This window comes from Gallinula chloropus (assembly GCF_964237585.1).
Source record: "Gallinula chloropus genome assembly, chromosome: 3".
NCBI lineage: Eukaryota > Metazoa > Chordata > Aves > Gruiformes > Rallidae > Gallinula > Gallinula chloropus.
The window spans coordinates 951,417-1,095,595 of record NC_140087.1 but is presented as its reverse complement, the minus strand read 5'-3'; the positions used below and the strand labels follow the sequence as shown (position 1 = coordinate 1,095,595).

The 144,179-nt window shown below is 43.7% G+C and overlaps 2 protein-coding genes across 2 annotated transcripts; one reads left to right on the top strand and one right to left on the bottom strand.

Moving 5' to 3' along the window:
* Nucleotides 1-24,079: 24,079 nt before the first annotated feature.
* On the top strand, nt 24,080-111,111 carry AKAP7 (A-kinase anchoring protein 7). The gene is made up of 8 exons (XM_084261813.1): nt 24,080-24,287; nt 27,096-27,245; nt 28,221-28,366; nt 33,067-33,203; nt 38,436-38,596; nt 50,080-50,192; nt 61,237-61,381; nt 110,807-111,111. The coding sequence occupies exons 1-8, from the start codon at nt 24,095-24,097 to the stop codon at nt 111,007-111,009; spliced, it is 1,248 nt and encodes a 415-aa protein (XP_084117939.1). The 5' UTR covers nt 24,080-24,094; the 3' UTR covers nt 111,010-111,111.
* MSH5 (mutS homolog 5) lies at nt 54,493-56,928 on the bottom strand (the record flags this gene model as incomplete). The annotated part of the gene is made up of 1 exon (XM_084261812.1): nt 54,493-56,928. One exon carries the CDS (start codon nt 56,926-56,928, stop codon nt 54,493-54,495), a length of 2,436 nt encoding a protein of 811 aa, XP_084117938.1.
* Nucleotides 111,112-144,179: the final 33,068 nt, after the last annotated feature.

Here is a 144,179-nt window from a genome sequence, read left to right as displayed (position 1 = left end):
TACTTGTGGAGACGCTACTGGTTACAGGGTTCTTGGGAGCACACCTTCTGAATTGCTGGGATTCGTTCTGGTTACTGTTACACTGACTGGAGGATTGTCCTCAAGCTAGGTTGTGTCACCTCTGCAGAAGTAGATGTTGGTTTTCACACTACACCATTAAAGCAAAGAAGCTTGTTTTTATCTCTGGAAGAAAAGGTGTGCCTGGAGGGCCTTAGTGCCTTTTGCAGCAATAGAAGCTGTGGAGTTCACAGTGCTGAAGGCAGAACAGCAAGTCCAGATGATGTGCAGGGTGTGATGTGAAGTAAACACAGTGAAGTTAAACTCTTTATTCATCTGGAAGTGAGGGGGTAGGGGAGAGAATCGCATGAAAAATATACCATATTGGTCATGAAACTGATACCCATAGGTGACAGTTGTCTTTTATCCTTAGATTCCCCATTTGCTTGATTCTGCAGTGTGGTTGAGCGTCAAAATCAATCCCACAACATAAATTCCCCTGAAGAGCGAAAAACAACTAGTAGTTCAAAGCGACTGCTGATGTGAAAAGCCTGTATTCTCTTGATGTTGCTGCTTGGCATTGCTACAGACTGGGTAGTGAAGCGGATAACAAATATTGGCATGGGTAAGTGGCAAGTGTTGCTGAAGACCTAGATTTTGTTTGTAGAGCAAACATCCACAACAGACTGAAAGATCCAGCCTGGCAGGCCAACCAGGGCTCCAAATCTGCTGCGCCAAAAGAAACGTATCTGCAGCATTTATCGCGTGATAGGAAGTTGGAGGATGACAGCCATCAAGAAAGAAAATCATGTGCTTGTTTTGCAGCTCCACCACACAAACCAATGGAGACTCCAGGAGAAAAATAATTTTAAGAAAACCAAACGCTGTGTGCCTTGAGCAGCTTGGTAAAAGCCTGAGTGCTTCATACCTGGCATTTCAGTTGCAAAGCCAGTATTTCTCAAGTTGTGTACAACCTCTGCTAACATCTCTCTAAACTGTTTCTAATTCTAATTTATTTAAGTACTGATGAAAGCTTCTGGACTCTGGTAGGAAAGAGCTTGTCTTCATCGAGTGGAAATGGATAAATTTGGCACATATACACTAGCTACAGCTTTTAGGTGTAAAGCCATAAAGTAAAAAGCATTTGGGATGAGAGAACGAACACCTTGTAAAGAGGCCAGAACAGCTGGCTCCATCGCTCAGTGTAGAAGAAAGAAGCTGAATATAAAAGAGAGGACTGGCAGTGAAAGCTGTCTGTCTATGGCAGCAGTGTGAGTGTGGAAAGGATTAGATGAAATTGATGCATGTGCATCAACCATCACCTAACTCGCAGAGGCACATCCTACAGCTATCCCACTAAGGTAATTCTAGGAAGTAGCCTATATGTTCTCTGTGCAGCGACAGGGATGGGTGCTGTTGCCTCATCAGGAGATCCCTGTGTGCCTGTTGTAGAAGGTCTGATCTCCGCTCCCACGTTAAGCATTACTGCTATAAAATGTGTGCAGTCCATGCTGACAGTGCCAATCTGTTTTCCTCCTCAGGGTCAAGACTTGCGTGTTTCGACTTCTAGTTTGCCATTTCAGAGTGGGGTTGTGTGAGAGGGAGAGCTCTCACTGAGCTGACAAAAGCTATGGATAACAACCACGTTTGGGTGGCATTTTCATGGGGCTTGTAAATAGAATCTTGGGAAAAAATGTAGGCTGGGAGGGATGTTTTTTATTTATCTTGGAGTCCCATGAGAGCTGTGCCAAATAGGCAAAGGTCCCACCCTGGTCCCAATAGTAAAATGGGTATTTCTGTCACCAGTGTAGTATCTGTCACACATATTCCTAGAATCATCCAGCTCAAGAACCTGAGACCACACTGCAGGCAACCTCATGCCTCAGCTAAATTCAAAGAAACCGAGGTTGATTATGACACAGTATAAATCACTGGACCCCTCGAAGGAACAGACTCACCAGATTTTTTAAAGTTCTTTTGCCACTGTGCCCTGCAGTAGGAAGCCAAACTGCTCACCAAGAATGCCTTGGAAAGAGCATATCGTGATGTGACAGATCACATGACAAGAGAATACAACATTGGTTAATTATGTGTTAACCCCAGAATTCTGCATGAGTGTCTTGGCCTCATTACTCCAACAAAGGCAAACCAGAACACCTATCAGAATAGTTGTAAAGCAATAAAGTCAAATTATTGCAAGAGCTTTGAACAGAATGTTTCTTCACTTTCCCTGTTGCTTTCTGAAATGCTTTCATTTCTACCACTTGCTGATTTTATGTTCCTGCTAAGTTTTGAACCTTTCCAATGGCAAAAAGTTGAAATTGTAGAGAGAGAAACAGAAATTTGATACTGTATCCAACCACTTGTCTGCTTCCTGAAAGCTAAAACTTTTCCAAAATAACAAACATGCCTGGCATCCCCTCTGCTTCTCCTCCTCCAGTTACGTGCTGTGGATCCTCTGAAGGAAGCTCTCGCAGGCTGTGGTGAGGACCTCAGAATAGTGGTGGTGTGGGTCACCTCTCATTTCACCTCTGTTACAATCAGAGACAACCACAGCAACTGCTCCAGCAGTTAATTAAATGTTTAATAAAATATTTAGTCATTCCTAACTGCTCCAGCTGTGGCTCTGGCCCTTACTTTCTCTGCAAGCATAATGCATTCAAGAGGCCGTGAAGATACTTACTCTGTTCCATTCCAAGTGCTTAAATAAGATCCTGGCTACTCCTCCAAGTATCTGGAAGCAAGGAAGCAGCACTAGCACGCTATTAATTATCTACAGGCCATTAGAAAATTGTCTGCTGAGCCCCTCTTGGAGATTGCTACTATGGAAAACAAATAGTGTGTCTGTAATAATAAATCCGCCTCACTTGATCGTGCCATTAGGCTCCAATAGTCCCAGCTTATCAGTACTTCACTGCTATGAAGATCCAGGTATTTACAGAAATGTCTTTTTCTCGTGCCAGTACTTGTGTGACAGCCCAAGTCCTCCTTCACTGTAGCCCCATGGTGTGGCTGTGCTCTTGAGACGTTCCTGTAAGCCCTTCGCAGAGCGAAGAACATGCAGTTACTAGGGAATGCATCTGTAGCAGATGGAGGAGAGAGGGGTATCCAGGTTGGTCTCAGATGGAGGAGAGAGGGGTATCCAGGTTGGTCTTACTATGAAGAAAGAATTTAAATTTTCCTGATTAGCAGGGATTTCATTTTTATTCATAAAATGTGTCACTGGAAGCACAGCATGTTATGTGTATTTTGTGACACTTCATCAAGACTAAGAGGGTTGGGTTTTTCTTCCAAATAACTGTTGTGGTTTTTTTTTCTCAGCACAGTTCCAATTTCCCTCTCTTAGTTTATCCACATTTCTCTACAATTACATGTGTATCTGTAAACACACATTTCCAGTATCTCTGAACTTGCTTCTCAGGGTATGACCCAATCATTAAGGCTGAACTAAGTCAAGTGATTTAACATACAAAGATTTCAGGTAGGGTGTAACCGGAGGAGGGAATGCAGCCCACCCAAGTCTGAGCCTGTGAAAGCCAAGTTTAAGTAAATTTACTAGCAGGCTTTTTCCCTTTACCCCCCCAACAAAACATATAATCAGAAGGTGAAGAGTTCAGTTATGGAACAAACAGGACCTCTTTAAAAATATGTAGCTGGCTGTAGCCAAAGACAAACTATGATGTCATTGGGTGGGAACTTCCTCTCTCTGTATGCGAGCAGCACTGGAGCGATGGGATGCAAGTTGTGGACACAATCCCAGGGGTGATCGTAATGGATTCTAAGTTTTAGTTGTTACAATTAACCTGCAATATCGGTGATTTTCTGGTTTATACCTTGGACTGTGGCTCATCTGCCATAAACTGGGGCCCATGCAATTTTCCATCCCTAGCCACGCTACTCTCATACGCAGACGGAAAGCTGATCTGATTTGCAAAGTTGTCAATCACAGCATCGATTAGGTGACAGATAATGGTGTTAATGCAATCATGGAATGGCAAGCAGCTTTTGCAGTGTTTTCTTTGCATAGATTGTGTGGCACCTCTATGCTGCAAGCACAGCTGATTCGGGGAACCTGGCTATAGAGAAGTTCCCCTGTAACTGGGTTTTAATGTTTGCATTGGTTGGCCTAAGGTTGCTGAGACCTCATTCCTGCAGACCTTTAGGTACCTAGTTTATATTTTTCATCTGTTTGTGGAGCTGGAAACTAGTTTTGCCCACAAGAGATTTCCCATGAGGCCAGTTAGGCTTAGATACCGTTATAGGAAATCTCTCCGGAAAAAGGCTATATGTGCTGCTCTCAGAAAATGTACTTTAAAGAGAAATTGGTACTTAACGTCAATGTCTCTAGTTCCCTAGTGCATGCAGGACTTCAACAGTCAGAAGAGAAACAAAGGTCAAATCCTGGCTCTACCTCATGACAAAAAACAACCTCTTTTGACAGCTGTGGGTCCTGAACTTTATCCTGGATCTTTCACACTGAAATACGGCGCAGCAGTGTGAATTGACTCTTTTACTTTCGAGACCTTAGATCAAAATAAGTTGAAGAAGCAAATGAGCTCACTGTTTGTTTCCCACTACTACATGAGCATTTGTCCATTGCACTGAACTTCCATGTGGTGTTTTCTCATGGAAAGATCATGATTGACTATCAGAAGTTTTCTTGGTCTGTGATGAATTCTATTAGTGTATATATCTGAGAGAGATCCAGGTAAAGCATCCATCTCTTTTACATTTTCTTTTTACCAAGAAGAAGGTAATGAATATTCCATTTTTAATCAATTCAAGTTTACAATTTAACTTACATGGTTTTATTTCTTTTTTAAAATTAATCTCGCTCAAGAAAACACAGTGGATAACAAACAGCTTCCCAACTGGCATTGATCTACAGAGAAATCCATTGCCAGTTTTCAAGTACTATATTCACAAAGGTCAATAAACTCAGAATGCACAGAATCATCATTTGAGCCTACAGAGCGCTGAGGGGGAAATGTGCATCACGAAGAGCTAATCTCTTTGAAATCATCTATCATCTCAAGTGTTTGCCTCAGGTCATTTTTTAGCATGGAAAAAGCGTACCATGTATAGCCACGACCTTGCCAAGGCATCTGCGATGTCTTGTGTCAAAAATAACGAATATCCTGATTTTCAGATAATTTAAAATTTACCTGACCCAAAGGCAAAAGCCTCACACTCTTCTTTTTTCAATGTGGATTATTCATTTTATTTCTTGAAAGGAGGAAATGACAATGAAAATTCAGGCCAGTTACTCCCCTTCCACTTCTTTAATATCGCATGTTTTTATGAAATATTTAATCAAAATGGTTACTGTGCTGATATTTTATCATGATCCTAACCTTGATTATTATCCACATGACACTTGGTAGTGTTTCAGTTTTACACAGGTAAAAAGGCATCCTGCACTGCTAAAATTTTAGGTGACTGGTTTTCTCATCAGTGGGCAACACGGCTGTGCCATACGCAGGTTTAAGAACTGTTGTCTTTTGAGTGAGTGAAAAGAGTAACTATACATATATATATGCATACAGAATCAAAGACTAACAGCAAGGCAAGGTGTTTGTTCATGTCACCACTGCTCTGCCCTGAAAACCCTCAGAAACTGACTCTTGCAGTTGAGGTGTGACTCGCACCCCCAGCGCCTGTCTGCCCACGCATGCTGTGCCCAGAGCAGCTCAGAGCTTCCTGCCCAATCCGTACACCCAGAGCAACCTCACCTGGCACTGGTTTAATGTGCCTGCACAGCAGGTGGGTGCTAAGTGTTTAAACTGATTGGGGGAGGCCAGGAGGGCGGGTCTCTGCTCGGGGCAGGCCTGATGCTGCTTTTTAAACCCAGAAGCCATGGCAGCATCAGCCATCAGCGTGGCTTGTCACGTCCCTCGGAGCCGAGCGGCGCGCGGGGCCCCTCGCAGCTCCTTCCACCACCTCACCCGCTGCTGCGAGGGGAGCCTGGAGGGACACATGGCCCACTTCCCCTCCAGTGCCCTCCCGCTGCGTAATCCACAAACCCCGCTAATCTGCGCTGGGACTTCCCTGCATTATTGTGGATTAGTGACGTCCTGCTGCATCACATCGCGCATTCACGCACCGTGTGCAGCCCCTCTGCAGTGTAACTCAGGGGTCTGTAATCTCAGGGGCTCTCAGCCTCCTTTGGTACAGATACAAACAACAGGTATAAAATACAATGGAAAATAACAAGATACTCACTTTGTGCTGGAGTTTTACATAGCACACCGTGTGCTTGCCTGTCTCCGGTTTGCGTGGCAAGGCTTTGGTACCGTGGGGGTGTTGCAGGGGTGGCTTCTGCGAGAAGCTGCTAGAAGCTTCCCCTGTGCCTGACAGAGCCAACACCAGCCGGCTCCAAGACGGGCCCATGGCTGACCAAGGCCAAGCCCATCAGCGATGGGGATAGCGCCTCTGGGATAACATAGGTAAGAAGGAAAAACAAAACTAACACAAAACTTGCAGCTGCCTTGGCAGCCAGAGAGAGAAGAGCGAGATGTGAGAAACTTTGCAGATACCAAGGTCAGCGAAGAAGGAAGGGGAGGAGATGTTCCACACACTGCAGCAGAGCACACTGTCCCCCTGCAGCCTATGGAAATTGATGGTGGAGTACAAATTCCACCTGCAGCCCATGGAGGACTCTGGAGCAGGCTGAGGCACCTGAAGGAGGCTGTGACCCGGTGGGAAGCCCACGCTGGAGCAGGCTCCTAGCAGGACCTGCAGCCCATGGAGAGAGTGGCCCACACTGGAGCGGCTTTGCTGGCAGGATTGTTGACCCTGTGGGGGAACACACCAGAACAGTCTGGCTCTGAAGGTCTTTCTGCGCCCTGCGGACAGGATGCACGCTGGAGCAGTGCATGAAGAACTGCAGCCTGTGGGAAGGACTCACACTGGACAAGTTTGTGGAGGACTGGGTCCTGTGAGAGGGATCCCAGGCTGCAGCAGAAAAAGAGTGTGAGGAGTCTTCCTTCTGAGGAGGAAGGAGCAGCAGAGACAACATGCAATGAACTGACCACAGTTCCCATTCACCTGGAGTCCCCTTTACTCCACAGCCCTTTTCTAGTGGCTTGACTTCCAACCTAGCAGCAGTACTTATTCTCCCTCTCTCAAAAAACCCAACCCATCAGCTGCCACCCCACAGGAAGCCTGGCAGTCCTAGCCCCTCACTCCTGCAGGCTTCAGTCACCCTGTTTTTGTAAGCTCTGCTGGCAGTCTTCTGGCAAGTGTGGCTCTGCTGAAAGGCAGTTCTGGCTGTGTCAAAAGGAGAAGCGATTTACAGGGTACACTGAGTTTCTTTAATCTCACAGTTATTGTCTCTTTTCTCTAAACATCACCATCATATTGTCTCTCTTTCTCCACTTTTCTGTGATGAGCCAGGCAGCAAGTTGCTGTAGGCAGGATGAGGAGAATTGGGAGTCTTTTGCCAGGCTCCTCGAGCTTCTTCTGGTCTTACTATGCAAAGCACTCAGTGTCCAGGGTGGTGGCAGCCCCTCTCCTCCCCCTTCCACCCCACTAGTCTGGAGCCCCACTGTCCACCACTGCCATGGGAAGCTGCCATCACAAATGCAGAAACACCCCCACAGGCCCCACGGAAGGGGGGCAGCACTGAACTGTTCTGTCTGGTTCCATAAGGAGGGCTGGAGCCAAGCAGGGGGTGACTGTGCAGGGAGAAAGGGTAACCAGATGCCTTCGTAAGACTCTGCTTACCGCACGCGGGGGCCCACACAGTCCTGCGTACCTTGCAAACACATTACAAATCCTCTTAAGTTCTCCCTTAAGAGGAGAAAATACTAGAGTTGGAGTTGCTGGGGAAAGTCACATCTGTCCAGTCCTTCAGGGCCCCGGCAGGGCCTTTTAAAACTTGCACCTCACTCAGCATCACCTACCTCATCTGCAGCCTCGTCCCTCTCCTCCTTCCCCTGCCCGACTTGCTGCAGGACCCCACATTCAATCCCTACTCTCTGCTGCAGCTTCAGCCCAGTGATAAAATGTGGCAGGGACAAGGGGTGGGGAACATACTGGTGCTGGTCAGGAGGTGTAAGTCATTTGGAAGAGTAATTTTTGTGACAATGGACTACTGGCCATTGCTGTGCAGTCCTCAGCTCTGACACTAATTTCACAAGGGACAAATTGCTGCTACACCTGTGTAAGAGATCCCCTCCTCCTCTGGGTACTCTGGTGGCTTGCCATACTTAACGCACCCTTCTTTTGTGAACAGACCTAAAATAGCACAACAAGAACAAAGTCCTTCTTCTCTCCTAATGTGGATGAAATTGTAAGTTTCCTCTCTGGTCCATTTCAGGTTCATAACTACTGTGAAGGCAGGAAAGTTCAACCTGTCAGAGTGCCTGGAGATGTTACCTGTCTCCCTCCTTCTCCCTCCATCAGTTATTTGTCTTGGGTTTTTTTTGTGGTGCACAACTGCCATGGGAAGCTGGCCTCAGAAGTGTACCCAGGCCCACCCGCACCCAGAAATGACAGCAAAGAACTGTCTTCTCTCCTCTCTGCAAAAACTAAAGGTTTACCATGAGGACGCTGTATCTGTAGAAGCACAACCAGTAACTCTGGCTGAGGTTAGTATTATCCTGATGGAAGCATTTTATTTGCTCTGTTGGCTTGAAGCAGTCTTTCAGAGGCTTCTGTAGTGAATTTCTGAGGAAATTTCTAGGCAGATTGACCTGTAAATTTGCTGTATGTGTGACTGTGGCGTGCTGTAAGAAATCCCATGCTCTAGACAAGTAGTGGGAACACTTCACACAACACGCACGAAACCCCTTATGATTCCAATGTGAACAGACCAGGTACCTTTGCCATGTCAGCTCAATCATCCAAACCTCCCTCGGGCGAGCTGCCTGTGTGTCTAACAGCACACATCTGTTCTTTTCCACCACTTGCTTACATGTTCTTCCTCTCCCTGTGCCTTCACCATCCTCATGTTAAAGACACTCCTTAATGCTTTGTTTCTCCCGTAGATTTCACAGCTGCATGCTGCAGCAGTAGTGTGTGCTGAGTGCTGGTTTTATACAGTTTATGACACAGGGTTTGTTTTTAATACATTAGCACGTAACAAGAATAACTGCATGAAGTCATTCAAGGTTAAAATCAGGCTTTCTGGCTTCAGGCTGGCTGGGCAGCATCACGAAATACCACCTTGCATGGCAATGTAACTAATGAATCTACAGTGATACATACTATTAATACAGAGTAAAGGATTTAGGTTAGGAGGAAAAAATCTAATTAAACCCAGCAATGTAATAGTGGCATTCAAAACATGAATTTGTTTTCACTAAGCATGAGAAGAGGAAAAATACACAGCGAATGAGGAAGATAGATTATTATTGCATCACCATCTATAGTTTTCTGTTCTCAGGTGTTGAACAGCCTGATTTTCTGAAATGCTGAGCAAGTATTTGTTCAGCAGTGCTGAAAAAATAATTCTGAAAGGGTAGATTCTATGAAGTCCACCATCCTGCAACAGTTGTACAGTACTGTACGAGTATTAGGACAATGAAGATGCTCGTTTTACCCCAAGGATGGAGTAAAACACTGCTTGCTGCTGTTTGAAAACTGTTGCTAGAGCAGCCCAGCACTGAGAAGTGCATTACAAACCTTTTGGCTTAGCATTATTTTGCACTTTCTCTTTACTGTTCAAAGTGTTCTGCAATTAATTAGCCAGATAGGCTGAAGTGAATTGTTTGTTCCTCTAGTGAAATGACAATCGGTGCTACCACAACAAAGCACTCAGCACAGGACTTGTTTACATGTTTAGCCTGCTTGCTTATCATATTTGAGTGCTGATTAGTGCTGCCTCGGTCTCTTTTTGCAGAGCCTCTAGTTGCCAGCCTGGAGTGCAGCCTGTGGTGGGGGGTTTTATGAAAGGCTTAACAACAAAAGTAAAACTCACAGAGAAATATTTCCCATTTTTTATGTAGGAATCACAGCAAGAAAGCATATGAAAACATATGACATTAGGAATGGGTATGTCTGACATTTCATTCCTATAAAATGCATCCCACACACTAACAATGCATTGTTCAGGAAGGAAACCCAAGTGCTTTCAAGGCATGAACACAAACCAGATAATATTTCCATATATAGATCCATAGAACCATTTAGGTTTGAAAGGATCTTCTAGATCATGGAGTCCAAGTGTAAATATACATGGGTATTGCTATAGGAAAAAGGTTTCTGCTAATTAATGTCAGAACAAGAAAAACTTAAAATTGGCAGAACAGAAGATGGGTGTGGAATTAAAAGCCCTAAGGAACTGATTGAGATAGCTATTCTTAGTTTTGTTGGGTTTTTTTCCTATGCAAAGAAACTTAGCAGAGCACATTTCTATGCTATTTGTGAAGGCTGTAAAGAGTCAATCTCTTTTCAGATGTGCATAGACACTATTGCATAATGCCATGTTGATCTCTGATCATTATATGAGCAATTATTTCCTGTGGACAAAACCCTCTGTTCGTTGGCACTGAATGGTATTTATCAGTCTCTTTCCTGTTTAGATAATTTGTTCAGTGTTGATATATTTAAAAACATTCGATTGGTTGGAATGGTATCTGCGGCTTCCCATCAAAAGAGTGATGGCAGTGGCTGTGGGGCTAAATCTCAAAGCGCCGCTCTGTAGACTTCCTAAGTGATTAGTCCAGAGTATTATCGCTCTCCACCATCTGGCCACCTAATATGGAAACGATATTAACGGAATCAGAAGACCTATACAGGCTTCCACACGTTGGACATACAGTGTTTCACAGCAAAAAGTGTGGAAGCTGTGTTTAAAACAATGAGAGAGGAGCTTCAATGTGGAAGAGTTATTTCTGTGTGCAGAGAAGACGTACATCTGTCTGCCCTTTAATTACTCGCGAGTATGTAAAGCCACACATATGTACAGAGAGATAATACAGCTTAGCACGTATACATGGGCTGCGTGTTTAGCATTCTAGGAGTGAAATCTGTTTAAATTAAGAGTCTGATTCTGGTTTTGATGTCACTACAATTAGTTGATGTGCTGGGTGGATTCTGAGGCTTTGATTCATCTATGCTTTAAAGGTTTTGAAGTTAAATCTTTGGATAAGGCAGAATTAAAGAATCAACAGAAATTTCTGCGTTAAAGCCTCACAATCCAATACATAAAAACTCTTGCAATTCAGTGTACTGTATATCTTTGTGTATAAAAATATCCCTTTATAGGGAAGAACAAAAGATACGCTTCTCCACTCCAGGAACATTACATGGAATAAAGAGCCTCTGAAAACCTCCGAAGCACAGAATGCAAGCTTGTGCTGCCAGACAAAAGTGAAAGCCTATCCTGTTTTCTCTCTCCCTGATGTAGTTGCTGTGTCAGATGAGGGCATCAGGGCAGATTCAAAAGTCGGAATGAAGAAAAGAGAATCAGTGCAGCGAGGAGGAGAAGTGTGGTGAATTGAGCCCTAGGAACACCTAGGTTTTCCCTCCTTAAGCCCAGCTTTAGGCTTTTTAATTCGTTTGTTTGTCTTGCAGAAGTGCCGACAAAGGCAGCAGTTAAAAATGGGCTCACAGATCCCGCTCACTCATAGGTGTTGTGCTCCGGGGAACTGGGAGCCCTGTATCCGGTAATGAGAGCAGCAGAAAAAAGGGAGGTCTTTTCTCCTGTTTCCTTCAAGCTGTTTAGGAAGTTATTTCTGTACTTCTTTCTTAATGGCTTTATTTTTACCTCATAATGAAAATCAGTTTCTTTGCATTGCCAGAGAATCCCGAGCTAGTGGCCATTCAACTGTGCTCCTGTCAGAACAGTTCAGTAGCTGCTAATGAGGAAACAACAAATGCTTCACTGATTAGCACAACTAATAGAGTCTGGTTTGGTAAAGATCCGTGGTGTCTGGTCCTGAAATCTCCTTCCCCACTGCAGGAATCCCAGGTCCTCCTTTGTCCTTTGTGGCTCCTGCCCTACACAAATGAGTGTTGCCTGTAGCTGACCTGGAGAAAGGACAGTGATGGAGCTGACCCTACCTTTCCCTCTGATAAAGAATTATTTGCCTTTCTCCTCTAGCTACCTGTGGGCTTTTCTTACAAAGCCGGTAAGGCATGAATGGTCTTTCAGATCAGTATCCTCTTCCACATATGGCTGAAGTCGGCCACTGACTTCAAAAGCTGAAGAGCACTGGCTGACAGCAGTCGCAGGCACCTTTGGAAACCAGGCTATCGCGCTGCTTCCAGCTGGGCTCTTGTGTTTTGTACACGCAATACTTTTGACCACGGTTCCCCCATCAGTGGTTTGTTGCCCATGATTGCCACGGAATGTAGTAAAATCCCAACCAGCACCATCCCCTCACCCAAAATCCCAGTTTCTTTCTCTTCTCCTTACATCACAAAAAGAACGCGGCCCCTTTTCCTCCTGTTTGGGAGCTGCTTCACAGATGAAGGCTGCGGATCCAGCGGTGCTGAAAAGCAGCAAGGCCAGCTCAAGCCAAGCTGACGGGCTCTGTTCTCCTGCTCCCTGATCAAATCTGCGTTGTGCTTTGTGTCCGTATCAGTTGTGCCAACCGAGCTGTCTGTGTGTCCTGGGATAAGGTGACTCGCTGAAATGACTGGGACTGAAAAAAAACCAAATTGGATTTTTTGAGGTATTGTTAGTTCAGATTTTTCTGGTGTCTCATTCTCATCTTTTCCACTTTAGAGGCACAGAGGCAAGTGTGCACAGCTGCCGTGGGGAAAGGAACTAGGAGATGAGTCTTAAACTAGTTCTGCTACCAAAGAGGAATTAATTTTGAGTTACCCCTGAAGTGTGAAATTCTGTCCTGACCAAAGATACTAGAAAGTTTGTCTTTTACTGCAGAGTGGATAGAGTTTCACCTTGCGTAGCCACAGTGCAAGGGCAAGAATCCAGGCCCTACCAACATCAGGAGTAAAATATCCCATGAATTCAGCATCTTGGCACTGAATAAACTCCAATAGTTGTGACTAGGGTACACTAGTGAAACCCATGAAACATTATCTGTGGGTAGAATCTTCCCTGCCATGACAAATTCCAGTCATAACTATGGAAAAAGAATTATTAAAGGAGCAAAAGATAAAATTAATATTCCTCCAGACTTGACTCCCCTGATCTTTTCAGAAATTAGGGTACAAAAAGCTTTTTAATTCTATTGTGTCTACATTTACATTCATAGTTTAGGCAAATATTTTAGGCAAATATCTCAACTTTCCTGGTGCAAGGTTTTTGGGTTTTTTAAACAATTGTCAATTAATACAGATCAAACCCATTTTCCATAAAATTGGCATTAATGGTGCAGACACAGATATGGACAGCAGAAATGTAAATGGTTTTGTAGCGTTAAAAATACAATTTTCAGATATGTAAGAAAAAGATCAGGTGCCAGCAGGATTTACAAGGAGAGAGAACAAGAATTGCCAGCCTCTGTGCAGTGTTCAGCCAGTTCCTAATGACCTTCCATGCTGGTTCATAATGTACAGGACCTGCTCATGAGGTCCTAATTCTGGCAAAAATCCCTGTTCCCTGAGTAAGGAGAGTAGAGCGACTCTCACAGTGAACGCTCAGCGACACGGCACATAAAAAGCTATCACAAGATGGGTTTTGGTAAGCAAAGAGACATTAAATACAATTTACAAGCAACTTAGGTATTTCAATAGAGACAAGAAACTGCAATAAGGAAACTCAGTTAAATGTGTTTGTGCTCAACTTTTACTCATTGTTGGGCATGTACAGTCTACAGCTGAGAGCAGGAACACAACAGCAACAGTGTTGTTTCCCGATCCTAAGGGGATAGTTGGCAGAAATTGCTCTGGTGTTCCAAAAGCTACGGTCTCCTTTCAGTACATTAGTAGTCTCATAGTATCTGTTTAGCAAGAGGCAGGGAGATATACCCACCCTTTGCTAGCAGGAGGGGAATCACACAAAAAACGTCTGTCCCCAGCATAATCACAGCAAGCATATACCCCTCCTGACTGCAAAGGACTCATGAAGCATTCTAGTGTCCTTGTTGTAAGAGGCAATATACACATTTCCTTCTGAATGGTGGAAAAAGGAGCAAGATTATAAAAATGCCACTTTCCAAAAAAGCAGATTTAAATAAAGTATAAAGGACTTTATCATTGTTTAGATAATTCCTTCTGGTGATTTTATTACAGCTTTACCTCCTGGATTCCCACCAACATAGATGTCACCTCATGTAATTAAACTGGATCATTTTCAACAGTACAGGCTGCAATGAGTCACTCAGAAATTAACATTAGAAAATATACTTGGAAGAAAGTAAACTTTTCCAGTAACAATGCTTTAAAGGATTCAGGAGAAGGTATTTGCAGGAAGATGTGTCTATTATGACATATGACTTACTGGAATTCTTACGGGTTCTTTTTAAAGTGATGCACTAAAAATTTACAATGAGATTTTAAAAAAAAAAAAGTTTACAAAAGGATATCAGCTCCTTTGTCAAGGCTTGAAATGATGGTATTTGTCACACAAACAAGAAGTTTTCCTGTCCAGTTCTTAGTAGACAGATTTTTGTTGGGTTTTGAGGGTTTTTAAAGTTTTAAAGCAGACAAGCTCCATCTGAAACAGATAGATAGACTGGGATGTATACAAGGGAGCCGCAGGACGAGCATTAAACGGCTTAGAAGATAGTCTTAGTGCATTACTAGCTCAGCAGTTGTAAGGATTATTGTTGTTGTTGTTTGGGATTTTTTTTCCCTGGTGATGTGATAGCAAATAACAGTTTAAAGGAGAACAACAAAGTACCATTGCTGGTGCTAACAGCAAAGTTTTCCCAAACAAAAGAGGGGGCATAGGAAGAAACACGGGTTACATCTCTGCACAGTACTAACGCTGACCATGTGCAGAGATATTTGAGCTGCTTCTGAATGAATTAACACGGCACTGGAAGCAGAACAAATTCATTAGTGCAGTATTTTCTTTGGGCTGTTTACCCGGCTACATATTACATATTTACAAGACATTTGTCCAGATGTAGAGCCCTGGTAACGCAGCCGTGCAGCTTCCAGCACCCAGGACCAGTTGTTAAGATCTGGACTGCATTTTTCTTGAGCTATGAAGGCACAATTGATAGATCCCATTTAGAAATTAAGTTACAATACCTTCAGAAAAGGAAATCAACCTTCTCAGTATTAAACACAAGATAATTAAGGCAGGCATCAAGCATCAAGAATGAAAGTCATGACACCTGAGTTGTTTAAAATACAAAAACTCTGGAGGAATTTAAAGATAGGTGACATTGTTGATGTTGAAATTGCAGAAAAATTACCTTTCCAAAGAGTTTCTGAATTACTGGATAGGAGAATTAAATTGTAAATTTCAAGGCCACAAACAAGGATGTTTCATTACTTGAGCCATTAAGTGAAAATCTGGACAAGAATTTCAATAGTAAGTGTGTGCTACAGGATACACTGACAAGGCTCTATCTTAGATAGAAAGCTAACTTCTGCATAGCACAGCTTACAACAGATTGAGAGAAAAGCTTTCAGAGGTTTGAGACAAACATAATGCCTTTGGTACAAGTACGAACTGATGGGTAGGAAGCTGTGGCGCCCGGTTCACGGAAGGAGTACGGAGAGAGGACAAGCTGTGTTTAATGATGTTGCATGTGGGCTGAAAGCCAGACACCCACAGGAAGACTGACAGTCACACAGAGACCAACTGAGATCTTAATTGGAAAAGAAGGAAACGCACATGAAGAAGAGAAAGAGCTGGGAGTGGTTTTAATAAAGATGGCAACTTGTGCTTTAGGTGAAAGGGTAAGAAGTGAAGGCTATACAGAGTGGGGTGAAGGAGTAAAACAAATCTTCCAAAGGCAGTACAAAACCCCAGAAGAATCATGAGCCAATGTTGTCATAAGAAAGCAAGTGAGACAAGATTTGAGTGGGAGAAATCCGACTATGTGATTTGAAAGATGTCAACTAGCCACTAAGAACAATGACGGAGTCTTGTTTCTGGGATTGGGCTCATTTCAGACTTGGCTGAAAACAGTTCCGGCTGTAAGGCAGAAACTGGACTGTAGAACGAGCAGTTTTAGAAAAACTTAGATGGCAAATGGAAACAGCACATTGAGACTGGAGCTGAATGGGTAAAATGGCTAACATCTAGAAAGGCAAGTACATACAGACATGTTATCAAAGGGACAAACGCCCTTTAGGTTGCCAGTTGTCAAGGGAAGGCAGTGAGCCCTATCTAATCACTCTCTTTTGCTCTGAAATCTCCCTAATTACCATTCTAATGACACAGATAGGACAAGTCAACTGTCATTAGTGGTACTTCCAGGAGTCTCCTCCGAATGTAAGTGGCAACATCTGCTGCAGATCCACATGTAGCTTTCACAAAAATGCAGCTCAACATTTCCTTTGGCAGTACAGTTTGCTTTTTTCCTCCCCTGTTCTTCACCTGGCCCTGCTCCTCTTCAGTTAAGGGAACGGGTTCTGGCCATGTTACACCACTGCAGGAAAACATCACCTCTTTTACTCAGTGCCCCTCAAGTGAGGGATCCTACTACTGCTTCCCCTGCTGTCCTAAAAGCTTCAAGCAACCTTTTTCTGGGTATAATTTCACCCTTGAAAGTTTCCATGCAGCTCACCTGTCTCAGCCAGCTGCACTGTGAGGAAGGCTGTTCTTAGGACTGTAGATACTACTGTGCTAAGGCACAGCAGAAAGACACCTACATGTCCCATAGCTTTACTTGTCTGCTGTTTTTCAATTTTCCTGTTATTTGTAATTTTGATGCTCATGTATTTTGCTCAAAATAATGATTATGGAGTTTTTAGGAACCAGTGCAAATTCAAAAGAGTTCAGTCATGCCACAGTGCTATGTTACATGGGGAGGTGTATCTGATACTGCAGTATTCTGAACTGAGTATGAATTATGTGTCCAAAAAATTGAGTCCCTGGCTACCCACCAAAAGTAGTATGCTTGACAGAGTGCAGTTTAACGTGCGCCTGAGCTCCTTCCTTTCAGTGTTTCAAACCATGTGTGAGCCACCTTTCATGACTTTTAAGCTGCAGATTGATTTTCTGACGCAGAAGCGAGCCTGGCAAATGCTACTCGTCAAATGAACATCGCACAGAAACGGATTAAAAATAAGACTTTTACATGGGTACAAGTTCTTGTGGTAAGACCAAATAGCTGCTGCTAGCCTACGAACTACAGTTCCTCTGGAGCTCTGGGAGTCGCTTTTGCCCACCCTTTGCTCGCTGGATGCTAACCGCATTGAGCAGCCGCCCGTCCGCTTCCACAGACACCGGGCAACGGGCACAGGCTGGCTTACAGGCACAGGACGCGTGCCTGACAAAACGACCCAGATCTGGGCCTTTCAGCAGGGGTGCCTATTGAGAACACTGTTCAAACCTGGGCTGAAAGTCAGATTTACCCCTGGAAATGCACATGTTTTCCTCCCTTTCAGTTATCGCAGCAGATCTGGTCGCACTTCACGAGTGCATGAGGATTGCAAGCAGCTCAGAAAAAGCCCACGGGACTGAGCAAGAACTGAGTCTGACTGCCAAAGACAGAGCAGCGTGCTAAGCTGGAGAATTAGAACCCGTCCCTTCCCCACTGGCCAGGGGTTTTGGTTTAATTTCATTTGTTTCCTTTTTCATACTTTTGTCACAATATTAGAATGGGGACACAAGTCTTTCCCTTGTGGTAAATTAAAAATGTAAATAAGGGAGGTTTAAATTGGTCCACCCTTGTGACTTGATACATTAAAACCTTGAGCCTGAAGAAGAGGATCAGGAAGCGCCACCGTCAGCAGAGAGAGGGCGAATGCCCTCAGCGAGGGCACACAGACTGACCCAGGAACTTCACGAAACCGGGTGCCAGATCACACTGCTCCAGGTGCCAGGGGCAGCTACAGCGATGTTAGCACCAAGAGCTCTCCTTTCTCTTTAGGTCAGGAACCCTTTTCTGCTTCACACAGTTGGTTACTGTTTCCCTGAACAGCGTGTAGAGCAAGTATTTTGAACACCACCAGTTTTCTGTTTTACACTCCTGGTTAAACATAAACAGACAAGAGAAGGAGGCTGCTGATCTGAAAGCAGTGGGTGAGGGGTTTTTTTGCACAGTTAAGCCCAGCAACACCAGGGGCAAATCAATTTCAAAATTCATGTGAAACATAAAACAACACCGCTTAATTATTTCTTCCTAGGTAGGCTCTAACTTGGCAGAGTCCCAAAACCTACACTGCGTGAACTTCTCTGAGCACTTGAGCTTTGCAGCACTAGCCATAGCCATCATCAGATTCTTCCAACGAGGTGAGTGTTAGGATAACATTTGAGCAACGCTGTTTTGACACAGAGTGTTTCCAGCTAGACAGTAGATGTTGAGTTTAATTGTCTGGGCTCCAAGACACTTTGCCGGAGCCTGAAATACTGTATCAGAGCGCAAAGGTTTTTCTGAATTCTGCACCAAGTAATCACAAAATTCAGGCCTTGATCCACTTCATCCAACTCCAGCTCTCTGCCTGACATGCCTAAGCACGACACAAGCCTGGGGAGACAGCAGCATCTCTAGAACAGCTCTTAGTAGGTGAATTACAATTTTCCTCAGAAGAAGCCTCTGTCTTTATTGGCTGGTGAGGAGTCCCAGTGCAGGTACATTCACATCTCAGGCAAAAGGAGCACCTGGCTGAAGGTTCTGGTAGGAGAACTTCAGGAAGGACTGTGATATGTTATAGAATCACAGAATCACAGACTGGGTTGGGATGGAAGGGAGCTCAAAGCTCATCTAGTTCCAACCCACCTGCCATGGGCAGGGACACCCTCCACTAGACCAGGGTGCCTGGTCTGTTCTGGCAATAAGGAGCTTAGATTTGGGGTGCTTTTTAAATTGGACTTCGTGCTCTACAAATGCACATGAAAGATACTGCCCCTATTCCGCAGACATCCTCACGTTACCAAAAGTCCATAGAGTAAAGAAGAAAAAAGATGCAAGGCCACACACAAAGCCTGTGCAGCAGTGACAAGCACTCAGCATGTTTGTGCAGTACCTGGAGCTCGGAAAGAGCTAGAAAAGAAGCTTGGGGCTGAAGGAAGAGGCAGACAGAAAAGCAAGAGGGAGCGGAGAGCAAGAAACACAACAGATAGGCAGCTGAGAATCAAGACTTTTCAGTTTAGTCAGTAAATACGTATTTCTCCCACCCACATCTGGAATAATATGAATTTTGGATTCAGAACTGCATTCTTTACTTGCTTAAAACTCCCAGTAAAGTGTCTTTCACTCAAGGAATGCAGGATCTAGTGTCTTAGCTGTATGACTTCCGCATGTGGTTGGCAATATTCACTGCATTCAAAATCAAACATTTCTAATTGCAGGCAGTGTTGTCTTCTTAAATAAACCCCTTTCACTCTGCCTTTACCCTGCCCATACTCTGAAATCTCTCTTTCAGTCAGAAAATAACAGCAGCTCCAGGAAGCTGGAGATCTCAGATCAAACTTAACTTGACGTCTGGAGTGAAAAAGTCCAGCGGGTTTAGTAAAGTCTCTAAAGGAGAAATGTGCTTTTATTTCAAGGTACAACGTTTTATGTTGCAGACTTGTGAAGGTTTCCTATCAAACCACATGGTGTCTTCACTCTGCAGTGAAGCTCTTAATCATCTCCAGAACACGCAATGTTTTGCTTAACTCTGAATTATATTTATCAAGAATAAGAGAAGCAACATTGTGGCCGTCAAAATAACTTAAAGTTGTTCTCTGTTTTATTGTGGGTTTTGTGTGTATATAAATATTTAATTAAAAGAAAGCCATCTACTCACATCTCAAGATACAAAGTAGTGGAAATATCCCATAATACTATCTGTACACTAGTTACCCTGTATTTCAGAAACTGAAGTTAGGTGTATCACATTGTTTGATAGAATTTGTGCTTCTGAGAAAAGGTAAAAAAATTAATGACTTCTTTTAACCTGACTGTGGAGCAACATAGGGAAGACTGGTTGTGTTGGCAATAGAAGGATGATAGAACTCTGATGCAGAATGAGGATTTGCCTAGATGACTTCTGGCAGATTTTATGTGCTGACAAGTGAAAGGAAAACTAGAAAGTCTATTCTACCCCTGCTGCTTCAAGTATTTAAGAGGAAATATTAAAACTAGGCAGTGAGATACAATTTACTGGGCAAACGGGCAAATAAAATAGCTCTAATAATTTAAGTTTTTCAGGAAGCTGGAGATTACACCCTAATGATAATGCCCAGTGCAGAGTCCAAGTTCATAAAAAATGCAACGGCTTGCAAGTTAGTGTAGATGTGCATCCAGGTGCTTTGGCCAACACCCATCTGTCCTAGATGCAAGATTGTCCATTTGCTTTGCTAACTTCACAAAGTGAGCATCTGTTGTGCCACTTCTCAAGCCTGTTGAGGTTCTCCTAAATGTCAGTCTGTGCTCCGGAACATGGGATGGACCCCCATCCACTCTGCTTTCCCAAAGAGGGACAGCTTCTGCCAGCACGCTGTCCTGCGTCTGTTTTCCCGTTACAGAATCAATGAATTGCTTTAGTTCATAAGTCCAACCACTAAACCATGTCCCTAAGCACCACATCTATGCTTCTTGTAATTACCTCCAGCGATGGTGACTCAACCACTTCCCTGGGCAGCCTGTTCTAGATCTTGACAACCCTCTTGGTGAAGAAATTTTTCCCAATGTCCAATCTAAACCCACCCTGGAGCAACTTGAGGCCATTATCTACCACTACCTCTCTGCCAGCACATCTCTTCTAGCTCTTCCAGTTCTCCTCCAGCTTAGGCCTGATGGGAATGCTTCTGCATTCTTCAGTAACCTGGTTTAAAGCCCTGCTTATGAAGCTGGCAAGCCTGTTGGCAAAGACATTCATGCCCCACTGCGTTAGGTGAATCCTCTCTCTACCCAACAGTTATCCTCCCTCGAAAAGACTATCAGCATAAAGCCTGGAGGAACCTGGAAGTGTCTGAAACAATACCTTGGCATCAGTAGCACTTGAGTGTCTAAGCTGATCTGTAGTCAGAGTCCCATATAACAGGTAGTTATCCGGAGGGTAGCAAGTGAAGAATTACTGCTCTGGGTAATCAGTTAATTTTTCAGCTGATCCCCCCTATTTTGTTCCCTCTTCCTACAATGTAAATGAATGAATGTGATCAACAGACCATGAAAACATCCATTTATGTTAATACTTATCACATCAATCTTCAAATTCATGTTAAATGTCAATCATATGTAGTTTCTAGTCATTCAGTCCAACTGATAGCATCTTCATGCGCTGTTTCTTTTTATACCAGCTACTGCAGACACCCTCACCTATTTTGCTTTCTGATCTTTGCATTAAATTACTTTATCCCAGGCACTCCCCTACCTCTCATTTTCCATTATCTGTAGTTCTCACACTTCTCTCTGTTTCTCTAGCAAGTCTCTTATTCCTACCACACCACGGTCTATTCTTCTTCACTTGTCAGAAGACAAGGTGCTATGTCAGCAGTGTTGGTAAAGAAGCCTTGTTTTGTATCAGTTATGTCCCCCCTTCTTATCACAATAACCCAAGCTTCCCCTATAGTCTCCATGCCCTCCCATTACAATACCTTCAACTCCCTCCCACGTCCCACACAATATTCCCAAGGTCCCCTTCCGACATTTAGGCCTCCATGTAACACATCCCGTTCCTGCCCCTTTATTTCCCAACCTCCCACAGTGAGTCATGCCCTAAACACTCATGGGTCCCCCCCGTATCTCTTGCTTGACTAAGATAAGACATAATATGTATTGATAATGTGTACTGTGACCTATCGTGTAACAAGCTGACCAGTGCTCATGGCCAGACACTGTTTCACGGAAAAACATACGCGCAGCATTGTTTCTTCTTTCCCTCCTTTAGGAGCTAAATGTGTCTCTTTTTCCTCCCAAACCACTCATTTTCAGGAAAGGTGTGGGGATGTCGTACCTCTGAATCTTCTTACTCATCACTACATGTGATTAGGTGGTGGGTTAAGAAACAGCACCTCGGGTGAGAGGCTAACAGGCGCGGGCAGCGCGGCTGTGTACGCAAATGCATGTGCAGAGCCGACTGTGCTTCCTCTTTCTGTTCACGTCACTCAGCTGTCATTATGTGATTTATTTCTTTTTCTCAAAGGGACAACTGTGCCGCTGAGAGGTTAATCAGAAACTCTTTAATAAAGGCAAGGCCACAGAAAATTGATAAAATGCTGGCTTTAGCCCAAACCTGAGCAGTAGTGAAGAACAGTTTCTGCCAGGCACCAGGTCAGTGACCTCTGTGAAACTTGTCTAGTATCTGGGCAGGCAAAAAAAACTTACAACGTGTTACTTCGGCTTTCTAGGCCTCAATTGCACATTTCCCTCCAATGCCACTTTTCTGACTCGTAGGGACAATTTGTGGTAACTGTTACCAATTCCAGCTCCAGGGCTTTTAATTTCTCACTTCCTCTCATCCTGGAGATAGCATATAAGGCACATCATGAACCCAAATAATAGATATACTTATTAGTGCTAAGCTAGTGGGTATTGCTTAGATACAACTTCAGCTCTAACTAAAAATGCACGGCATTTTCAATTGTTCAAAGGACTATGAAATGCTAACTTATCTAAACATTGCATTGGACTCCCCTGTCAACTGTACAAACAGAAATGTTCTTTCTAGAGTTTGCTTGCTGAAGATTTCTGTGAAACACCTAATGAATTGATTTGGGGCAGTTTCAGACCCAAAACTGCGTTTAAAATGACTACTTTTAAAAAGACGTGTTACCAAAAGACTTTCACCAAGCTTTTGATCTATAATAACTCTATGGAATCAATTTTTTATGGAAGTATCTTACTTGGAATGCTAACAGGCTAGGAGCAGGTGACCACTTATGTACGTCTACTAACTACAGCTGCTATTTGTATGAAAAGTGTATAGTAAGAAAAACAGCCAGCAACTTCATCCCAAAGCTGCTGAGATCCCACAGAACTTGGACTTCTGTGTCACATCCAGCTTTTGGTCTCCACAGGACTATGCAGACCAAATGAAAATACCGTGTGGAAGGCAGTGAAGGCAAGCACAGCATGAAAGGGCTCAAAATAGTGGTACAGTATTTCCAAACAGATTTTATCTCCCAGAAAAAAGGCGGCACAGAGGAGACAAATACAGAAACTGGCACCATTTTTCACTCATCCCTCAGCTTCTGCCATCCAGCAACCACACAGCTTCCTCCCTGTCACAGCCATCCTGTTTTCTTTATTTGCTTTTGCCATCTCTCTTCAAAGACCGGAGTAGGTATCTTCGGTTTATATATAAACCATCGGCTCCCTCAAATCTGGTCTGTATGCACAGACCAAGCTGCAGGAGCGCCAGGTGACAGCTGGCTTGCCTTCTCCCACGTAAATCAGCGACAGGATTTGGCTCCCAAGAAGCACCTAATCTTTATTTAAACAGAAAAAGAGCATCGCCTGTGCCTTGCCCCAGAGAAGCAGCCTCTGCAGTACACCCCAGGGGCCGATGCCCAGCAGAGGACTGTCCCGCCACTTCAGAGGCTGAGGAGCCAGAGGGGCCTGGGGCTGTGTGGGACGGTGGGAAGGAGTTTAGAGCGAGACCACGTAGGCTTCCTGCCCCAGATGGCAGCTAAATGGAGCGAAATTATCGCTCTGGAGTGCACACAGCTATTCTGGCAGCCCCAAGCTACAGCTGGTTATTTTGGGAGAGGCACCAGCCCAAACCGCTCCTGTTAGTCACAGCCTCTCTGCGGGATGGCTGCTCGGGGAGCCGCATTTCGGTGCAACCCTGAGCGCGAACAGCACTCGCACAGGCGGACCTCAGGCTACTGGGGCACGTCAGCGCGGTGCCGCCGCTGGGAACGGGCCGGCCCGGCCGCAGCCCGGCGCCACAGAGCTCCAGGCACAGGCAGGCGGCGGGCGGCGACGCTGGGCTGCCTTCCCGCCACAGCCCGCGCGGGCCGCCCGGCGCAGAGCACGCTGGGAGCTGTAGTCCCGCGGGCTCGCGGCCCGTTCCCCCTCTGCCCCGCGCTCCGGCCGCCGCTTGCCCGCGGGAGGCGGCGGGTCCGCTGGATCCCTTCCCTCGGCCGCGGTTTCTCGCCGGCCAGCCCTGCTCGTCCTAACCGGGCATGCAGCGGCTGCTGCTACGCCTGCTTCTCCCCGCGCTTCGCTCCGAGCGGCCTGCAGCGGCCTCCGCACTCCTCGCTCGGCGGGCTGTACCCGCGCTCCCGCGCTTCATGGCGTTGCAGCCGGCGGCGGGTACGGGAGGAGGCGGTGGCGGCGAAGACCCTTCCCGCGCAGCCGGCCAGTCCCCGGCGCACGGTGAGGAGGCGGCGGGGTGGCTTTACAAGCGGGGGGTGGGGGGACAGACGGCTGACGCTTGCGAGGCACCGCGCCGCGGCGGGCGGGGGAGGCGGGCGCGGTGCCTCGCAGAAGCCTCCGCTTGGTCCGGGCGCCCTCCGCTGCCGAGGCGCCTCCGCTGCCGGCGGGCAGCGCGTGGGGAGAAGCGCGGCGCTGCCGCCGCCCCTCAGCCGCGAAGCGCTGGCGCTGGGCTGAGCTTGCAGTCGGCGTCAGCGCCTGACCCGGCTGGAAACTGGACCTGCCATTTGATTATCGACTTTACAGCGTGTGTTGGGCTGTTACAGCTTTTTGTTTTCAGTTCTCTGACCGCGCAAACGCTGCTGCCGGCGCTGGGAGCTCAGAACACCCTCTGTTTCTACAGCGTCTTTCAGTTACAGTGTCTCCGCGTGATGGATTCATCGTTAAACAGCAGAGCGTAAACACATTAAACATCTTAACATAAACATACCGAACAGGCAACAGTGCCTGCAGACCTCATCTCACCGCCACCTCCGATGTGTAGGTGTTAAAACCAGACATTACTCCACCTGAAGCAGTGAGTAGGAAGAGGGCTGGGAGGGGAGCGCAGCCTGTGCCGCTGCTCCCCGGGTCTGCGCTCTCCTCTGTAAGCCAGCTGTATCCTGGGGTTTATTCTGCTGGGATAGGAGTGCTGCAGCCGCGTACAGAGATGTAAACACGGCAGTGATTTACACCCCTGCTCGTTACTAACATTAGCCTGAATTTTAATTAGCATGCAGTTAGGAAAAAAGGAGTTCATGGTCAAGGAGTTCCCTTGCATGCTGGTTTCGTTACTTAGGTCTCAGGTTATCATCACTGTGTCAAGGATTTTGGGAAATCTTGTCTTCAGGTTGTTTTAGTGACCAGAGCAGGATTCCTGAATCTTGTCCCTGATTTCACTCCTCACTGTATGTCGAAGAGGTGAGCGGTGGAGTCTCTCTGCTTGAGGCACAACCTGTGGAGTGTAGGAGCAGTGCCTGTTCAGTTAACTGATTGAGAAGGGACATTCTTAATCGTCAGCTGTGCCTCTCCTGTGCTCAGCTGCCTTTCTGAGCAGACAGGTTTCCAAAGGAGCAGGAGCGTGTTGCTGTCTGAGCAGACAGAGCAAAGGCTCAATCTGCAATGTACACCCCTCAGATTTGTGTGGGGCCTTGTTTTGTGGGTGATGCTACCTTAATAAATCCCTTTTGTTCCCAGCTGACTTTGGTTCTAAATCTGGTTGGTAACTGTTCTGCCCCAGACTGACCCACTTGTTTGTCGGTCTCGTGGATGCCTGTTTTGCCCTTCGCTTTGAGATCTCTTTGAAGGAAGGACTGTTATTGTCTGTATGCTTGTGTATCACCAGCAACAATCTGGTTTGGGTGAGCTTTGCTGTAATCTGAATGTTAAGTAGTAATTTTATTATTGCTTTAACATCTGTTTGTGGTGCATAGTTTAGTGTCTGCAGGGGGAACAAGCAACAAATCTAAAGTACTTTGTTTCTTCTTCATAGCCTCTGGGATAAAGTTAGGTGTGGGACCACAACCACAGAGTGATTTATGCCTCCCTACTTTAGACTGGGTTGAATTAGCATTTAATCAGATTGTTCTTTTACTTATCTTTCCTAGCATACAGTGACATATGCGAGAAACATTCCACGGGGTGATAATAGCCCAGATTGGGTCTGTAATATTGGTTTTATATGTGTAGTGGAGTTTTGCATGCCACAAGAACATAATATGCACTTTTGCTGCCAGATTTTCCCCTTGGGCCAGATTTGGACTATCTGCACTGGTCACAAGAGGAGCTTTGAAAGTGCTTTGTCTGGAGTAATGAGCTGTCCTGGGATAAACTGCAATTCTGATATAGGGCTTCTTCCACTACAGTAATCCCATTGTGGAGTTGTCCCAAAAGAATATTGCTGGATGCCAGGATTTATGCACAGTTTTTACTGCTAGAGAAGATTTTGCTTTTTCATTTTTTAAGGTATAAGTTAATACGCAAATATCAGAGTTTACTGATGCAGAAACATGAAGCAGACATAAGGAAATGACTCATGCTTAGTACTCTAGGGAAAAAAGACATCTTAAAAAACTTATTAGTGGAGATTATTCTGTCATTGTGCTATTCCTGTGAGGAACTTCATGTGTACCTTTACACATACAAGATGAATTTTGATTTATATTAATTCCTTCTTCAGCTTAAATACTACAAATCTGGCTTTAGAACCAGAAGTTCAGCTCATTGCTGCCTACAACATGTTATACTGTGTGGGAGATGCAGGAATAATCACCTCATTCCTGAATGATAGAGTCAGCTGAGAAGTCTTTGTTATATGTGGAATGGTAGGATTCCCTTCCTGCTCCTTCGTGCCTCATTCTCAGCATGTGCTGACATTGGCATTAATTTGCCAGTGTTTACACAGGATTTCATAGGCTGTTACTGTTATCCAAAGCCAACTTTACCTGATGTCTGAAGACTTATTTTTTCATGCTTGGCTGTAAGTATCTTTCACCCCACACACACACAATTGCATTTACTTAGAACTGAACAGGATCATAATTTATGAAATATGGAAGGCTGAGCTCCCTTTTTTTGCTATTCCACATAAAATATTGAAGTATTTTTGCTGATTTGTTGGGAGGGAGAGCAGCATTCTTAAGGGTTTATATGTCAGTATGAACTTGCTGATAATTAGAGAAATGTGTACTTGGTACATACTGCTTGTGTGTACTGTCTCAGCTGTTTGTGTCAAAAGCTAAGACACAGTGTGTTACTCTAAATGTGTTACAGATGGACTGGAAAATGTACAGCAAAAGGAAATCTTTGGAGAAAATAAAGAAAGGAGACACCAGAGGAAAGAGACGTGTCCTGCTGACTCAGTAGAACCACTGATGGCAGAGATGCCGTTTGCTGACACCGATATCGAAAACGAATTTGTCAGTAAGTATGTGAATCAGGAGCTGTGTGAAACACACACACAGGCTCAGCTCTTGTGCACAGGGAACAGAGGCTTCCTGCGACCAAGAGACAGTCCAGAGCCTTTCTTATTAGTAGGCAGTCCTGGAAATACTTGAGCCTATTAAAAAACTACCATTTTGTGCTCCGTTGCAGCAGGGACACACAGAATATAGACATCTTCTGTGTCTACTCACATTCCTCTCTGTGAGCCTCTCCAGTGCAAGCAGTGCCTCAATATGTGCATTCCCAGCACGGAGGTAGAAGTGCACTGCTAACTGGACAGTGGGTGTCTGCAGCCTGGTCAGGTTATGGGTATGTATCAGTCCACATGGTAGAAGAGGGTTTGCAAGGTCTTGGGGAAATAAACTGGGAGAAGAATAGTTTACAGTGCAAAAGAAGCAGGGAGGATACACACTGTCCCTTGGCTTTGTGGGAAGGAAAGGAGGAAGTCTGTCTTGGACTGAATTTTCTTCTGGGCTGGGTTTGGCCCTTGAACTATAGGCTGGCCAGTCCTAGTCTAATGCAAATTTTCCTTCAATAATCCTAAGTATTATCTTGGTTTATATTTCAGAATGCAGTGTGTGGGTGGAACTTAATATTGCCCCTTTTTCTCTAAAGTCACATCCATGCTCAAGTGCAGACAACTGCAGAGCTATTGCACTGCAGTGTGAGCAGGCTGAATGAAACATGGTTTGAGAGCTGTGCATCTGCGTTAGCAGTTTGTAAGCCCTGCTCAGAGGTGCAGGCTCTTAGTTCAAGTATGGTGCTCCACTGCATCAGTTCAGGTTGGAGTAGGATCCCAGTTAGGCAGTTCAAAGCATGGGCAGATCAGAGAACTGGAAGACATGCTCCAGTCAGTTGGTTGAAGTCTAGCTCCCCTTGGCATGTTATCAAGTGTATCTTTGTTTTGGTGTGTTTGTATGCTGAAAGTAATGTTGTTTTTTTTTTTCTCCTCAGTGCATGCAACTTCTGAAATAAATATAATAAAGAAAAGAAAGAGGATTGCTGGAAAGGAACTTGAAGAAGGCAGTGAGAGAAAGAAGAAAAAGAAAAAACAGCATCAGCCAAATTATTTCATTTCTCTTCCAATTACTAATCCAGAGGTAATGGTCTTTACTAATCCAGCATAATGCAAGTTACTTCTGCAGCTCCATGTGTTTGTAAGAATAGTCTTTGATCTAGAGCAAAATCATTTTTTTCAGGTATTTTTTAAAGGAACATTAGCAGCCTATTCAAAGAGTAACTTTATTTCATGTAAAATTTTTGTGAAAAAAATTGTTTATCTGGAAAAGATTAGAGGAAAAATATTTATCTTTTAATTCAGTTGGTGATTCTTAGAGATTTCACATTATTTTGACTGAAACTGGCTTAAATTTCCACTCTGCACTGTTCCACCATTGCTTATGATGTAATTCACTTAGGATCAGGAAGAAAGATACTCCTGTTTAATTTAATAAGAAACTCCCTAGCATTATTTTTCTCTCTCCTTATAGATAGGAACTTAAATTTCTATCTGTTGCTGTTTTAACTAGGCAGTTTGTAGTTCAGCATTTTCTAGTAAAATTGATAATCTTATTTAAAATTCAAACTGCCTGTTGTTTTAGTGAGATGTTGTTCAGATGGATTCAGGAAGTACAGAGAGTTCTTAGGGAAAACTTCCTTTATTTTAGTTAGCATGTGTTGTCTCATTTAGACAGTGGATGAGAATGATCTCTTACATGCTGCAAGGTCTCTCTGGTATGGATTCAGCACCTTTTGTGTCTGCAAGCAAGGGAAGTAGCTGCATTATGTTTAAAGAATGAAACCCAACATTTTACCACAGTTTCCAAATTTAGGTTTATTTTTCAATACTAGGAGCTGTCTTGGGTGCATTTTAACTCATCCTCCATCTGTATTACCCATTCTCTGAGAAAGTCAAAGATTCAGAGAGTCCAAACTGAAGGTGAACCAAAGTAGGTCTGCAAATGACAGCGCAGTCTCTGGTTCTTCAGAGCACACTGGGTGAAGGGGAGACTGCAGGTTTGTGAAACCCAGCTTAGTCTGACATTAATGTTGTAGGAGATCTCTCTTGCCATCTTACTTTGAAATAACTTCTCTTCCTGTCTCTTCCCTGATTGCAACAAGTGCAAGAATACTGCAGGGATTATATGATCTGGTAACTGAGAAGTCCTGCTGGCGACTGATGATGTTGAGTAGCTGCTCGAGTGGAGAAGTCTCAACTCTGCACACGTTTCTTTGTCGTGTGTTTAGTCTTATGTGATTTACAGAGATCAAGGAGCAGCTATCATAGATCTTGGAGCACAAGGGAATTCCAGGAGTTTGCTGGAAAGTTTTGTTTATACTTGCCTTAGATGTAGAGATGTTCTGAAAGTAGAAAACACACGTTGGAATTTGTATAGGCAACATTAGCCAAAATTTAGAGTTGAGACACCTGGTGTCTTGACAGCCAGAGGGAATCTGGTAATTACCGGTAGGATTTCAGTTGTTACCAGGAGACCTGTCTTTTCTTTGAGGATCTGATGTTAATCCAGTGGAGTGTTTTAGGCATTAATACTCTTTCTTCTTCCTTTTTTATTTGGTAGTATTTTTAAGCTTTACACACTGAACCATTTTTTAATACGGGTTGTTTCTTGAACATTTAATGACCTTTTCCTCTTGGAAATGAAACAGTTTCCTTGTTTTCTTATTAATTATCTTTGAATCTCCAGAAATAAAATTAATTATTACATTAATTTTGAATTTATATTGAACTTTGTGTTGTTACTTGTGCAGAAAAAGTTAAATGGATGCTTATGATCATATCCTTTTCTGGTAACTTTTTTCTACCTTTCATCCGATGTTACCACTTGGTAGGTTAGCCTTTCAAGGTCCTCCAGTCTTAGTTATAGTTAACCTGTTAAATATTTAAATCTTGCAGTCTTTATATTCACTTACTAGTAGATACTCACTTACTAGTAGTATCCTCTCAATAAGCAGAACTTTTATTTTATTACTCTTCAGAAGAACATATGCCAAGTAATGGGAGAGGGGACCTTGAAATTAGTCTTTGAGGGCGTATTTTGGAGAACTTTTTACAATAATCTGAGGGGGGGTTGTTGAATATGATCTGCCTTCAGACTTTTTCTAGTTGTCAGGAAATCTCAAGCTAAAAGAAGTAGCTTGACAGCAGTTGAAATGTAACATAAAGCTTTGTACAGTCATGTAAATAGCAGGTTAAATAGCAGTTGAAGGTTTTTATTTATGCAGGCAGTCATAACTAGTTACACAGGGGTTGGAGACAGAGTCCTGGTTTGCTGAGGATTCAGCACACTCAGCTGTTGCACGTTAGTTTTATTGAAGACTACAGAAGGAATCTGGAGTGGCAGAGCTGTACCACAGCAGTTGTGTTTTGATCACATAGCTTCTGGCAAAACATAGTACAAATAAATTCCTGAAATTCACAAAAATGTACCTGGAAATGTTTCTGTCTTCTTTGCAGATAATGTAGATTGTGTAGGGTGTTGGGAATGTTTTGGGGACACGATGATCTCTCGAGGTCCCTTCCAACCCCGATGGTTCTGTGAACTTTAGGCACAGAAAGGGAACGTGCTCAGTTTTCTTTCTGTTTTGCCTTTATCAAAAAGGCAGCTCATTTAATACTTCCCTGATGGGTTCAGCAAGAGCTTGTGTTTGGAACTGCTAACTGGCCGTCTTTGAAATTAATCCTGTTCCAAAGTATGTTATTCATTATGGTTTTAGCTTGGTTTCCTAATGGAGTTTACACAGGTGTGAGCCTCTTTGCCTTGTTATAACCCATGGGGTTTTGGGGGGGCTTTCCACCTGTTTTAGAAATTTGGATTAAAGAATTGACAGAGGTATGCATTAACTACAGTTTTAGTCAAATTGGTGTTTGGCAATTAGCTGTTCTTCTAGACCTGCCAGCTGATGAACAAGTATCTGTGTGCTTCTTAGAGGCGACAATCAGCCACAGCCAGAACCGACCTCTCTGAGGGAGCTGGAGGAAGTTTAGGATGTGAGTGGGAAGGGACTGGGGAGTACTAGTGAAGGAAACTTCATTGGTGGGGAGATGTGGGCTATTGGCTGCTAATGTGAATGCTAAGCAGTATCGATCTTTTTCAGAGCTAGGATGGCCTTACCACTACCATAACGTGGTTCACAGCTCTCTCCTGTATTCTGAAGGGCTTCTACAATTATATTTTTATTCTCTTTTCTTTGCCAGCTCTGAGGTACAAATTAAATTTTAGAAGTAATAGTTGAAAATGGAATAAAATTGTAATTCATGTGATATTTAATTTTACTTTTTTTTCTTTACAGGGATAACTGCATTTGGTTAGTCTGTAAACTTAAATAATTATGTAGTCAATACATTGTAATTATCAGGCATTATGTTTGGAATGTTTTTGCTTAAATATGGTTTAAATTTCTCCTACATCTGAGACAGTAAGGGTGGCATTTATCCAGGATAAGATCAGCTCTGACATATGAAGGAAGATGGTCAAGCTGGTGGAATTTTCTTCTTGTGTCTTACACTACATTTGTGGTTTTATAGCTGGCATATCACCTTATACCTGGCAGGTGTTTTTTACCTTCCATCCTCCTCCCCACCCTCTCTAGAGTTGGTTCCTTTCAGTTATAATTTGCTTTTATTATATGGCACTACTGGATACCTATGGGACATTAGGTAAAACTCCTGCATGGCAACTCACCCACCTATAGAAATTTGATCAGAAAAATACCAACCACTCCAATTAGATCATGTTTTTTAGGAAACTAATGTGTTCCTTATGATTAACAGAGCTACCAAAATATATCAAGGCTTTTTTGGTTTTTTACCCTAGGACCTGCTTGTGCTGATGTTATTAAGTCAATATGTACAATGTATTTGTGAAGCATCCACCACTGGGTTTTAAAAAAAAACCCAAAGGCAAACAGAGTGAAGTTTTCTACATGCTGCTTTGGGACTTTATGCATCAAAGCTGATTTGTCTGTAAAGTCTTTGTTTACTGTGCTTTAAGACAAAAAATATTGTCAGATGGTCAAGGCTATTTGATTGGTTTTAATTTCCACTAAAAAAATTGGGAATTGCAGGGTTCAGGTTTTCTTTGCTTGTAATTCACTACAACTATTGTAATGGCAAGCATAGTAAATAATTGGGGTACTATTGATGAAGTATATATAACCATACAAATAATTTTCAATGAAGAAAATGTATTTCAAATAACTTCTAAAAGATTGATGAATTTAGAACTGTGTATGTGTTGTGTAGAAGTTCATAAAAATATGTTTGAAGAGAGTATATAAATTGTTTCTATCTATTGATAGTATAATTAGAACTTTAAAGCAGGTATCTCTACAAATTACCTGCTGAATACTCCTGGGCTTTATGTGCCCCATCCTGCAAAGATCTCTTTCTTCTTCCAGGCACTTGTCTGCACATGCCAACATACAAGTTTAGCAAAGTGGGCAGAGAAAGTCCTTGAAGAAGCCTTTTATTTGGATTCCTGGCATTGTAAAACTGGATGATCTTAACCTGCTCCAGGAATTCATCATACTTAGGGAAGCAAACTCCTATGAAGACGTGATGGGGAGTATCCAGTGATTTATTAATCACCCCATTCCTACTCACTTTGAGTTTACTCGGGTCAATCAGCACGGCTTTGTCAGAGGATAAAACTTTCTTCTGCTAGAATGGTTTTTACATCAACATTTGATTTCAGTTTGTGTGCGTTTTTGCTCCCTTGCATGATGGGATACAGTAATTGTAATGGCTAACTGTTGTTTCTGTGTCTGTCTGTCTTCCCAGATCACTGCCAGTATTCAGGCTGTCCAAGATGTCATAATACAGAAGGATCAGAGGCTTTCCAAAGCAATGGTTCGCTCTGGCTCCTTGCATGTCACTATGTTGGTGATGCATTTGTCCAATGAAGAAGAAATTAGCATGTAGGTATTTGGTGCTAAATTACATACAAGTATTTTTGCTGGAGGGGTTCATATGAACCCTAGAAGGGGTAACTGATGCCTATTTTATGTCAGCCTTAAATTACTAACGTTACTGAACATTTAATTTATGTTGTTCTTAAAATGCCAGTCTTAGTATTAGCCATTAGCTTATTTCATGAGCTCTGAACACAGTATGTTTTTTCCCCCTTGCATTTTTCATCCAGTGTGCTGAACATATCTCATATTTGCTAAAGGAATTATTTTGTTCAGTGTTTTGATACAGGGGATATTGGACAGATTAACAGGGGAATTTTCAGAATGTCATAGTTTAGCAAGTGCTGTAAGCCGAATTAGGAATTGTCAGTGAAAGACTAATGAAATAAACCCTAGCTCCAAGCTAATGCCTCATGCAGTTATGCAGGGGGTTTTATGTCCCTAATTGAATTTATTATACTCAAAATTTAAGTACATTAGAAGAGAGGTGGCTGCTAGGCCTTATCAAAAGCTTGATTTTTACACTGCCTCGGTGATGCAGCTGACTCTCTTGATCATACAAAAGGAAGAAAAGCTGTGGAAAGGGTGTTGCAAGTCTGACTGCTCTGTACAAATCAGGTGTTCTACTGTTTGTCGTGTGCTGCACTGTCTGACAAGCCCACTTCAACTCACAGCTTCAGTGGTCAATCTGAAGATGTTCAGGCTTTTAAGTCTGTCCATACAGCTGTAATTTATGAATGTTCAGAATAATCATTTGCATGTCTAGCTGTAATTCTGACTTGAAATGAAAGCATACATTGTGTTCTGTAGTCCAGCTTTACAGAGACTGTCTCCACAGCTCCTGTTGCCCTGTGGTGCCCACATGTCCGGTGCTCTGTGTTCACACAGTGTGACTGCAGAGTGGAGATTACAGACACTCTGGTAACTCTTAACAGAGACTGTGTGAAATGCTGATTGCATACTGGCACTATAGGAACAGCTGGGAATCCTCCATTGCTTGCCTGTCAATTTTGTAGTGAATTGCTAATGAATCAGAAGTCATCAGATCATTATAATGCCGTGAAAGAGAAGCCTCACGGTTTCATCTTGCTGCAGCGAGCTCTTTCAGGGGCCCTCTGGCAGAGAAATGCATGTACTTGCTGTTGTTCTCTGCAGTGTTAGCAGGCATACTGCCCTGTACTGAATTACTTAGATAAATTAAGGAGTAAGTGCAGTGAGACATTGCTTTGGTTATGGAAACACAGTTACAAAATAATGTGTCTAATAGGCATGTGTTGAATTCCCCCCCGAAGGTTTGGCTGTTAAAGTGCAGATTGCTCATAAGAAAGTGAGAATCCAAGACAGAATCTAGGAACCATTTGGTAGTCAAAGTCTTGCTTCTCATAAGGAGCAGTATTGTGGCTAAAACCATTTAGCACACCTAAAAATAATGAGGTAATGATACATCCAAATCCATTGCCCTGCTTGTTTTTCCCACTTATTTTCCCTGATTGATACATCCTTGAGGCCTCTGCACTCTTACCTATCCTGGGAGGATGTGAGGCTCTTGCCATCTTTATCTCCAGTGGTCTGATCAAAGGGGAGAGAAACAGATACCCAGCAACAGAAATAGAAAGGAAAGCAAAGGATACTAGATCTATTGGATTCTCTTTCCTCTCCATGTGCCTTTTGTCTGCTGGAGTAGGTACACCAGCTTCCTCCTGGCCTGGTTGATGGGCAGACTGTGGTAGCACCTGAATGTCAGTGAGAACAACCACCAACTGTGTGCCTAGGATTTTTTTAAAAACTGGTTTGAAGGATGAACTTTTTTGATAAGGGACTGTGAGAGGCTGTCTCAAAGGAGGGGATTGTCCCTCTCTGCTCTGCCCTCCTGAGGCCCCAGCTGGAGTCCTGTGTCCAGGTCTGGGGCCCAATACAAGAAAGACATGGGACTGTTGGGAGAGGGGTCAGAGGAGCCACAAAGATGCTCAGAGGGCTGGAGCAGCTCCCCTACGAAGAGAGGCTGAGGGATCTGGGCTGGTTCAGCCTGGAGAAGAGAAGGCTGTAGGGGGACCTCACTGCAGCCTCCCAGTCCCTGAAGGGAGCAGAGGAACAGGAGGGGAATCAGCTTTTTAAAAGGGCAGACACTGGCAGGACAAGGGGGATGGATTAAAGCTAAAGGAGGGAAGGTTTAGATTAGATCTTAGGGGGAAGGTTTTTCCAGAGAGAGTGGTGAGGGGCTGGAAGGGGCTGCCCAGAGAGGGGGTGGGTGCCCCATCCCTGCGGGTGTTCAAGGCCAGGTTGGATGGGGCCCTGGGCAGCCTTGTGTAGCTCCAGGCCTGGAGGCCTAAGCTGTACATCAACACAAATATTCCCAAATTCAATGTCCTCTGTTACTTCTTGAACTCCTTCTCAGCTCTCACTGTCCAACTGTCACCCACACAGTTACTTATGGAGTTCTTCTCTGCTTCTCCCAGCAGAACTCCACAGTCCAGGCACCCAGGAGCTGTCCTCTAGTCAGCAGCAGCAGCTTTTCCCCAGTGATTCACCCCTTCCCTGGCCAGATGCCTCCTACAGGTGTCTAGCTCAGCTATGCTCAGGTATTCTAGACTGCATTTTCTATTATGTGGCATTCTTTTTTTTTCCTAACTGATATTTTCTGTTTAATCTTTTGTGAGAATTTGAAGAGTAAAAAGTTGAGTTTTCCTTTCTTTGCTTCGCCAATTTTTGATAACCAGGTTAATGGAAAGAAACCCAAGGTCCAGGTTGGTGAAAGAATCTGTGTATAGTATAGGGTGAGAGCAATCCCTCAGAGTGCAGCTCATCAATTGGACATTTTAAAGTCCACAGATCCTTAGGTCTGGATCCATCAAGTTACTTAGATATCTACAGTTTTTCTGCTGTGTTTGTGCAATAGTGCCTCTGTCCCTACAGAAATGAAATGTGTTGAATAGCATTTGAAGTCAAAACGTGTGGTAAGAATGTGCTAAACTTCACATTCAGTTCACCACAGAGCCCTTTGTCTGGTGCTCTAGTGCACACAGCTTTTGCCCTGAAAATGGAAGATCTGTACTCTAGGCTGCTCTTTCTAGGGAAGCCAGACCTGCCATGAGAGTTTCCTGACTGACTGGCTGTGGTCTGTCCTGGTGAATGCACTTGACATCTCCTTTTGTAGGACTCTGTCAAATCAAGAATGAGATTTCAAAAAGCACAAAGAGAGTGAGCAAACCGAGTTCTGACAGCACTCCCTTCAAGCACAGGGGTGCTGTCCATGCCAAGTGTGTGCTGTCATGGGGTCAGGTACTAGGAATCAGGATGCCTGCCTTTGCAGTAAATGCCTTCCCTACCAGACTGTAGTGTTAAATTCCTCTTGCTTGTTACCTCTCAAGACTCTGTAAATTCAACCCTTTCGTTACACATGTGAGAACAGCAAGGATTGAGTTTGGCTTTTTTTGCAAGGTTGCTTTTTCCATCAAGTAATCAGAATGAACAATTCAGAATTTTCTCAAAAGAAGCTAGATCAGTTTTAAGTGATAGTTTATTTACATCAAAGCAATATAGAAACAAACCAGGCACCCACTCCTGTAATCCTAGTTTGTGTTAAGTTAGAATTCACAGTTTAATTATTTTTTTTTCTTCCCTTTCTCCACTTTGGAGCAAAAAGCTTGTAAGTATTTTTGTTATCCCTGTGGGTTCGTTGCAGGGAGTGTAACTACTATTTGGCATCATAAATACTCTGCTTTTTACAGAATAACAAAACCAATACCACTGTTGTGTTTGTTGCTGTTGACTTCAGTGGAAATGCTTGTCCTGGTGCATTAGTCTTACAAGTAGTGAGGCTATAGATGTTATAAAGGGATTGACAGGATACAAAAATACAAAATATGCTAGAGTGAGATGACAACTGTTTTCCCTAATATTTGAGTGTGAACAGGATTGCATATAAAAGAAAAAGCAGAACTGCATCTTCAGTGTTGCTGTGCTAAACTGAGAGCACAGGATGCTGTTTGGCTTGCCCTTTCACAGACCTGGTGGGGTAGTTGAGCTGGCCAGTGAGTCCTGCAGCACGCCCTGCAGTGTGGAAACAGGAATCACTGCTCAGCTGGGGAACAGCACTTTGCACTGCTGTGTAAAATGGTTACATAGGAACTGAAGCGCTTCTGGGTTGTAGATTAAGGCCCTATTAAGGGAAACACAGTATGACTGTATCAATCCCGAACACTCTGTGGTGTAATCAGCCTGGGCTAGGCTTCCGTGAAATGCATCGTTCTCATCACAAGTCCATGTCTTACTCACAGCGGAGGCCTGTGTAGAGTTGTCATTGTAGCGGCGGAACAAACTCCCTCAGCAGTCTCGGCTGTCAGCCCCTCCCGTGCCAGTTCCGAGCCCGGCGCTGCCACCGGGTGCGAGTGAGGGCAGCGCCCGCGCAGGAACCTCGGGCTCGGGTTCCTTCCAGACTGAAACGCCACGAGCATGGGAGGAGGGATCTGGTAAAAGGCACAGAGACGTTTTACACAGCTCTTGTTTAGCATGGGAGTCACTTCCAGGCACAATAAGTATTTTGTGTAATCACACACGTACCAAATGCAGCTCATTAAAGGGGTTACTGAAAGGTTTCCAGGTTTGCTTGGCTCTTGTTCCGTGTGGATTATGTGTGCATGCTGCTTACCTTGTGAAGAAACTAAGCATCACTTTAGATAGTGGTGCTTCTAGTAACAGGTCTCAGTGAGTTGAATAGTCATTTCCATGTCATTTGATCATACACCTATAATGTCACTAATGTCTTTTGATAGTGTAAAGGAACACTCTAGTAACTTTACATGAAGCACAATCTTAAGTGTGTTCATTTGAGCTATCAGGAGATGAAAAGTTAATTACCTTAAGAATTGAAACCCAAATGCTTCCAAGTAAGCATCTTATTTAAATGGGATGCACAGACTAATAGAGACACTGTCACCTTAATATCTGGTCAACTTGAGGACTGAGAGAAACTCTTTAAAGGTATGACCCCTGCTGCAAGTCTGCCTTCTTATTTCTGTGGGTTTGTAGCAGGGTGTGGGAACCAGTTTACCTTTATGAAATTGTAACGATACTGACTGCAGGGATGGGAAGTCCTGCAGGAGTACCTGAGTAGGTCATGAATTGGTACCAATAAAGCTTTGTGAGATTCTTGGAGTACATGATTAATACCAGTGTGAACTGTGGTAATATATTTGACTTCCACATAGATTCATTTTTTTTTTTCTTTCCTCTTGACAGAGCAGTTGGTGCTCTTTCAGACAGCAAGCCTTTTGTAGAAGGTCTCCTGAAAGGAAAAACTCTGGATTTGTCTTTTCAAGGAATTGATCACTTCAAAAATGAAGTTGGATTTGTGAAGTTGGCTGAAAATGACCATACAGCTATACTAACGGAGATAGCAGGTACGACTTCTCAATCTAATTAAAAGTGCTTTAAAGACTTTGACAACCTAGATGAGAATGGAGCAGAAAGGTAAGTTGGTAGTAGTTTAGTCAAAGTTAATTTACCTTTAACAACTACAAAGGCTACATGACACATTTCCCAGCACAGTTCAAATGAATTACAGACAGTACTCTCCTGTGATACATTTTTATTTAGTATAGGTAAAAAATGTGGTGCAGGTTTGTAGATGGATATAAAGACTCACACTCTGCCTTGTCAAAAACTGTCTGTCCAAATACTGTATGCTGTTCCTCAGCTGATACTTGTACTGCTTCTGATCTCTGTATCCATGCTCACTGATTTCAAGAGTGGTGTTTTCAATGCAACTCACCTGACTTTCGTTTGTGTTCGTGGTGAGTAGAGCACTAAGAGACAGGGACTTTGGCTCTTCTGCCGTGGTCTGGGCAGTCTGAGTTTTGTGTTTCTTGTGCATTATCCATACCCCTCCTAAATCTCAGAGAATTAACTGTAACTTAACCACTCCCACACACGTAAGTGCATGTACACACACAGACATACACATGTATATGTACTTTATACATATGCTTCCATATATGTATAAAGTAAAATATAGACTTTCTCTGTACCCCTGGAGGATAAGGGGAGTTCAGGAGAAGGACATGGCTCATCTCCCAGAGGAATGGATATGGATTCCATGCTGCTTTATCTTGATTTTTTTTTTTGAGGAGTTGTGGAAGCAGTCTGTGGCTTCTTGGACGTTAATTACCTGCCTTTAGCAATTAGGAAGTTACTGAACGATGTGGCAGGTACGTGCTACTAGGCATGTGCACCCACGTGTCCGCTTCAAGAGCAAAAATCTTGGTTCTGTCTTAGCAGTGGAGCTGAGACCACTGCCTTTGTCCAGTCAGCTAAAATGCATCCAAAGGTACAGGTGAAGTTGGTAGGAACACACAAATTGGAAGTAGTGTATCAGCTGAGAAACAGCAGCCAGTACCTCGACCAAAACAAAGTAGAGTGGAGTTTTTATCTATGAGTCTGTACTTAAACTATGTTGTTTACAGATACTAAATACAAATTCTCAGAGAACAGTACTGTCTGTAATTCACTGGTGTCCTTTAAAACTATCTTGGCAATTCCAACTATTCCTTGGAAAGAGTCTCTTAAAAGAGTTTTTCAGTATTGATGAATTATCTTTTGTGCTCTGAGGAATGTGAGGTCACACCATTTTCTAACAGTGCAATAGCCCATATAGGACAGAGTAGCAGAGACTCCTGCTGTCACACTGCCTCTTTGCAGAGCAGTACAGTGGAAAAATGGAGTAAGTCTTTACTAAGACAGTGCTTTCTCTAGCAATTAGTTTTAGTTTCTGAAGTGCCTTTCCAATTTCTTGTTAAATTTTAAAGAAAGGTTGAAGACCGAGCTTTGCAGCTTACCAGACTGCTTAAGCTGTTGTGGGGCAATGCTTTATTATCTAGCAGTGCTCGAGAGAAAAGCATTTCTAATATTCAGTATGGTAGAAATTGAACAGTACTTACAGTCCCAGAGAGCCTTCAGTTGTCAAATAATCCTGTAATTATTTCAAAGACTGAATCTACCAAGTATTTCTCCAGTCCTTTGGACAATAGGCTTCCTCATCCTTGCTTTTGAGTTTGTCTTTAGCTTTCTTTGAAAGGTGACAGGGTACTGTATGTATGCTGCTTTACAGACAGTGAGATAATCCATAAACTGAGTTTGCTTTCAGTGCCTCTTGTGAAAGAGATGGATGGTTTCTGTTAGCGACAGTAGCTTTTGATTTTGAGAAGTTTGTATTTAACTATTAAAAACTCCAAACTAATTGAAGCTGCTAACATGGAGATCCAAATATCTGAGAGCTACAGGAAGTAAAGGAGGTTGTTGTAAGTGATTTTCAACATATCTGAGGCTAGTGACCCAGGATTGGACAAGTAAAAGAGAAGATCAGATTTTGACCTTTGTTTTCCAGTTTGACAGTCCTTCTAGTAGACAAATTCACAGTACAGCCAAATTCAGCAGACAAGCATGCCTGTGTTTCCCTTGTTAAGCCTCCCTCCTGATGCTCACTGGTGAGCATTCTTTGCCTGTGTTAGAGCTACAGCTGTACGTTGTTAGCACTTACACTGCTGTTCAGTAAACTCAACACTGTTGTTTAGTAAAACTGTTTCTTATTTCAGTGCTCGATTTTGTCAAACCAAACAATCATTTCTTGGCCTTAGGCCTGTCTTTCGGGCTCTAGAGTGATGTTTGTTCCACCTGCTTTTAGTTCTGAAGCAGAGTAGGGAGCTGAATATTACCAGAGTGGAATGGTAGAATCACTGAAAACCTGTAATGGGTATGATGTCAGAACCTGTAATGGGTATGACATCAGAATGTGCTGTTTAACATACCTGTAACTGCTGAATTGCTGCTGTCTTCAGAGTATCTTTTTGAGCCTTAGAAGTACTAAATATCATTTCATAACAGGTAATCTGTAATTGAGGAAAGAAAATTCAAGTTTTGTATTGACTCCTGTGCCAGAAATAACGTTTTTAGGTCTGTAATTGTGTAACACTGAAGATTGTACAAATGTGTTTCCAAAGTTACCTGAGTTACATATTAAATAAGTGGAGAGGCAGGGTAAGAGTAGGAAGAAAGTGAATACAATAAATAGTTTCTACACATGTCTTTGTTGGACTAAATTGCAAAGAACTTAAAATAAGTAATCTGATAAAAATAGGTAATTTCTTATTACACAGATAATAATACTTTCTTATTATTGCTGTCCCTCAGGGCAGTGCAATTTGCAATATGAAATATTATTAACCAGAAGAATCCAGGTGACCTCTTTAGAACCGATGAGGTAAACAAGAGAGTCACTAGGATTCTCCCCTCACCCCTGAGCATATCACGTGTAACTCCTTTAGTACCAGTACTCTCACAGGCTTAACTGCAGCGCAGTTTGGTCTGGATGCAGTTGTTACAGAACATAAGCAGAGGGTGCTCTAAGGGCCAAACTTCCTAGTGAAGGTGTTGAATTTTGGGAAAAGACAACATAATACTTGCTGGGCTGTTCTTGACACAGTAAATACACCTTCATTTGTAAAGAATCATACTAGCAGAGACATGCCATTGAGTTGATTTCCTGTGATACGTTTTATATATTGATTCAAACCAGACTGTGCCCAAACCATGCTCAGTGTTCCTGCTCCGTGGATTGTATCCTGAATACACAACTGTAGAGAGGCAGCTGCAAGGGAAAACAGAAGCTCTTCTCAATAATTCATTCAAAGCTATTTGCATCATGTAACTTCTACAAGGAATCACAGAATGGCAGGGGTTGGAAGGGACCAGGAGAGCTCATGGGGTCCAACCCCCCTGCCAAAGCAGCTCCCCAGCTCATATTGCACAGGGCGGCGTCCAGACGGGGCTGGAATCTCTCCAGAGATGGAGACTCCACACCCCCTGGGCAGCCTGTCCCAGGGCTCCCTCACCCTCACTGGGGAAAAGTTCTTCCACATGTTGGTGTGGAACTCCCTGTGCTCCAACTTGCAGCCACTGCCCCTTGTCCTGTCCCCACAGACCACTGTGCTAAGGTGTTATGATAGAAGTTTGAGGAGTATTTTAATCACTGTTTGTCCAAGTCTTTTTAGAAACCCTGAGCTAAATGTGACATAGACACAGTGATTTTTAATAAACCTTAATTTCTTGTACTTTGCTACACTACAGAATATTTGATGTACTGAGCGAATTTAGGAAAAATGAGTTGTATAGCTTTGTTTTTAAACTTGATAATTATATTGTAAATGGTATTTGAAGCTGATAAAAGTAAGTGAATCCTGTTTCCTACCCACAAGATTTGCAGATTTTGGTTTCGTGGATGGAATGGTGCATGTTATGGTCTAACCATGAGGGGGAGCTTGTATTTCATGAATAAGAAAGTTACTTTTGTTTATACAAATGACTGTTTCATGTGCTTTTGGTCCTGTGTTCTTAAGAAATGTTGATTTGTTGGGTTAAATATTTTAATACAGTTAGGACTGCACTAGACAGATGTGCAGTATGCCTAACTAATAATTTCCTGTAGTTTTATATAAATAACATTTAATCTAATCTCAGTAAATCACTTGTCCTAATAATCCATACTAGACAAAAAGAAAAGGAAAGTAAGTTACACTGCCCATCCTCTTCTCTAGGTACGTTACAGCTTCACTCCAGGACAGGCTGGCATTGCCACCATACCAACGCAGTCCAGCCCCTTCTGTTGTGCTGGGGAGTTGTGTAGCTACAAATATTGAATTCAGCTGTGGTTAAATTAACTTTTTTTTTTTAGCTTTGCCAGTTATTAACCTAATTGGTTTGCCAGTGGGGCACATTAATTGTATGGCTACATGGCTGTTGGCACAAAAAGATAGGAGCAGTGGCAGGCACGGGGCTGGAGAGGAACAGTCTGTTTTGGCAAGGGTGGTGGTTTATGAGCTTCTGTAAAGATTATGAAACCATGCATTTAGCATCTATTTTAGGGTGATTTAAATTGCCCTGACTTCAGAGAGCCTGGGGAAAGAGTTTAATTCAGTTAATTTGGTTCACTTTAGTTCCAGATGGCTGAAGCTGAGATAAATGAATTTTGCCTCTTGTCAGTTACTCGTAAGTCATTTCACATGATGAAAAATTTGAGAACTGAAAACTGTTGTAATTTTCCATTAAAACAGCTGATTTGTACAAAGTGAACAAAAAGCTGCTAGTCTGAATCTGTACCAGTCACACTGAAAACATACTGCTATGACAGGCTAGATTTTCTCTGAGTGCACGTGCCATTTGTTGCTGTTCCGATGCGTGCGGCAGAACTGCACTGACCTGCATGGAAACTTGGCTCCTCCACAGCAGGAAGAAAAGCAGGCTCTAGAGCTGGAAGTGGCAGTGTTTTGCTGTCTCAGGAATACAATGATCTTTGTCACCAAATATAAGTATATGCTGTATGGTGTGATGACTGTAACCAACAGAACATCCCCCCCATCCCACCCCCCAGTGCTGTTTCAGTTGGTTTTATTACAAGAGCAGAGACCCTGACAAGAAGGATGGATTCCAATGGACCTGAGCACTGTTCATGCCTGTTGATACTCCGTAGTTGTCTGCATGCAACCTTTTTAACTCTGCTGTGCTCTGCATGACAGTTTTCTCTTCAGTTCAGACCCCCTGACTAGATGAATGCTGACAACAGGGGCAAACCTTTCAGTGAGAACAAACAATTGCTCTTCAGGCCAATTAGTTTTGTAAGACTGTAATAGTTATTAAATACAGTTTGCTCTGGAGCCCAACATTTTCTCAGTTGCCTGGGGATAGTAAATGCTGTGCTACCACCAAGTGTCGTAGCTCACCCTTTTTGTGTGTCACGTCACAAGCAGAGGTGGCTAACGTGGGTAGGTATGCAAGAGCTGTAGGCTGGGACAGGAGCCTCTATTGCAGTGCCTTTCCTGCCCTTTGACTCTGCTGCTCTTCACACTGGCTTTTAACATTCTGAACAGCTGTGTGGAAGGAGTCAGGAAGAATCTTTGCAGTTTGCTCAGAAAAATTTGGCTGTATAATGGCATTTTCAGCAAGTACAGAGAGGGCAGATACAAGGGGGAAAATAAGGGTTAAATAGATAGGAAGTTGGAGTAGCAGGAATAAGTAAAGAATCTGTTTTTAAAGCAAGGAGAAAATCTTATTGGACAATTTTGGCATTTACAGACCAGGTTGGCTGTAATTTGCAGTTGTGTAGGCAGGTGGACATGGAGAAAAGTTCTAAGTGTTGCAAAGAATTTATTCAATTGGCAGGGAGACTGAAACATCTTCAGTTTGTCACAGTACTCTATCTTTGCATCTTGATGTTTACTGTGTTTTTATTATCACTGTAGTTATGTATGTGAAATATAGAAAACAATTTAACCATGTGCATGCCTGGCTCTGAATCTCCCATGCAATTTTTCCTTGATTCTTTAAGATGTTTTTGACTGTTAACATCCCTCTGTACAGAGCACATATGATGATCTCCTTAAAAGCCCCTGAGCACAGCTGTATTAATGAAACTTGACATGCTGTGCACTATGGAAATCATCTTCATTCTTCCAAAAGACCCATTAGTGTTCTCCATGTTTGCTCCTTCATGCTAAAGATGTAAAGAATGGTTCTCTGAAAGCAAGGGTGGCAGACACTTAGGTTTTGAATTGCATTTCACTTCATACTGTGCTCCCAAGCACTGAATAACTCTGATGAATACCTCATTAAAATGAAGCAATAAAATATGGGGGGGTTGTGATTTGAAATAAGGTACTCTCACCTGCTACTTTTTGTGGTCATGAGAAAGTTTTAGGAGGCATTAGAAAGCACTGGAGTGGATTGCAGTCACTGAAAGAAGCGAGTCCCATCAAGAAGCCCTGCCTGCATTTCTCCTTGAGCCTGCACACGATCGCTGCCTGTCTGCAAGGCTTGCCTTGGCTGGGCAGCTCTGCACACAGTGGGGGTTGCTTTGTCCAGCTGCTGCTTGCATCCTACCTCATGACTGAACACGTCTTTATATATGTGTGTGGTGATGGAGGGAAACAACAACCCCTGTGTACTGCTGATCGGTGTTTGAAGTAACCATACAGCCCACTGATACGTGGTGGGGTGTGGTACAGTGACAGCTCACTCTAGAAAAGCCTAAGTAATATGTAGCCAAGAACTACTGGAAGAACCATTAAGCTACTGGCTTGACTTTGGTTGTGGCATGGTGTAAAGCTGTCTATTTACAGAGAAATGCTAGTACTGATGGAGAGAGAGGGAAAAAAAGCTTCTTTTCACATGGAGAGATGAGAAGCAAGGCATTTGCTTTCCTTGCAACCTGGAGATAAAGAACACCAGCACACAAGCTAGTGACTGACCCTCCTGTAGCCACCATTTCTCTTTCTCAGAGACTGGGGATTGCTGAGGTGTGCAGGGGTCAGTAATTTTTGTCAGGCAGCAGCCAGGGATGTTCCTCAGGCTGATGCTACCCTTTGTAGTGCTCTCAGTGGTAGGATGGTAGAGAGTTTGGTGCTTCGTGCAGCCTTTGGTTCTATAGTCCAAGCATAACATGATACCTAAAATATTTTTCTAAATTTCTGGTGGGCTCCTCTGGTGACACACAGTTGAGGTTGGTATTAGCAGCTGAAATGGGCGGCTTTGAGTTCTTCATTGGCTGGGAAATAAGATGTCATAAGGCTTTGCCAAAAGCATTGTGCTTGGTGCTCTTAGGAAAGGAAGGATGATGACCAGAAGAGCTTCTTTGTAAAACCCAGCTAATAGCCAACAGAATACTCTTAAAAAGCAATTTAGACCTTGCAGAAATTATGACTTGGCATGTTAGTCATAATTTTGAGTTATCTGTGCTCAACTTGTCTTCAGATTCAAGTGAAAAGTAAAAAAACCCTAACTTTAATAAATCTACTGAATATTGTTTCTAGACTCCAAACCTATATTTGAGGGAGCATGGCTTAGAGACAAGCAGAGATTAATAGACTGGAAGAAAATATACACAGGTAGCAGTTTTCCAAATCCAATGAAATCTTGGAAGAGATGCCCGTTTCTATTATGGAATGTGGCTCACTGTGCAATTTTCCTGTGAATCACTCTGTATTGATCTGACTGTTGAATTTTTGAGTGTTTCCAGCATACAGCAGTTCTGGGCAAGTTCATTGTATCATGTTTCAAATCTTAATTACAGGGAAACAATTGTCTAATGGATCCAGCTGCATCCAGTGTAAGAGAGGCAGATGTCACTCAGTAATTTTGACATTATATAAATAAGGTACAAAATGGTATTGCAGAGTACTTCAAATTGCATGAAAGATGATCTGAAAACTGTCCAAAAATTTGTTCCAGGAAGTCACTGAGCTTTTAAAAATAGCCTTAATGTTTCTAGGGTATACTGTGAAGCTGCAGTCATTGGTCACCCTGAGACTAATAAGGGAAAATGCAGATCTTGTTTGATTTTTCAATTTAGCTGGTAATGCTGATGTCTGGGGGAAAGATGGCAGAATCTCCTTTGTTAGGAGCTGTGGGCATTGCCTGTCTATGATTCTTGTCTCTGTCCTCTCAGTTCTTTCAGGTCGGGCTATCCCCATCCTCAGCTGTAACATTTTTCTTTGCTCAGTCTTCAAATCCACTTCCATGCTGTCCCGTAAGCCCGGGACTGTCTCTTGCCCACAGCATCTGTACTTCCTTTCTCATTTCTTTTAAAACCCTTCTTGTGGCCACTTCTTCAAAGAGCTGCACGGATATGGATAGCATTACGTTATCTTTTAGCCTTCCTGTGCTCTCAGGAAAGTATTTCCCTTTGTTGGCTTCTATTTTTTTTTGGTTCCCTCATCTACTTAGATTTCTCTCTGTTTTCATTATCTTTGAAGAAGGAAACATTGTGCTAATTATGTTTATAGTCACCTTAGCCAGTAAAAGGCTTTTTGCAGCAAAACTGGGGCTCTCTGTAGTACCAGCAAGAGCGGCCAATGTCTTGAGCCTGTGATGTTTATAATAGAGTCTATGCCATGACAAAGCTGTGCGAGAAAGAAGTCTGATCACTGTGAGAACACATGTGGGGACACACATGCCCACGTGTAAATCTATTAGAACTGCAGTCTCTTTCCTAAGTTATGCCTCCTTTCCTCTGACCCAGTTTTTCAGGATGATTTTTCTTGGTTGGAGCTGCCAGGTATGAAGGAAAGACACATTTAGAAGGATAACTAGGAGCAGATACTGAGCAAAGCTGAGCACAAGATGAGGACAGGCAGGGCATGTGGCTGCCCTTCAGCACGGTAAGGTGTAGGTGCCCTGCTGTGCCTGGACACACACAGCTGTAGTGCCGTATAGTCAGTCCACCCTGGTGAAACACTGGGCTTAAAACCCTGTCATCAGGTGCACGTTGGCAAAGCACTGACACCAAGCTCTTACTGCAGCTAGGGGGATGCCCTTGGAGGTACAAATCTTCATCACATCTTAATTGCAGGGTGGGAGATAAGAGTGCTTGGCATGAGATACGATGGCAGGGAGAATCAGAGCTTTTAGGGGAGGAAAACCCTGCAATCTGCAGGACTGAGTCAGAATATCACAGGGCAGCACAAGCCTGGATTTGATAAGGCTAATCCTTTTTTGAAACATCAAAGTCAATGACTCCCCTAATTATGCATTCCAGAGTACCAAAAAAAGGAACCAGAAAATGGCTTTGGTACAGATAGTTTCAGTTGTAAATAAATGTAAGGTTTACTAGCTTGCTGACATCAGAAGGTACACAGGCTGTTGGGTGCGTGGAAATACACACACACTACCAATAAATGGCTTCCATATCTCGGTGTGAAGAAGCAGCAAACATTTCCTTGTAGCCTTCTGTTTTGCTATGTTAATCTGATGTTCAGCAGCATTTGTGTGCACAGCTGCACATTCAGCCTGAATCTGGAAATGTTCCCTGCAGATGCACAAGTAGGTAAGCTGTACTGGTGCACAGATGCATAGCTGGAGCTAGCAATATACAGCAGGCCTATAGATCCAGATACATAGATTTATAGATTTAGATACACTGATCTATACACCTATATAGCAGTTATGCTTCTGTGTACGTATGTGTGTACATGGAGCAAGGGAGGGAAAGGATGGGCACAAACTGAAATACAGGCAGTTCTGTCTGAACATCAGAGAACACAGTTTTATTTTGAGGGTGACCAAAAACTGGCACAGGTTGCCCAGGAAGGCTGGGGAGTCTCCATCCCTGGAGTGCTGGGCAACCTGCTTTAGGCGGCCCTGCTTGAGCAGGAGGGTTTGACCAGGTGACCTCCAGAGGGCCCTGCCCGCCTTACCCATCCTGGTAGGTTATCCTCAGGGTCTGTCATAGCAACATTGCCCTATTGCCACTGTGTAAATGCTTGCTAAGTTGTAATCTGGTTGTCCTTTCAGCACCCTCTGAGTTAGAAGTAAAGGCTGGGCTAATTCTTTTTCTGTAAAATGCATCAGCATCTTAGGAGTGGGGAGCAAGGGTCAAAAGAGAATTTTCAGCTGGGCCTGTTTAAGAGATGACCTTTGGGTCTTTGATTTCCTTAGCTGCTTCTTTCAAAAGTCCATCTTGAGCTGCACAGAGTGGAACCTCAGGCTGTAAATCACACGCAGCAGAGAACGAGAAGCGAATTTTTGATCTCCAGCTCCCAAATGAGCACTCTGCACTTTGTCCAGAGCTTCTCTGTGGCAGAGTGATGTGTAAACTTGTAAAATCTCTTTTAAGTGTGATTTCAAGTCACTCACTTAAATGGTTACTGCAGAAAATACAAAATGGTAAGAGTGGGGACCCTGGAATGGCGTGTTGCAGGAGCATGGGCTGGCAGGCTTGCAGAGCCAGCTTTCTTCCCTGGGCCTGCCCTGCTGTTCTTCAGCCAGCTGTGCTGTTGCTTCCCAGCATAATGCACTTTCCTCCAGGTAGGACAAAAAGGCACCAGACCTTTCTGTTACAGCTGAACTATCAAGCTAAAAAAATAACACACCCTCATTATGGTAAGGGTTGATTAAATTAATGTGATAGGACTGATTTTTTTCCCTCTCCTCTTTTGACTTTAGTTGAGGGGTGGTGTGGATCAGCTAGACATACAGCTAGTGAAAAGGTGGAAGTTGCATTTGCAAAGGAAAAAGAAATTTTGCTGTTTTTCTGTTTTTCACTAATATAAATATTCCACTTACTGGTATTATTTTTGCCATAGATTTTCACCATGTTATCAAAATGCTTTTTTTCTAAACAGCAACATAAATTTTTCATGTAAAATATTTCAGCTAAAAGAAATATGGAGCATAATTCAAAAGTTACACTGAAATTTCTTATAAAGAGAAGAAACATCACGTTGGGCAGATGAGCTGGGAAATAGTAAACTAGGTCAGTGTGGTGGAATTGCTTTGGTTTGGGCTGTAAACACATAAAAGTGTACATTGAAAACAGCAATCCAGCTTGGAAGGCAACAAACAGAAGTCATCATCATACCTGATATGTTCTCTAAAGGCAGTGCCAGGCAGCTCTCAGTTCCAGAATCCTTTGGTCTGAGTGGGAGCTTACCCAATACAGGTAATAGAACTCACCAGAGAATGTCATTTTTGAAAAGAGACAATTCTGTGACATACTCATGGGTTTTCCTCAAGTTTCCAAAACTTTAGTGAGAGTAACTCCTGAACAGTTCTAATGTCAGGCTCCTGTTTTGATAGCAAAGACAGACAGCATGGACAGATGTCTAATTGCCATTATTTTAATAAAGCCAGATTTGTGACCCATGTTAACTGCAAATGTGAGACTGTTTTCACTTGAAATAATATGTACCTTTGAAGTTAACTAGAAATCTTGCTGCCTTTTTGTACTCACCATCCTGTTTTTTCCAGGTGGCTGTGACTCACATTACAGTTGAAAGTGTATTTTTAAGCATTCTATCGTGCATAGATGTCTTTGTACCTCTACATTTTTCTCTCCCCTCAGAGACTATGAGGAAGATATTTCAAGAAAAGGGCATTTTGGCAGGAGAAGGAAGAGCTTTTAAACCACATCTGACCTTCATGAAGTTGTCAAAATCAACACAGTTACGTAAGCAGGTGAGCTCACATTTCACATAACTCAGCAGCAATCTAGAAAGTTTCATCTGGAGACAAAGGAGTGGCTTATGCTGTAGCATCCCACTTTCTATTCTGTCACCAGCTGAAGAGGTAAGACTTGAAAATACCCAGTTATTTTTTTAGAAAAAATAATTAGCCTATCTACCATATGTGCAGCAATCCTGCATTGTGTTTTAAGTTACCCCTCTTGATGTTCTCAGTACAGTAGTATCGAGGTCTGTTGTCTTTTGTGAAACCATGCAGGAGCAAAGGATGAAAGTATTTGTTCAAGATTGCAGAATTCATTTTGGGGTGTAGATTATGTGTATGCAGTTTGTTTGGACAGGTCTGTTTTGTAAGCCTGTAGGAGAAAATAAGCAAATAAAGAGTGGAATTTACATTTGGATTATGCAGAATATGCAGACTGTCAGTTCCCTTTGGTGAATATGCTGTGGTGAATTTCAGGAGTGATGAAATGCATCTTCTGTATTCTCTCTTGCAGGCAGTTATTTCTTACCTATTTATTAGATTTTTTGACAAAATACATGAATTCTATGATTCTGTGAATGCATAGAAGTAGATAATAACTGTGAAGATAAATATATAGAAGCAATACTAATGTATCTAGTTTTTCATTTCACACAGTCATATTGTATTCTTTAACATAAGCTCTATTTCCTTTTGCTGATATTATGTAGAATGTTTCACATCATCCTTTAACTTTGACCAGGAAAATAATTTTCAGGAAAAAAAATTTAAAAATAAGAATTAAAGAACATAATATAAATATTTCAAGTTTATTTTCTTTCCTTAATAGTAAGCATTTTAACAAATAATTTAAAATGTCATTAGAAATAACTAAAAATTGCTGAAGGTGCCCGTTTTAATTAAATAGTATTGTGAAATCATCGAAGGCAGTGAGATCTGAGATGCATCACGAAACTTCAAGGGCACATGTACTTGCTCTGAAACAGAAATAAGGACTTCTCCACAGGGTGTAGGTGGTATAGCTATTAAATTTGAAAGCTCACATGAACTTTTGTTTGTTTAAAGAGTTGTTTATTATACTAAAGATCCACAGCTCTTCCAGAATACCGGCTGCTTGGTAATTTAACTGTTTGGTTAAAGTATCTGAGACAATCAGGGTGGCTCTTTTGCCACTCTGGTGTTTGCTTCTTTTTATGGATGGCTGTTGGGGTTTTTTTATATTTATCTACCTTGCACAAACTATTAGCCAGGACCACACTGTCTGTGTGCTGATATTCACTGCTGCTGACAGAACCAGCTCAGTGTCATTCCAAATCAGCTTCTGGGGAATGCTTGTGGTCTTCTAAAGACAGGCTGTATAGAAAGATATGATGCACTAAAAGGACTTGAATTTTTTCTCTGCCAGTCCACTGCTGGGTATAAGCACCAGTCTTTTGTTTTTGTGTCGGTGTGTCTGTGCGTTTAGGGAGACAGTTTCATGCATTCAGTGAAAACATTCAATAAAACCATGAAACATAAAAGGAATAGTTGTTTTTAGTACATTTTAATATAATGTCTAGTTGCATTTTCAGACCATACAACAGTATGAAATACAAGAAAGGGGGAGCAGTTAAAAATTTCACAAGAAAGCACCTAAAAGAGCCAATAGAACTGAAGAAGTTTGAGTATTAACATTTTTTTAAATCTAAGTTTTCTTATGTGAAGCAATATTCTATAAGCCACTCTCCTCAGAATGACATCTACATTCCACCAAAGTTATTTTTTGGGAAAAAATATACTTGTTTTTCAAACCTTAATACAGCTACAGGCATTTTTGAAACACATACATTATGAAAAAATTGCTGATATTTACAAAGAAAAGAACAGGAGAATTCCAAATTAATAAAGACCTCGGGAAATCAGCTTTCTCCTTTGAAGGCACAGCATTCGGGTAAAAATGATAAATATAGGAAACTTGGTAACAGACATTAATAAAGGATAAACATGTGGAGACGAAGCAGGCTAGAGAAGAGCAATCTGGGTTACTGTACCCCTCTTTAGCTTCTGAGGTTAAAGAACGTATTTACCTACTCAGAAGTGGGATCAATTGGTTCTTCATGCTTAGCTGGACCATTCTGAGATCAAATGTGCCACTGAAAACTTGCCCATAATAAGGAGGTACAGTGTGCCTCTCACTGACCTTCTGGGAGGAGATGAGTGAATATAATGTACTTGCACATGTTTAGCTGCTTCCACAGTTGATGGGTTGGATGGTGAGACAACCTGGGTTAGTGTCAGTTATCTTCTCTACAAAGAACCTAATGAAACGCAGGGAAAGAGGCAACTGGAGTTTGGCACTTGGAGATGACATTTCTACTCCTGCTTCCTCCACCAGCCTGCTGCCTTGCCTCAGGCCAGTCACAGCCCCTCTGCTTTTCCTTCGTCCAGGCTGCTGTTTATTTCAGGGCACGTCGTGGGGCACACTCGATAAATTCCGTGTGACATTTGGAGATCCTTTGATACCTGGTGCTGCCAGAACTGCAAACACTGTGAAATGGGTTTCATAAGTAGGTGACCGATGCTTCAATTGCTCTGATGACATTTGCCTAATCACGAAGGAGCACACACAGAGCCTCAACAGGAGTGGACACAAAAACCCTGCCAAAAATAGAATTTTGTACAAGATATCTTTAGAATGCTGTATTTATAACTACTAAAAACGGACATGTTAATGAGAAAAACTCGCTTGTACTTACAGCACTTGCAAGTGCTGTACAGGGCCCGATGCACTGTTACCATTCACCTTCAGTGGTAACATCCTCAAGGTGTTAGGTGTTGCTTTGCAGACAGTGCTATTATGATGGCACTGGAAATAGCAGTAGCTGCAGCACACAGTCATTTGCTCTTCTGTTTTTTAATGGAAATTATGTTAAACTTTTGCCACTATCCTGGTTTTTATAGAGATAATGTAAGATACTTATAGTAATAGTACCTTCACCATCAAGGAGGAAGCTCTACACCGAGTCAAACCCGGAGCAGTGTCTCCAAATTCAGATCTTTTTGCTGTGCATTCCCATTCATTTTTTCCTCTCTTTAGCTAGGTGTACCAGGTAAGATGTTTAATACTGATAATTATGAAGGTAATGACTTTTTTCCTCAAGTAAATCTTCTCTCAATTTATGTGACATTAATATTTTTGGCTTCTTGAAATCAAATATAGCTGAAGAGAGATGTAGTATATTCACTGGTGTCACTCATTACCCCCACTGTAAGCAGTTAGAGCAAGTCTTGGCAATCAGACAATAATGGATCTGATGTCTCTTCTGTCTTATTTAGATAAGGAGTCTCAAGCACTTATTGCAGGAAAGATTATTTCTACAGTGCTTACATACCATGCCTCCCACTTCATTATTTTGTTAATTTGTTTTATTGCATATCCATACATCAAATATCACGGCCAGTAAAGATTCTCTGCATGACAGGAGAAGTGAAAGGGAATCCTCCCCTCCTAGCATTACTCCTTTAATGTTGAGTTTCACCCAGTACTCAAAAATAGAATACAAAATGTGAATTTCTGTCTGACATCCCTGGTATAGTTTTCAGTTACCTGGACTTGTAATTTGGCTTTTATTTATACCAGAATGGCCCAGATACATAGTCATACCATATAGAGCCTTCTCCATAAAGCCAAAGCACTTCCCCTGTTTATTAGTCCCCGCTGATTCTGGTGTCCAGCATTCTTGTTATAATACTTCCTGGCATCTCTGGGGTTTTGGACAGAAATGCTGGTATGAGAAAGCTGCAGAGCTCATTAGATCCCCCTCTTTCCATGTGTCAGCCTCTGTGTCAGTGGCTTATATTGTGATGACCGTTACTTGCTGGTATGGGAGTCTGAGGCACACACTTACTTGGAATATTTGATGCTGATCCTAAAAGAGCTGAAACGATCACTCTGGCACAGTACAAAGCAGTAAACATTTTGCTTTCACAGTCTTATGAGACCAGCAGAAATGTTCTGTGATTTTTCTACAGTATTTTTTTAATCTGAAGACCTAATAACGGACAGAAAATGCACAACCAGGGTGACCAAACAGCTGGAAGAGGTTCTTGAATTCCCTTCTTGCAGTCTTCCTGCTTTTTTGTCATACGCCATATTTCAGAGATATGTAACTATAGTACTTGTTTTAAACAAGAAGAAAGGACATAACTATAGACAGTTTGTATCAAGCTAAATGCAGTGTGAGCTGTCAGTCATGGTGATCATTCCTTAAATTAATGGTGTCTCCTCCCAGACGTGGTAGAGATGCAGCCTATGCTTGTACTCATACCCGTGTTACAGAGCAGAGGCTGCAGAAGGCAGCACCTCTTTACGCATGAACTCTTCCAAGTCCACGTGGGGATCATCAAGGTCGAGGTGAAGAAACTTTTCCACAACAGACCTGCATTTTTCCATCCGGTCTCCTCTTGAAGGATGATCAATACATTTGATAGGTTTTCCACTGCGAATCAGCTCTGACACTTCCACTCCTCTTTCAATAATTTTGGCTGGCATTCCTGCTAGTGCAGCGATGTTGGCAGCGTGGCTAACAGTGGACATACCCTGTTTGATCTGATAGAAAAATATCAGCTCGTCTCCATCTTGGTGGGTCTCCATGGTTAGGTACTCCAGAAGAGGTGTGTCAGGCAGGAGTTCTAGCTGCATTAAGCTGTGAAAATTAGTGGAGACAAAGACCTGGGGACACTGTGTTCCTTGCCTGATCCAGTACCTTAGGACAGCAGCCAGAAGGGACAGACCATCCAGTGTGTTGGTCCCTTTACCAAACTCATCAATAAGTACCAAGGACCTCTCCGTGGCATTGTTGACTGCCTTGGCAACCTGGTTAAGATCAATCATGAAGGTGGAGAGCCCGACAGAAACTGATTCCCTACTGTGGATTCTTGTGTAAATCGCATCAATTACTCCAATCTCTGCCTCTGCTGCAGGGACATAACTGCCAATTAGAGCCATGAACACTATAAGGCCAACTTGCTTTAAGTAGATGCTCTTCCCAGAGGAGTTGGGCCCTGTGATGATCTTTATTCGGCTGGTAGCCTCACCGCTGTTCACAGGGTTGGCCACAAAAGTCTTTGCACACAGTTCCATGAGCGGATGTCTTCCGTCCCTGATGCGGAAGCCGTGGCGCTGAGTGAAGCGGGGCCGGCAGTACGCGTTCTCTCGGGCCATCACCGCCAGGGCAAGCAGCACGTCGAGGTGTGCAGTATACTCAACCACACTGTGAAGTACTTCGGACTTCTCCAAGATCTTTGTCTGCAGCTGGTGCATAATAAGTGTTTCCTGGTCTCTGATCTCACAGTGCAAGTCACCCAGCAGGCTGTCCAGCTCCTTAGTCCTAGCACTTCTGTAGTGCAGTTTATCCTCTGTCATGAACATGAAGTCCAAGCCTTCGATTTCAAAGTCGCTTCTGTCTACCATAGTGGGTAGCCGTGGAATGGAGAGAAGGAACCCAATCAAAGGAATGTAGATCACACAACAGGAGGGAATATGGCTGTCCAAGGTCTCCAGCTCCTTCCGCGCCACTTCCGTCAGGAAGTCGGAGAGTCCCATCAGCTTTCGTTTTTTCTCGTCGATGGTGGGGTCCACGTTGGGTTTCACAGTGAAGCGGTTTTCTGAGGTGCTGCCTTCAAAGTCCACCACCTTGCTGATGAGACTAGCAATGTAGTGCAGGTCGTCAGTGAAGACACGCGAAATGGTCTGGAAGAGTTCAATAGTGTGGGGCAGAGAACGACACGTGTCTCTGAGGCACACTGCGCTGTACGCTGTCTTGTAAAGTGCTTGCCAGTCACTGACTTTTGTGTGGGAAAGGGTCATTCTTTTTAGAATGAGAGGCACATTTTTAATATTCTTGAGGCAGCTTTGCAGAGTGAGGACTGTTTCATGGTTCTGAGCCAGCAGGAAGAAATGGATAACATCCAGCCGTTTGTTCAGCTCTGCCAGGTTCCGGGTGGGTCGCGTGAGCCACAGCCTCAGCAGTTTGCCTCCCCATTTGCACCTGCAACGGTTTAAAATTCCATATAAACTGAACCCTTCTTTTAATCCACTGGAGAGCTTGTACACAGAAGGATGGATATCGCTTTTAAATATCTGCAGGACACAGTAAGTGTCTTGGTCCATATGCACAATATCTGACAGCACAAACTTTTTAAAGGCCAAAATAGGAACTGCAGTAGTGCTTTCTTCAAGCTCAACTCCAACCCTTCTCCGGTCTAGAAATTTAAGGAGTGCCCCTAGGGCTCCTATCATGAGTGGGCACTCAAAAGGGATGATGGAGGACAAATAGAGGATTTTCTCTGTTGCCGTCATATGAGATGGGATAAATGGAAATTGCCTAGAAAGGATCCGTTGCTTGCTGACTTCTAGTCCAAAATCTATGTTAGGAAACAGGACGATTTCTGGCTTTCTTGTATCTTCATCACCAGCTGCAGCTGTTAGGTTGGTCAGGAACTTGGCAATATTCTGGTCCTGTTTTGCACTGGTCACTATGCATTGAGGATTAACTTCCTCAATCACTTTTTGCAGTAGTTTGAGGTCTTCATTATCAGGTATGTCAGGCATGAAGTAGATCGAGCAATCTTCTGTATCATAATAAGCAATCGCAAGCTGCCCTGCATACCACAAAACAGACATGTGTGTCTCAGTGCACTCTTGGTCCTCTTGCTCAGGCCCAAATGGTGCTGGCAGTGCACCATTTGTGGTTGATGTGGCACTCATTCTGTTGGAGAAAGATATTTTTATTCACAGTTCATCCAAAAAGTCCTGAGAAGTTACTTTAATTGATAACAGCAGGCTAACCCTCACTCTCCCAACCCTGGAGAAACTTTAAGATGCTGCCTGGAATTAAAGATACATTAACTCTTCAAGTGAAAAGATGCAGCCACTAAACTGCAGCTGCCATCTTGCTTCCAAGCCAGGTGTAACTGAGATAACCGCCAGCAGTGTTGGAATAGTTTCACAGGTTTTCTTTGCATCCTTTATCTCAGCCAGTACACATGTATGCCCAACTGCCCCTACAAGCAGTTCACGCACAGGTGTGTATATATACATGTGCCCCATCCTCCTCCCTCAGAGGCACGGGACACTCCTGTGGGCTGAGCCCAGCTCCTCACAACACTGTGGACACACAAACTGTCCATCGTTTCAGGGCCCTACCCGGTTACCTGGGCAGCCCCGTTCCCTGTACCGGTACACAACACCCCCCTGCAGGCATCAGCCGTACCCAACAGGTTCCCCTGCAGAGACCACGGTCACAGCCACTTCCAAGCCACCTGCCCCTCTGCTCACCCTCCGCACCACAGACGGGCGCTTCGTCTCGGCTGCTTAAGTCTCCTTGCGGCCCCAAAGTTTTATCTTGAGCCTCCCTGCCCGCCTGTCCCTCTCCTGGCAGCCGCTCCGCGCCCCGGCGCTCAGGCCCCCCGCCGCCAGGCCCTGTCAGGACAGCGCCGCGCTGCACCTCTGCACCCCGCCTCCGCAGCCAGGCCGCGCGTCCCGCCCTTGCCGCGCAGCCGTTAACCGCCCGGGTACGCGGCTGCCCCTCGCACGGCTGCGAGTCCCGGCCCGCAGGCGGGGAATGGACCCTCAGCCTGCCTTGCTACCTCCCGGGTAAACGGGAGCGCCCTTTTCTGCCTCCTCGGAGCCCTTGAGGGGGAGGAGGCAGTGGAAAGAAGCCCCCTGAGCAGCCCAGCCGGGATGCTGAGCTCTGACAGAGCATCTCCATGACCCACCTCTGCACCGCTTGCCAGGGCTCCCATGGGACCTGGGGTTGTCCCCTGTTGTGGCTTCTGCAGTTCACTCAGTGAGCTACTTCAAGCAAGGTCATATGCAGCCCTTGGAGAGCTGGCGTTGGCCATTTTAGCCGTGGGGTCAATGGAAACTGAAGCTGTTTGTGGGAGGGTATTGGGCACCTCACTTTGCAGCTGTGGGAAGGGCTGTCACCACTTGAGCCTTCCTGGCCCTGGTTCCATGGAGGGGCAAATGGTGCTTGGCAGCCTGCTGATGGCAGCCACGGGGACTCCATGCAGCTGGAGGGATTACCTGCAGGCTGGGGGACAGCAGGTGACAGCTGTCCCACAGGCATACAGAGAAGGCACAGAGAGGTAACAGACATGACAGGGTTGCCAAATGCTGTCTCCTTGATGCCCTGTCAGTCTTGCAAGAGCTTCACACACAGTGCCTCTCCAGGCCCACGTTACACAGCCATGTCCCTTCACAGGCATCCATCCACTGCAGTGCTTCCTCAAGAGGCCAATGTCTTCCTCCTCCCCTTCGAGCACCAAGATCTTCAAAATGGCCTCTAAAATACTGTTTCTCGCTCTCCCCAGTTACAGCATCGCTTTATAATCAGCATCTATCACTTTCCCAAGTGACAAAAGCTCTTGTCATTGTTCTCTACTGCTCTAGGCGCTTTCAATTAAGAAGTGAACCATGACCATCCTGTGCACCTGCACTGTTTCATCCTTTCACATCTCATTACAAAGAGCACTCCAGAAACCGGTCCAAGTTACTAAAAATACCATCGTTTTCCCATGAATACTTTTCCAAATATCTTTCAGTAGTGCATCACAAGCTTACTCAGTTCCTAAGGATTCAACCTTTGATTCACAGCTCACCAATCTGTTTCTGACAAGCAATATCCCAACCTCTTGGAAATGTTGGTTCTTTTTTTTGTTGTTGTTGGAGTGTGAAGTTGTGATTTTGATCTTTTCCTCTTTCCAGTCCATGAGGACTCAAAGTTTCACATTTTGACAAGTGTTCTCCTGGCTGAAAAGGTCTCTTTTTTGTTTTGTTACTGATTTATGTCTAAATGGATTTCAAAGAATGTTCAGCCAGGAAACAAAGAACCATGATTCAATTGCAAAATAATCTTGGTACATAAGGACTAATCTAGCCACAGAATACCACATTTATATAATGACAGTGAGGATGGAGTAAATGTAGACTTCCATGGAGGTCGTGTACCTGCAGTGGAACAAAAGCATCCACCACTAGGTGTCAGCGTTTCAGAGCATAAGGACGTGGAAAGACCCAGCTGATCCTCACAACATCAGACCGGTGGACCAAAAGTCTTAATTTAGTAAAGGGGACCAAAGCCTCTAAATTAGGCGTTAGAGAATCAAATGTGCATGTACTTAACACAAGCAAAGTGCTTCTGAAGTTAATATTCTTGTATGTACATGAAAGCTCAGTAGACACCCTGACACTCAGTCCATCTTGCATATGAGTAATTGCCAGTGAAAGATTGCAAGAAGTGTTTGGATGAACAGGTATAGTGTAAGGGTGTGAGGAAGGACACAGCATCTGTTCCCTTTAGGGTGGCTGTGAGGGACATTTTCAGTGCAGAGGGGACAGTAGAGAAAAGGAGATGGTCCTAAACAACATGAGCCTGACCAGTGTACAGTAAGGAAGACAATAGCAAGAGCCAAAGCTGGTCAGCTGCACGGACTGGTAACTGCATGTGGAGTCTGGGGATGTTAGTTTCAGTAGCACTGTCTGGTTGAGGACCTTGTCAAATGGATGGGTAAGGGAAAGGGGGAAGCCATAAGCTAACCATACAGACACAAACCTACCAAGCATAACACGCAAACCCAAGAAACAAACCTGGTTGGTCACACTAACTGATGGGTTATCAAGAAACTGCAGGCAAACCGGGACTGCAGCTGTTGGAGTATTGAGAGGGACAGATGGGACTGTGTGAATGGAGAGAGGATGTGCAGGGAAGGGGATCAGGGAGGAGCACAGCAGGAGTGGACAGAATGGGGTGTAAAAGGGACAGGTTGTGTGTATAACGGGGCTGGCAGGTGCACTTGTGTGACTGAGCCCGTGTGCTGGTGGCTGGGGGGCAAATGTCTGTATCTTCCCCAAACCAAGTGTGTGTGTGAGGAGTGTGGGTGTTCACTACCACCTCTCAAGCTGGACCAGCCGGTGTGTGGGGGACCCATGGAGTGGATAAAGGGGGATCTGGGCAGGGGTGGCAGGTGGGCAGAGGGCCCATGACAAATGTGCGTGTGCTTGTGAACCTGGGTGGAGTCTCGTGTGAGCTTCTGGCTCTGCCAGGGGCTGTCTCCGCTTGGGCCTCCCCCGTACGTGGGTGCTGTTGAAGGCAGCACCTTGTGGCATCCTGCGTAGCCATCCATGTCCATGTGCTGTGAGCATGTGTACGTGTCTCTGGGACATGAACTCAGTGGGTGCATCCACCAGAGACCCTGGGTCCCTGGGACATGGGGCTGGGCTCCAGTGGCCAAGGAGTGGGGAGCCCTGGGCTGAAGCTGCTGGAGGCAGTGGTCACTCCTAACGTCCCTTACTCTATAGTACTGATTTTTAAAAAGCAAGCAGTATTATCTTGTGATAGATTGAAGAAGAAAATACTGCATTTCTATGGAGATCATCTGGCTTTATTGAAAATACAATGGGATGAGGAGCCCTGAACTCTGAACTACTGAAATCAGGTTTCTGAAAACAGCCTAATGGAATTTTTATTATATTCCACATCGTATATGCAAAACTATGTAATGATACTGATACTATAAATCACTGTAAGTTTTTAGATTTACTGAGATAAAAAGTATAGTGCTAGTTAAATAGAACAACATTTTCCTGTTTGGTGATTTTAAAGACCTTGAAAACTGCCCTTGAAGAACATCTGAGATTATTCCTTGTAGTAGCATGCCCAGTGATGACAGTGTGAATAACTTCCAGTTAGGTGTTCATGAAGACTGTTGCAAACCATTGGAAGTTAAAGCAGTTGTAGGATCATTAGTATCAATTTGTTTTCTACAGGACCGAAGAGGGAGGAGTAAAAAGGAAGTGTAATGACACTTATTTCCTTCTTTATGTTCTGCAGCAGCCAGTGTTTAACTATAACAGAAGATTTAGCACACTATTGTTTCAGTATTCTTTGTGCGCCTTGCAGTAGTTTTCCATGCTCACTATACCACTGGTTAAAATGAAGACTTTAGGAATTAAATACAGAAATTCAGTCTTCTAGTAGAATGCCTAATTTAATTTTTATTTTGCTATTTAAAGGTGAAAAAAATTGACTCAAGCCTGTATGAAGATTTTAAAAGCCATTATTTTGGAGATGAAATCCTTCATCGTCTAGATCTTTGCTCCATGTTGAAAAAAAAGCAACCAAATGGTTACTACTACTGTGAGTCCTCTATTGTTTTTGGTATGTACATCTTTATTCTCCTCTTATATCTGTTGTGTCTGTAAATTATGCCTGAAAAGCCTTTTTTTTTTTCTGGACTGTATGTTAGGTGATTCTTGTAATAATATCCAGAGTCTGGCAGGAGTCTGCCCTTCAATCCTGGCTCTCCAGGCACACTGCAGTACTTCTTGCTGACAACTGAAGTTTATGTTCAGCTATCTGTCCTCTGAATCCAGTTCCATTTCTCATCCTAGAATGGGCATTTGAGATAAGTGAGATGTATCAGTCTCCAGAGCTGCTCATCTCTGGTGAATATAAAGACGGTCTGTGTGCCTGAGTTAGATTGGGCAAGGTAATTATAGGTGATTAAAGCTTAGTCAAATGTCTCTGGTTTGGCAGAGATGTGACCTTGGACTATGTTCATGTACAGACAGAATTTCAGTGGCACAACAGATTTCCTAAGTGTTCAGAACACCATCAAGACTTGAAACGTTGTACAGACACCGTACATGGTGATTACCATGCTGGTGATCACCGTTGTGTCCTCCTGCTTTATCTGAACAGAAGCTTCACATCCCTGTGATGAATATTCTGGGCTTGTCTTCTCAGCTCTGCCACAAGTCGTGTATAACTGGAACCCGAGGTGATACACATGGAAGGTCTGCAGACTGAGAGCCTGTGAGATAACGGCTTGCACAATACGCCTCTCTGTCATGCTTAGGTCTCAGTAGATGGTAGTGGATCTTGAGGCTGCTATTAGTCATACTAAGAACATGAGCTGAAACACCCTGAAGTAGAATAGTTAGACAATGTTGAGGGGTTTGTCTTAAATGCCATCACCACTTTAAATCTAGGAATACATTGTCTGATGTGTTAGGGATATCTTTAAAAATATCACTCCTGCACCTGCAGATCTTTAGGAAATCAGATGACATGGGAAGACAGTCAAGTAGTAATGCAGCAAAATACGCAGGTTGGGGTGGTTTGGGTTTATTTTTGTTTTTTTTTCTCTTGTCATAATGAATCTGATTCTTCTTGTATATCCCTTTAAAGGTGATTCTCAAAAGATAGGTTTATAGCACGGAACAGATCATGGCCTTTGGAGGCCAGTTTAATTTCTTTTTCTCCTTTGTACAGCTTGTGGGTTTTTTTGTTTAGGGATTATTTTCCTTGTGCTGCAGTCAGTCAAAGGTTGAATGTAGTGTTGCTGGAAGACATGAGGTACTGAAATTCATACCAAAAGCTCATGTGAAGACTTAACTAGTCTTTTTTTCCTTCAAAGTAGAAATTCAGAAATAGAGCAAAGCTCTATTTGGCATGTTCTCAAGGAGCAATAGCTCCATCTCCACAAGAATATACACGGTCTTAATAAATCTTAGTAAAACAAACTCTTTACATTGACCTACTTAAGGAAAAGAGAACATCTGTTCTCTCATGGATCATCTAATAATAGGAAAGAAATATGAAAATGTCTTTTACAAGGAGTCTCAACAATAAAATGCTTACTTAAAGAACGTGATAAATTTGTTCTTATATACCCTCTATCATTTTCCAGATTTCTGGTAATAAGCAGAAATATAAAAAATAAAATGACCAGAAATCATTCCAACTAGGCAATTATTTCCTGGATCCAACATTTCCTACTCCAAAGCATCCTAGCCTTAATAATGAAAATATTTGTGACCAATGAATGATCATATCAGAAAGAAAGAATAAAACATGCAGCATCAGGGAGATGCTGCTGTCCAAGACTGTTGCAATCCCAACTAGCTGAATAGAAACGTCTTCACTGGAATCTTTCTCATATGGACAGTTTTCAAGGGAAGCCCTGTCTACACCCATAAGTAATGAGGAATCTCAAAAAACATGAAAAATTCTATTTGTTGTGAAGATACATCCTTAAGGACTAAGAAATCTGGCAAAGATGAAACTTCTGTTTGTTATGAAGATACCTTCTTAAGGACTAAACAGATCTCAAGAAGATGAAGGCTTCATGAAGGTGCCATGTCCACCCACAAATTCTGCACAACCTTTAAAGTATGATGAGCATAAAATAAAAGGAAAACGTCGGATCCAGGCACCTCTTCTAGCTGAGCTGATTTTGATGGAAAGATCCAACTTTCAAAGGCTTTTATTTGACAGAAATATATTTCAATAATGTATTATACTCCATTTATCCTAAGCACATACTGTTTCTTCATCACCATCAAAACCGTTCTTCGTTAATGGGCAGGTTAAACGTGGTTACACCTGGTGCCTCATCTATTGTTTTTCAGCTGCTTTTCAAGATCTGGATTGTTTCATTCTTAATGCTATCAAAACTAACACTAGGTTGGAAACAAAGGGGTTTCATCAACAGTACTACGTCTAAATTCCTTTTGTTTGTACCAGCTTTACATAAATGCCAATGTTAAGAGATGGTGCTTGTTCCAGGGCTGTGTGTGAGGCTTTGGCGATGACTTTGTTTCTGCCTGTTGGTAACCTGTTTCCCTGTGCTGCTGCACTGCTGGCGGAAGCTCTCGCTGGTCCTGAGGACTGTTTTGAGCACTTGTGATTAAACCCTTAACACATTGCTTTGAACACGCCAGGCACTTTGCAAATGCTAAACATTATTCCCTGTAAATGTTTTTGTTTGCAGTCAGGGCTGCCTTATTTCGCTTAGGTAGACTGTTACAAAACAAATCAAAAGCAATACAGAGAAAAAAATGTGTAGGATGTCTGCTAAAATTAGTGAAAACAGCACTGTAAAATCCAGAACAGCCAAAACTAATGTGAGATATACATACATTTCTCTCTCTCTCAATATATTATCATATACATTACCTTGTATTATGCATGTATCACAGTTGTGTCTACATCTGTGTATGTAACTACATATCTAACATCTTCTGAACACTTTTGTACATTCAAATATGCATTTATGTGCAGACAAATGCCTAGAGAAAGTGAAATTGCAAGATTATTTAACACAGTATAAAATGTTTCATTTGTGTGAAATGGAGGTTCTACTCTTCACAAATACACTTTAGCATGTTTTGGAATATGTATCTGATGAAGGAATTTGGTAAACAACTCATTACAAATAATAACTGATACTTCAGTTGGTAGCTATGGATAATGTTTTTTCAGGACATTTGTTTAAATCTCTCTTCTTGGACTTGTCTTTTTACTGACATGTCACAATACTAGAATAAGACTCAGTTTTTCAGCTGTCTTTTGAATGTGAGTCCCATTAAAAGGTTTATAACAGCAGTCAATCGACTGCTTTTCAAAGCCAGAATCAGATGCTTCTTTGGCTTTATCTCAATGTGTAAAGAATTTATGGAAGTTCGTTTCCACTGTCCGAACAGGATTCTCCTCTAAATTATTTTTACACGAGTACATCTGTCTTTCTCTAGCCACAGTATTTGAGTGGATGTTATTCACTGAAGACTCACTGAAAAAGCATAGTAGTATTATCCCCACTTTTCTCAGCCCTGTGTGGACATAGATGCATCCTGTCCAAATATACACAGTCATTTTTTCTGGTTGTGCCATGTTAATATATATTTATCTAAAGCAAACAGGAGAAGGAAAACATCTATTTTGGAACATTTTAAATTGCTTGCTTTTTAATTTTGGAGAAGAAACAACTATTTTAATAAGAAAGCTCATTGCAAAATGTTTTAAAATCTGATTTGAATATGGGATTTAGGAACTATAGGTAGCTAGGACATTAGAATAAACTCAGGAGGGACTTAATACAGGTCTATGAATGCATCAGAAATAGCGAGATTAGAAAATTACTTACAGACAAAACATTATACCCAGCTGCAGTTCTTTCTATGTGCACATGTACTCAAGCAGTTAGCTTCTTCCCTTGTAGTGCACAGATACTTACTTTTTGTTACCTCAAGTTTGGGACAGAATTGAGTGGGAAGAAGATGAAAAGATCCCAAAAGGGATCGGCACTAATGTTAAGAAGAGATCCACACACAACAAAGAATTGCATGCTACCATGGCTAGTTAAGTGCCACAACACATCCCAGCTTGGTAGCTGCTCATTTTAAAAGCATGTTGAAAAAGATGGGAAGCATAAAAGCTTGGTATGGATAAAGGCAGAGGGGGAACGCTTGCAGAACCGCAGCACTACGCACAGCAGGTAAAGAGGCCTTGACAATGTGTTACAGAGCAGCATCCACCATCTTCAGCAGAGCCTGCAGACACCTGCACTGGAAGATTTCTCTGCTTCTGCATGCCACCCCTGCAGGTTATGTATTCAGGAGTTAAAACAGGACATGACAGTGACAGTAATGTCGAAGCTTCATCCTCAGAGTACAGTTTATTCTTTAAAGCAAACAAACCAGCAAGCCAACAAAATGTCCTTCCTCAGACCACCCACCTCATGGCAGCTGTTTTATGTCACCTCAGTCCCCAAGAAGACCAGTAAGTGTAGGAATGAATTGAGCTTCTCAATTTATGTTCCTTCCCCTGAATGACTGGCAAGTTCTTTCTATCACAGTGAAGATGTTCAGTAGGCCCTCTGACCATCAGAGGGAGCACAATGTAAATCTTACGTTAAATATACTTTTAGCATTACATATTTCACTGCAATATTGTCAGGATCTATTAAATTTTTGTAGACTTATTTAAAAGATTTTTTTATAGTAATAGAATTTAAAATAAGACTATATACACTTTAAAGAAAGTTATCACATGCCAAGCTGTACTCAGCCTGTAAAGTGTGATAAGATTGTCCTGAGTGGTTAGTAAGGAGAAATTTAGATATCAGGCTTCCCCTGTGCTGTCTCTGAGGTAGAAAAACTTGAAGAAGTGTGTTCTTGGGTGGAAACCACCCAGCAGGTTACTCTTATTTTCTGCACAGCCAGAACTCATATATCTGCAATGATTTGGAGGTTAAAAGTGCTGTTACAGTTCTCCTTAACACTTGAAATCTACCAGTAGCAATATGGACATTAAAATATCAGAGTACAAACATCTCTTATCTGGGTAAAAGCATTCTGTGGTAAAAGGTAATGCTCTTGCTGCTCGGATAATACCTCAGATAAATGCTGTGTTAAGTAGCAGAACATCAGTGGGTCAATTTACATTTCAGTGAAACTATGTACAAGTTCAGTGTCCAGTCTGACCTTGACATCAAGGTAACTTCTACAGTCTCTCTGATATGGGAGATACCTACAGAAAAGATAGTCTGCCATCCTGTCCTCCAATGTGTGTGTGAGACAGGCAAGGTCTAAAAGGTTTCTAAGGTAGGTAAGACGTGAGTCTTAGATGCACTACGTCAACAGTTGTTAACGCTTCTTAATCAGCTTGCTTGTTAATTATATACACATAACTATATGTATATAAATATATATATTATATACACATAAAAAATACAAATTTTCAGATAAATGACCAAAAGAGGCATTGTGTTTGCAAGCTTCACATTTCTGAGGTCAATAGCAGTAGGAATGGAACATGTTATGAACAAAATTTATTCTTGCAGATTGTGGCTGTTAAGACTTTTTGAATGATTTCAGTAACTTTCTAGTTACTTGAACTTTAATAACATTGAGTTAGGATTTAATGGTGCAGTTTAGGCTTCTGTGTTATATTTTATGGTGTTAGCAAGGCAGCTGCTCAACACTCATGTCTCAAACAAAAAATAAGATGCTGCTGGTGGTACCTTGTGCAAGAGCTCACCAGACTGAAGGTAAATTTGTCAGCAGTACATTTGGGGAATACACATAAAGAATAAAGAGTCAGAAGTAAGAAGGACAAAAGCAAAGACTCATCTCTACTTGAAACAGAAAATAGGTGCAATAATGCCACCTTATGAACTCGAAATAATACTGAGAAGAAATGGAAGACTGAAAATATAAGAGTTGGATAGATTGTCAACGTCCCTCAGTTTGCTCTTTTACAAAAATGCACTTGCAGTGTCGAGCAAAAAACCACCCCAGTAATACTGCACCTCAATCATCAAGGAAGAAGAGGGTTCAGATACAGTCTGCAATATGGAGTTTGCCCAGTTTGTCTGAAATCTTAAAGTGGCACTGGCTTAAGTGAAGAGAAAAACTGGCATTTGTCTCCTGTAGGTACTCTCCTGCTCCTCTGTCAACAGATGGCTTGACCTAAAAGTGATTGATTTAATTCATACAGCAATGAGTGTTTATTTGCTCACATTGGAAGCAGCAGTGGTAACCAATTAAACACCATTTTAATTGTTCAGATTCTACGTACAGCAAAATTATTCATATCATGTGTTAGTTTCTTTTACTCTCCTTATCACTTGCATGACAGTGAATCACTTCTTCTAAAATAAGGAGTGATTCTTTGATTTTATCTGTTATCTGTCCTTCTTTATCTATAATTAAAAAAACACTCATAGGTCTCTTTCTTTCCTTGATAATCTATTTGTAGGCTACCTTCTAATTTTTTCCACACCTAGTAGGTTGTGAGTAACTGCTCTAGGCTTGTTCAGCCTGGAGAAGAGAAGCCTCTGGGCTTCTAATTGCGATGGATACTTAAAGGGGTCCTACAGGAAAGGGGGAGAGGGACCGTTCACCAGAGAGCATAGTGACAGGACAAGGGGCAATGGCCTTAAGCTAAACGAGGGCAGGTTTAGGTTAAATGTTAGAAAGAAATTCTTTGCTGTGAGGATGGTGAGGTCCTGGCACAGGTTGCCCAGAAGGGATTTCGAAACTCCATCCCTGGAGGTGTTTAAGGCCAGGATAGATGGGGCTTTGGGCAACCTGGTCTAGTGAGGGTGCCCCTGCCCATGGCAGGGGGGTTGGAACTAGGTGATCTTTGAGGTTCCTTCCAGCCCAAAGCATTCTAGGATTCTAGGATTCCACTTTTGGATAAAACTGTCTTGGGCAGCTTTGCAGGAGCTTTTTCTTCATATCTGAAATTAGTAATTAATTCAGTGGTTTTGTTGAGTTTATCCACAGCTGCTGTACTTTTGTGCATGCAGTCTGCTTAATAACTGTTTGCTGACATAAAAAGCAACATATACCATGTTCTAATGCGTAAAGTCTTTCCCTAAAGCACAATTTCTTAGTAGAATCATGTGGTAGAATATTGACCTAGAGAATGGATTCTTTTCAACCTGTCAGAGAAGCACTCAGGCTTTAGCTGGTAGCCTCGAGGCAAGGCTCTTCATGCACAGTCACTAGAAAGGGGCGATCCAAGGGTTCCTTGCACACATCACATACTTTCCACTCGCTGCTGAGAGCCACGTGCTGGCCCCATTGATTCGGTTCCACTGGTCCTGCATTGAAACTTGAAGGATGTTCTCCTCTGCTCTAGCGACCTGTCTCATCTTGTATCGCTGCTCTGGGCGGTTTCTTCTCTATTGGGTAATTTTGTGCTATGGAAACAGCAAAGCATTTTTCATACTGAGCTAGCATTTCAGATTAATTTTGTAATACCAATGATAACGTAAAAGCTATATTGATGTATTCTGTGTGTGGATAAGGAGAACGAACTGGCTGAGAGGGAAATAACCAATTTAAATACGGTTTGAAAGTGGAATTTTTAATTTCAGAAGAGTATTTTGTTGTTTTGAGGGCAGATTCTAATGTCTTTGAGTTTGATCTTTAATATTGACAAATGTGTAACAAGCCTTTAATTAGAAACTGACAGGGAGACTCAGACAGGAACATGATGTTCAGAATTAAATCGTGCATCTCCTAATACTGAAGTAAGTGGAACCATCTCATCACCTTCTGCGAGTGTCTGATTCGTGATTCGGTGATTATGACATTTGCAGCATTTGCTGTATTGTACAGGGTACTTTTTTCAGTTCTCTTTAAAAACATTGCATAATGTAATTCTATTCTAAAGGCTATTGTCCTTTCATTTTTCAACAAAAAAGTCTTTGAAGTAGTGGTGTGTTTTCATGCCAGAGCTGCTATCAGTTGTTGAAAACAAGTGACAATAAGATTTTCCACAAATTACTTTCAAAACCAGGTGCAAACAGTGGAATAAAGCTGAGGAAATAATTCTGACTGGAAAATACAAAAGCATATTTGACATCAGTAAGAATGTGATTCCTGACTGAAAATCTAGTTGAGTACATAAAAAGAATTGATTTTTTCACACAGTATGCTATAAAATGCAATTTAATCACATCCAGTAGCTTTTTTTTGTGTCTTAAGCGTTTCTGCTTCTTTAAAAGACATTTTTCCTCAAGCAGACTTTGGTGTCCAAACAACTAATTTATCCCTAAATTTCATATATTAAAACCACACTGAACATTTGTAAAACACTCATTTCAAGACATGCTCATTGAAAAAAGTAAACAGACCATCTAGGTGGTGAGGAATGAGTTAAAATATGTAATATTACCTTGAAAAGATCAGTAAAAAATATTTTCTATTCTTACAAATTTCCTAGGTAGGCTGTTGCTTTTGTTACTATGTGTTTATTGTACAGTTTAACATCAAAGGGAAGGCATGTCTGATTTAGCATAACTGAATGAAGCTCTTCTGCAGTTCCTGTGAGGAGTGTGTTTCAGTAGTTCGAGGCACATGGAGTGAGAAGAAAAACAGCTTTCCATTGTTCAAATATCACCCTTCTTCAATTGTTGATGGTTACTGGAGATCTGAAGAGCTTATCCAGCGTGGTTACACAGAGGGCGTCTGCTACGCTTTGAACCTAACCCCTGTGAGGTATTCTAAAATGAGACACCATTACAGATCAATAGAAATCAGTACTCCAGGGATGATACAAACACTGACACAAAAAATGTAGCTCTTGAGGAAGAGGGCTTGTTTTGCTTAATAACATGACTTATATTTCTCTTCCAGAACAGTGATGAATAGAAGCAGCTGATAATTTCATTCCCAGTAGTCTTCTTATTCTAGACTGTACATAAAGTATTTTTGAAGCCTCTTGTATCTCTAAAAGTAGCTTATTTTCAGTGGAAATAATTTCAAGATAAAATGTGACACATTTTAAAGCAGCATTGTTAACGTGGCATATAGTGTCACTGATTGTTTCCTGGAGAGCAGCAATGCGCTTGGTCGTATGGAAGCAGTAGAACTTAAGAGAAGATTGCATCAACCACACGTTAAAACATGACACTATTGTCTTAACAGCAGCCTGAGAAATTACTTGATGTTTTTAAAAACATCAGCAAAGGCCATGACAGTCCTGGTTGAATACAGAGTATATGATCTTCTATTGTTCAAATGGAAAATCAAACACCTGAGATCTGAATTAAGATTTAGTGACCAGGGAGACACCTGAACCACCCCTCTGTTTATAGGACAGTTACACAGAACTGTTGGGTACAAAGGGTTGGAGGGTGTCACTCATGCAATGCAGAGAACTTTCTGGGAGGGTACAACATACAGTTCATAAACATGTTGCTTTATTACATAGGGGAGAAGTTTCTATTTCTTCTTACTGAATCACAGAATCACAAGGTTGGAAAAGACCTTTAAGATCATCAAGTCCAACCATTCCCATCCTGTGCTAAACCATATCCCTGAGTACCTCATCTACCCTTTTATTGAACACATCCAGGGAAGGTGACTCAACCCCCTCCCTGGGCAGCCTGTTCCAGCCCTGACAACTCTTTCAGTAACAAATGTTTTTCTAACATCCAATCTGTCCCTGCCCTGGCACAGCTTCATGCCATTGCCCCTTGTCCCATCTCCTGTCACCTGGCTGAAGAGACCATCACCCACCTCTCTGCAACCTCCCTTCAGGTAGTTGTAGGTGGGGATAAGGTCTCCCCTCAGCCTCCTCTTCTCCAGGCTAAACACCCCCAGCTCCCTCAGCTGCTCCTCATAGGATTTGCCCTCCAGCCCCTTCCCCAGCCTGGTTGCCCTTCTCTGCACTCGCTCCAGGGCCTCAATGTCCTTTTTAATGTGGGGAACCCAGAACTGCACCCAGCACTCGAGGTGCAGCCTCACCCATGGGGCACAATCACCTCCCCAGACCTACTGGCCACACTGGTTTTGATACAAGCCAAGATGCCATTGGCCTTCTTGGCCTCCTGGGCACACTGCTGGGTCATGTTCAGCCTGCAGTCACCCAACACCCCCAGGTCCTTCTCTTCCTGACAGCTCTCCAGCCAGTCTCCCCCAGCCTGTAGCTGCAGGGGGTTGTTCTGTCCCATGTGCAGCACTCTGCCCTTGGCCATGTTAAACTTCATCCTGTTGGTCTCAGCCCATGGGTCCAGCCTGTTCTGTGAAGTACGTCTGAGTCTGCATGTGGGCACTTCATTGTAAGGCATCCAGCTGGGGACAGTCCAGCGTTGGGCTTTACTGCCCCACCTGCAGCTTGAGAATTGACCTGAGGCCATTGGTTCGAGTAGAGCCACTGCAGGCAGCAGGGCCAAACCCTGCCATTTACAGCCCATAATAAATGCCTGAGCAGTGCATAAGAAGTAACTCTCTTGTGCTGCCTTTTGTGCTGTGTGAACATTCCTCATCTGTTCAGCTGCAAGGTTAAAGGTGTTAACCAGCAGTGACATAAACTCTCTGATACTACTTTAGTGATTTAAGGTACCCTGCTTGCTTGTTCTGTGCCACTGGCTAAGAGCACTCGGGATCAGGTGGAGACAACACTGTTCTCGCTGCTTCTCAAGCTCTGGCTGCCATCTCCAGGCTGCTGCAGTAGTGTTTAACAATGCACTAATTTCTACACAAGCATCAGGAGGTCAGGAGTCTTAATGTGGCCCAAGCTGTGGTACCAGGCCTAGGCCAAACATGCATACATATGTATTAGACATACGTGCAGATGCCTGAAGTTAGGTTTCCCATTTCTTAACTTTCTAAACGTGCCTGCACTGCTTTTCCTGAGACACTGTGGATCCCCACTGCTCGCATTCGGAGCCGCTGTCTGGGTGCGTGTGGTTGCACAGCGCTGAGCTCGACAGCTCCAGTTGGCACTACGGATTCTGTTCACCTGGATTTGGCTCAGCTATGAGTGCTGGCACAGTGAGCTCTTGTCCTCTCTGGACTGCGTGGTTTTACTTCAGATAAATAGAATCGTAGAATGTGTAAGGTTGGAAGGGACCTTTAGAGGTCATCCCTGCAGTGAGCAGGGACATCTTCGCTAGATCAGGTCGCTCAGAGCCCCATCAAACCTGACCTTGAAGTAGCCTGTTCTCTGAAGTGCTGACACTACATTTGACCCTTTGGCATATACTTTTAAAAAACCCTGCTGTAACTTTGAGTTTTGCAAAGAGCAGGGTTGTCTTAATGAATTCTAACCATTCAAAGCCTACAGATTACAACAGAAAGAAATTGCTGACTGAAGACTGCTTAATAAACCTTGTACCTTTGAAATCACTTATTCAGGGAAGCAGTGAAAATGCCACAATTGCATTTCAATATCCAGGCACTGCTTCCATTGTTTATTTTTAAAAAATGTTTAAGTTTTGTTGAATCAGAAACCCTAGATCCTGAACTTCATTTGCTTTTATCAAGAGAAAAACACAAAAGGCTTTCTTACACGTAAAACTGTTACTAATTAAACACACTGGGAAAGTGGGTCAATCTGAACAGGAACAAAGCACTTTTATTGCAAAATAAGAGTGTTCACATATGGAATTATTCAGAAATAGCTCGTAGTACTTTAAAATTCCCAGCCAGTGTTAATCTGTCTTATCTTTCAAATGCAGGCAAGACTGGTAGTTTTCCTTCCCCATTCCTGTCTTCCTATTGCAGTGCAAACACAAAACACATTGAATGTTAAAAACTTGTATCACTTGATTAGGACGTTATACAACCTCTGGCAGAAGAGGAAGCTTGTTAGTGTATTTTTAATATGAGAAGTGCTATTTTTAATACTGTACTGCAGTTGCAGTTGGATCAATGTGAGGGGCTGATTTTCAGGATGGAACCTTTTTTTACAGTTTTGTTTTGGGTTTTTATTTTGTCAAGACATATATAACCATTCTTTGGTGAAAAAACATAATAGGAAGAGTGAATACAAAATGAAAGAGGAAAAACCCCACCCTACACAGTTTTCAGTATGTGACAATATCAGAGCATCACAGAATTGTTGGGGTTGGAAGGGACCTCGAGAGATCATCAGGTCCAACCACAAACACACGAAAGCAATCATTATCTAACATGGGAAATATACCTGCTGATGGATATACTCTTTTAGAAGCATATGTTGAAGTCTTTGTCAGAGCTTCTCATATGTATTCTTTTCTTTTCAGAAATACCCATAACATGTGGTTTCTCTTTCTTCCTCTTTCATTACCTGGATTGGTTTGAATGCACTTAGTGTTTATTTACATTCTTGGGGAGAGCTTTTCTTGATTTTGAAGAACACAAACCACACGAAAGCATACTGTTTCTCTAGATGGAGTTTAAAGTTTTACAGTAAAATTCTTTCTATATAGGCATAACAAACATGTATTTCAAAATAAACCTAAAACTAATTTGAAACACAGGTGTCTAAGTCCTAATGCCTTAGTTATTTTAAACTACTGAAAATAATGTCCTGATAATTATCCATATTTTTACTGCTTCTCTGTATCGTGGGGCCTTTTTTTTGGGCTCATATTACCAATTTTCACCATGAGCTGTAGTCATTCAGGTTGCTTATGAGGAAAAAGGGCTAAGAAGCTTTAAAAATTGAGTACTTTCTGGTTGATTATCTGTTCTTTCAATTTTCAATTTTAAACTCCAATCACTTCCAGTCCTTTTCTTCACTTCTTTCTCTATTTGGGACTTCAGTGTTCCAGGGCCAGTGGTGGTGAGGCTTATAATGAAATTCTAAGGAAAAGAACATAATTTGGGGTGAATACTGCCTTGTAATAGGGCCAATTTAAGGGTAAGAATTATGCAGTAGAGTTCAGTAGTCAAGTACAAAATATTTTTGAATATTTGAATATTCTTGAGCTCCTGCTCAGCATCTACACTCCAGTTGAGTTGCAGTGCTCAAGCCCATGGCATTAGTCAGCTGCCTATATTTAACAACTTTGTCTTTTGTAGCAGCAGCTATGCTGACTGCTGCTTTTTTAACACTTTTTTCTTTATTGGTTTATTTAATTTAATGGAAGAATCTGTAAGGGGTTGCATTCTGTTACATACATACATTTTTTACATTTGTACAAATTCAAATGTAGTCGTACATCAGTGAAATTATATTAATAACTTTCTGCTATTAGTGCAATTATGGTGAGAGTTCTCTCTGCAGGTTCTCTCTAAAGGGCTGTTTTCAAAACAGATTTTGGTCCACAGACCTGGTCCACAGTCTTCTGTGCCCTGAAAGGTAACAGATGGGCTGAATGTATGTTTTCTACCTGACTGAAAGGTGCATTTGATGAGTGTATTACGTTGGCAAATCCTGCTGTTTGGTATTAAAGGAGGGGTCTTGTATTCTTTGTGTAATAACAGAAATGACCAGTCAAAGAAAGGTTTTAGGTAAATATCTTTTGTAAGCATTTGGCCTCAGAACGAGATGCCTCCATTTCCAGTTATGTGCAGAGTTTGGTACCTCAGAGCAGAGCCAAGAAAGGGCAGGCTGAGCTGAGTGCTGCATGGAACACGCCAGTGGGAAATGCCCAACAAGTAACACAGCACCTCTCTGTCTGTGATTTCGGGGTTAGGCATCTATCTCACCCACGTGAATCCAAAGCCGAGTATCCTCTGTTGATGGTACATGAGTAATTAAATCAGATTTCACATTTTAAAAAAATATTTTAAAGAGGAAATACTTAATACATATATAGTTTGGTTACAATTTCCACTCAAATTGGACATCTGGGGTTTTTTTCTTCCCCCATCTCAGGGGAATTCAACCTCCCAAAGGCTGGAAAAGCTACAACCAGCAGTTTAGCATGGAAGCTGAATTATGCCCCTGTGTTCTTCAAGGACCTTCTCCAGGGTAGCAAAGAATTTAGATCTCACAGAGCCAAAGAATGACCTCCCCCCTGCCCTAAGTCAGACTGTAATCCTGTGATATTTCCTTGTCTAGTATTATGGAGATCACAGGCACTGTGTTACGATGCTCACTGGACTCTTAATCTTGTGTCCAGTTTAGTGTCCAGTGGGGTGTCCAGTTTCTGGATCCCAATCAGACAGAGCCCAGGCTGTTTCAACCGAGCCAGCTCTGAACAGGACTACTTCTGCCACTGGACAATAGTGTAATACGTGGGTTACATTTGGGTTCTGATGCACACACATCAGTCCTGTCTAACTGTTCTCTTTGGTGCTTGTCCTTTTTTGGTGTTCACCAGAGATAGATTACCAGTTTATGGTCTTGGTGAATCCATATATATACGTTGTGTGTGTTTTCATCTGCGTGTATATTTAGATGCATGCATGTCCACGTAGCATAACTCCTGGAGTTTAATTTACTGTGAGGTAAAGCAAAACGCCCCTTTTAAGTAGCTCTTTTGCTGGAAACCTTTTCATCAGTTTTGCCACAGAAGTGGGTGGTGGCCCCATGGAGGAGGTTAAGAGAAAGCCCACCAGAAAGGTGTGATTCCGGACAGCCTTTGACTACAGGACTCGTAGGCTAACTTGACATCTATCAGAGCTGCTTCCTACTAGTTGCACAGTAGATTTCCCATGATAGGCTTTGGACCAAGTGCAGCCCAGATGTTTGTTTTCTCACGTGTCGTTGGTCCATGATTCACTGAAATGTTCCTTTTCTTTGGAAACCGTTCGGGGCCTCTCGCACACTGACATGTGTATGAGTGTCTATTTAAAGGAGCATCGGGTTTGATTCCTGTGTGCTACTATCTTTTGTATGTGAGCTTATCTTTCAAACTACATAAAAGCTTCATTAGCACTTAGATAAACAGTTCATGTTTATTTACTTAATTTTAAAAAATTGGATAAATCCTATTTTATCAATTATGTAATAGCAGCAATTTAAAAATCAGAGTGCATATTGAAGGTGTAACCAATGATGTCTCCTATCTCCAAAACATATTTATCATTGCTAAGGATGAGAACAAATGTTTCTTTCTCTTCTCTAGGAGGGAAACACAGTCGTAGTTTGTACAGTACACAGAAATTTTATGGAAATGAATAGAACCCAGAGCAAACAAAGGAAAAAATTTACTTCTTTTGAGGTCGTTTATACATAAGTACCTTTTGTAAAGAAATATTTTTCAGTACCTGGAGGAAGGGAGAGAGAGATTTTATCATCTCCTTGTTCTGACAGCAAATGCAGAATCACATTCCCTTTTTTTGACCTTTATAAATATCACTGTGTCACTGGAGTAAAGCAAAGGAATATGTAGGAATGCCCACTCAGGTTGTACTTGGTTAATGTAAGCATCTCAGTCAAAGCTCCCAATTCTTGAATCCCTTTTTAGACTGAAAGTCTAAAATTATGTAATTTTTGTGCAAATAGAATACGTGTTCATACATGAAACCAAAATTCTAGAGCACACTTCCCTCGTAGCTATACATCTTTAAAAAAGGAGATTGAAAGACAGTAAGCAGATTTCCAGATGAAGATACAAGGAAACCTTCTAGGTGTAGTGCTAGCTGGCTTTTTTCAAGAACCTTCCAGTAAATTACTCCTAGCTGTTATCTCACTTCTGACTCCACAGATTTCTAGGAGGACTTTCACATTCTGTACTTTCAGTGTGACCAGCTTTGCATCAGCAGGTATCACTTCTGCATGTTTATACAGAGATGTGATAGAAAATCGTAACGCACGAGCTTTGTTTAGCTTGTTTGTCACTGTTACTTCTTCCAGGTATCCACAACATTCAGATTAAGTGTTGTCAGTACTCCTACATATATAATGACTTACAAAAAAACTTACTGAGTTTATCTGAAAATGTTTGTATTTTAATTTTCAATCTATAAATATATTGTTAATGTTTGAGTGCCTTGGGTAAGTACTATAATTAGGTTTACATTACTTTGATGAGCTCTAATATTTTATCTCACTCATAATTGGAGGCCAATGGAAAACTGGCACAACCATTTGTTTAAATCAGTATTAAAACTAGGAGGCTGCTGATCTGTAGCAAAGGAAGGGCTGGGTTCCAGCAGAAGTTTCTGGTAACATTGGGGCAGGACATAATTCTTGTGTTAGATTTTTCTGAGAAAAGTGTATGAAGGCAATAACAAGAATCTGTGTATGACTAACCGAAAGGAGCTTAGTTCACAGTCATCTGAGACAGCAAAAGCTGGCTGGCATTCCCAGTTCTCTTTTCCTTTCTATTTAGCATGAGTTTTCTGCCTTGGTCTCATTAAAACCTTGGAGCAGAACACCATAAGAAATGAGTCAGTGTTACTGCCTGTCCCGATCTTTCAGTAGAGACTATTTGGCACTTCATGATGATGAATCCTACAGATTCACACACAGCCAGCCATGGCAGTGTAATACCTATTACTTAAAATTAAACCAACATTTGCTCACCTTTCAATCGTTTCACCTTTCACCTTCTTCACCTTTTGACACGTTTATGATCTGTTGGTAGATCATATGCTGAAGGGTCACCTGCAAGTGATAAATGCAGACTATTCAGTACATTTCTGCAAAGGTAAATTAAAAATGAATTCATTTTTGTGTCTGTCTGAGAACGAACATTTCAGATGATGCCATGCTGTTTCCTCCTGTTCATAGCTTAAATTAAAACAGGAAAAAAAAATGAAAGAAACAGCTTTTAAAAATGATGAACTCTAAGTGTTAATTTGAATAAATGTTTATAATATACTACAATATATGGGCAAGATCCTGAAATACTTTCCACTGCCCCACTTCTGTCTTTCTAAGAAGGACTGAGAGAAATGTTGTTCCTGACATAAGTTCATTTTAACCAGCATACTCAGAGTACAGCTTAACAGTTCAGCGTTTGAGACCTGCAAAAGACCGTTCTCCGTGGATCAGCTTTAGCTGGTGTAGCTACAGGCTTAACCTTGTACCTACTGCTGTAAATTACCTAGTGCATCCCAGATGAAAGCGATGGTGTTGCACATAGATCAGGTAAAACAATACAAACGAGGGCAGCCTCAAGGGTCCACACGACAGCTGAATGTCTGAAAATGCCTGTTGAAGCTGCATGAAGTGTAAAGGGAGAGATGGTTCCACAGCTCAGCCTGATCTCTGCTATAGCACGGGCCCACCTGGCCCCTTGCTGGCTGAATGGCTTGAGGCAGCTTAAAGATGCTGCTGCCATGGAGCTGTGCAGGTTGTGCTGCAGGCCTGGAACAAGGACACGTTGCCAGTTGCCAGTGGTCAAAGCCCTGGCGATGGTGGGGAATTGACTGCTTGGATGACTAAACTGCTTTCCTGTCTCATGGGCATGGGAAGAAGCAGAATGCCCCTGGGCATCATACTGGGGCATCAGTCTGGCTTTCAGCACGTTTCCTACGTGAGGATTCTCTGTACTGAACCTGGTCACTGGTCTCTCCCTGTGACATTCACAGACCTTCATCCCTCTGTGGCTGATCTTCTCAAAGGACAGTTGGATGGAAAGAAAAGAATGTGTTTAAGGATATATTCAAAATCTAGAGATTCCTTTTTTGGAAGGCTTTGAGGTAAAGTGTGTTATTTCAAAGGAAAGGGAGTCAAGTGTTAATCCCTTTCAATCAGACTATTTTTTTTCTTTATAATCTGAACAAAGAAGTTGGTTAAGGTGTGTTCCTTGGTTAACTATACAGTTTACTAAAGCAAATGACAGCACCCAGGCAGATTTCAGTGAACCATATTAAGGTGCAGCAATCTAGCAAGTGCTGACAGCTGACAACATCAAAACCTTATTAATCCTTTTTTTTTAATATTAGTTTTACCTGGGTTCCTTTGCTGACTTTATGCTGCTTTCCTGTTTTCCTCCCATGAATCATGAAAAGCCTTTGATACAATCTTAATAACATAGCTGCAATGCACAGTAACAGCACTGGTCCCTTCATTTCTGTTCTCTAATGCTAATCATTTCTTTGCACAGCACCAAATACCATGTTTTCACTGGCATACCAGAATAATATGGCAAAAGATTGAAAAATGATCTGAAATGCTGGGTTTTGTTCTCACCAGAAGCAGCAGAAATAATTTATTACTGCTGATTTTCAGAACTTCAAAATGCATGAGGCATCTATCAATTCAATTTACTTTTTCTTCAGACTGTAAAAATACATATTTAAGGAGTCTTCTACTGTTGTACTGTCAAGTACCTCTTAAATAAATGAAAAATATACAGAAAGGATTACCTTTAAATCTCAGCTCTGTCCTGACTTGCATTCCTAGCAGTAGCTTCAACAAGCAGGAGAGAAGGAACTTTGTAATATTGTCAGAAAGTTAACAAATCTGGGCTCTGGAGCTCCAAATGTAGGAGACTGGGGAAAAGTTGTAATACTGAGGAGTGTTGCAACAGGAATGCAGAGAAGGAACTGTAATCAGGGCCTCCCTGTGCAACCTTATGCCATCTAAATTTTGGGCACATTCAATGAGCCTATTTATGTACGTGTTCCAAACCCCAGAATAATTCCAGTGTAGAGCGAGAATGAAGCGAATCCATCAGCAGTAAAATACTGGCTGGGGTCAGCAGCATTTGCAGATCTGACACACAAAACTGTGCTATGGTGTCAGTGCATTTCTATGACTTTCCTGACACACTTTGAAGGGAAAGAATATTAATAGTCACCCTTTATTCTTTTTTTTTCTTTTTAGAAAAGTGTATTCAATTTGCTTGCTCTAGTGGAAAATTCACTTTGATTTTTTTAGCAAGAGCTGTTCTTCTAGGCTGTGCACAACACTGCGTGTTCCAGAAAGCAAGTTTTAAAATAATGTGATTGATAATCTATGTACAAGGGAAGGAAGTACAAGAATAGACCTCTAACTTCTTTTTTTTTTTGGTAGCCAGATTTTCCTGTTAATCGAAACAAGCATTTAAAAATGCTAAATGTAATCAGGAAAGTAAAGAAAATATTCAGAGCAACATTTGGGCATAAAATTTAAGTGCTTTAAAAAAAAAGGCAAACAGTGTAGTGATAATTTGTTGGAAATTAAGGTTTATCAATATAGATAGAATATCTCATTAGAGCCCTGCCACTGCCACATCTTTCTCTTGTTTAATTTACATGAACTTGAAAAATTCTGATTATGTTACTATAGTAAATAAGCTGAAAGTAAAGGAATGTTTCTGTGTTCTCAAATTATGTTTTTTGGTGTCCTTGTAGTCAGGTTAACTCTCAGTAAACCACTGTTGGACAATAGCTGTCTCTGGCTACTCACTGCTCTGCAGAGTAACTGAGAGGCTGCCAGGCTATGAACAGCTCTTCTCAACCCCATTGTCTCAACTGTTCATCTCACCTTTGAAATTAGAGAAGGAAAAAGTATATAAGTACCAATGGGTTTGCCTTGACTTAAATTGCACTATTTTGTGACGTGTAACATTTAATAATTCGCATTAAGCCAAGAGGTTGAATTTCTTTTTGTGCTTTTGGAGGATTTTCCCCCACAATGACTAACATATCCTTCAGTTTCTGGTCCCCCCGCTTTTATCCTTAATCTTTACTTTGCACAACAGCAGGAACTACCTGAACATTGAATGAAATTAAAGCTTGATAGACTTGCAAGGTGTGCCTTGGGGAGACCCTGAGATGTGAGGTGTACCCTGCCCCAGTTTTTCACGCTGACATTGTCTTGGAGCATACCTACAAGTGTCTTGTGTCAAGGGGGGCATATTCTTGTGTGCTGGCATCTGCTGTTAGTCTCTCTCATACACCCACTCCTGGCCAGGCAAAATCACTTGCAGGAATAGATGGGATACCTTGAGATGTGCACACCACAGATAGATCCACTCTGCAAAGGGTGTCATGGGTACCCTGCAGAGCTTGTATATATTTGGGGTTTTCACCCAGAGGTGCTGTAGGGCTTATTCTAAACATGGCTCTGAATGCATTCCTGAGGGTAAACAGTCTGGACAGTTGGCAGATTGGTCTTGAGCCTTTCCCTGAGGTTGCACTTAAAATAGAAGGCAGGCATATCGGTGGCTGGCATCCCAGCCTCTGCTGAAAAGGTACAGTGCGTTCAGCAAATGGAATTCACAGAAACAGTGATTCATGGTGAATAGGAGCAAGATTCTCTCTCTAGAAGGCAGTGTTGTAAAACACATATTAGTGGTGAGATTTCCCTTAGTGTATTTTAATGTGGTTTAAAAAAGCATGGCTAAAATCGGCACTTCTATTTTAGGATGCAAATGCCAAGTAAGTATATTTTTTTTTCTTTATAGTACATGTTTCTAGGAATACTCTTAAACCATTGGAGAATAAAAAAATATACTTTAAAATTAATTAAGTATAATTCTAGAATTTTTTTTTCTCCAGAAAAATGCAATTGGAAGTCTTTTCAGAAAGACACAATTGAAAATGTGATAGAATTACACATTGCTTTACAAACCAAGTATCAGGAAGAAATGGGTGCATAACTTGCACTGCCGCACTAGGAAAACATTCACCTTTTGGAAAGTCTAACAGTTGATTTGATTATCCCCTTTTCTTTCTTCTAGATGGAAATTGTAATTCTGAATCAGTAGATGCTCGCAAAACAACACTTGGAGTGATATGCTGTGTGCGCTCTGTGTGCCTGTATGGCTGTTTATATACATAGGCTTGGGAGAGCTTAGGTTCTGAGTGCAGAAGTACTTTTAAATTGAAATGTAGATCAGCTTTTCTTCCTCACCCACTTTTTACATAATTTGCACCACAAGCATCATCTAAAAAAAGCTTTGCTGGGTTCCTTTTGGATCAGCTGAGCAGTATTCAGGAGCATTAAGAAGTCTGAAATTGCCTCTGCTTAGAATGAATATTGTTTAGTTTGTCTCAGTCTCTCTGCTCTGAAGAGAGACACCTTCCAAAATACAAAATTGTAAATTCTGCTTGCTGGAGGCCAGTGGTTCTGTTTCCTGGTCTTACACTGGTTTGTCTTGGCTAGTCTAGGAAACCATCCTTGATGAAGGATGGCACTTTGCCATTCCTAACCTGGAAAAATTCCACCCTTCAGCTTCAGGCCCAAGGCTTTCCGGCTTCCCTCCCAACAAAATGTACACCAATCCCTCTTGGGGTTTGTTCACATTTAATAATACTGTGGCTGGTTAGGCCTCATATGGTTGGAGCTGCTGTAAGTCTATATCCAGGCACATTTATGTGCCTGAAGCAGCTGAAAGCTTTGCTGCTGTGACGTGACTTCTGTCAAAATGTACTTTGTGGTTCTCAGCAAAATTTCAAGAGGTGTCAAACCAGAACAAGCTACAGGCCTCAAGCTGGCAAAGCACAGGAAATGTGATCAGACCCACTGTTGTCACTGAATATATGCCCAACTGCTTCAGATGGATCGTATGCTGTGGAGGTTTCGGTTCACTTCATGGCCCCTGTCGTGCAAGTTAGAGCATGTACACTGATCTGAGGCCTGGTAAAAGGCCGGGGTCCTCCTCGAATCCTCTGCTGCTTCTCTGGATTTGCATTTGGGCTTGTGTGCTTTATTAGTTTTGGCTAAAAGATGGCTTGTAGATGGATGACAGAGGCCTGTCCCCGGTGACTATTCCAGAATTGCTTAATAGAATATTGTCAGCCTGACATCCAGGGATTGCCAGCACTGCTCAGAAAGCAATCAGTGAAGATCACTATGCTTACTGCATGTTTTAACAGAAGGGTGACAGGCTTTAAGTACAAGAGGACTTTGCATGTCTCATGCTGCTTTGTAAAACATACTTCCCCAAAGATGACAGCACCAGGGGTTCTGCATTCATTTAGGTACTACATAGATGAGCCCTCTATATAGAAGGAGATTATGCCTATTTATGAAAGATTTGCTATTGTTTGGTGTATTACTTGAACATTTCTGATTTAGTTAAAATCTTCCTGGTAGAAAACATTTGTTTTCTCGCCTTAAATGTTGCCTGTGTTCATGTTTTGATCCTGAACACAGCTGCTCACTCTTAGAAATAGTCTTTCTGTGCTTTGTTGACTGGCTTCACTTATGCCCTGTAGTATTCATGTTTAATTCACTTATGTTGTAGAATATGGGTCATGTTCTTTTCTTTTTGCTCTTGGTTAGGCTGACAGCATCTCCTCAAGTGAGGCAACTGCACAGTTCAATAGAATTTCCATGAATATAGAACTTAATAACTGTTCCAGTGATTTTAAAAACATTTATACTATTCTGATTTTTTGTTTCTGCTACTGGAAGATGGTAATTCCTACAACAGTATATGATTTCATTATTGTTAATAACTGTAGTGATGGAAAAGAAATTACATCCTGGCGACCATAATATAATGCATATAATTTTTTAATAGTACTTAGCTTAAAGTCAATTCTGTTTTCATAAGAAACAATACTTTACAAATATGTTACATGTATTAACACTTGTTCTTCTCAGATAAGCTAACTTATCTCTATAAGAACTATGAAATATTCATAGGATTCTCCAGTCTGAGAGTCTTACATCTAGGAAAATAAACATATAATTTCGTGAATCAAGTAGTAGTTTGAATACAAAATAGATATTTTTGTGGAGAATTTCTGCCACTGATTATACTATTGGTTTTCTGGCAAGCATGTCATACTAACTAGAGCACTTACAAGGTACAGGTTAATAGTTACAGAAGTCATACCCTCATTTTGTGATAAATGGATTCTTTTTCAACTGTAAATAATAGGCTTTTTTAGAATATAAACAAGAATATATATTTTAAAAGTAATCTAAGCTTTATAATCCATTTTATAGGTGTGATAAGGAAATGCTTTATCCATCCCATTGCTATCACAGGCGCTCTGTTACATTCAGTGGGTGCTCAATATGGATCAGTGACTGCAGGTATTACCAGAAGATTTGTTTTTTTAACATTCTAAATGTAAAATACTAAAAAATACTTTCAAAAGCAGACTGCAGCAATGGAAGGCTGTTTTTCCAGTGCACCCAAATCATCTTTCTGCGAAACACTGTGGGTTTCCTGGGTCTCTGGGGCAGGAAATTGTGTGCAGGCTTTCTAGACTGTAATCCCATCATTTCTATGTATGGCTGTGTTCCTTCGTTCTTACCCTAATGATACAAAGCTTATGGAGGTCATGCTCTGCACGTATGTGCATGTGTTATCTGTCCGTCAGGCCAGTAATTTTAACAGCTGCTGGGAAATCTTTGGTACCTTAAACAGATGTAGAAGCCTCAAAATATTAAATACCTACATATTAGCAGAACTATACATCCAGGTAGAAAAGAGATATTTTAGTAATTCCCACAATGAAGGAAAAATTGTAGTATGAGCTCCACTTGTAAGAGTCAGGGTGCATCCAGGGACTGTTGTTATTATGAATAGCTTACCACGGGTCAGTCCTCAATAGGAGTTTGTTGGACACCAAAGAGCTACTTCTTAGCCACGTATCTCATTTATATTCTTTGTTATCTACCAGAACAGTTTGTGATGACAGCTGTGTGCAGCAAAAGCCAGGATATTCACAATATACTTACCTTTCAAGGATGCTTTCATGGCTAACAGCGTGTGAGCACTCCGACAGTCTTTGTCTAATTCCTTCAAAAATTCAATGAACCACATGAAAAGTAGGTAGGAAGCTGGGTGGTTCTGGTGAGCGCAAGAATGCTTAAACAAAATATATGTCTTTACATTTGGGTTTATGTACCTACTTTGGATGAATAGACTCGGTTTGCCAAAGCCACTGCAGGCTGCGCTCATTTATTATCCTCCCTTACTGTCTATGCCAAACTCGCACTCTTAGGTGTTTAATTACTTATTTACTTTCAAGTAATTAATGATTGTATTGAGCAATGTTGGGACCAGTACTAATCCCTGTAAGGCCTGCCTTTGATTTTTTATCTTTACTCTCTAACTCACTGTTTACCGATGTTGTATCTTGGTAGTTTATTATTACCTTAGAAAAGCCCAAGTTTATTACATCCACCAGGTGACCTCCATCACCCACACCTTGTTGAGAGGGAAGGCCTGTAACGTGGAGTGAAGGCAGGCAACCAGCCTTATGTTACTCCTGCAGTGGGCAGCGAGTCCCCACCGAACCGCGCAGGGATCCCAGTCGGTGGGTGTCTCAGCATCTCTTCCTGGGGCTGACGCTACTCCAGCGGCTCGAACAGCTACTTTGCTTTCCTAGTCTTATAACCTGATTTTGGCATCTGGAGGAAAGAAGTAATATCTACTTCATGACGTTTTCTCCTCTTTCTCGGCACCCTTCAGCGAGGTGGGAGGGAGCAGCGGCGGCAGAGGGCAGACAGCCGCCCTTGCACTTTTTAAGCCACCGGTGCCTTATTTAACGTGGCCAGATTGTGCCTGGGTTTTGTCAGCGCCCACCCCTCCCGTGGCAGAAGAACGGGAAAGAGAAGATCGGGCTGTTGTCTGTTAAGACAAACCGCCTGGCAGAGAGGGAAGCCCAGGGTGCGAGCGGCTCCCCCAGCCCCGCGGGCCGGGGCCGGAGCGGGGACGAGCGGCGTGGGGCGGGGGCGGAGGCGGGGCCTGCCGCGCACTCCCGGTCTCCGGCTCGCTTCGAGCAGAGCGAGCGATTTCTCCACGGACTGCAGCCCGATCTACGGCTTCCGCGTGAGGTGCACGCAGAGGGGACGAGGCAGGAGATACAGCGGTAGATGCCATGGGCCAGCTCTGCTGCTTTCCCTTCTCCCGAGGGGAGGAGAAAATCAGTAAGTGGGCAGCGGCGCTGCCTGCCGCCGCCCGCGGGGGAGAGCGCCGCGGGGCCGCGGGGGTTGGGTTCCCCCTCCGGGAAAATTAGCCGATTGCTTCGTAGGGAAAGCATGGGGCTCGGTTGAGCCGCGTTTCCGCTAAGCAGATTGAGGTCTCTTTGCAATAGAGACGAGCGGTTGTATCCGATTGTCCCCACGAGCGTTCTGGCAGCCTGTCTCTCTCAGCAAGTGGAGCCGGAGCGAGCGGGCTTGTTTCCCTTTCAGCAAGTGCAGTTGAGAGCAAGCTGGGAAAGGATAGGAAGCAAGTGCGGTTGTCACAGGTGCGGTTTCGAGTAGGGCATGGGAAGGGTTGGATGTTGGCAGCGCCCGTGAGGCAGAGCGGGGACCGGCGGTGGCGCTGGGTGGTGAAGGGGAGTCCGGAGTTTGTTTTCCCTCGGGTGCTGCTTGGATGTGCAGTCCTGAGCAGACCGAGTGAAGGGATAGTTGCACTTTATGCATCCATCTGGTAGTGCCTGGAGTGGCTGTCAAGTGTGCGCAGCCCTGGTCCTGCTTGTAGGTGGGTAAATGCCAGTTGCATTAGAGGAGGCAGTTCCGATTGCTCCGTCCTGCGGCGCGCCGGGCTGAGCTGGCTGATTTGACTGGAATGTTGTTTCTGTTAAATTATGCGCTTGAAAATGATGTTTGTCCTGAGTTTGATTACACAATAAAATATTTACACTTGACTTTTAGCTCAGTGAAATATTTTCAGCCTTTCTTCTGGAAGATGCAGCCAAATTTCTGACACGTCGTGTCTGAAATCAGTTGTAACTGAAGTCACATCATTCATTAGCCGCAGGCTAGAAAATTCACTGTTCTGATCTGGTTTATATTTCCTTCGTGTTATTCAGGAAACTGGCTGGGCATAAATAAAAGGAGAGTTTAGAACATCAATTTTTTTAAAAAGACGTGTACACCAATAGTGCAAGAGATCTAGAAGATGGCCCCAGAAAAACGAGCTGGCTGTGTTAAAATGGTTTTCCATCACAGGTCATGGTGTGAAGGTAAATGTAAATTTTGCACGGGAAACTGGCTGGGAATTTTTTGTATTTCAAAACTTTTAAATCACGTAGCCAGTACAGAATGTCTTCATGTGGAAAGCAAGTAGGTAATGCATCTCACTTCTCAGTACAGAATAGGTGGAGACAGGCAGCAAATGCAAATTGTTCCCAAGGTTGTTCTCTTGACACAGAACAAAAAGGTACAGAAAAATAAAGTGACACGTTCTTCTGTGTCCTGCTTCTTTTGGTCCCCTCACTTCACTGCTTCTTCACTTTTCTTCTGGCATTACCTGTCATGCACCAGCTTTCTTCATATGTGCTGCTGTGAGTGAATGGACCGCACCGCGGAGCGTAACGTTCAGCACAGCACAGCCTCAGACTGCCTGCAGTCAGATCACTGGGGAGATGCCATTGCATGCAGAGTCACAGAGGCTCCGGAAAGAGGTGGGCTTTGGGTGTGTAGCAGCTGAAAGGTGTGGCACAAACCTCTGAGAGTAAGGGAGGGGAAAATAATGTAGTTCTAGGACAGTGAGGATCTGAAGCCAGGGTGTCTGGCTATGGATGAGGTAGTGCCTGAAATGAGTAAAAAAGCCAGATGTAGCACTGTTTTACCAGCAGTGTTCGTGAGGGAGTAAGACAGAGTGAGACATCCTAAAAGGGGAAAGGCAGAGGAAGGACATGACATGGACGGTGGATGTGATTGGCTTTTCTCTCAGCCCAGCACAGTCTGAGGAAAAGAGAAAAAGACTTTCCTTCCAGCTGGTTCCCCAGTGCTCTCCCTCTCTTCTGCCACACCTGCTTGTCCTTCTGGGCGGTGGGAGGCAGTGCTGCTGCCCGGCTGGCGTGGCTGTGCCCCAGCTTGATGGGCAGTTTGAACCTGGGCACCCGAAGCAGGCAGGAAGGAATGACTCTCACATCCATTTTTCATTTTCTTGTCATATATCATGATAGCCTTTAAAGTAATTGCAGTGGGAAATTAGCCTGGGCTTTTGATTGCCCCTAACTTAGCCTGGTTAGCAAACATGCTGGTGCAAATCACGAACATGTGATTGTTGTATACAAACAAAAAACCCCCATTAAATAAATGCAAGCACTTGGAGTAAACAGCAGCTCACCATGCTGCTTGACCCCCAGTCACAGTGAAGATGGAAATGTCCAAACTTCATTGTGGTCTTCCTATGAGTTTTGTTTCAGCTGAGGCACCTCAAGTTACACACAGGCTACAGATGCCAGTTACGGAATTGCTGAGAGTTGGTTACTTACTCAGGAAGTAGATGTTTCCATTTCATGTGTAGTGTAGTTTCTAAGGTGTTGTAGATTGTGTTCTCTGTTACGTAGTACATAATTGTGTGGAGTGAGGTGAAAGTGCTCTGCTTTCATGGCATGCTTTTTAAAATTTGAATTTAGATCGATTTCACATCACATCAAGTCTGAACTGACTTTAGCTTCAGCCTACTGCCTAACCTGCATTGGTTAAAAAAAAAAGAGACATTTAACCTTAGAAATTAAGAGATGCCTGAGACTGAAATGCACCAAAGTAATGTCAAGTGGAAGCTAATTTGTGTTACTGAGTTTGAACAGACACTTGCTTACATCTTGTATCCTCGCACAGTAGGTATTTCACATCCCTCTCTACTCTCTTACAATACAAGTATAACTTTGGAAGACATTTAGCCAAGCTTTATGCTTATGGCAAGGTGATAAGAGTGGTTGTTCTGAACTAGTTATAAGATCCCTTTCCCCAGTATCATGGGGTGCCTAAGGACTGGTATAAGAAGGTGTTTCCTCAAAATACAGCTGCAGTGATGCAGCAGTTAAAGCCTGTTGGACTTAGTGAAGTGGCACGGCATCCTTGATAGTAGAAAGTCTTTAATACATTTTTCTTCCAAGAATTTTTTCCAGTCATCTCTGGAGTCCACAAAAACCTCTAGTATCTCTAATTTCTTCTGGCAAGGATCTTTACAGCTTAAATACGTATTTTGTGAAAAACTTTATTAGCCATGCCATCAAACACAATTTAGTTTACTGAGCACTATCTAATTAAACAGTTTTTTCTGCCACACTTGATAGAAATCCATTCCCAGAATGTACGCTGGAGAGCCAGGGTATTCTGCAGAGAAGGGAAGGAAAGAACTATTTGTCTTCAATCACTGCTTGCCAGACAAGTAAAGCTTGAGTAGAAGCTGTTACAACGTAGGCATGTAGGACCTTCACAACCTGTTTTTTCAGTTGTCTCAGTGAACTATCATGTCGCCACTGTAAGGCTGGGAGCTTTCTACAGGGATGCAGACACCTGGTTCAGCATCACCAAGTGCTGCTTTTACCTATCCTATATGGATTCCTTTACCAGGTAACCCATTTTATATAACCAGTGGCTTAACTAGTTTTTAAATTTGGTTTTAGGTACATAAAATGAAACCATATCGATATTATTATTCTGATCTTGTGCAAAAGGTCACTCAGGTTCCTGTAAGAAGTTCCTTGAAGGAAATTGTGGTTGTGAATGGAAATGATAGTTTCAAAGGTTGTGAAAATTTTGATAAAACTTACAAAGACTTTTTTTTATAAATTAAATCTCTTAGAGTAAAAATCGGTTGGGTGTTTTTGGTTTTTAAAAAAACCCAACAGAACCACACAAAATAAAGCTCTCCCATTATTTTTCTCTCCATGTGATATGTCCTAGGGAACCTGCTTTGGCAGGGGGGTTGGACCCGATGATCTCTTCAGGTCCCTTCCAACCCCTGCCATTCTGTGATCCTGTGATTATATTCCAATTAAGTTGGTGGGGGTTTCAGAATTTGGTTTGCTATGTTTAAGGAGGGGCTTTTGCAAGAGTGTGTAGTCCAAAAAACACTGGCATAGAGTCAACAATTCCTCATATTTCTGAGATCATGAAGGATTTCCCTGGATGATAACTCTGGAGTTAGACCTCATATTGATTTGCTTGTGTCAATGCTAAGTAAGTGCTTTTTCATTTTGGAAATTATCTTGAATGATCTTTAAATGCTTTCTGAAATTATTTCATTGGCAGCTTATTTGCTCTAAATTTGTTTGTGGGTTTGTTTTTGTTTTTTCTTTTTAATTTCATAGTGTGACACTTCTTAATGTGGCATAAACCAGGCGTTTTACAAAACAAGCATTGTTACACTTCGTTTTCGCTGTGTGTGATTTAGTCCATTTGCTACCTGATAGGAAACCAAGGGTGAGAGCCTTTGTTGTGCTGGCTGAAAACTATTTTAAAAGGCTATTAAGTACTGAATTGCATGCAAAATTCTGGTGCCAGATAAATACTGATGTGAAATAAGGTTGGTCACATCAAAATAACACATGAAACTTATTTGCATTGTGAAAGACGTGATTCACAACCCGAGAGGGCAGAGCCTGAGCACTTTCTGTGTTGTGATTTAACGAGATGAAGCATTTAATTTGTTGTTTGATAGCTGTTATACACTATTACTTAGGGTGCATATTGAATATAACACATGCAAATAGCTGTGGAAGTCAGTAAATGAGCACTGGGCCTGGGGCTGCGAACCTGTGCACAGGGACCAGGCAGGCTCCGGCACACGGCCAGGCCGAGTCTCGCCTTCTGGGCCTGGCCACAGATTGCCCAACTGTTCCCAACTAGGGACTGGGTTTTGAGGGTAAAGGGAAGTTCAGCGAATGAAATGCAGCAGTTTGAAAGTTACATTTGCAGATCAGTGCCTCGGTCAGATTCGCAGTCTGTTGGTAGTTATCACTGAGGACCTGGCACCTGCACTGTAGCCACATAAAAGATGCATTGTCTGGCTTTCTGACATGAGACAGGACAGGTTTGCCTACCACAAACAGCGAGTCAGGCCCCCTTGTTAAACAGCCCTTGTACATTTGCCAGGCTGTGTAACTCATTTCCAATACCAGCAGCTCCCTGTCCTGCAGGTTGTGTGTCCTTTTCATTTCTGTTCTGTGAGGTTTTAACCCGTAGCTGCTCAAAGCAATACCTGCTGCGGTACTGTAAAGACACTGCCACCCTTTCCTCCTCTTCTTCCCTAAACGTGAAAACAGACACTTGTCAGCTGAGCTTGCTGAGTCCTGTGTACACTCTGTTCTCCAGTGCTTACATCCTTCCTGCCTTGCCGGTCTCCCTGTGTAACCCTGTTTCTTCACCCCTGTGCACACACTCACTCATACACACAAGATGTACACAGATGAGGAGGTGTGTGATGTGTATGAAAAAAACAAGTAGTGTGAAGGAAAGGTACATTTCTGCATTTTGAGTAACAACTGGGTATTGCTTGGCTTTTTCACTCAGAAAATTTCCAAGTGCCTGTGCTTAGGCTGCTGACATGGCTTCTGTTCTCTACTGGAAGAAAGGAAATGTACTGGTACCAAGCAAAATGAAATGGTCAATACTTGTCAAAGTTGAAAGTTACACAAATCTTCCCTCTCCTGCAACCAGCCATATTAGGTGTGATGATCGAAGCTAGAGGCCTAACCAAGGCCTGATGGTAACCAAGACTGTCTTTGACACTGTATTAAAGTGTTTGTGAATCATGAGTATCCCTACTTGTATATCCATTCACTTCACCCAGTAATGAGGCTACACTGCTAGAAAAACCATACATATCAGTGAAGACAAAGAGAAAGCAGAGACTTAAGGAAAGACTGGGAGAGAGAACAGGGGATTTATATGAACTGTTAAGTTCAGCTTCATTGCAAGGTATCCAGGAGGGAATGACAGAAGAACAGCTTTTAAAGAGGAGGAAGAAGATTTAAAAAAACCCCTTCAGCAGTGGATGCCTATTTGTGGCCTCAAAAGATGGAGAAATATAGTCATCTTGAAGTAAGGAGAATACAAATATAATGGTGACTGTGAAGTGGGGGGGGGGGGGGTAAAATTATGTTCTCTGTGTCCATATAGAATCTTTAGGCAGTCCCCTTGAAACGTCTCTACAATTTTAGTTTGTTTTGGTTTTTATTTAATAACTGCTTTTAGAAAATAGTCCTACATGGTATGAACACGTTGCTAAATTCCCTCCACTGTCTGATCTGTGGCCATTTCAGGTGGTATTTGATTTTTAATTGAAAAGTGAAATGCAGTTTTTTCCTCTCTTCATGTGTAATACAAACATATGGAACTCCAAATTTAAATCCTGTCAGCATATATGGCCCATGGAAGTAAATTAAAGTAAATTTAATTTTTGTACCAGATTTTGTTTGGGTATAAAGAATTTTGAAGCACAGAATTCTACCATTTTTAAAACTAGGCTATATTTTCCTATTTCACAAGTATGCAGCAGTCATCTATTAGACTGCAGTTGTTGGGCTCCCTTCCACCCTCCCGGCAGGATGTTTTGTGTAAAAGGAATTGCAACTAGAAATTCTGGGGATTAATCAAGTCAAATGTGATTGCCTTGCTATTAGGTTATGTTACTGATGGGTGGGTGGGGGGAAACAGCAGTGTTTATTATATGTTTTATTTAGAGATACATATGGCAGAACTGCTTTTTCTCCTGAAAGAAACATGAGCAAAGACAGGGAGTTCTTTGGTTCGTAATAATAATTAAAAAAACAAAAAGTCCAAGTTAATTTATTATTACTAAAATAGTGAAAATTGTAAATTTGGTTAAAAGTCTGATCTTTATGTAACTTGCACTTCTGTATAAAATGCAGATGCATGTGGGGAAGACCTTATTTGGGAGTAATTTGGACCACAGTGGTTCACAACAGCTATACACTGAGAAACTTGAGCAAAGCCCTTTACCAAACTTATTTATATTAAAGGGCTTGAGGAATCACCCCTGAGAACTTAGCAAGGCATTTCATTTTGTTTCAGTTGGAACAAGCAGGAGACCAGGACTAGCTAATTGGTATAGGTAACTAGTTTCATGATGAGACAGGTACCAACACTTAGTGATCTCAGGAGGAGAAGGTGAGAAATAAAAGGAGCAACCCTGATGAAAAACTTTGAAACAGAGATGAAGCTGCTAAGATTGATTCCTTGTTGATGGAGTGGGAATTTTAATAAACTTAGTGATCACTTTTCAGAAAGTGTGTTGGAAGAGAACCAGCTCCCAGCAAGATGAGAGCTGTGCCAGTCCCCAGTGCAGCATCCTGTTACTGCAATGGATTGGTTGTTCTCTGTCTTCCACTGATGCTACTGGGAGCCAGTCGCAGAAATTGTCTGTGCTGATGGTTAATGTCCTCTTAAAGCTTTCCTCCTGGATGTATTTTGGGGCAGTTTGTTCCTGTCTGATATATCCAGACAGTCCATTAGCCTAAGTGTGTGAGGGTAAATAGCTTAGTGCCCATCTCACGGGCAGTGTGATTGCCAGAGCATCACTTTGCATAGGTGGGAAACGTAAGGACCTTCCCAGCTCTCGGATGACGAGTGGTGTTTTGCAGAAGTATTTGCATAATTTCCCCTGCACTGTTGAAATTGTGTTTATTTCCCATATTGAGGCCAAGTGTGCCATCCTCTACTGTACTTTATTGGGCACCAAACGCACTGGAAGAGAGAGGGTGATACCTATTTTTTATATCCATCTAAAGGATGGCAGCTCCCTCCTCCAATCTTTCGCTTTCCCTGTCACTGTGAGCACGTCCCTTTACCTGCTTTGCAAGAGCTGTGTGATCTCTGGCATCCCAGCCTCCCTGGTAAGACCATCAAGGGGAAAACTGGCCACGCTTTTGGTAACCCTGTGCTTTGTGCTACAAGCTGCCTTCTTTCATGGTGAGTTCTAGCAAGAAATACCTGGCCATACACAGTACTATTTAATTAACCTCACTTGTTACAGATAGGAGTTGGTAGAAACAATGTTGTTATACTGGAAGTTGTTAGATAAGCAAAACAATAATGGCTCTACAGCCATAAACACCCATCCTCATCTAGGTTCAAAAGTGCTGACAGAAGAGGTTGCTGACAGAAGAGGTTGCTGGTCCTATTACAGCTCTTGCTGCCACCATCCTCAGATGGTGCAGTGGTGATGGATGCTGCATACACTGATGCATAGAAGAGCAGGTTATGTAGACACTTTTAGGGCAGAATCACCCCATTGAGGTTAAACACTTCTCCATTGTTGGCTGGCTAACCTAGCTAATCATGCTTGAAGTGAATTAAGGAATCCTCAGAAACCCTGGGCAGATGATGATAAGTGTCACCTAGACACAACTTCTTCCACGGTACACCTGTTGCTTCAGCAGTGCACAGGCTCAGTCGTACAAAGCACTGGGCAGCCTCCATACCTTGTGAACATCTGCACATGTGGTGATGCTGGCTTCCTGCTGCCCGCAGAGGATGCTCAGGTGGCAAGGAACTGGAGCTTTCCTGGTGCATGGAAAGGAGGGTACGTTGACCAGATGAGACTGTTAACAGGATTTTTCTTAACAGAGTCTATTAGTAATATTTAAGTTGAGATAAACCAAAACTGTACTACTCCCTTGGTGCAAGATTTTACTCTGTCTAAAGTAATAAGCTCTGGTCCTGTGCAGGTTGCTCCACTGATACTTGTGGATCAAACATTAAATCAAGTAGATGTCAGAGGGGTCAGCCTTCCTGCTAAGTTCAGTTTTCTCAAGACAGTGAAATGGTGTCTATGTACCTACCCTGGACTCAGATGGAGAGAACAAGAAGGACTTGCATGGCTGTAGTCCAATGCTGTTGAGGAGCTGCAGCAAGAGTAGTTGGAAGGGCAAATGTCCAAGAGGTGTATGGGCTACATATCTCCTTTTTGCCATCCCTCCCAGTTGCATTGCCTCATATGGCTGCTGCCCCACAGCATAAAGAGCTGTACTTCTCATTGGCTGGCCAGCTTCCAAGCTGCAGTAGCGTTTATCATGCTTGTATTTCACAAGAAGGGCATCTTCATATCCGTATGCTTCCCTGTCCTCTTCTGATCTGCAAAACCATAAGTCTCTGAGAATTCCAGAAATCAGGTTGTTGGCAAAGAAGGGATGGTTGGTTAATGCCAGCCTGGGAATGTTAAGAGCCATGGAAACATGAAACAACCTGATGCAAGTCTACATCTCATTTCTGCTGTGAAGGGCATTGTATGAGCCATTTGTGGATTTTTAGGTAAAATCATCTAATTGTACCAGAGCCAATTCTTCACAGTTTAGTCATGTCAGTACTGCAGTGTATAGCTCTGTTATGGGATTTTTCATTGAGCACTGAGAAACAGCATTAAAATACTTTTGTTTACAGCTGGAGGCTTCTCTGCAGATTGTGGGAACTGAGCCTGTGGCCTCGGTGAGCCCAGGCAAAGGTCACCACTGCTGGAACTAGTCGGCATGCTGGTCCGACTGACAGAGGCTGCTGGGGGGGCCTGTGAGAAGTGCACTGCTGGGTAGGACACAGTTAGGCACTTTATTCAGGCTGGAAATACAACCAAGAAGTAAGAGGTGATGGTCGTGGAGTATTGCTGCCATTGTATGTATCGCACTGCAAAGGAAAGAAAAAAGTAATCCTCTGTCAAGGGGGGATCCTCCTTAAAATATTTGTTGTACTGCACATTGATGCACTGAATTGTTTCTGTCATGTGTTTTCGTGATTTTTCTCTCTATTTTAGAATGTAGGGCTAAGTAACTTTTTAGTATGCTTTGCTACAAGGTCAGGCAGTCCATGTGGAGAAGTAATGCACTGGAAACTTGCTTCTGTGGAGAAATGCCTAACTGTGACGTTAGCCAGACTTCTTATTCATTGTTTCTGGAAGGTATTTCATTCAGGGAATCACATGAATAGAAGAGCAGCATCCAAAGGAAAAGCAGTATTTTCTTGATCTCTTTACAGAGCAGATGGATGATCCTTCAGTTAAATTGATTGGGGAGACAGGAAACTTCAGTAGGTGTAGAACTGAGCCCTGTATTTCTTAGGTTATATAGATACCATGTTTAAATTCCATCACCTTGGGCCATTTCCTTGCCCTGTCTTGGGGGGGCAGGGGGGCTGAGAATATATCCAAACCATTATGGAGGTCTAGGAAAAAGGAAGCTGTACGGTGGTTTTGAGTAGGAGTGAGTTCTGCTGCGAGAGCAGTTGAATAGCCCTGGGCATTCTGTGGGCCACCAGCTGCAGTGGCAGATTACAGCTGCAAATTGCATTTAATACTCCAGAGCGAGCTGCTGCTTGCTGCACAAACCCCCAAACCGTAGCACAGGCCAAAGAATGGTGAATACCATTTCTCATGAGGCCAGATCTTTCAAAGGCAATTAGTTTGTTTTGTCATAAGCATAAAGTTAGGACCAAAACTTGAGTTGAAATTAATAACTCCATTTAAATATACTGTACTGGGTAATAGCCTTTCATCTTTTGTAAAGGGGAAGTAACTGACAGTTAACTCCTGCCAACAAGACATAAGTAAGAATAACAAATGAGAATACACAAATTTATTTCTGTATCATAAAAAAAATGCAATACTTTTCTGGTAGTGATAAAGTCTCAGAAAAAAATCCAACGTACAGCAACTGAACTGGGAATTTTAGTAATGGTTGTATTCATTGAAAGAATAATTGCAGTAATAATGTCCCGTGTAGTACTGCAGTGCCTGGAAGCTGTCTAAAAGGTGCTCCAGTTGGAGTATTCAGTCAGAAGCAGGCTAGCAGGGCTTAGGGATTTCTGCTAAACATGCAAGTGAAACCATGAAAGTGAGACGGATTATCTGGGGCATGAATCAAGCGGTAGTGAAAATGTCAAGTGAAACCCTGAGCAGCAGCGAGCCAGGGTGGTGCTGATTTGTACCCAGTGAGGACCCGGCCTGCCAAGTGTCACGGCTGTGACAGGGCGCTGGCAGCCCCCGGAGCGCGGGGCTGCGGGGGACGGGTGGGAGTGTCAGCTCGCCCATTTAAAAGCAGACCTTCTATAAATAATACCAGAGAGACTGGTTCAGATGGCAAGCCAACAACTTGCCAGCTCCATCTGGAATCCTCTGTGTAAGTATGGGTAGAATACTGTTCCTGCACCTTGGGCAGTTAAACTCAGACAGGCAGTCTGCTCCCGTGGCTCTTGCAGGAGACTTCCAACCTGGTTTCTTAAAACCAGAGTGAGCCTGGAAGGACAGTGAGATCACTTTTAAATTTTCTGCATTTACGCTGGCTTGCTGGAGCAGTGTGTCTTCCCATATCCTTTTGGGTTTGGAAGGGGGAATAAAGGGCAAAAGAGAAAGTAAACATACATAAACATGACTTGGGTGAACTGAAGAGATTAACTTCGCTGGTATTCCTGTATGCAGATGTTCCACTTAAGAAGAGGAAGTGTTGTATTAGATTTCTCATGCTTTTATAAGTATGCAGGTTAACCATTATTGCTCATTAGTGGAAAATATGTTTTGTATTCACCTCATATACAGCTAGATATGAGATACTCTGTCTTTTAAGCTGTTAAGATGATTTACAGATTATCCTAGTAACGCCATTGCCACAGCAAAATGAAGACTGGGTTCTCAGAGGAACTCTGCTTGCCTGACTCTAGCATACTATTCACTGAGCAAAGACTACAACATTATGTTTGTATCGATTTCTAAAGGGTAAATTGCAGGCTGTTGCTCTCAGATACTATTAAAAGCTGCCCCATATTCCCAGCGAACAACATCCAAATACCTCATTCTGTAGAACGGGAATCCTCTTAGTACTTATCCTCATATACATTTTCACATACCCCTCTCCCAGTTAGTGCTGAGTTCTGTGTGTATGGGCACAGAGCCTCTCGGCTCCCCGTGCAGCTTGTGCCGCCTGGCACTCGAAGCAGAGGGAGCAGCAAGGCTTTCTGTAGTGCTGTCAGACCCGCCCTGAAAAGCAGAAAGCATCGTAAAGTCTAGATAGTTGAGGTATGAATTTCATCTTCCCGTTCCCTTACTTCTGGAGATGAAATCAATAGGGCTTCATTGTAGTGGAAAAGGAAATGGAAGCTGTGGTTTTCCCACAGCTTTGCTACAGTCAGGAGCCAAACCCTGTCCTCTAGCTACTACTGCATTGCTCTCTGAAACTGCTCTTAGTGCCCATTTCTGTTTGCATTTGTGCTGGACTGCTTTGCAGCTACAAGTTGAACCCCCTGCCAGCAGAGAACTGCAGAAGTAACTGCCTCATGAATTTGGCTGAGCGTGCTGCTTGGCCTTGCTACCTGTGCACACACCCCGGCCCTGCAGACCGTGCTACGTGTCTTGGACTGCTGTGTACTGCACGAAGGGCGACCCGAGGCTGTGTGTGGCTGCTGGGACAGCCTGGCCCATGCGTGACCCTGACGCCGTTCTGGCCCTGGCAGAGGGCACGGTCTGCAGCAGCCGCTGAGCACCAGCCCAGGCCCGTTCCCTGCAGGCAGGCTGGGTCAGCCACGCATGTCAGGGGCTAGCAGAGATGGATAGGGTGGATCTGAGCTGCTCTCTGACAGTTTGTCTCGTAGCCAAAGAACAAATGCTTGCTGTGTGCAGCTCACCTGTGTACACATAGCCAGGTACCTCTGCCTGACACACCGGGTTTGGGAGATGCTGTTTGTGCCACTGTGTGGCTTTATGTCTGGTGGCAACATAGAGCCAGAGCTGAATTCTCCTCCGCTGCTCAGAAGCGATGCATGAGCAAATCCCTATTGCAGCCAGTGAGAAGGGTGACACGCTAAACATGAAATACCATTCCCTGTTACTATATATGAACAGCTACCCCGAGTTAGATACTCACTTGCTTCAACCTATTGTATTGCTGTATGGCAAGTCCTACTGTAACCTAATCCCTGTGAGCTTAAAGTGGAGCTGCTTGTCATGTAGGAATTGTAGCATATGGAAAAACACACCTATTACAGGCACAGAATAACCACACTTGGGAGTGGGAAAGTGTTCCCACATATTCCACTGAAATGTGGTAGCTGTCTGCTTCTCCTAAGCTGATGTTTTAAATACGGGCGGTTCTGTGGGGTTTTTTGCTCTTGTACTGTCTTATTCGTGATGCTTAATGCTGGCTAATTGAGTGTTTTGTTTTCTAATGGAGAGTGGTATTTCTGGAAGCAGGCAGGCATGTTTTAACCTTTATTCCAGAAACCATTAAAATATTAAAGAATTATAAAATTGGACTGCACAGCCTGTCTTTAAAATACCATATAATTATGAAAGAGAACTTAGTTTATTATTTCATTAAAGGTCTTCAGAACACAAAATCTGGACAAAGAATGTAATTCTCAAATTTGACATTTCTTTACTGACCTGGAATGATCAGGGTGCTGTATTCACTCCTTTTAGGAAAAGTGGGGAAACGGGTTTCATCTGTGGGAAAGGTCCATCCATGGGAAAGGGAAAAAAACCTCCAGCAGGATGCTGTGCCCCCAGCCCTGCAGCTTTTTAGCAGAAATGGCATGGATGCTGCAGTAGCTGGAAATTTCAGTCCAACTTTTGTCCTTGAAGCTCAAGAAGAGCAGAAGAGGAAGAGGTTTGGGGGAAGGATTGCACTCTTTGAAACAAGCTGGTACTCAGACAGAAATGAGGAGCCCAGGCTGTGCCTGCTGAAGATGCCTGGGGAGCTGTGGAGCTCCATCCTGGGGACAGCCCGAGTGCTCTGAGAGTAGGGACTAAACCCAAACCAACAGAAAAGTTCAGAGCCAGGAGGCAGGAGGAGGAACTGGTTAACATGATTGAGCAGCTGCTAAGATAGCACGAGATTACTTCTGTTGCATCATGTGAAACAAGGAGGAGAGAGAACATTTTGTGTATATTTCAGGGAAAGCTTCCTGTCAGTGACAGATGCCTGGCTGCAGAGAGGCTGTACGTTTTGCAATGTTGTGGCTAAGATTTTCAGATTAACGCAGACAAACAAAGCAAGCAAGGCAAACAAAGGTCCTTGGTCCAGTGTGGGGTTGTCCTTTAGATGATGCTGATCTGTTGTTTGTGGAATTATTATAGGCAAAGTGGAAAATAGGATACCTTGAAATGTGTAATAGTCAGGCATAAGGGCACCTTTTTTAGCAGCTCATTATCGCTGGTTTCACACCTCATCATTTTTGCTTTTCCTGAGAACTGAGTGATTCTTGTTTCCATAAGCTGGAACTGAAGGACTCAGAGAAGAGGCTGGGATTTAGAGGAGTTTGGGGCGTTGGGTTGTATGTGCTATGGAAGGTAACATGGAGAAAGGGCCAGGAAATTATCCTGCCTTAACAAAAGGAAAATGGACTGGAGGCCACAAACATTGTTTGAAATTTGTTTACTTTAAATTGATAAACATTTGACTACAGAATAAGTCCTTAGGCTGTAAGTAGCTACACATACACTCTACCCTTGACAGGTTTGGCACTGCCAAACATCTACAATAGTCAGTGCTTTTAGACTTGTAATTCTGGTGTTAACATACACAGCTGAACTCTTGTCAGGCTCTTCAGCCCATGAGCCCTAGGAATTGCTGTCCTAAACTGGTATAGAGATCACTCGATCCTTATTGGAAATCTCCTCTGGATCTCTATCCCCAAAATTTCAAAGTGCACCAATAACTTTATCTTTTCTGGTGATGACTTCATCCCCTTGATTATACACCAGTCTTAGGTGAACTTACCCAAGCACTTGGGGCCTTTGCTGCAAGTTAAAGTCGTCAGGCGTGGATAATTCATTTGCTCTCACCAGAGAACTTGTATCCTTTTGCTAAGAGGAGAAATGTCTCATGCCATGGTCTATTATTGTGTTACTCACTCTGTTTCACATCATAGCAGTAATTTTTTAAATGGCATTTTATTCAATTTTCCACTTTAGTACAAAGCAGGAGGATTGAACAAAAACGTATTAAGCACCAGGCATGTTTTCAGCAGCACTTACAGTGGTTGAGGAGAATCAGCAAATGAGTAACTTTTTTTTTCTGTCTTAAAAATCTATTACCATCCAGCACAGCCTAATGCAATCAAAAAGACTCTCCTTTCTTCCTCACTTCTCTCAGCTCCCCTTTTACTTCCCATATACACATTGTTAATAGAATGTGAGACGTCTTTCCAGTGCAGAATGAAAGGTTTATTGTAGTTCTGCAAAATAAGCCCCTCACTAAGGTGAGTCCTAGTGATTGAAAGCCCTCCTAAAGTCTGGGATTACCTTGCTCTTATTAAAACGACATTTGGTGTAGTGTTTTTGTGGTTTGAAACTCTGATGATCCTCTGATGCAATGAAATAGATGTTGCTTTCTGTTGCCCCCACCTGCGTGCCCAGCTCACACATTGTGTGTGTGCTCTGTTGTCATTAGACTGAAACCTTTGGAAGGAGGGGCAGGTATAGAAAGGGGAGAGGACTTGGTGTGAGGCAGCCCCGGTGGTGGAGGCAATGCCCGTAACGCCTGCTTCAGTTCCAGTGAGCAGTAATAGCGACTCTGTTCCAGGTGAAGTGCATCATCTTGCTTTGAAAGGTGAATTTCATTTCCTTGGTCCTTTTTTAGCCATAATCTCGATAGAAGACGCAAAATAAGAAGAGATTGCAAGATCAGACTTTGGACAAAAACACGTTGTGTGGTACGACGTGTCCAAGTAGAAGCTCCTCCAGCAGCAGCAGCATATCTGGATCAGCATGGTGCTGCACCCAGGCTGTGAGGACAGGATAATTCTCAGGTGCTCCAGCTTACTGCTTCTGGTGTACCACGTGGTAACAGCACATAATCCTCCGAGGTGTATACCTGCATTCTTGGAGTTCAAACCACATCCCCCTGTGCCACACAGCTATCCCATGCGTTTCCCCACCTTGGGAAATCTCAAAATCGTGAATGATACAATTTGCTGTTGAGGAGAACTGTTGTCCCTCTTTTTCCTTCTCCTCATGAACTTTTCTTGGCCCCTGTAGCCAAACATGGAAGTGGGAAAAACTTTTCTATGTGGAAAGCATAAAAGCAAAGGGACCTATGAAATCAAATGCATTGCTGTTCAACTGGAGTGGAGAAAAAATACCTGCTTGTCATTTCACAGTTGGTTCTGAGTACAGTGAAGAGAAATACATGAATATCCAACCTTTATTCTTTTACTCTGAGCTGGAGAAAGACTGAGAAAAATATTACTTTAAAACAAAAGAAACAAAGATGAAACTCCAAATGAGAACTGTTCAGTCTGATAGGAGGACCAGAAGACCGGCAGGTGTAGTAAGCAGTTCTCCACTGGTGTTAATGGGACAGAATTAGAATTACTAGGATGCTGAAGAGGAAGGGATGGAATTGTGTATGCTGTGTAGGTAAAGGTACAATTTCTGAATGTCAAAAGGAGTGGAAAGAAAACCACTGATTTTAAGGCGTGGTGCTGGCTGATCTTTTATAGTACAGAATGTAAGTTGGTAAAAGTTGTATGAGCTTTTGGCATAGCAGCTGTATTTTTCTGGATTGATTTCATTGAAGTGCTGCAGAGTAGGCTTTGACTCCCTGAGTTTCAGGAAGTACAAATATGGGGTAAGAAAGGGAATTAATCCTTGTCTAGAGTGCAGTGGAAGAGCTGTAGGGAATTATTCTTATGAAAGAAATGCTGCTGTTGGTCATGGAAATGTTGGGCATGTTCTTCAGGCATTTTGTGTTGTTTCATGAAGAAAATGCTCTTACAACTTACTGATGTTTAGCATAGAAGGATGTGAAAGTAAGACCCGCTGGTTTAAAACCACTGGGACTCAGTCTTAATTTCTAACAGTGATATATGCACTGTTCATGAAGTCTGTATGTTTTATGTGAAGGATTGGCTGCATTAACTTTAGTTTTGTGCCATGGTGATACTTCAGGGGTTTTACCTCCGCAGATTTCATGAAGTGATCCCTCCTTGCACTGTGCTCTAGCAACAAGCGTTAGGTTTCCATGAATTGGACTGTGAACTGTAGTCATACCTTCAGCTTTCCAACTCTACAGCTACTCACTCTCACTGCATATGGCTGAGGTGACCCAAACCCCCGTGACAGAGAGCAGTTTGTTACGACCAGACCTGTTGTCTGAATTTGGTTTCTTCCCTGAGTGTTTTTGGTTGGACATCAAGACTCTGTTCTCACAAGTGTGTGTGGTTGGGCTTTCAGAGAGGGGTTAAAGTTGGGGAGGAGCTTATCCTGAAGGTAGTTTTATGGGTTTAGAGCCATAACAATTAAAGCAAAGTCTAAACTTCTAGAAGCTAATCTTTTCAAGTGTCAAAACCAGATTTCATATTTACAAACCTTTCATAAGCCTGTAGATGGTAGAGCAGGGAGCATTTATACAGCTACATCTCGCACAACCAGACTGAAAACTTACGTCAAATTCTAGCTTTAAAAAAGCACATTTAAAGTCGAGGTTATGTGGCAAGCAAAAGGAAGGAAATAAAGAATAATGCTAAACACTTAAGTCAAAATATATAACAGGTAAAGGGAATTAAGATAGGAAATGCCATGAGGAGTACTCCTTGGCTTGTGATTTTTTTTCAAGGACATTCAGATTGAATTGAGGGTGGTGCATTGGATTCTCCAAAGCTGTTTACAGATTCGGTCAGGTTCTGTCGGCTTGATCCATGGGATGAAGAACAGCAACACTACTGTTTGTTCAGAAACACACAGCTTCATGGCTTACCCAAGAAGCTGATGAACTGTGTTCAGTTCCTTCATGCAACATCCTGGGGAAAGGCATTATACCCACCTGTCTTGACAGCCTTAGGATGTAGTTACAATACCAGTTCAAGCTTATCTAAGGTGCTTCGACCAAAAAAGGTGGCTCTAACCTTCCGTCAGATTGAAGGGCTAATTAAGTAAGATCACAGTGTTGGTAAAAGCACCTTGCAAATGACATTTTCCCATAACAACTGCACCTTATTACAGTATTTTATGGACACTGTTGGACATCCTTTTGAATTGCATTTAAACTTATATCTTCATCTTTTTTTGGGGCAAGATTTCGTCTTCCTTTTGCATTTCCAGTGGTATGCAGCTGTGTTTCACAATTTGCATGCTGCCGCAATTGAAATAATTAAATGAAAATGCATGTTGATTAAAATGTGACTTTTCTTCTCCATAGTTTACAAATATGTTCAAAATTTCTTTCCCTGAAGGACACATTCTATGTGAGAGAGTATTTGATAGCATGACTTTGTATGGAGTCTTTTTCTGAGCTCAGGAGGAGCAACAACATAGGATCAGCTTGTTGAGATTCAGTTATTAACATTTGTTTAATATCTGTCTTAGTCCAGAAAAAAGTTGCTTTTTATAGCCTGCTTGACAATAGCATGAAGAGATCTCAGCCAAAATAGTGTCCAATTGGAAGCTGTATAGTAACAGATGAGCCGTAAAGAAAAGGAATTTAAGTTTATAGAGGATATAAGGATGATAGGAAAGAGCAACGAGAGGTGAATGTATATTAAATGACTTCCCTTATCACACTTGTGAGTAAACATTTGATTTTCATGTTTTACTGGTTCATAAGCAGGGACTTTTAGGATTTGGCAGCACGTTTAGACTTTGGCAATTAAAATCTGTGTATATCCTGTTTTGGTTAGCTGCTGCACTTCTTGCGTGTGCATGCCACTCCGCTCAGTGATGTGGCTGGGTGATTTTCTGCCTTCAAGACCATCCAGCTTTGTCTGTGGTCACTGGCCACCAAGGCTGATGAGAGAACCACCTATGCTGTCTTCCACAGCACGTTACATTCTCAGAATTAATTCTGGAAGGTCACTGAAGATCAGGGTCTGCCGGGTGTAACCTGTTCCAGAATTCGGTTTTTCCCTGGGAAGCAGGGAAGGCTGGTCCCTCCCTTGGGCTCTGAAAAGAGTGGGAGACTCATCCTTGGCTGCATCCTGGAGGAAGAAGTAGCTCCCCAGCTAGCCCTGCTAGCCCCGATCTCCTAGGCAGCTCCTCTTCACTGAGCTGCCGGCACCCGGTGATGCTGTGGATGGTGAGGGGACACGAATCATTCAGCCTGGACATTTTGGTTCTCCTGTTGTCAGTGTGCACTGTGGATATTCCTGTGGTCATGTAAAACCACTTCTGAGACTTGGGGTGTTTTCTCTACCTGAGTATCGGTGAGAGAATCAGGTAAAACACACAGCTTTTTATGCCATCATCTTTCCCTCAGCCATTATGTTACCTTTGCTTCCTGTTACGCTAGGCTTAGTATAAATGCATTAAGTTTAAGCATTAAACTACATCAAGGGAGTCAGGAAATTTCTCTGTCAGCAGGTCTCTTTTTTAATAGGGAAAACCCCCCAAGAGACAGAACAGAACTCCCGGTGTGCTGTGAGTGGAGTCTCAGTAACCTTTTTTTAAAGGCTTGTCCCTGTGGCATTGCATCCTTCAGTGCTTGGAGAAGGAACAGCAGGTCTAGCAGAGCACATCCAGTTCTCCACTTACAGGTAGAGATGGTCAGAAATTTTTCACTGCTTTTCAGAGGTTTTTGTCTGAAACAATGTGAAGTTCTGCCACGTTCACCAAGCTCGAAGGGAACAGCAGGTTTTCCTGCTGTCGTCACTGAAACTGGCAAAAGCACCATTTTCCCTGAATAGCTGCAACACCCTTTATTTCCTTTTCACTAGAAATTCCTATTTTTGTAGGGTTTATTCCATGGTGGGCCAAATCAAAGTAAAAAAAAATCTTTCCAGCAATCTAGAATCCTGTTCAGCACGAAAGACAGATTGATAGGGCCTGTGCTGCCTTGTTACACAGTCCTGTATTTACAAAACAAGATATGAAAAACCAAAGAAGTTTTAGATTTTCAAGAGGAAAGCTAAATTATACATGCTGCTTACCATCAGATGGGAATGTCCAGCAACACAAGTCATCACCATCATCTCATAATACTGCAGTTTCACCCTTCCTCTCAGAACTTTATTTGTGCCAATTCCTTAAGTGACCACTCAAGAGACATTTCATGGGAGCCCATCCTAATTAACAAGGAAATGCTCAGAGCTGTGGCTTTCCTGTCTGCGATTATTGCGTTGATTAGATACGGGCACATGCTCCTGTTTGTGTTCATTACCTCAAAATCATGATCTGGAATGTGCTGGCTCATGCTCAGTCTGTCGCAAGGGTGGGAAGCATGTGGTCTGGTGGCTGGTTATACCTCACTCAATTTATTGTGGACTGTGGACTCACTGGTTTTGTACAGTGGGAGGGAATGGCGTTTCTCTAAGCTATAGTTCTGCTTATATGTGGCCAACCAAATGTACCTGGAAGTCCTCAGGAGAGAAAACGTGCAGCGTGTTGGCCTGACGCGTAGAACATTGCAGTTCAGTCTGTAAGTGTGGGAACCTCACCTGATTCCTACCGAAACCAGTGAGAGTTAATTTACTTTTTAGTCAGATTCTGCAGACACAGAGGTGTCACCTAGCAAAGACGAGGTGTGTTCCCCAGGCTGTGGCCTTGCCACAGTCCACATCTGCCGGGGCAGGGTGGGTGGCTGTAAGTGGTGTCTTCACGCTTAGGTCTTTTCTTGGTAGCGGAGAGGTAGGGAACCATGTTAAAGCACAACCACTGACATCACACCCCGTTTGAATTCACACACTGAAGCCAGTCAGGCATTTGTTTTATCAGCCTTTGTTTTCCCTAACCCCACCTCATGCGGAAACCACTGGTCGTCTGCTGAAGGTTTCTCAGTCGGTCAGTCGTTTGGGTGGTTGTCTCCTTCCTTTCAATCCACTATACTACACACCAGCAAAACTTTTTGTGCCCATAGGGAAGGGGTAATAATTGTCTTATAATGATGGATTATGAGTTGTAATCATGTAGAAGTTACCATAGAAAGGGAATCTCGTGGTGAAAGCTTTGAGCATTTGCTACAGTGACTCGGCTCACCCTCTTGGTGTCAGTGAGAGGCACAGTGGAAGTAACAAAATGAAGCATTCCAGCATTCAGAAGGAATTTCGTAATGATTAGGTATGGAAAGATTGCACGAGTCCCTCATGGCTTTCTTTTGTTTCTAGATACTGTAGAAACAGCATTAGAAATCTGATAAACCACAGGTTAGAAGGAGGCTATTACCACAGCCCTACCCTGGGCACAGACTAACCTCTGCTGCCAGGGTGCAGACTTCCCAGCTGGTCTCGGTCACCTGTTCAAAATACCAAGGGTCTCCTTTAGAATTCGCCCCGTGTTGACATAATATCGTGGTGATGAAAGGTTCTTGGAATGAACAATGAAACCCAGTGTGTTGAAGCCATGAGGCAAGGGTTCCAGAACATTGTCTTGGAGTGTAGCTGGTGAAAGGTTGTAAAACTGGCTTTTCCTGTCAGAGAGATTCACTGCTGGTTCCTTCACCAAAAAATGGACTGGTGGTGTGGACAGGAGAGGGATCCAAGTAACTGCCCTGCCTCCCGCCACATCCGAGGTACCCGCATGGACTCTAACCCAGGCTGTGTCAGGACCATGCAGGGACCAGTGCCGCGCAGGGACCACTAAATCTGGTTTGTTCCCATGTGGCATTTCAAAATCCTGAGTGTGGTTTTGTAAAGCATAAGGGGTTGTAGACGTGGAGAGTAAACCTAAGTCCAGTAGAGAGGTACAGCAGGGAATTGGAATCCAAACTCGCATTTGGTTGCAGGGCTCTGGTTCGTTTCCACAACTGCTAGCAGCACGCTGCAGGATCATAAAGCCCCTTTTGAGTAATTCTGTGGAGCTGATAGTTGTGAAAATTGGTGGTCATTTCAGGACAAAAGGCATACTGCAGTCTCAGCAGTGAAAAGCACTGCTTAGTGTGAATGCGCTGAGGTGCAGTCAGACAGTATGAATTTGTTTTCATCTTTTGAAAATTATAAGGGAATTCTGAGATAAACAGAGTGAAAGGGGGTTTTCATCTGAGCTACATGCAGAAGGCAGCAGTGAAAGTTTTAATTCACAGGCACAGAACTGAAGTAGTGGCCCGGCCCATACTGAGAGGCACAGCACAGATGCAAAGGCAGTGCACGTGGTGTATCTGTTCCCTTTTCAGAACGGAGTCTACTAACAAAGCAGCTCTGAGTTTTGAAAGCTCCCTTTTAAATCTAAAACATTCATATCTAGAATGTCTTTTCACTGACACTCTGATAACTCCTATAATGTGAGGCAAGTCTACACAAGGGAGCGTTTGCCTGCCACAAAGCAATTGTATACATCTGAGAAGCAGGCAAGGATCAGATGCAGCATGGAGAGAGAGAGAGAGAGAGAGAGAGAAACAGGTCATGTGTGTGTTAAATATTCAAGTAAATACAGCTGATCAATACCCGTTGTTACAATTATGTGACCTATTTCTTTTTGTCAGCAGTCATGATGCAATAGCGTACAAGTTCCTTGCCAGTGAACCTCTGTGCATTGCACAGACACGAGCACAACTGCTATTTAGGGAGCCTGAGAATATAAACAGGGCGTGGGTGAATCATACAGCCCCATGTGCCAGTCCACCAAGGTGGCCAGACAGATAAACCCAAGGGCGCGGGGATGCGCGTTCACCTTCACCCATCAGTCAGGGCCCTGTGTGTTGTCCCAGTGGGAGCGCAGAGCTCGCGTGGGAGGTGCTGTACCCTCCAGGCTGTTGATGAGCCACGAGGGTCTCAAAATATTAAAACCAAGCAAACAACAAAAGAACCCCAAAGCATTCCTCTGCAGCTATATAAACTGTGCTTCTATAAGGCTTGTTTTAAGTAGTCTGACTCTTTTCCTGCTTCAGAAATTGCTTGCACAGCGAGCCATCTACTCACTTTGAAGTTTTAAATGCACTAGTAGATACATGGATTTTATACATATATATGTAAATGAGAACTGCTTTGCAGAAAATTATTAAAGAGAGAAGAGCTCTGTCCTGTAAGAATAATCCATAACATACTGCAAGTAAAATTACATTCTGGAAAACATAATCACTACTGTTTTGTGGTATCTGGAGGCCTCTGTGATTAATTAGTCATACTCTGCATATTAAGTACTGCAGGGTCTAGTAGTGGAGCACCATATTTCACACCCATTTTTCTCCAGAGTTCTGTGGACAGATCATTTAGAGCTGCCTGAGTAACAATTTCTGTGATTTGCTAGCAATTCTGGAGAATAAGAAACTCTCCAGCTGGAAACAACAGTGTTATTTTTTCTAGTGAATAAATAGGCTGGGACAACCAAACCATTTTGTCGAGCACCCTTAATCAAAGCAAAGGAAATTGGGAATCCAGGGGCTGCATTCAAAGGAGCATGTGGGATCGCTTGATAAAAGCTGGGAAGAAATGCTGCTCATATATACCTTAGGTCTCCTGTGAGATAAGAGCCTGAATTAAGCCTCTCCTTTAAGTAAGTTGAATGATAGGCTTAAGCCCAGGATTTACAAACAGGAAAGGAACATGGTAAGCAGTGGGCTTTAGAGCATGAAGTATGTAGCTGTTTGAGTGGGTTTGGGAATAGTGCCTGTGCCTCCCTTGGACTTGCATATTAAGCTAAAAGGTTTCTTCTGGGAAATGCTAAGCCTATTTGCAAAGGTTTCCTGTATTTTTTAAGTTATGTTTTAACCAAAGCTGTTCCCATAGCTGCCCTTTAAAATCCTTTTCAGAGTATTTTTCCAAACTTTTTCCAAAATGCCATGAAACGCTTTGCCCAAGCCCAGTGTGATGGCTCTTCAGCTGGAAACAGTAGTTCTTCCTTCCCCACAGCAGCAGTGCTGTGGAGGCCCAGACGTGGAAGGGTTTGGTCTGTCTTGCAGTTCCAGAGCAGGATGCTGTTCCTGAGAGCTAATAAAGGCTCTGCCACTCAAAATGAAGGGTTTTGTTTACTTCTCCCCCTCGCTTCTCCGTATGAATTATGTTTTATCAGTGCAATCACCCCTGGGTTGTGCCATCCGCTAGGAAGACTAATAAAAATCTTTTATAACTATAATCTAGATGTGCTGGCAAACTTGAATAAATTTACATATATGAAAAAGAGCAAATTTAGATAATTGAACAGTACAGAGCTTTGTGCTGAGAGCATACAATAGTATCTCTTTCACCAGATGTGTGTGACTAAGCAGTCTCTTATTGCTGGTTGCAGAATGCTAACTACAGAGAAGGACGTTTAAAATATGGCCTTTAAATACAGATGGGGGAAACAGCGATGTACCTAGCACAGGATATTGCTGAGTGATGAACTACATGGCCAGTGGAAATGGGACGATAAAATACCTGCTTCTCCTGGGTTGCATCCTTCATGAAAGGAGGGTGCTGTAGTAGGCTATACAGTTTGTTAGGAAAGTGATTAATGGAAAAGTACAGTTTTGAAACACGTGCAGTGATGTATGAGAACCCTCACTGCACATGGGGTTATTTCGTTGTGGATGTTTATTCATGTGAACTCTTAACACAAAAAAATGCCAGCTTGTTGCTTGTATCAGCAGATGTCTAAGAATAGACAGCTGGAACTTGCATTCCTTCAGTGTCAGGGCTTTAGGTTGGAAGACAGAAGAGAGGCAGGGAGGGAGCCTGTGGGGTTTTCTTCAACGTTTACGTTATGCTTAGGAAAAAATTTCTAACCTGTGTGTAGGGTATTTCAGTTACTTTTCACATGAGAAACACAGTACAAGCAGTGAATACGTAGGTAGAATATTGTAGGTTTGTTAAGCAAAATCACGAAAGAGGGTCTGTGCTGCTAAAAGTTCAATTCCTGTGCCGTGTTCTTCACTGTGTGCCTGGGTGGCACAGGTGGGTGTTGGCCAGAGGAATTTGGAGTTACAGCCTCTCTCTACTGGGCTGAGTGGGAGCTCATTGTGTTAGGCAGTGACTTTCTCTGGAGCCTTACAGTAAAGGTGAGCAGTGAAACATTTTCACTCTGACACACTGTGCTTCACCTTCCTGAAACGCTTTTGAGTCAGAGCTTCAGGAGGGGGAAATACCATTTTACTGTAAGGAAGAGGCAGCTAGTAACTTAAAATGCAGCCCAGCCAGAGGCTCCTGGTACAGTTGCAGCTGCTGTCTTTCGGTGGCAATGAACTCCTTCTCTTGTAGGTGAAAAACATGCAGCGGAGCCGGACGATGCGGAGCTGGTGAGCCTCAGCAAGAGGCTGGTGGAGAACGCGGTGCTGAAGGCCGTGCAGCAGTACCTGGAGGAAACGCAAAACAAAGCCAAGCAGGCGGATGGGAGCCCCGTGAAGACTGAAGAGGCCACAGGCGGCAGTAAGAGCGAGAGCGACAATGACCACAGCAAGTGAAGGCAGCGCGAGAAGCCCGGGAGCAAACATCCCACCAAGAATAACCACAAGAACATGCCCCAGCTCCCCGCGGAAATTTGCTAAGTGGTGCTGGGTGACGGGCCGTCTGCTTTGTGAGGCTCTTATCCAAAGTTTGCTCTGAGTCGAAGGACACTGTCTGCCGGTCTCATAAGCGCCTGCACGGCTGAAAACCCGCTGAACGCTGGGAGGGATGGACAGTGGAGTAGAGACAGGAGTGGTGAAGCAGGTGGCTCCAGCCTTCACCGGCTCTTGATACCAAGAGTCCCTTCCTTGCTTTTGAAGAGAAACTGAATCCTTTGCGTTTGCCTCTGGGATTGTCGCGAATGGCCATGGAAGGGGCCGTGCCATACGTGGAAGCGATGCCCTCAGCCCGAGGGTTTGGCACTGCCGCAGGGCTGCTCACTCCAGGCTGGAGCACGTGCTGTTTCCTAGTCAACAGCAGTCAACCCCAAGCTAAAAATTACCACTACAGCTATTCGTCAGAGATACTATTACACAGTATGTAGTGTGGCAGGAGTTTCTCTTAGGTGTGACGCTGTACTCTTTACTCTTTGGTAGCATTTGTTGATGTAAATTATATTTTTTTGACAAAGCACCTTTTTATAAATCAATATGGGCAAAAGGGCAAGAATTAAGACTGCCCAAACCAGATCTGAGCTTTTTGTCGCCATACAGTAATGACTCTAAATGACGCGAGTTGTTATAAAATGTATTATATTGTTCTTTTCCTCTAGGAAAGAGCCATGAAGCAGAGTTAGTAAAGGAAGCTTTGCACAGAGAAACACAGGCCCTGTTATCCAGACTGAGTCAGATAAAGGAGCTGTTATCCAGTCCTGAAATCCGCATGAAAATTAAAAAGGAACTGTTTGACGACAGGCACAACTCTAACAGTACCTGGAAGAGTTGTGTGGACTCTGGATCTCCAGATGAGCAGTTGTAAATTGCCACGATGGAAAATCTAGTCGGGTTGTTCAAAGACAAAAAGTATTTCTTTGAGGAGTTTTCCTTTCTGTTTCTTTTTTACTGAGAATATGAATGGGTGTAAATGGCTCATGAGGAATAATGCTGAGATACTTGCACAGGAGGAGTTTATTTTGTACTGATGAAGCCCAGCCGCTCCGGTGCGTGTTTCAGCAGGTACATGTCATGACTCCAAAGTGGAATGATACTCGCTTCAGATAAAGCTGAGCAGCCACTGTGCCCTTCCTTTTATCACTGCAGACAAGTCCGATTTTTCTCATTGATCCTTTCCCTTCCAATGACAGACAAATATTAAAAAATGGATGCTTTTAGATACTTTCAAATGTATATTTGAAAAAAGCCTCTTTTAATTATCTGCCTTTTGGATATGTACTGGCATTTTGGGTTAGCACTGTATCATTTTGGTTTGGTTTTTTTTTTAAACAGCACTTGAATACTTGTATATATGCTGACATGTTGTTTCTGCTGATGTTTACACTAATGCAAGAATGTTTTTAAGTTTCAGAATGAGATTCAGGCTCCACAGATCTCAATGGGAGATTCTCATTGGCTCTAATGGAGTCTGGACACTGCAATTATGATTTCTTGTTAAAATGATAACAATATTCCGTGGGATAATACTTGCCTTTTTACTTTTGTCTAATAATGTTTGTCTTCTGTTCTTGATGTTTGCTCCATCTCTCTGGCCTGTTGCCTGAGGTGGGGTGCCAGTTTGCTCTCATCGTTCCCTCCACACGCCCGCAAGATTCACAGATGCTTTGGATGTACAGCAGTCCAGGAGTATGTCCAATATCTGCATTTTGTATAAACCTTGTTTAAAATTGCCCCGATCATAAATGCTATATGATACATGTCGTGACTGGTATCAGAACTGTGTGTTACAACAGCTGTGTGCATACCCTTCATTGGTCTCAAGCACTGGTCATTTATCTTGTCTTCTTTTTTTTCCTCATTTGATACACAGCAGTATATTCTGAAATACATCTGGTACAGCTCTGAAGCCACGCTCACAATAAAGTGTTCTTTCCTTTGAAAACACTCTATGTTTGTTTTCACCTGTCTCCAAATGGACTTTAATAAAACAAAGTACTTTGCAAGTAACCAGCCTGACAGAAACAATGCTCCTATGCATCACGCCATTAAGGTGACCATGGGAGGTGTGCCAAGACACTGATCTAGCACTTGGGTGCTGGAATTGTATGAGGAAATTCATCTGAGTAAGCCAGCCCCAAGACATTATTGTTTTAAATGGAAAACCTTTGAACCTCTAGAGATTAGTTTCTACTCTGGGCAGCATGGAATTAGAGGGAAGTGCTGGCATAGCTTCCTTGAGGTCCGTATCCACTCTTCAGCCTCAAAAAGGGATTTTGAGTTTAACAATTAGACTCAAATTTACTCTGTAAAAAATAAGAATCTGAGTTTGCCCTCATCCCTGGACATAAAAAACCTGTCCAGGTTTATAAGTGGATCTACAACTCCCTGCACAGTGACTCTCTGAGCTCAGCATGTTCCCTTAGTGCATAGTCTGAGGAGAGATGCTGGACTTCTTGTAACCTTGTATAGAACAAGTTTCTGTGTCATATCAATCATTACTGAGTACTGGTTCATTCACAGAATGCTATTCAAATTTAAACCCAGCCTGCACATGACAGTGCAAAACCAGACAATCAGCCATGGAAACACAAACCAAATTACTGTATTCTATCTGAATCTTGGGTTGCCATCTCCTCCTCTTCTGCACAAGTCATTCTGTGAATAAGCACTTTTTATGTCCTTTGGCTCGTAACAGTCATTGTCCACAGGTTCCAAGTAAAACTCCAGATACAAATCACTGAATCTGTGTCCAGACTCTTTGATAGGTGACCTGGTTATTAGTGACTCTGCTCATTCACACTTCTTATGGCTGGCATCAAGAATAGCAGCTCTGTAAAAACAAAGCATGGGTAGCCAGTGCCATCTGAGATGCCCTGCAGCGAGCCTGGCGTGGGTCTGCCAAATACCCGAGCCTCTAAAAGGACCCAGATACCAGTGCTTAAGAAACTAGATCCTATCTTTGATTTTTCAGATGTCTTGATCCATGAAAGTCAACAGGGCATTTGTTTCTAAACCATTCATGTTCTTGTAAAATGCCAACCATAATCTTTATTTCTGGTTTTGACAAGATGCCACCACTAATTTACTCAAAATTGAAAACAAAATAGGATAAAAAAAATCCTACCTCTGGATTCATTCTCTTATGACAGCCCCACAGCCTCCCTCGCCTTCTCCATTGTTTTTTTCCTTACTGGCAGTGAAGCCTGGCTGCCAAATGGAGCATAAATCTCTTGTGTGGAACTGTGAGATGAGCATTGGAGAATGCAGATACACAGAGACTGAACCTAATATAGGCAGGTGTGAAGCTCTGAGCCGCACACACCAGAACAAACATGTTGCCTTCCTCACACTCACAAATCATTTTCAGAAAGCAATTCTATTTTTTAAGTAAGCGCTTTTTTGGGAGGAATGTCTTGAGGTAGTGATACACGGGCTATTCTGGGAAAGGGCTGGCATTTCAAAACAGATGGTGCAAGTTTGACCATGTTTTGTTTTCAGTTCTGCCTTCTTGCTAGCTTCTACTCGAGTACTTCTACACTGCTGGTTGTAGAGCTGTCTGTGAGAGGTTTAAGAGCAGTAGCTCAGCTTCCAGGACTAGTCTGTCTGGAATTCTTTGGACTGTCATGGCCCACTGAAAAACTCTCTTCTGACACCTGGGCTTGGTCTAGGCAGATACCAGAGAAGCTGCGGAGCCATATGTTTGGTACCTGGCCATGAATTGTCTGCACTGCTGCGCTGTGCATCAGAGGTGTTCAAGAGAAGACAGAGGAACCAGAGAGATCTGTGAGTCCTGACCAACAGATATGACTTCTCTGATGTGGGGAGAGAGACTTTCTTAGAAACTGATGTCTCTCAACATGGGTGAACATGGCACAGGGATGCTCAGTCTGGTCACGAGATAGTAATGCAGCAGATGAAAGTCCATCGAGCTCTTTGTGATAAGGACACTACATAGTTTCTTTTCTGTGTTGTCTGAAGATGATATAAATCTAAAGTGACTGAAACTTAAGGTCAGATTCAGACACTCTGTATCCAGGTATACAGATGCTGGGACACGCACTGGGTAATCCACTACAGGTCCTAAGGAATTAAGTATGATGCTTTGAGTGGTAAAATACTACTTCAGGGCAAGGTTTTACACACCTGGAAGTTAGGATTCAAGAGGCTTTATCTTCTGTATTTATAGAAGCTTCTGATTATAACCATGCACACTTTTTAAATGTGTGCTGTTGTAGCATAAAAGCCACGTGCGTGTGTCATGGATCAAAGCGTGCCAGCCGTGCTTTGTTCTGGTGACAAGAATAAGACCGTTTCATTCTAGACACGACTCATACAGACTCGTTAGAATTCAGGTTTATATAAAGGTCTTGAGAGATTCCTACACAGCTATGTATGTGGTCAGCAAGCAGGAGAAAGAAGAGCAAAGCCACTGTGCTTGGCAGACCCCGTAAGCTGAAGTGTAGCAAAAACACCCACTCGCTTTTAAATTGAGTTATGACCAAGGATACACTTGTGAAATTAAATGTAAATTGGGACTTTGTCACTGCTGATGAAATGCTACGTGCAGAGCCAGCTCCAGCTCTGTGGCGGCCAGGAGGGAATCCAGTTGCCTCAGGTGGAGCCTGGTAGCCGGAGGACGCCTGAGGCTTGCTTCATGCTGCTTCTAGCCTGGCACTTTGTCTTGTATGAACTTTCCCCAAGCAGTTTTTGCTCAGTGAATGCCCCCTGCCTCTGCTCAGCTGGTCATGGCATATTGTCTTGGCCTGAGATGATAAGGGACTGAATCGGTGCTGTTGCTTTCAGCTGTTTCCATCCCTTTGGAGGAGGAGGAGGAGGGGGGATGTTGTCACTGAAATCCCGAAGCGGTTGGTGTCTTTGCAGAGACGCGTCTGGTCTCACCGTCAGAGGTCAGATGAGGACCTGCGTGGCTGCTCGCTGGAGGCTTCACCTAGCGACGACCACTGTCTGGGCCTCAGGCAGGAGACAGCCCAAAGCCACCGGACAAAAGCAGCTCCCAAGGGATGGATCCTTCCAGAACCGAGATGGGGGTGGTTCAGCTGTGTGACTCATGGCCAGTCAGGTAAAGTAAGTGTTGGTTTAGCTTTGCGAAAATCGTTCTGGGTCAGGGTCATGTAGTAATTTACTCTGTGAAAAGCTTTTGGAGTTTTGATTCTTCCAGGAGGTTTCACACAGTGGCCAGGGGCAGTCTCTGTAACTGATGAAGGTGCGTTTGCTTTCAAAGAGCTCATTAGTGCTGTGCCATAATGTTCTACAGAACTGCTCTGCACTTTTTATTTCAGTTAAACAAAGTCGTTCTGTTGGCCTGGTTTCCGAGGCCAGGAGTCACACCATCCTTACGGGAAAGGAAACTGTTTGAACCCTGGAAATCGGAGCGCGCTAATGCTGACATGTGTTTTCCTCTGCCCCTTCTTTGATCAGTGCAGTTCCTGTATAAGCAAGTTCTTAGCATGCGCTCATCTTCTCATTTGTATTCTCCTCATGTTAAGTCTTTATAATGAGAACATTTGTACTGAATGAAAATCAGTCCTGAGAGACTGCTGGGCTGAGAACCCAAACGCGCTCATAGCAGAGCAATAATTATAGAACAGTACATGGGAAAACAACAAGTGATACGCCTGCCATTCCTGGCATAGCCAGAAGGGCACTCTGGCATTGATAAGCAAATGCTTCTGCGCACGAGGCTGCCGTTCCACTGCTGCGTCCCAGGCTCTGCTCCCACTGGCGTTTACGGGCCTTGTGTAGCGGCTCCTGGACGCAAAACATGTTAGCAAGAGACTGGGGTGTGGAGCTGTTTCTCGCAAGGAACCCTCCTCACTGCTGGAAAATAAAGCCTCCTTTTGCTCCTGGTAATTAAGGATTAAACCAATCAAAAATGCAGAATTAGGATAGTTACAAGGAGTTGATTAAGAAATGACCCATGAGGATTTCAGCAGAAGCTTATTTGAAATAAAAGGAGGTTTTCTTTCATATAAGAAAGGCAGAGGTGTTTTGAGGTCAGGATTGACTCTAGAGATTCTGGTGGGGTTTTTAAACAAAATTACAGTTTGAATTAAAGTCAGGGAGAGCACTGCACTTTCAGAAAGCTTCTTAGGATTCCCCCCCACCCCCAGCCATACAGAGAACTTCAGGCACTGAAACAGAAGAGAAGGAGAAAGCCTGCTGATAAGACTTTACTTCAGTCATAACTCAGACAACCACACTGTGACAGAATAACAAAGCCAGGAAGAAATGCCAGCAGCTGCTGATAAAACTTGCACGTAGCTGCCAGTGTAAAAAAAGATGTAATAGGTCCAAATGTTTAGAGGAATAAAGGGTGAGATGAAGTGAAGGGATGGTGTTCCCTGTCTCGGCTCGGTGAAATGGTTCACACGTGTGTTTGTCACTCAGCTGTACTGCACAGGCAAACCTCCCACTTCCCGGTCACATTTTCCGATCAGCTACATCCGGGAGGGAAGGCTGAACCAGCGCGTGGCCCTGAAATGCCGGAGCGAAGGGCTGCGCGAAGTACGCAGGACAGAGGCTGCGTCAAGGCCGAGTCAAGGCCAAGCTGGGGGAGATGATGGCTGGAGGAACAGCAAGCAGCAGAGGCACAAAGCGAACGCCTGAAGCTCCTTTTGCTAATATGTTCTGTCACTGTCTACCGGACGTCTGAGTCTGGAAATGAAAGTGGACTGAGCAGACCGATCCTTAAACGTGCACAGACAGCGACAGAAAGGAATCGCAAATAACCTGACGTCGCAGGGCCTGCAGCCTGCCTCCTCCCTGGAGCCTGCTTTGGCAGGGGGGGTGGACTCGATGACCTCCTGGGGTCCCTTCCAACCCCTGTGATTCTGGGATTCCTCCAGAAATAAACGGGCAACTGAGTGCCTGCAAATGTCCCAACGCGACGGCTGCAGCCCCGAGCTGCTGGCTGCTCTCCCTAAGGATTGTGAAGTGCAGGACACGGGAAGACGAGCCGTGAGCAAGAGGAAACGGAACGTCTGCTTCTGGGTGTGGGTAACATCACCAGACTCATGCACATTAGTTACCAAAAAAGACCCACTGCAAAACCAGGAAGAATCATAAAGCAAACATGATCCCTAGGTAAATTAAAAGCTGCTTCACCACCGTGCCCTACGATGAGCTGTGGGTGCTCACTGGCAGGGGAGTATGCAGGGAGTGGCTAAACCGACACCCCGAGTGAACAGTACTGCCAAGGGTGGCACTTCCAAAGTGAAGGTGCAAAATCAAAAAGCAGATTGATTTTTTAAGTAAATCCAGGTATTCCCAACTTCACCCTTCCTGACATAACTCCAAGTGCAGGGAAGGTCTCTAATATGTGTAGCTCCGTTACACTTTAAACCATCCAAAAATGTGCTAATTAAGGAAACACCTAACTGAAACTGCTTTTAGTGGCAGATGCAGCAGATGTACAGAAGTGGATCCATTGCTTATCGAGCTAACATTTATTGTAAAATACCTGGCATTTTTCTTACATATATATACTATAATTTTACATGTAGACATAGTAATAATTTTTCTAGAAATTAATTAGCTATCTATTAGATATTTCTTGCATTTTTGGTATATGAGGGTTTATTACTTTCAAAATAAGGCTAAATGCACATTACTGGACATCACTGGGGTTAGTGAGTCACACACAAGATATGCATGGAGAAACCACAGATCAATTTGCATCCTCTTGTCTTGTTGCTATCCTGAACTTCAGATTGGTGGAAGACTACTTTCATCTGTGGTAACTGCAGAGATGCTCCTTCATAATTACTTACAAGGCTTCTGTGTTTTTTACTAGTGTAGCATTTCTGGGCCATCAGTGCAAATTAATAATTTATATACATTAGTAATTTATGCTAGGGAGTCTGATGGAGTAACAAAGGCTGGAGGCTATGGGATCAAAGGGACAAGGGATCTTCTCTGTAGTCAGTGAAGTCACCAGGGTCATGAAGGGAGACTAAGATACCATGTCTGAGGAGCCTCCTGGCTTCCTGGAGAAGAGCAAGGTGCTCTGCCCAGCTTGGTGAACAACCTGGCCCATCAGCACAGGAAAACCTGGGCTCGGCAGGTGAACATAGGTAAGTTCTAGCCCAAAACGTCTATTGGCCTCTCTTGCAGGTCAGTTTGTTTAAGCATCGTTAACCAAGCCCACAGACACTCTGCAACGGGACCTGCACAGCACAAATGCATGAAATGAGCATTTATTACACAACACACATTAAAACATGGGATTTGTCAAACTATGGAGCTAAGCATTAGCATGCTCCTCAGCCTCTCTGCTGGCCAGGTGGGCATCGGACAGGAGGAGAGGGTTGATCTCTGGGCTGGAGCCTCCCCAGTGCTGAGCTGCCACCAGCACTGGTCCACCCACTGCGCAACCCAGTGTTTCCCAGCACTCCCCACCAGTGTATGACATCTTTCCCAGCAGCCTGAGTAAGAGTTGGGCAGGGGGCCATGTCAGAGCAGGACCTTGGCTCCAGAGTAGGAGAGCAGCTAACCCACAGGGGAGGGAGAGTGACTGCTGGGGCTGGCCTTGCCTTGCCGTGGGCCCAAGGCAAAGTCACAGGAAGGGAAGAGGAGGTAAGGCATGGTTGTGAGTGACCTGTACCAGGCAGGAGAGCCTCATTAGCTCATTCATGAGTTGATTTATACTACTATTAATATTCCAGACTCAAACTGGTCCTTGCAAGAATTAGGAAAAGGAAGGTTCAGGAAAGTGTTAGTTAACATCTGTTAATCATTATTCTTGAAAGAAATCCCATAGCACTTGGCTCCACCAAAATGTTTGGCATTTTCTTATCCCATCTCCTATTCTCGCTCTAAAGAAGTCAAAGAGAAGATTGCTTTAGCCATGGCTGGCCTCAACAGAGGAGATGGACACCAGAAATCTCAGTTTTCCGTTCTCTGCTTTGCCTGGGAGTCATCTTGCAGCTCTCCTCTGGTGGGGGCTGTGCCATGTGGAAATGCTGCACTGCGCAACTCATCCTTCACTGCCCATGTTGTTTAGATTTGTAGGTTTGTATAAGACTGGTTAAAAATAAACATGAGCCCAACAGAGCCCTATCACTGTCCAGTGTGAGTATGTTGCAGCAGCTGAGTTACACTCCCACCCTGATACTAAAGAAACTCTGTCTCCTACCAACACTTCCCATGGAAATCCTGCAAATGCATTCGGAAGTTTGCAAAAGAAACCATTTCCTAACACAGAGAGGGGAAAGCTTAGCAGTGGGTTAGCTGCTATCCAGGCATTTTATTCATTGTGTGAGCAGGCACATTGGGTTATGCACCAAGCACAGGCCTGGTGGCTGCTACTGCAGACACTCCTGCACGGCCACGCACGGATCTGGGTTCATCTACCCACTGGTATTCCCTCCACCTGCAACCTCAGCACATCACAGCAGTTACCTGTACGACAAGAAGGGGGTTGTGCATACGTGTCATCACCATGGGGTGGAGAGGAAAAGCAGCTCAGAGTGAAAGCTTCCCCAGAAGCTCAGCAAACCTGGGCTAGGAGACACTAAGAATCAGTCAGAGAAACTAATTTCAAATCAAAGCAGCCTTCAGGAGGGTCTTTCATCACCCAGGATTTCTGTGTTCAGAGTACCAATGTAGAAGTATAATCCCAACCCTGAGCCAATAAATATTTATTAGGCTGTTGTTTACAGGCTGGGCTGCTGGCACAATACATAGAGTAGCCTGATTTTTAATCAGACTACTTTAGAGTGTGTTTAAAAGCTGAAAATGGCATTGCTACCCAACTGAGGTATATTCACCTAACAGTCTACAGGGAAAACATACCCGGGATGGGATATTTACATTAACAGAAAGGAAAGTAGACTTAGGCCCACAGCAAATACTTTTCTAGCTCTGGGTCCAATCCTCTGGGATCAACATAGTTGAATAACGGCAAAGCAAACCTCTGAGCATATCTACAGATTCATCCCACAAGTCACACTGTTGCTATTTATGGGCTCAAAAATCATTATGCCTAAAATTATGCAAGAATAATCAGACCAGTTTTTTTATGGCAAACAAAACATTGGAGGAACTCAACATATTTTGTCTTATTTCTGACTGCTTCCCTTCCTGTATTATTTCAGAGCCAAACGAGAGCAGGAAATCAATTCCCTGTCTGAACATGGCAAACTGTAGCTTACATGAATAAACACACATGATTTCAAACCAGGAGTTTTCCCCTTCTGCTTTACTCCTGTGAACGTAAGAACTCAGAGCAAAGATCCCCATTGCTGGCTTTCAGAGGAGTGGCTGCTTCACGGGGCAGCTGAGTGTGTCTCTCCCAGCTTCCCGCAATCAACCCTTCAGGGATTCTGTGAGCAGGAGCCTGCATCTCAGACTGGAGGCTTTGATTACCAGCCTGATTACCCAAACCAAAAATGATTTCCAAAGAGCAGAGACATAAGCAGGTGACAATAAAAGACAGTTGAAGTCCTAAGTGAATTAATGAGCTAGATTGAAGCTCAGACCTATTTAACCATAATCAGTTGAGAGTTATTTGCTACCATCCCACGGCTCATGGAAGTAGAGCTGCAAAATGCTGAGTGGCCTTGGTTGCTCATATGCCCTGATACTGTTGCCATAGCGCGTGGGGGAAACAACAAGCCACCTGCTACACCACGCTTCTCAGAGGCCTGACAAGGCCGAGACTGACAGCTGTCCTTTTATTGCTGCGTTGAATCAGAAACAGGTGGCTGTTGTGCTAGGAAGGATGTTCCCAGCAAGATGTTTGGGCCAGCTCTGTCTTTCAAAGAGGATGTGGGAAATCCTGGGCACCTGGGAGGCTCAGGGGCTACGGCCAGCAGCCAAGGAGCAAAGTCATGCTGTTCTGACTGGCATGGGTGCCGGTGCCCCTAGCAACACCTCCTGCTCGCGAGGAAGCAGCTGCTGTGATTTACACCCTCCCAGGGCAAGTGTATTTCAACTAGACCAGAGGGTCAAACGCAGCACATTAGGCAAAAGAGCTAATGTGTGATGGATTTGTGGCTGCAGAAAATAAAGACGTGTTGTAGCAGAAAATGTTCTTACTGGGCGGTTAGGAAAGGACAAACAGTGACCAAATAATTATTGCAACCGAAATTACCCTTTTGTTTTTCTGTTTGGTTTGGGGGTGAAACAGCATTGCTGCAGCAAACAGGAGAGTCTGGTTCTTCTTCATGTGCTCAGCCTGCTAGCTGGAGAGAAAGTATTTTCTGTAAGTATTTCCTTTGCTGTTATGCTCCTTTCTTATTTATGTTCCTTCAAATTATGGTCCTTCTCAAACACATGGCAACAAACTGGGTGCATATTATCATTATTTTGTTCTCCGACAGCCTGGATCCTTTCAGGATGCTGTGCTGCAGTAAGGGGCGTCACAAGAAGCTGGCAGGGCACAAAGCCAGGTTGGTCCTGCAGCCGATAACTGGTCTGTGCAGCCTATTGCAAAGAGATCTCGTTAGTGGAAAATCTTTACGTGGCTCCAGGGGACGAACAGATGAGTGATTGGAAGGGAAATCCTCCATGAATTGATATGGGAAACATATCCACTTCAGGAAAGACCCAACCTGAAACTAGATCTGGTTTTTAAAATATTAACTTTAGCTTTCAATTCAGCTACTGTGCAAAGGCTGTGAGATTTATTATCCTTACTCTTTCGAATTTGGAAACGTGCTGCATTACATAAATTTGGTCAGATACAGAAAAAAATATTGCCCTGAGCTGAAATCAGATTACCAGTAAGACTCAGTAAGTTCAGGTGGTAAGATGTGCAGGTCGGGGCCCTGGGCAACCTTGCCTAGATCCAAGCCTGGAGGTTGGTGTCCCTGCCTGTGGCAGGGGGGTTGGAGCTCTCTGATCCTTGGGGCCTCTTCCAACCCAGACCATTCTATGATTCTATGATCTTTCCTTTTATATTCCCTATTTCATTACTAACAATCCCTAACATTCAGTTTAGCTTTTTGATCACTGCCCTGAACTGAGTCGAATTTGTCAGAGAAACACTCACAGTGCTTGCCAGGCCTTTTTTCCCAGGCAGTGAGAGCTAGTAGAGAGACCATTGTCGTGAATGTGTAATTCGGGTAGGTTTCCCTTCATGCATTACTTTGTATTTATCAGCATTGAGTTTCTTCAGCCATTGCATTATTTACAGATATTCTCACAAAATCTTTTTACAGCTCTTCATGGACTTAGCTTTGACTATTGTGAATAATTCAGTATCACCAGCAAAAGGTGTCTCCTAATTCCTCACATTCATTTAGTGATGATTTATAAACCTTTATGGAGTTCTACAGCTATTCCATTTCCTAATTTTATAGACATAATTGCTTAGTTTCTTTAATGCACTTTGAGGAGAGGCATTGTTAAAATTATATGGTGATTAGCTCATCCTTAATTGTATGTTTGCTGATTTCTTCAAATAACTCAAATAGATTTTACTCTAAAAGTCATGTTGATTCATTCCCAGTGTAACATATTTATCTTTTTTTAATATCGTTTCCGTTAAGCTGCTCAGTATATGAGGCAGATTTATGTCTCTGTAATTCTCCAGATTTCCTCAGGGGTCTTATCAAATATTGATGCCCCATTTACCGTTTTCTGATCGTTGTCCCGGGGTGATTTTGAGCAGTGAGGTACTGATGGCATTTGACGGCTTGGCCATTTCAAACTATCCCAGGACTGAGTCAAGCAGCAGTTACTTATGGTCTGGTAGCTGGACCTCACTGTGTGTGTGTGGCTGCCGTTTCAGAGGAAAGGCAGTGCGGTGCTGCAGGCCTAGCGCCTCATCTGCCTCCAGACGAGCGCACCTCTCATTTGCATCACTCGCTTTCAGCTCCAGGACTCTCTGGGTTTGTTAGGCAGCTGATGAAGGCTCAGAAGCACCTGCTGCCAGCAGCCGTAACTGAGCACACAGTGCCCTTCCACTGGGAAGGTTTGAGTGGTCCTTGTGTCAAAACACCCTGTGCAGGCTGGGTTATCTCCTCTATACGTACAAGATTAGCAAAACTGTTACAGATGAGTTGGGCGTGGATGAGGACATTAAATAGTTGAGCTCATGTGCAACTACCTACTTCTCAACTCACTGATTCCAGAAGCTCAGGCTTAGAAGCAGCCTCATGAGCGGATGAATAATTTGGCAAGCAAAAGCTTCCAAGTGAGGTGAGCCTGTGCTCACTTCAGGGGAGAAAATGGAGATACCAGTGGAGGGGAAAGTGGATTGTCCTCCCCTTTCATCCTCTTGCCGTGGCTCACTCAGGTGACGTTAAGGCACAAACTCAGAGCAGTTCGTTGTAGGAAGGAGCAGGAGGGACATCTTCCCAGCATTTAGACTTAGGCTATTTGGGGGCTAGAAGGATTTGAGAGCTAGAGAGAAAGAATTTAACAAAAAGAAAACCCCTGCATGCTGATGTCAATAGTGTTTTATACAAGAAAATTCATTTTTGGCCTTCCCAAAGAAAGCAGCTTTTAATTTTCTGTCATGCTAAAGCCATTCTGCACCATCTGGACTTCTGTTCCACTTTTCAGGCAGGAAATATTTTCATTCTGTGTGAGCTTCGCATCTTAGTTGCAGTGATCTCTAAGACCCAGCTACAATAATACTATGGTTAGAGTAAACATTGAGCATCAAATCCTGGATTGATTTTCATTTAAGAGATTCCATTTCTTTGACGGGCAGGTTGTGAGGTCCCCACATGGAGCCTGTTACAGCACTTTCCTTCTGCCAGTGCTAGGACCAGAAGGAGCGTTCAGCCCACAGCTTGGGGCTGACCCTGCTGAGTCTGGTGGCAAGGAGGCTGCTGGCTCTTAGCATGGTGGATCGCAAACTTGACAGCTGCACAGTCCCATCAGCCTTCCGAGGGAGGTGGCAAGAGTAACAGATGACAGAATCTGATTGAAGTTTTCATCTCCAAATGGAAAACCCAGCACCAGAGGAAGAGATCTTTGGCATATATCAGGGTAGTTTTGTTGACTCAGGTCTGTTCTACATCAGGACAAACCTACCTGAAAATGTACCTTTAGGATTTCCTCATTTCCCACACTCACAGAGAAAGAGATCTCTCCAGACAAAAAAACCCGGTCTATTCAGATATAGTCCATGGGCTGTAGTGTACCTCTCCTCATTTGCAAGAGTGAAAATGTTTCAACTCTGGTTCACAGGTCATGTCACCTTAATATTTAAAGTCAATGTTAAACAAATCCAAGTCTCTCATGCCTCCAGATACCACTTAGAGTTAACAACACGTGATTAGATAAGCAACTAAAAAAGCACCTAAACCTTGTGGCTGGGTTAGAACAAAGTTTTCCTTGTGATTACTGGGGTTTCCTGTTTCCGTTTGGACTGAAAATACTTTGGGAACAGTTTAGCACAATTATGCAGCACTTCCAGTCCTAGCAGCATTCATGACACAGAGAACAAAACACTAAAAAATCCAAAATCAGAAAAAAAAGAGAAAATCTTTAAAATCCCACAAAGTTTGAAATTGGGTATTATTTTGAAATTAAAATCTGAAGCAGAAACCTTGCTTGGAGGAAAACCTGCTCACATCTTTCACATCTTGGGATGATCTCTCTTTCCTCAGAGAAATGCTGAAAACACCAAGAAACAAACATAGGTTCTCCACTGGTTTTCCCAGCTGGGGGGTCTTTGTTCAGTTAAAATATTCTTAATCTCTTAAGCATCATCTGATGCCACTTCTTTGCACACTGCATGAGTCCTCTTCTGACCTTGTAAATCAAGTTTTATATGTACACTTGTCTACAGCTTTCATTTGCAGTGCCAGAGGCAATTTAATTGTTCGATACTTTCATTAGACCCCTATTGATCGGTTCCTTTTCCTCCCTGCTGTGCAGAGAGAGGTACATTTCCTTTTGCTGTTTGCTATTTAATAAAACCTTCTTATTGTTTCTTTGGCATTTTGATGATATTTGATGCTAATTTTACCTAATAGTACTTAGACCAATGCTTTTATTTAACATTTTGTGTAAAACAACCTTTTAAGTGATTTTTACCTGGCGCTGCAGGTTCTTTTAATCTGAACCCTTGGTAAATCACTTTTCCTCCCCACCTCCCTCTGAGCATCCAGTATACCGAATGCTGGGCTGGGAAGTGGGAGGTTTTCCTCACCTACCTGAAGGCATTCATAGACTCATAGAATCATGAATTTGGGTTGGAAGGGACCTTCAACTTTGATGGGGCTGAGCGGTACTGACGGGACAGTGCCAACGTGTTCCAGAGCTTCTGCTGTCAGACACAGCCAGTCTCTGCTCCAAGACAGACATTGACACCATTGTGGGGACAGCAGTTACTGGTGGTTGCTCCAGTCTGATATGACAGATGCATCACAAGAGAGCAGGCAGCTGTAGTGTGTGGCTGTATGGCAAATGCCAGCAGATAGAAGTTGTTTGACAGCACCGTGGTCTCCAGGCTGTTTTACAGATCTAGTAGTTTACTGTTTTTAATGAATTGCTGAAACCCATAATTCTCATAGTGACCTTAAATGTCTCTCAGGCAAGAAGCAAGACTGGGACTCACAACATGTACTCTGAAAGGTGCACTAAGATTCAGGGACAGAGGAGAGTTGAGCTTGCTAGTAAGGAAAAGCAGTGCTAAACTGGTTTTTTTCTGTTTCCCCTATCCCATGGCCTGCAGAGAACAGGCCTGAAAGTCATTGGAAGTGGCAATATACCACTTCATCAGCATCTGAATCCTTCTGCCAGAAGGACTCAGCTTCAGCCAAGTGTTATTTAAGAGCTGACATTGATCTATGGCGTGAAAGATCAGATCCTGAAATTTAAATTGCTATTACAAATTGGGGATTTTATCAGAAAAGTAGTAAGGCAGGAATGAAGGAGCCCTGGTGGTGAAGTTCTCCATTGTAAAGACCTTTCCTGGAAAATTTCTACCAAGTTTCTGCCCTGGTGCAGCAGGGAAATCCTCCTGCAAAGTCCCAGGTTCCAGCATGAAAATCCCGAATGTCGAGTGGGCGTATCGCTGAGTGTTCACATCAGGATGAAAACTATTGACTCTTTCCATGATTCCCAGCACTTAGCTCTTGTCTGTGACATTTGTTTCCCATGGATGTCTTCTCTTTGCACCCTCCCACCTACCACGGTGAGGCAGACATGCAGAGCTGGGCTTTGCCAACCCACAAGCATGCGCTGGGGCACCACACACCCCTCCTGCCACTGCCTGTCACAGCACAAACAACTCAGGGTGCTTGGGTCATCTCCTTGCCCTGGACCCAGAACACATTCCCTCTTGGCCACCATGCTGGGAGGGCAGTGGCTGCCAGGTCACTAGGACAGTGGGCCACTCAGAGGCAGAAGACCTCCTGTCTAGCTGGGATAACCCATGTCAGCTCTAGGCTTGGCCAGAATTGGCTTGGTTTGATGCAAAGATCTTTCCTGTGGGAACAAAGTCACTGAGCTTGTCTTGGGATGAGTTCTTCATCATCCTTCAGGGAAGTCAAGTGAGCCATGGCCATTACTAGGCTGGTCAAGAGCCCTCCAGCCCTGTTCCATGTTGCAGACCCACCCCCTCTGTCCCTGAACCTCCCTGCTGAGCCCCTTAACACCGTCCCATGCATGCAAAATGACATGTCAGGAGTCCCCAATAAACCAAGTGCTTGGTGGTCTCTGGGACCCTGGGGACATATCCCTGGGAATACTTACATTCAGAGGATGTCTGTGAGCACTCAGGTTTCTGCAGTGCAAACCCTTCCCTTCAGCCCCCACCACCCCCATCCCAGAGTCGGGCTGCACACACCACATCACAGGACTGCTTGAGGCTGCTCTAGTTTCTGTCATCCCCACGTCACTCCTCAAAACAGGGCTGAAAGCCCCGCGGACGCAGACCAGCTGAGGCAGCACGGCCTCTGGCTCTGAGCACAGCGAGCATTTAGTGTCACACAGTTGGTTTGGGAGGCAGCTAATTGAGCAGAAGAAATCACCAGGGCTCACTTGGCACAGGATGAACACGTGAGCTCTGAGGTAAGGTGTCATTAGACCCTCAGGGGCCACAGATGGTGCAGGTTATGTTTTCCCACTTCTGTCCAGTCCACATGAACGGCTGTTGGAAGTGGGATGGCAAAACCAGAACTATACCAAACAAAGGACCCAAATCATCGCCTTTTTGGGATGCAGCACTGAAAGGCAGCTTGGAAACTGTTTTCCAACAGGCTGATGCAGCAGTGAAGACATGGGGTGCACAAACAGGGGCTCTGTAGGAGCACTGAACTGAAAGGGACCAGCTTGTGCACAGGCAGTGGGTGGCTAGAGAGGGCATTTACAAAGCCATTCCCAATGACTTGCAGCCAATTTAAAACCTGCCATAAAAGGTCAAAACCAGCAAGTGTAACATGCTGGAGCTGTGGGGGTTGTAGGTGTTGCTCATGTTCTAGGTTCACAGTAAGTGAAACTCCTGGACATCCATGGAAAATGGATCAAGCCCCAGGGAAATGTGAGAACCAGGCCCAGAGCAGTCAGTGCACTGAGTCCAGGCAGGCTGACACACAGGAAGGATCTCCAGACCAAACTGGTGCAATTTGGATGGGCATTTGTTACTGCCAGGGGTGCCAGGATGCCCATGTCCTGCCTTTGGGTGCATAGCCCCTGAGAAAGGGGGAATTGTTTATCTGAAGTGAGCTGCAATCCACCTGCAGATATCTCAAAGCAGTTACATTTCAGCCATCACCTCGACTAGAGCACCTGAGCTGAAAGGCAGCAGATGGGATCTGAGGACTCTCCCTGAAGAGCTGAGGGGTGACTTGCCCATGCCCAGCAGTGTGGTGCGACAGGGCCGCCGGCACTGGTCCTGCCTCCCTGCCCAGGCAGCCACGCGCGTTTCGTGCAGTCCTGGGTCCCAGCCTGTTCCCCACAGTTTTCTCTGGAAAACATCCAGAGATGGCAAATCCTTCATTTCCGTAAGCAACTTGACCCACTATGTGCTCTTACTGGTAAGAACTAATTGCTAATTGAATTCTTCTAGATTAACCTTCCAGGAGGGGTTTTCAATTCTTTTTCCCCTGATACAGTAAAGAAGCTCTCTGTAGCTTTTGTTTTCCACCTAGAAAGACACGAGCATGCTGCAGTCAGGCCCCTGTTCATCCCCTGAAAACTGAGACAGGCTGTTCATTCGTTTTGAATGAAACAAACTCATCACTGATTCTCCATTTTTATTTTACACCATTATTTTCCCTAGGATGTGTGGCAGGCTGCTATATCCCTATATTGCACTGTTCATACTGATAGCCTTTTAAAAAAGCTTTTGACGCAGGATTATCACTCTTCCATGTCATCTGGAACTTCAGTGCCATTAACGGGTAAAAATCTTCTCAGCAAGCTCTTTTAGGAGTTGGGAATAAACTGGCTATGTCTACCAAACTGGATGTATTCCCTGAATTTGCTTAACCTCCTTTGAAGTCACTGGTGGCATCCTAATAGGCTGTAAGTGGCTTAACCTATTTCCAAATACAGAACAAAAGCCCTATTGAACATTCAAGATTTTTCAATTATTCATAGAAACGAAACGGTTGATTAATTGTCAGTGGGATTCACAGGTAGGAGCAGCCACTTCTGGTAACAAGTCCCTCAGGTTTCGGTGTTAGGTGCAAATCTCAGCAGCAGTGATTTTATGGAACAACTCCAATGGGCTCCGTGTCACTCAGCAGCAGAGCCCGTGCACGGGAGACCAAGCAGGAGTGATGCTCCTGCAGCTGAGGGGGCCTAAGGGCCATCAGCACGATGTTCTCCGAAGAGAGAAAAAACTCACTCACACCCACATTCCCCTGGGAGATGAGGCTTTTGGTTCTGACCCGCAGGCAGCATCCCTTGCCAGCCAGCTAGTCCCACCTTAACTGCTGAGCCAAGCGCCGGTGCCTGTGGGTCTGTCGTGCGCTGGTTTGCAGCAGCCAGGTATGGCAGAGCAGTGCTGAGTGCACCAGATGCCTGGGGAAGGGTCTGTGGGGAGAGCCCAGCTGTGGACGGCACGAGAAGCATTTCTTAGTGAGAACAAAGCTGGGTTCAGCTGCCGGAGAAGTACTGTGGGAGACCTGACAGCCAGCAGCACCGCGTGAGGTGATCGCCGTGGCTCTTGCTGAGGTGGGTGCGCTGGGCAGTGTGCTCCCAGAGCCGCATGGTGGGGATGGGGGAGGACATCTCAGCAGAAGAAAGCTGGGTTGGTTCCGTGCAGAGGGAGGTAGGTCACCAAACCAGAGGGTGCAGAGCAGCCTACCTGCAGTTGGGGGCATTCAGACAGCTCAAGAAACAGACATTGGGAAATATCGGGAGGAAAAACTGGGGCCTTCCATAGCCAGACCTGACTTTGTGTTACTCTCCCTCAAGGAATGCACTTCAGGGTGTGTGTCAAGGGCAAAGCTGAGGGTGCTGCCCTGTAAGAGCCACCTACAGCGTCGCTGGCTTGGCAGTGGAGCTGCCCTATCCCACCCCCTCCCACTCCCAGAAACAAACTCCCTGGGCAGCCCTGTCCAGCTGATTGCAAGGCATGGCAGGGGAATGGATGACAAGTGAGCAGTAAGCACATTGTCCAAACAAAATCTGTTTGGAAAAAGAAAAGAATGAAAAAATAGAGGGAGAAAAGAAGGAAAGAAAATAGGCAGGAAAGAGGGAAGGAAGAAAATTTGAGACAAAGTAAGGAAGAGGAAGGAAGGATGGAAGAAATTAAGGAAGAATATTTTTTAAAAACAACAAGCAGAGCTAGTTTCTAAACCCATCACTTTAATAAATAACTGTGTAGTGTTTATAATGCATTATTTAGCAAATGAATCCATTTAGAATCAATTTTCTTTTAAAGCAGAAGCACATTAATAATAGTAAGATTATTTTATAGCTATGGATCCACCCACACACACAGGGAGGTGTGTTCCCACCGACACGGCCCACCCCGAGCACTCCAGCCGGGCTGAACCTGAGGCACGATCAGTCTGGACACCATGTAAACAGATTTGGTTCTGTGGCTCTTTTGTTTGAGCCACAGCTCTGCAGCTCCTAGCCTGGAGGTGGCTGGTGTCCTACCATTCAGTACATGAACATGAAATAAGCATACAGGTTTATCCATGAACACAAACCTTCAGTGTGCTGTCTGAGATTTGCCCGAGTCACTTCTCTGGCCTGAAGTTGGGGTTTTTGGCTTTAATGGCAGAGATCTAAGCCAGGATGTGTTACTGCATCTTTCATTAACTCAGCCTGTTCCTTTGATAATTATAGGAATCTGGACCAAATGTGAGGACCGATAAAATGAAGAAATTCTGCCGGCAGCAGGAGCTGATCAGGCTTTTAACAATTTCACTGATATGTTTTAAGGTCATATTTAACAACATCAAAGGAGAGGCAGATCTTTGAACACACGTATCTCTGTGAGACCAAACCACTGCTCCAGGCACCAGAAGGAAGATACTGCAAGTGAGCTCAAGCCCCAGGAGCGCCGTGCCAGTGGCTGCCTTTGATAATTCTCTTTTTTTCCTCCTGGCCTGTTTTACACATTAGAAAATCTGTGCAAAGCTGGCCCAGTATTTGTACAGTCACATAGCTGAATAGCCCATGCAAGTAAGCAATGCAAAGAGTGTGTAACCAGGAAGGGAGGGCTTTGTTCAGTTGCTACGGGTGTCACATCACCTCAGAGCACAGCAGTTGGTCTGTGTGGTCTTTCACCAAGGTGGTTTCTATCCTGAATGTGGAATTTTTTTCAGGAGTGCTCACAGCTCCTTCTGTGAGCAGGTGACACCTCAGGCACTGAAAATGCTCCTATTTCCTATTATTAGAAACCTCCACTGATGCTGTCCATTCCCCCAGACACCTAGCTGTTACACCTCTGAAGGTTGTGCAGGAGCAGAGACACATCAGAGTCCTGCATATCCTCCAGACAGAGCAGAGGTGCCGGCTCTCTTGGCAAGGGGAGCGGGGATCCCAGGAACAGAAGCCAAGAGCCACATCCAGCATCTTTGTGAGACAGTGGGAGTGAGGGAAAAAGAGAGGCAGTTGCTGTTTTTCTGTTTGACCTCTGACAGTTCATTAGTCTACTCCCACAGCATGGTCAGCTCATTTGGGCCAGTTTTCTCAAACTCTCCAGATAACTGAATTAGCCAAGGATCAAGGATCATCTCTGCTGTAACTGCCATCGTTACGGTGCCATAAAGATACAAATGAAGAGAGTTGGCTCTGACAGGATTCCTGTAAAGAAAACCACTCTGGTGGTCGCACGGAGGAGACGTGGCAGTCGAGTGTGGTGGGATGCCCTGGCTTGGGACCCAAGGAGTATCTCCTTGCCCTGGGCAGAGCACACATGCCTGGCTGTGATACAGAGGAAGGGGTGCCAAGGGCCCATGTTTGGGTGGCAAATAAAAAAGATTCTGAGCTTGCTCCTGGGACCCTGCAGAATCCTGAGGAGTTCAGGGACATCGCCCAGCCCCCTGGGCTTGTCCCCCCACCCCAAGTTAGATCAGCCCCTTTGCCTGTGTGATGTCTGCTGCCACAGAAGGCTCTTCAGAACTAAGGTTTTTCAGGAAAATAAAAAAAGGATTCCTTCAGACTGAAAATGTCTCACGTGTATTTCCTGAAAGCAATAACAGGATCAGTGCTGTGGGACACCAGTGCCACCATAAAAGCATTATGTGCTCAGAAATCCTTATCTAAATACTTGTGGATGAGTAAACAGCTTGATGATCACCTATTAAGCTTTTAAAGATCTGGAGAGCATTTCCACAGGCTACTTTCCACAGACTTGTAGTTAAACTGCAGATCTGTGCTCTGACCTTGGGATTAGGAGATATTAAAGCTTTCCCATCAGTCCCAACACCTCAGGAATACTTTGTGGGGGTGAGCTATGATTAGGGTAATTTGCAAAGCCGAATGCTGGGCAGAACCCTCATATTCTGAATGAAGCATTTATTTTCAGGAAATACCTGCCTCTCTTAGAGCAGGCTGGGAGTTTCACGTGGAGCCTGCAGAGTGGGTGGATCTTTTTCCCTAATGCCTAAAACCCCATGAAATGCACAAAGCAATGCTCAGATGAAGTCATTATCAGCCTTACATGGCTGACTCCCTAAACAAAAACTGTGCAAAGAGACCTCTTCTTACAACAGGGTAGCTGCTGCAGCCAGGGGAGGTCTGGGCTTACTCTCCCTGGCTGACTCCAGCTGATGCTTTGCCAGTTCACTGATGCAGCACAAGGAAGCACGGCTGCACAGCTCTGTCATCCAGCTCTGAAACCATCACTGCTCGTACATCGTGGCTACACGGGGCACATTTGTGACATAAAGAGGACTAGTGCCTATCATATTGCCCTCCTTTGCAAAGCTTCCTCTCTGCTCATCCTCCTTGTGCTCAGGATCTGTCAGCTTTTACATTAGGTATTTCTGCCACCTCCTTTCAGTACACTCCAGCACCACAATGCTGGAGTGTGAACCCGAGGTCAGGTTTCCCAGGTCAGACCTGTCTGGTTGTGTTATCCCTGTTCCCCTGCACCCTGCTGGCCTGGGGCTTCCAGCCCGGCTGCTAAAGCCCCTCACGCTGCTGCACCACTTCATCCCCTGCTCAGCTCATAGTGGCAAGAGGGAAGCCCTTGCTACAGCCCTTCCTTTTTTTGCTGGCATTAGGCATGACAGGGACCACCAGTGGCTGCCTAGCTCTTGCAGTGCTATTACCTCTGGGTAGTATCACCTTTGTTGCTCATTAACAGCAGAAGCACCCAAGGGAGAAGGGCACATACTGAGCAGGAGTTGGGAAGGAATGTTGGGAACATCAAGGAGTATTGGAGGAGAAGCAAGGAAGAAGTCACAACTGCAACAGAGATAAAGTATCTTCTTACCTATGGGACGAAATTCATAATCAGAGGACAAAATCCAGGTGTGAATAACCACAAAATAATCCATACCAAACTGGTAAATGTACAATACAAAGGACAGTCTGTAGAGCCTTCCCGTGGGGCGGTTTGATTTCCACTCTTCTCCCGTAACCTAAGAGGGAGGAGCAATCCTACTGAAGAGAGTTCAGGGAATTCTTTTCTTCACAAGCTGCAGGCTCCCAGGGCACTTATGGTCTAGGAGAGTAATCATAAAAAGAGACATGCCTGATGCACATACATGAAGATTTTCTACTCACCTTCAGAAGATGGTCAGGAACATCTGTGGGCACCTCACACATCTCTGGCTTCAACAGGTTCGTTTGCACTGCGCCCGTGCTATGGAGTATGAGTCAGGATTGAAGTTCATGCTCACCAGATCGTTCCTGCCCTCATCATGGAGCAAAGCAGGGGGGAACCACCTTGAAAAACAGATCCAAAAGCCACTTTAAAAACGTCACTTTAAATTGGAGTTATCAGTAAAAAGAATTAACATTTGTCAAACCACATCTACAGCTTTCAGAGGCCTCTTTGCTCAAGGGTATCTGCTGGAGTCGTGCGATTCCTCACGGTTCGTGTTCCCCTCCCACCCGAGGTGTCTGTGGACAGCTGTGAATGAGGAGGAGGAGGGAGGGAGAGAACAGGGCCTGAGGGAGATGCTGTGACTGGAAAGCCCCTTTCCCTGGCCAGGGACAAGAAGCAACTGTAAGCCCTGACAAAAAGAAAGCCTGGTTGGGGTGCTGGAGAGGCAGCCCCTTCAGTGTGGCCTCTTCCCAAAGGGAGAGGCATGGCTGCCACATCCCGCCTGGAGAAGATGCAGCGTGGCCCAGAAGAGTGATCTTGCCCAGAGCTCGGGGGGCCAGGCTGTTTGTGCAGTGTTCTACACTGCTAATTGGAGGCTGTTGAGGAATGCAAACCTACAGAGTCTAATTACTGCTAATTTATTGCATCAATCATTTAAAATCAAAGGGTGAAAGGGGAAAAAAATACAACTTTTTTTTTCTGCAAGTGGGGAAGTATTGAATTAAACAGACCCAGACTCTTGCTGTTACTGTCTAATTGTGCTGGTTTCTCTGCATCCACTCCAGGTTTAGCTGGAAGGGTTCAGGAGAGGCAGGAAGCCTGTGGGACAAGTACCAGTGAACACATTTTTCTTTATCTAGTTTTGGTCCTTGGCTAGAGTACCACATGTGCTGGCTTTTGTTTGTGCTGTACTGGAAGAAGAAACCAGCCAACACGTTCTGAAACCAGAAACGTGGAGTACAAGTCTTATCCTTTCACTGCAAGAGTCAAGTGATCTGCTCTCAAATGACCTTTCAAGATGAAACCATCCCGATGTCAGACAACAGGGAGTACTTTCTGAAGGAGGGACTTCAGCTTGAGTTGTGTGAGCACGAGTGGCCTTCCAAACACAGTCCCTGCACTTCAGAAGACACGGAGAGCTTCATGTTTCCCTGGTGCTAGAGCCAAGAGCTAGTGGGTTTTGTCTTCTCTTATGTACAGCTCTGTAAATACTAAAAATCATCCACTTACTCCAGGCATCCCTCACTCTGGAAGTCGTGGCAGGTGATGGGAGCTGTTGCCTTTTTTATCTCTTACCTCATGTCTTTCAGGAGCACAAAATTTCATCCTCTCTCAGACACATCTCAGTGTTTACATTGGTGGCACCAGCCCTTTGCTTCCCTCATACTGTGTCACTGCAATTTCACAGCAAGCAACTGAGGAAAAACCGTCCTAATGGCTCTCAGCTCACAGGCAGACTCTGCCATGCTGGGGGAGCACTGCTATAAAAGGGCTAATTGCAGACAGGAGGCCTGCTGGGTTACACATGCTGAACATGAGGCTCATTCCTTGAGCCTTCCCCTCTCTCTTCCTTGCTCAGTGCCGTCTACCCCATCCCAGCAGCGCAAGCAGGGAGATTTTTTGTGGAGGAACAGATGGAGTGAGGGCAAGGGTCTCACTCAGCTCAACCCCTGCTATGAAGATTTCCCTTTGGCAAAGTACTTTCCCTTGGTTTGCTGAGGTCAGGCTTGTCTTGACAACCTCCCTTTTGGCTAAATACTGCATTTGAAACACAAGATTCCCAAATCTGCAGATGAAGGGTGTCCTTAGCTCTCCCTAGACCTTCCCACATAGAAACTAATTTGAATTTCAATCAGGGTAGAAAGCATAGTGTATATGCAACAAAGCTGCTGAAGGCAGGCTGAGAAAACACAAATGAGCTTCATTTTTGTTGCTTTCAAGTTGCTTCTGTACAGCCTCTTCAGTTCTTATTTACTGTAATCAACACCCATCTGATGGCAATTTGTAGGTTATTGTGCACTGGCTTGTTCAACGTTCACAGGAAAACTACATGTTTCTGAAACCTGAGGTAAAGCCCTGCAAGCACTGGAACACCAGACTGGAGATGGAAGGGTCTCAGGCCATGAGGCTCGTTGTTTTGCTCCAGAAGAAGGTACAGAGGAAGAACAAATGGGCACCAGCAGCTCCGAGCAGCTCTCCACGTCAAGATGATTCCAAAGACAAAGAAGTTCAAAATAGATTCAGTCCTTCCACCCCTGTGGGCTGTCCCAGGCTAAGTTACATGGTTTTGGCATCTTCCCACATACAACTGGGAAAAACTGGAGAGGTTTCCTATCAAGCCCTTTCCCCTTCCCCAGCTGGTAGCGCTCTCGGTCTCCGGGCAGGTGATGGAGAATCCCATCCAGCTGTGAGAGCAGGTGGTGTGAGGAGAGCGGGTAGCACTGGTGGGTAGGTGTTCACATGTCCCCACCAACTGAACAGCACAAGAATTTACACTGATTTGCTCAGCTGCAGATGCTGTGGAAGGTGCCTCCCTTGGTACCACTGTTACTTCTGTCTCATGCAGGCTCCTTCATGCAGATCCGGGGTTTAGCAGGAGCAGTAACAGAGGTGAAAATGCCTGCCTCACATGTGGCTTCTCTCCCATCATACTCGAATAGCTCACTAACCTTGACCCAACTATCCTCCTGGCACAGCACTGTCTGAACTGATATGGTCCTTCCTTAGGAACAGGAACAGCATATACATGTTTGTAAAACATGATGTATATTTATTTACAGGGCTGGCTCGTGGTGAGCAATAACAAACGTATCAAAGGTCGGCGCAGACGATAAGCCCGATGTGAAAGAACTAGTGGAGTCGTACACAGTGAACGTGATCCTCTTGGGAAAATCCAGCCAGATGCTGTCCTGGGAAGAAAATGGAGCACCCAGTGTGAAACAGCAGTTTCCAGGGGCTGAGTAGCACGTGTATGCTTCAGGCAGTGGCTGCAATTCAAAAAGGGCACTTTCCCTGCAGTCCTTGTCATTGCTGGAAACTTTAGGGGACTGAACTGCTGTAAGATCCTGGGCAGGCTGTGATCTAATTGTTCTCTGCCTCTACATAAGAGGTACTTAACTTCTGCACCGAGTTGTTACCCTGGGGCACAGGCCCTCCTTTGCATTTAGGAGGTGATCAGCGAGAGCCCTTCATTGTGGTAAACCTGCAGCGTGACCGATGCAATTTCGAACAAACTGTTCCTGTCAGACAGATCAGCTATTGCCTCTGCCCTGCACTGACAACCAGATCCTTTTACTCTGAGCCAGTAACGTTTTAAAGCTTCTTTAACACCCAAAATGCCTAGATCCATGCATAAACAAACTAACAAAGCGAGTTCCTGAGAAGTCAAATTCTCCGTGGAGGTCTAAACACTCTGCAGCTGAGAGACACACATGAAAGCTGCTTTGGAATAGCTAAATGCATTTAAATCCATTAGAAAGCCTCACAATTAAATTTGCATGCAGCCAGCGATTGCTGTGTCTCTCCTGAGTAACAGTGGGTTTAGTCTGGAGAAAATCAGGGCCAGGCTGTGGGAAAGGGGCACTGCTGCTGAAGTGCCGTGGTGGGAAGTTGATGGGGGAAATTCAGAGCGAGCAAAGTACAAACAGACCCTCCCAAAAAGCAATGCAAGCTCTGTGACCTCTCCCTGAAGAGACGAACTGCTAAGCAAGAGGTGCCAAGGGTCAGATGTGGCCTGGAGCCCCTGGTCTCACTCTCAGACTGGGGCATGAGGGTGGATGGGCTGCCAGCATGCCCACTGGCCCTGGTCCTTCGGGTGGCACAGTGCTGGTGGAGGGAGAGTGTTTCTGAAGTGGGAGCAGCACAGGCAAGGGGAGGACACAGCAGGTCAAGCACCAAAGAGCACAGCTTTGCTGCTGAGAGCAGTGCTGGTCTGGGGGTAGAACAGGCCAGATGTTAACTGGGCTCCTAAAGCACCTCCAGCAATCACTGCTTCTCATTAGAAGGCTGATGATGGCAGAGGTATCACTTGGCAGCCCTGTCTTAAGAGACAGAGCGGAAACATTAGCTTTGCCATGCAGATTCAGGGTCCCACCTGTCTTTGGGTGCAGATCATCCTCACTGAAACAGATGGCTGCTGTGGACAGATAAATTGCCAAGGGCTTGTCTGTTGGGGTTAGAAAAGCACGTCTTGCTGCAGCCACACAGATACCCTGGGGCTGGTTAAACAGGCCTTTCTGTCTGCTTTCAAATATGGGCCAGTGCCATGTGTAACGGCAGCTGTGTGTTCCCAAAACATTTCCATGCAATTAGGTTGCAGGGAGACAAAACCAGCCAGCCCAGCTTGGTTCTCCCTTACTCTGCTCCAACCTCAGGGACTTACTATGTGCTGACACCAGCCGCAGCAGAGATGCTGCCCGTGAGGCTTTCAGCATCGTCTAATTGAACATAGCTTCTGAACTCTGGGAGCAAGGAAGGCATCCCTGTCCCTGTCCGACTCCCCTGCTTCTTTTCCTGCTAAATTCCTCAGAACATCAGTTGGGGGGGTCGCTGAGCATGGGGGTTTTCCTAGCTACCAGGAACATATTTGTAGTAGGTTATTCTGGGTTTCATCCAGGGAGAAAAAGTAAGACAAACAAGACACCGTTTCAGCCTGGAAAACACCCAGTAAGGCAGCCTCAGCGACACAGTCCATATTCAAAAGAATCTGTGGGGTTTAAAAGTTGTTCTCACAATATCAGAATGTGACAAGTTTTCTTTTTGAGAAACAAGACCAACCCCACCTTGACCTACCCGCTGTCTGGCAGAAAGGATTTCACTTTTATCCAAGGACATCGAAGTGCTGCTGCGCTCTGTGTGGCACACTGGATTCCCTCCAGTATCTTACATGCCCTTTGTCCCCTTGCACTGCGAGTCCTGCTGTTCAAGCAGACAGGAGCTGACAAGCAGCGCCGGCTGCAGTGTGCCTGTTGCGGATCCATACGGCCAAACCCCGGGCCTTGCCGAGCCGGCTCTTCGGCTCAGGCCAGCCGGGTACAGCTCCTTCCTGCCACTTGGCCAGCCCAGGCTTTCCGGAGAGCATCTGGCAGGCAGAGGATGGTGGAGGAGGAATACAGGCTGGGAGCTTGTGGTGAGCCCAGCTGGTGGCCCTTGGCGAGCTGAGGGGAGCTAAAGAGACAGAGCAGTAAGACTTCTGAATGCCAGTGCTCTCCAAATTTAGATATCCACCCTTCCAGTCAGCTCTGTATTTCAAATAGCTGTAAGAGATCCGTCAAGAGCTTTTCCTTTCAATAGGACTAGAATTGATCTGAGGTAGAATTTGTATCTTTTTTGGTCTCCATTTCCTACCCACTTCTTTGTGCAGATAAGATAGAAGGGGTTTATTTTTCAATAAATGATTGCAGTGGAGTTATTATAATGTTGGTGCATGTTCATCCACACAGCTTCAAGTGCAGATTGCTGCAGAGAGAAGATTCACCAGTGGAGATGATCAGTTTCTTTCAATAAACTTGAGCAAGAATTATTAATCCTCCAGCTGTTCAAAGTGCTGTCAGAACATGCAGTTTTAGCAAAGAGAGCAAAGAAAATGTGTGCTCACATGTGTATTTGCTATCTTGCTCCTTCAAATTCTCCAGGCATGAAAACATTACATGTCTAATGAAGTGGCAATTACAAAAGCAACCTCTCTTATTAGTCCCTTTGGCACTAAGGATATTTTTAGATGTTTTTCCTCCCACCTTTCCCAGATTCCACTGAAATTCAAGGTGAATTTCGGAAGCTTTTCCACTGACTTCAAAGGAACGAGTGCTACGTCCAGCGGGCGATGGCCGGGACGAGGTGTGTGCAGGAGGCTGCCTCACTGCCCCCTGAGTGGTAATGACACCGATCTGTGGAATATATTACCAAAGTGGTGTGACAAAAATACTCTTAGATTTTTGCAAATTGATACTCCAGGGGTTTCGACTGGGATGGGGAGCAGTCAATTTACACTTCAAAACCAGAACCGTGCCCTTGGATATGTTTGCCAAGCTCATTCAGAAGTTAATAAGGACCGTGACATTAAAGAAGATACAATTTAGCTTAACTGTGTCTTTCTAACTGTGCTATTTAGATGGATAAGTCCTTTTACTGTGCCTATTTTATATCTTCCACAACCCAGATTTTCAAACGAGTTTCTGAATGTTCAAGCTGAGGCATCTGTCTTAAGGACAGGAGGCAGTCTCTGGGCTTCTCCAACAAAAGGCTCTTAAAATAAAAGATACCAACACATTAAACAACCCTTAAATCTCCAGATTCTTCAGAGATGGGGAAGAGGCTTTATGTATCCAAAACATCATTTTTTGCCGGCTAAGCCACTTCACTTAGCAAAAAGATCAAGTCTGCCTACAAACCTTGTCTTATCAACGTGCCTAAGAGTAAACTCCTCCTCATGACTCTTCTCTAAAATGTTCCTCATGGAAAGTCAGTGGAGTCGTGTGGAACTTGTAGGAAAGTTTTGCCTCTCTCTGCCTGAGAACCACAAACTAACTCTTCATCGTTAACAGGTTGGCAGGATTTTTAACATCAACACAAATCTAGAGTAAGCTGGATATTTTAATTAATCTTCTCAGATCAATAGAAAGAGTAGTGGAAAATGATGACTGCAGCATTCATTCTTCTTCATTTCACCCCTTTCCACACAATGAAGTCATTTAGGGCAGGTGGCAGGTATTTCTAACTCCTGGAATCGTGTGGCAGGTTGTGCCAGCTGTGAAACAACAGGGAGAATGGGGTCCTCTTCTCCAGAACCTTAATTCCAGTGGAGGGTTTTCTAAAGAAGCAGCAGGCCTAACCTTATTAAAAACAGTTACAGGTACTTCTTCAATCGACCTGCCTCAGGACAATTGTGTTGGTTTATATTGGCATCCTGGATAGACTGAGGTCAGTTTAGCTTTGTCTACACTAATTAAATAGAAGAGTCCACATTAAAAGAAATCAATTTCATGATCTGACATAAACTGAGGGTGCAGGAAGATGCCAGAAGGGCAGAACCACAGTGTTACCATGCTTCATCCTGCCTTGCTGTGGAAACAGGTATGTGGGACATTGGCATACGTCCTGTGGAGGCTTCTGTAATGCTTGGAGGGATCAGAGTGGGGCAGAAACAAGAGCTGGAGCTGGGTTTCCATGGTGTTAAAATTAGATTGCATGAGAGAAAATGGTTTTTTAAAAGCCACTTTAGTTGTTTTTTTCTTGTAGACATCATTTGCCGTTATGATTACACACCATGTCTTCTTCTCTTCCCCCTCTGCCATTCTCTGTCTTGGTTTTGGGGCGTTTGAGAACCTGCTGCTGCCACAAACCTTGCAATGAAGAGGATGCAGAATGACTCTGAGGGCCTTCCACATGGCATGGGAATGGGAAGAAACAAGCGCTGCATGCACTGAGATGTGTACCTGGAACTATACAAACAGTTCTACACTACAACTGCAAAGCAATTTTACAGTGCTTGGATGCTCTGAGCAACCCTCCTGGCTGCCACTCGCTGCTGCTGGCTTCACCTGCTCCTGAGTGATTTCTGGAAGCTGAGTTGTCATTGCTGCCTTTTGGCTCCTCTTTCCCCTGATGTGCAAGGACCATGACTGTTTGCCCACGTCCTCCCACCACACAGCCCTCTCTGCCGAGAAACCGTGTGACGCCGAGGATCAGCGTTCAGATTTTGAGTACAGCCCTGGCTGACTTTGCCTGGCACCACTTTAAAGCCTAAGACAGATGTATGTGACAGTAATGATCAGGTTAGAACTTTAGGAGGGCATTCATGGTGCCAGAAGAGAGAAATAAAATATCCAATTTTCAGCTTCTCTACTAAACAAACTCTAGTCATTTGATGTATTCCAGGACAGCCAAAAAATGTGCAATAAAAAAGGAAATGAGATTTCTGGGTATTAAACTTGCATAAAGCTGAATACTTTCATACTGGGAACAGAATAGGAGAGGGAATGGGGGGGGTGAAGGGGGGTGTTAGTTTTTAGGCAGGTCAGACCTTCATTCTTGTGAAACATGAGCCAGAAATGTCACCAAAGTGGCATTCTATTCTAACATGCAATTGAGTAGGTCTGCAAATGTCTCAGGTGGGAAAAATACCTCTCGTATATACAAAGATAGCTTATGGTTGATGATGGGAGTTTCAGAAGCAGCAACAGACCTGTACGAGGTCTAGCTTGTTCCTACACATGTATCCAGAAAGGCAGCACGTCTCCCCAGCGCAGCCTGCTAGCTCTGCCCATGCAATTGGCTCGCAGTGATTTTCCTCTGTGCAAAGCCAATATCAAATTTTTCAGCTCTATAAAGACCTCAAGGCAAAATATAAATATATATTTATAGGGAAAAAAAAAAAAGAGGAAGAATAGGGGCAAAATGGAGTAGATAAGATATGTAACACAACCTTTAACACACAACTAAAAGGTGCTGCAGGAATCCACCACGAACCGGGTGGGACTTGGTGCTGTCATAGCTTCATGCCATGTGTTTACTTAGCCTGGTACCCAGTATTGCACCTCAGTGAAGCACCATAAAACATACACAGAAAAACGTGAAGAAGGGCTTAGTCTCCTATCAGAAAATACAGTATGGGATATGCCCTTCTAGAAAGCCATACTGTGAAGCTTTCATTTCAATGGTGTAGCTAACTGACAGCTCCTTTCTGGAAGTAGGAACACAGCTGCCTTTCAGGGTTCACATTCGTATCTATAACCATAGAGACCATAACAATGTCCCCTTACAAGTATTTTATCTGGTGTTGTCTGCTATCTACTTATTATCCTGAGCTGCTGGGTTATAGAACAAGGTAAGGTGGAAGGGGCCCCTGGAGCAGTGTAGCTTAGGTCAGGTTGTTCAGAGCCTTGTGTTGTCTAGTTGTGAATATCTCAAAAGGATGGGGAGTCCACAACCCTTCTCCACAACAGGTTAATTGATGATCTGAATCTAAAGAGGACTGGGTAAAATGTTGTGCTCTCATACATGGTTTGCCCTCAGGTGTACCTTGCCTCTTCCCATGGCTTTGTCCATGTGATGTGCAGCATGACATTAATGAGTTTTACCTTTCCTCCATGGTCCCGTAGCCCAGGGCTTGGACCAGCCATCATGTATTGTTGTCACCCTGGAGCATCCTTGCTGTTCTCTGACCTCCTCCTCAGTCTGATGGTACCTACGTGCCATTGGATGCAGCGGTGCTGTGGTGCTGGGCAGCACCTGGGAGCAGCTGGGCACGCAGACCTGGATGGGTCTATTTCCTCCCCATCTTCCCGGGCTAAACTGACTGGTCTCAGTTAGCAGATTCAGTGTAAAGATGGGCTGCTGCTGCCTCAGTCTGAACTGTGGAGTCTTTTCTCAGGCCATGATCTTTATTTTTAATTTCTTAAAATCAGAATCTGCTTCTCTGCCTTGCTGAACTGCATGCTGCAGATCTGGGATGTCTGTTGCAGTTTACAACCCTGTGGTCTGAGATGCCCCAGCTAGGAGGAGTAGCTCCCACTCAGGAACTGTAGTATGTATTGCTGGCAACGTTTGACAGCTGTAGGAAGTCAGTGTATTGTTGCTGGGGAATATTTGCTTCCTGAATAAAGCAGCAATAGATGTAAGAAATCCCACTGTGCTTTAATAATCCCATGGTTCAGAAACGCCACCTGGACCTTGTGATTAAAATACTGATGAGCTTGGTGAATTAATGTAGTGATGGTACAGCATTGCCTTTCAACATTTAGCTTGACTGCTGTGTCTGGTGTATTTACAGTGGGATAATCACCCCACTTACAAATGAAACTGAATTCCCTGGGGCTGTGTGTGTGTGTGTGTGTGTGTGTGTGTGGCTTCTTTTTTTAGCAAGACATGCTAGAATGTGATGAAAACCAGGGGCTATACCTACAGACTGGGG

Excerpts from the sequence above, each read along its gene's own strand:
- AKAP7 (XM_084261813.1), top strand. The coding sequence starts at position 24,095 with ATGCAGCGGCTGCTGCTACGCCTGCTTCTCCCCGCGCTTCGCTCCGAG. Across the intron at positions 50,193-61,236 it reads CAACACAGTTACGTAAGCAG|GTGAAAAAAATTGACTCAAG; the intron begins GTGAGCTCACAT and ends TGCTATTTAAAG. Across the intron at positions 61,382-110,806 it reads TGAGTCCTCTATTGTTTTTG|GTGAAAAACATGCAGCGGAG; the intron begins GTATGTACATCT and ends CTTCTCTTGTAG.